The sequence below is a fragment of the Anolis carolinensis genome, chromosome 3 (genome assembly GCF_035594765.1).
Source record: "Anolis carolinensis isolate JA03-04 chromosome 3, rAnoCar3.1.pri, whole genome shotgun sequence".
Lineage (NCBI taxonomy): Eukaryota > Metazoa > Chordata > Lepidosauria > Squamata > Dactyloidae > Anolis > Anolis carolinensis.
Window position 1 is genome coordinate 232,719,162 of NC_085843.1, and position 144,179 is coordinate 232,863,340.

Sequence of the window (144,179 nt, forward strand, 5' to 3'; positions counted from 1 at the left end):
ATTCCACAGAAATATAAACCCCACTTGCCTAGTTTCCAACAAACCTCACAACCTCATCATCATCATCATCATTGTCATTTAATTACTTATTAATCGCCCTCCATCCATGATGCTCTAGGCGATTTACAAGATAAAATTGTAAAGGATAAAAATACATACATACGAATATTGATAAAATTAACATAGATTAAAAGCTCTAGTAAAGAGCCTCACAACCTCTGAGGATGACTGCCATAGATGTGGGTGAAACGTCAGGAGAGAATGCTTCTGGAACATGGCCATACAGCCTGGAAAACTCACATCAACCCAGTGATTCTGGCCATGAAAGCCTTCGACAGCAAACTGAACATAAGTTAGCCCAGCAATACTTCTACAGAAAGTCAAATGCTGTTTGAACAATGTATTAGACGTAATGGTGTATTGGAGGTACAGGAAGCAATAGGACCACTTTATAGCACTATTGAGAAAGGAGGGGAGCACCCAGTCCTGACTGTGGTGATGTAAATAGGTATACTGTACCCATTAGAGGGATATCAAAAACAAAAAAGCAATGAGATGCAACATATGGGGAGCTTTGTTGGGTAAAGCTTTAAAAAATATATAAGCTCTCCTCAAGCAGAGAGAGTGTGTAACTGTGTTCCATTCTTACAGCAGAAATGATAGCAGTTTATGGGGCAGCAATATGACTTTAGAGAATAAAATAGTAATAAAAGAATAGTTCCGAGCAGTGAAATAAGTTGCCTTAGGGAAGCTGGGGGTTTTCCTGCTAGGGGAGCAGCAATTGGGAAACAAGAGCATCCAACAGACTAGGATTGTGTACTTTCCATCAGAATTCTGCAGAAACATAGATGACATCCTGAGAGCCTTGGTTTTCATCAGAAAAAAGAGCCTGGCTTACTGTCAAGTTGTTTTCTAGATTTTATAGTTGTGGGGAAGTGCTTAAAATGTAATCTAAACATATATAAACTGCTACCAGACTGAGAGAAATGGGTGAGAAGAAGGTGACAGAGCATTGGGCACCTTCTTGCCTGTGACATTGGGCACAGCAAAACCAGGAGGAAAAATGGTTGAATGTCATATTCTGCCATAAAGGTACACTAAAAGACCTAGAGATTCCTAGAAAAAACACTTTTACAGGCATCTGTTGGTCCTCCAGTATGATTCTATGATAAACTTCCAGCAGAAGTTGACTATTGAGTTGTGCTGGAGAACCTAGAGATTCCTAGAGACTCTGATGCCTGTCTTCAGTGATAGACTGGATGAGGACTAATAAATTGAAGTTAAATCCAGACAAAACAGAAGTTCTCCTGGCCAATCAGAAGGCGGATCAGGGTGTGGGGTTACAGACTGTGCTGGACGGGGTCACACTCCTCCTGAAGACACAGGTTCGCAGTCCGGGGGTGATCCTGGACTCATCGCTGACCCTGGAATCCCAGGTGTCTTGGTGGCCAGGAACACCTTCGCACAAATAAAACTTGTGCACCAGCTGTGCCCATACCTTGAGACACCAAATCTGGCCATGGTAGTCCATGCCTTGGTTACTTTTCATCTGGACTACTGCAACACTCTCTACATGGGGCTGGCTTTGAAGATAGTTCGGAAGCTGCAATTAGTTCAGAGATCAGCAGCCAGGTTACTAACCGGAGCACTGTATCACGAGAGGACAACTCCCATGTTGCGGCAGCATTACTGGCCGCCAATCTGCTTCCAGGCTAAATACAAAGTGCTGGTCATTACCTATAAAGCCCTAAATGATTCAGGCCAAGACTATTTGCAGAACCGCATTTCCGTCTACAAACCGGCTCAAGCTCTTCGAACTGTGGAGGAGGGCCTACTCTCATTCCCATCCCTGTCTCAAGCACAACTGGTGGGAACAAGAGACGGGGCCTTCTCCTCCTCTGGAACTTCCTCCCTAAAGAAATAAAAATTGCCCTCTCTCTCCTCACCTTCCAAAAGTTGATAAAAACCCATCTATGCACTCGGCGTATGGAGAGGAGGAAGACTAACATGTCTCAACTTACATTCTCATCTAGATATGTTAAATCTTACCCAGATACTGGAATTGACCATAGCCTGTTGGTTGCTGCAAATCATCTCATCTTTGTGTAAGCTTCTATGTATTAGTATCTACATGTTTTTATCCAGTGATAAATTTATACTATGTGTTTATGTTTGTATGGGCCATTTAAGTATTTATCTTTGGTCATTTTGTTTATTATTTAGTTTAAAGTTAGGCTGCCTTCATGTTGTGTAATGAGATCTGTTTTGATGTAATTTGTTTGTATGTTTTTCCTTTTTGGCATTGAATGTTTGCCATAAATGCTGGAAACCACCCTGAGTCGCTTTGGGTAGATAGGGCAGTTTACAAATAAAGTGTTGTTGCTCTCTCAAATAAAAAAGGGTTGTTTTATTTGAGTCTGTTACACTTTTGCAGAGGTTTTGCACCCCTAACAAATGCAGTGGGGTAACTGTAATTTACCTTAATCTACGGAAATATTTGGGATGGACTATTCCTTTCCAAATGAAAAAGATTGCACTTGAACAGCAACTAAACCAGGCTGCCTCTGTTTGACATCAAAATGATCACATAGCTGCCTTTAAACAGGTTTTTGAGGGTTAGACCAGTAATTGATGGTGAGGCCATTCATACTTCAGGGATTGTAGTATACAAGTTATATTACAAATGTTTCTGGCCATCAAAGTAATAGCAGGTTGGAACCTGGCAATAAGGAAGCAAAAGAAGCAAGAGCCATTTAAGGACATCAAAGAGTCACCTGAACAATTATTTCTCCCTCCAGAGGAAAGTTTTATCTACGGTGTTTTATTTATTTCTACACCTATGGTACAAGGTTTAAGGCAAGATAGGTAATTCAAAGAAGGAAATGTGTTAATGTATAAAGTTATCAGTTTTATTAATGCATCTTCAGCTCTCTACAAAGTGACAACAAAGCAATCACATGGGCCATGAAAGTTTGCCCCATCGCCACAGGAGGCAACAAAATATGTGTTGGCCAGTGTAACAATAAAGCACATTCACACAGAACAATAACAAAAAGATCACAACCTAATGAGATATCAGAGTTTACTTGGTAATGGATGATCGCTGGGCACATAGATGTTTTGTTTCTTTTTGATGCTTTCAGCAGACAATGATGCAAGCAGACCTATTTTAAAGTAACAAGATTGTTTACTGATAACTTCATGTATTTAAAGATACAGGCACATTTTTTGTCAAGTTAAAAACTTCAAAACGTGTAGAGAGTTTGTATCCTAAACTAATAAACTTTAACAGTTTCTTCATAAACTATGTTGCTTTATAAAGCTCTCTTTCATAAGAGTTTACTTCTTAAGAAAACACAAGCCTCAACAGTTCTAGCTCCTAACACTGCCTCTGCACTCCTAACAGGCTTTGATACTCAAGCTGACTCAAGGCTCAACATAAACTTCTAACAGGCTCAAGGCTCAACAGACATATCTGTCATCATTTTAAAACTGAGCATTCTGAACAGTCACTGGGTCAATCACATGACCTGCAGACCCTCCGACTGCTTAGGTATTTCTACACTTATGGTACAAGACTTAAGGCAAGAGAGGTAATTCAAAGAAGAAAATGCAATAATGTATAAAGTTATCTATTGCAGTAATGCACCTTCAGCTCTCTACAAAGTGACAACAAAGCAGTCACATGGACCTTGAAAATTTGTCCCATCACTATAGGAGGCAACAAAGTATGTGTTGGCCAGTGTAACACCAAGGCAAAATCTGCACATTCACACAGAACAATAACAAAGATCAACTTTAAAATGGTAGAAGCACAAGGGCCCCTTCCACACTACTGTATAAAATCCACATTGAACTGGATTATATGGCAGTGTGGACTCAGATAATTATCTGCCTTGATATTCTGGGTTATACGGCTGTATGGAAGGGCCCATATTTGTGGCAAGGAAGCACAAAGTGAGGATGCAGAATCTTCACTTTCTTCATACTGTACTCATTCCAGACTCCCTCCCTCGCTCGCTCTCTTTTCCTCTCCCTCTTCATGAAGCCAAACATACCAGGAATAAAAACCACACAAAATCAACTAACTCAAAGTTCCTCAAAGCAGACAAGAACAAATTGGACAGCAATTTCCCAAAGTGGAGAAGAGCACGAGGCACAGAGGCTGCTCCCTTGAAGCCCTAAAGCTCTGTACTCTTGGGTTAGCACTTCCTCTGGCGCTATCTCTTAACTCAAAATGCTGCTCCTATGTCAAAGTAAAACACAGGCTAACTGATGGCTTTTAACTCAAAACACTCTTACATAGGGACACTCTTGAGTCAAGATTCCATTGTATATTGTTTTTCTATGCTGACCTTTGAAGTAAACCTCGCAAATTATATATCATACATTTCACTGGGGGTCCTTTCACACAACAGATTGTAGCACTGTGATTCCAAGTTCAATTTTAAATTGAATCCTATGGAATCTTGGGGTTTATAGTTTGGCAGGATACTAGAGTACTCGAATTTAAAATTCTAAACATCCCTAAAGTCAAGGTGACTGCAATTTATGGTAACCCTCTCATAGAATTTTCTTTGCAAAAGTTATTCAGAGATTTACCCAATGTCAAGAATTATTCAGAGATTTCCCTCTTAATGTCCATGGCTAAGCACAAACACAAACCCTGGTCTCCTTGCTTCCTAGGCTGGATCTATACTGCTTTTAAACTGGGATCTGATCCCAGTTTATCTGCTTTGAACTGGATTATATGAGTCTATACTGCCAGATAATCTGGGATAATCAGATAATCTGGGATCAGATCCCGGGATATAGGACAGTGCAGCTCCAGCCCTAGTCAAATCCACCATGTTGGCATAATAAGCATTTCAGTCTTAAAATAAGGATTTCACTATTTTACAAAACCTTTTGAAAGCATGGTATATAACAGAAGTTAAGTCGCTTCAGATTCCAAATTCAAGTAACAAGGAAAGAAGATCCCATTATCACTGGGGACCCTTCCACACATCTTTACAGTGAACTGGATTATATGGCAGTGTGGATTCAGATAATCCAGTTCAAAGCAGATATTGCGGATTATCTGACTTGATATTCTGGGTTATATGACTGTGTGAAAGGGCCCTGGATACCCAAAGGAGATAACAGATAACAGAGAAGAGTATTTCAATCTTCTGTTCCAGATTGAACGGATTTAGGATAGATCTACACTGCCCTATATCCCAGGATCTGATCCCAGATTATTTTATTATCCCAAATTATTTGGGAGAGCAGATTTGTATCCAGTTCAAAGCAGTTAATCTGGGATCAGATCCTGGGATATAGGGCAATGTAGATCCAGCCTCAGCAAACAGCATATGTATTAAAACTATAGGAGGAAAAATAGCATTGGACTCTAAAACCATAGCTTGGGTCCCAAGTTTCTATATACCTTATCACTCATAGGTCACACCTATAAGAATACTTTAAGGAAGAAGGGACAGAAAATTATTCAGTGGCCAATATGTAACTCTTAGTCTCAACTAGAACATATGGTAACTCTTGGATGAACTGAAGGCCCTTCCAGATAGACCTTATATACCAGGATCTGATCTCAGGTTTTCTGTTTATCCCAGATATCTCATATAATCTCATATATTCATATCTCATATATATAATCTCATATTATCTCATATAATCCAGTTTAAAGCAGAAAACTTGGGATCAGATACTGGGATATAGGATCAGTCTGGAAGGGCCCTCAACTTACATATACATTGGTTAGATATTTTTATATATAAGAGTCGACCCAAGAAATTCCCATTAATTCAATGGGTTCCCTTCTAGTGGGAGTTAACAATTGAACTGGACCAATGTCTTTAGGAGCCATTCACCTGGAAATACCAATGGACTGACATTTTAGGTGTCCTTGTAAGAACTGTCCACAAGAGGGCTCTCTTATTGCACATTACATATATGATCTGAGAGAAGTCAGGAAGCTTGTCTCATTCAAACTGTTTGTGCCATGAAAAAGAAATCAAAAAATCAACATAGAATTGGAAGGACCATCTAGATCCAGGTACCAATGCAACCAGATCGACTGATATTGGTGAGAAGGAAGTCATCACACATTAAGTTAACTGCATATGATTTTCTTAGTAGGTCTGCAATTACTGGGACTGATCATTCTCCAGGTCCTGAATGGTTTGAAAATGTTCCAAGTCACATTTCTTGTGTGCCTTCAAGTTACTTCTGAACCAAAGTGATCCTAAGGAGAATTTATAACAAGAGTTGTTTGGCAAAATTTGTTCAGAAGCGGTTTACCCTTGCCTTTCTCTGATGCTGAGACTTGCCACAGGTCACCCAATGGGTTTCCATGACTAGGTGACAATTTGAACCCAGGTTTCCCAGAGCCACCAGAAGCGACTTGCAGTTTCTCAAGTCGCTGCTGACACAAAAGAAGTCCAACAATCAAACTACTATAGGGAAGATAGAAGAGCCCATGAAAGCACTAGGTAGTATTTTTTTATTAATTGAGGAGCAGAAGACAGAGATGGGACTGACCTTCTGTTATCCATAAGAAGCTGCACAATCTCTGAGCCAGAAGCTGTACACACATGCAGGTAGCAGAAGTGGTGGCTGATATCTAACATGTCTGGGGAGGGGTTGAATCTACTTGGGATCAAAAAGCTTTTACTCTTGAGTTTTAAAGATGTTTGACAAAATACTGAACTGAATTCATTGTTAAAGTTGAGGATCTTGTATAGTTCATTTAACATTCAGACTAAAATCCCGAGCAGATTCATAACCATTGAGTAACAGCAGTGAAAATACTTGCAGGAGTGCCAGGTACTCTTAGTGGTGGGATTTTGCACGTGGCAAGCCCTAACACTGGCCCACAGTCTGTTACTTAACCAAAAGTTTCTAAATATCAATGTAATGCTCTTTGAAGAATATTTATTTTATTTATCGTGTCAGAAGCAAATTGAGAATACAGTTAGAAAGTATAGAAAAACCACAAAGTTAAAAACTTGGTATGATACTAAATGTCTTTGACCAGAAGCTGGCCACTTCGAGTGCCTCTCTGGTGTTGCTATGAGAACATCCATTGTGCATGTGGCAGGGCTCAGACTGCATTGTAATAGGTGGGCTGTGGTTTGCTCTTCTCCACACTCACATGTTGTGGACTCCATTTTGTGGCCCCATTTCTTAAGGTTGGCTCTGCATCTCGTGGTGCCAGAGCGCAGTCTGTTCTGTGCCTTGTGTGCCAGCCTTCAGGAGGGAGTCTCTCATTTGGTATCAGCCATGGGTTGAGGTATCGGGCTTTAGCCTGCCACTTTTGGACTCTCGCTTGCCAAGGCGTTCCTGCGAGTATCTCTGTAGATCTTAGAAAACTATTTCTTGATTTAAGACATTGGCATGCTGGCTGATATCCAAACAGGGAATGGGTTGGAGATGTCACAGAATAATTTCTCCACCATTCCCACTGAAAAGGAAAAATGGAAGATGTATTGTGTAGGATTTGTTTGTTTTCATGTTGCATCATGTTATTTTCTCAGCAGAACAGCTGAAGGTTTGCAGTAAGCAGATACTAGAGATCCTGAAGAGAACAGGTAGTCAGCTGGGAAGGGACAACTTTGAGAAGTGATTATGGAAATTGTGTTAGGTGCAGTATATATCCTTCAAAACGTACGTGAAAAAGTGAAGCTGTGTCCTTCTGACCTACAGCATAACTCCTGTATCCCATGTTCCAAGGCCTTACTATTCTCTTATGCACGAGGAACCGCCCATTGAAGGACTGGGAAGGAAAGGCCCACAGTACAGTGAAAACACAACCAGTGGCTAATGACTTGACAACTATGTGTGATCTGGCATTGTGAATTTTCTCACAGAGGCCGTATCTCCCATCTTCTATCATCCTAGGCCAAATCTCTTTTTCTTTTTAAAAATAGCATTATAAAAGAGGATTACAGTAATAAGGGCTGAATTAAGACCCCTCATAAAATACAGGGACAGGACCTCCAATGAGGTCCAGGGAAACTGCAGGCCTGCCACCGCCCCATCACTTGCCTTGACACCTGGTTGTCCAACTCTCCATTCCAGTCACTTGTAAAACTCTCTTCCCTACAGGAGCTGGAGGCTTTGATGATTTAGAGCTGTGCTTAGTGCTTGGGTGTGAATTGTGGCTCCCTGCCACCAACACAGTTACTGACAAAGAGGAGGGACGGAATTGTCCCTTCTGAACTCAGATGAAAAGATAAAACAGGGACAAGGTGAATAAGGAAGACTAGAGCCAGGAAGATCACCTAGCCTTTCCTTTGGGATCAGCACCGTCCATCGGTTCCCACTGTATCTATGCACTCAGCTGAGATTGTCATCTAAAACAGCAGTGGCACAACATCTCACGCAGCAAATAGCTCAAAGCCCAAAAAACCTTTCCCAGTGATCATTCACATTAAAAATAATGGTGTAATGGCCAATCACACCATTCAGTAGCTTCAATTACTAGCAGGCTAATCTATGGAAACAACTATGAAGGTGAATTAGTACAATTACCACATAAAAGCTCTAGTTCTGCATCTCCTGAGTAGATCAAAGAGTCCCTTGACTCCTCAATAACCTCTTCCTTGGGAAAAGAGTTTTCTTTACAACCAGATCAAGCCATTTTTGAGCCTATTTGCTAAGTGAAGCAGGTGGCAACGCATAGTCAAGCCTTCTCCTCAGATTGTTCTTAAGACCTGCCTTTTAAAAAAATCCTCTAAAAATGGCAGTGCTATACAGCATCCAGGCAGTGCTGGTCAGAATTAACATATGTATAGCTTTAAAATGACAATTTTCCACCATTGTGATGCCAGCCAAGTACTTTATTCACAAAAGAGCCAAAAACATGTTTAAAGGTTTTATTACATGTTAGAGATCACAGATATATCTGTTTCAAAAGCAACACAGAGCAGAAAGAATCAATGGAGGCAAATCATGGTCAAATAGGGTATGGGATCCTGTCTGGCTGTGCAAATGCTGGACTTCTTAGCTAGAACTAAGATGTATTTCAGCCAATCTTTTCATTTGTTAATGCGAAGGGAAGAGTGTGTTGGAAATAGCAACCTCCCAAGTCTTTCACTATTTCTCTATTAATGTATATCTTTGCTAATCTGTATTCTATGTGTATGTTGATTTGCCAGTTTGACTGACCTTTTTGATGTGGTTATAGACATGTGATTGTACTGAGCATGTTCAGACTCAGGACTCCATTTTGTATTGAGTCTGTTTTACACTTTAGTGGAGGTGGACGCATGTATCTATTTGGACTTCAGTGAGTACAACTATATTTAAAGACTATGGACTATTGATTAAGAATGATACCCTGCGTACTCAACACAGAGAACTACATCTTATCTATAACTGAACCTTTATAAGAAATGTGCCTGTATGGTGAATACAAGATGTTTGTGAGTAAACAAGATGTTATTTTTCAAAGAAGACTTTGTTTTTTTTAATCTCTGAGAGCATATTTTAACTAAGAGGTTTCAAGGGAGTGTATACCCTGTTTTCCCGAAAATAAGACATTCCCTGAAAATAAGACCTAGTAGAGGTTTTCCTGAATTGCTAAATATAAGGCCTCCCCTGAAAGTAAGACCTAGCAAAGCTTTTGTTTGAAAGCATGCCCACCAAACAGAACACCACAGCATGCAGGATTGGTCAAGGTACATACCATAGATTGTTGTACATGGTAGTAACAAGAAATTCTTGATAGGATTCACAGTTTGTCTGGTTATACTGGTTTGTGATGACAATTACTGTACAGTATATAATATATGTTCATTTTTTTATTCACCAATAAATGTGAATTCTTCTTCATGGAAAAATAAGACATCCCCTGAAAATAAGATCTAGTGCATCTTTGAGAGCAAAACTTAATATAAGACACTGTCTTATTTTCGGGACAACACTGTATGTTTTGGGCAACTGCAATTTCAACTTTAAAGAAACATCTTTAAAACTCTGCTAACTAAATATATTTTTGTAGTGGCATATCTTTATCCTTGGCAGTTTAACAGCTGAGTTACCTGTGTGCCATTACATGAATGCTTATGAATATCACTCAACAGGGAAACAAGGTACCCATCCTTGCAACAGATCTCAATACAATATAGTCATACAGCTGTACAAAAGAGAGAGAAAGCACTTCCATGACTGGGAAAAGCAGCAGCTTTCACAACACCAAAAGGATGGGGCCTTTGCAAAGTTCTTGAAGGTGTCTTAAAAACCCATTCTTTAAAATCTGTGCACTCTCCACCTTCTTCCTATTTGATTTTATTATGGTGTAAATGTGTATGATTAGATGTTTTATTTAATTACTTATTTTTACTCATTTTGGCTAGTTATTATAAGTTTTCCTTGAAGTTGTTTCATGTATTATCTCGATTGGGTTGTGTCATTATTATGGCATTGAATGTTTGCCACTTTTGTTTGGAAACCGCCCTGAGTCCCCTAGGGGAAGATAGGGTGGGTTATAATTAAAGATTATTATTAGTGCTTTTATTGTTATTATTATTATTTGATACCCAATAATAAGATTGGTACACAGCAAATGAGATCACTATGCTGGCTTTTGCATTGGATCACATGTCAGACACTTCCCAAGTGTGTAGGACTATGTGATGCATTGGCGAATAATGTGTGCAGATCTGAGCCTTTTGCAGCTGATAGACGGTAATTTTGTCAGCACCAATTGTTTTCAAGTGCTGGCCAAGGTCTTTAGGCACTGCATCCAGTGTGCCGATCACAACTGGTACCACCTTTACTGGCTTGTGCCAGAATCTTTGCAGTTCAATCTTTAAATCTTTATATTATATAAGCTTTTCCAGTTGCTTCTCATAAATCCTGCTGTTGCCTGGGATTGCAATACTGACAATCCATACTTTTTTTTTCCACGATCAGGAGTATTGTGCTCCATAATAATAATAATAATAATAATAATAATAATAATAATAATTATTATTATTATTATTATTATTATTATTATTATTATTATTAAATAAGGTTTTCAGTGTGCAAATGTTTCACAACAGTTTCCTGTTTGAGTAGTGAGGTAGGTTTTCGATTCTTTATGTTGCTCTCCTTACAATCCCACTAAAGCCCATGAAATACATTCAGAAACGTGGGCTTTTCCAAGGCAAGAGTGTCAACACTCAGCAGCATAAAAAGAACCAGCTGTTTACACAACCACCTTCTTCAGTACCTACAGCTCCTTGGTCAAGGCATCAGGCAGGCCTGCGGCGCAGCATTCAGGAGGCATCGTGGGTCTGCTCTCCATCTTTTTCTCACCAGTCCCTCTCTTGTGGCTCCCGGTAAGGTAGTCCAAGAAGCAAGAATACATCCTTCTCAGTAGGAGTGGGCAGAGCAAGGCCCGGTACTGTTTTGAGGCCACCATGCCCACGTACCACACCTCTGCTGAGGGCATGCTCTGACAGACTCATGCCCTTGGTCTTGGCCAGAGCGCGCATGGAGCGATTGAAATGGGCAGAGCCAGTGAAGTAGAGCAAGGAACAAGCAAACTCACTGTAGGGCACCACAATGATATCCAGACGGCGGTGACGCCTGTCTGAGCCTGGCAGACAGCAGACCCCAAGGTACTTTTTTTGATTTCCACTGTCTTCCTGACTCACAAGGTCATCTGTGAGAAAGCCTGAGGAGAAAAGCACAAGTCTGTAAGGGTAGGACTAGTTGGCTGGATTACTGCAAAGTACTGTAATGTCTCCCTGTCCAAAGGTAAGCCTGCATTGGAATGGATGGAGGTTCTCTGCCTGATGTTCTAAGTACTGGGATCTTGCCTGACCATTATGATTTGCAGGTCTTCCGTCCTTCCTTCCTTCCTTTTCCTTTCCTTCCCTTTCTTCCCATGAATACATTTAATAATACTATAGAACAAAATTTGGGGGGGGGGGGGGGGAATCTGTTCCTGGTTTGAAAGTGTCCTTTCCTGCTTAATTGTGTGGTAGTTACTTTGAAAGTAATTGTTATTGTCCAGAAACTTTGTTTTTGTGGCTGCCACAAACTATCTTGAATTGGTTAAGACTCAATGAGATATTCATTGAAAAACTGTAGCAAAATATGCTGTGGGATGTCCCGCAAAAACAAAGATTTAGCAATTTAATAAGCCTTTTCCATGTTTTTATGACAGAACCGATTAGGAAATGACATTTATAACCCAGGAACAAAAACTGTGTTACATAGTGATCTAAATGAATACATTTACATTACTATGAAATTTCATGGTATTGAGTGTTGTGACCTGAATTACCCACTCAGGACCACAGGCATTCAAATCCTCAGGGAATATATTTCCAGAAATAATGTCAGGCACTTAGCTAAGCCAGGCTATTGAAGAAGGATCCACCAAACACTTCAACACCATAACTCCCTTGTTGAAACAGCTTCACTGGTTACCAGTCTGTCTTGAAGCAGAATTCACAATGCTGGTTATGGCCTTTGAATCATGACCTGGGTCTGGACCATCCTAAAGACCTTATCTGTCTATATGACCCTGAATAAATGTTATGCCCTTCAAGGGAGGGCTTTTTCTCAGTCCTACTACCAGCATGAGCATGTTTGGCAAGGACATAGAAAATCATTCTAAGGAACTCCATCCCGCAGGAGCTTCAGTTGGCCTCTTCTTTGTCCTCTTTCTGCTGACAGTTCTTTAGTTCTTAACCCAGGTACCAGAAGGGTCTTTTAGTGGGATGTGCTGTGCTTTCATCTTTTAAAAACAAATTAAACTGCTATTAATACAATTCTTCATTTTTTTAAAAAGCCTTTGCATTAGTAAGATTTTAATGGCACTTGTTAGAAGCAACCATGGGTGTCATGCTAGCAACAAAGTAGGATATAAATAAAATTAAGTTAAAATCAGTCTAATCTCTGACAAAAACAACAAAGAGCTCAAGATGGCATTAATTTGGTAAGAGATTCATCTTATTCACTGGTTGACTTTGCATTTGGAGAGTATTAGAAAATTTTTAAAAGGCGACATTCCAGACCTTTAACATTTTTGTAAAGAAGAATTTCAAGAAACAGAATAATCTGTACTGTTAAATTGAAGCAAACAATACAGCCTTCTTTCCTTATGGTATTTCAAGCCATGAGCCCATGATCTATTCCAGCTATGTGTAAGAGGGGAAGAAGGCTTCTTCTAATAAAGTAGCAAGTATTCGATATTTTCCAATCACGATGAATTGCTAAGACCAACTTATTCTTACTATTTCAAATTGTTCAAAGGTGCAAAGAAGCTAGACAACTAGACATCTATCCCTCCACTGGAGTTCAACTGACAGTCCCATACCCTGCTTCCGAAGACAGTCAAGTAGCTTGCTGAATACTCCTTGGTGGGAGTGTCCATCGGGGTGAGTCACCAGCACATCTACGTCCCCACAAGTGGACTTTCCCCGCCGAAATGAGCCACATGCAACGCACACTAGCCCAGGTTGGATAGACTGTGCTGCTTCTCTAACCTTGAAGAAAAGGGAGATCAGAGCAATGAATTGAGACACATTATCAAATTACAAGTTTCTTTTCATTACTACCCAATGAGATAATTCAGTTACCCAGCACCATTGTGTTTACTATAAATAAATAAAAAGTGTTATTTAAATACAAACATGTATTTAAACTCAAATACAAAGAAAAATGCAAGATAAATTCTGGAGCTTCCTTCTATAACTCAAATTTTGTATCAACAAAGATGAATTCCATCATTTGCACTAATCATGGAACCACAGCAGACTAAAGTATACTGCTTCATCTAGCGACACTGTAAATATACCATAAACTGCCCTTGAACTTGAAAGCCTACTTCATACCTACAAGTAAACACAAAGATTCGCAGGATGGTAAATGACAAAAGGCAAGGAAAATGCAGAATACAAGTATATACTTTTTAAGCTGCCTCAAAACCCAGCTGTTCTTTCAATAGCTTGCAACATGACAGCAGTAATCTTCCCAAACCATGGGATGTTACAATTCTGGGCAGCTGGACCAAACCAAGTAGTGCAAGAAATTATGTTAGCTTAGAATAGGGGGAGCAGATCAGAGCTTGGAAATGTTTCTTTTTTAAACTGAAACTCCAACAATCCCTACCCAAGTAACTGGAATACTGAGGAATTCTATTCCAAGAAAATGATTTTCTGATCTATAGACAAAGTATTTCTGATTTTCCTTTAATCAAACAGTAGCAAAACATGTAACACACAATACAGTATGTTTTCTGGCTAGTCAGGATACCTCAGATTGATGCAGAAGGCGACCCTATTTTGGTGTTGCCTAAAGCTGGTCGTCTCCTGCTTTTGAGAGGTTTTGTTTTATGGAATGAGCTTCAGCAGTGTGATGGGGAGTTCCATGTCTTCTCACAAATGAAAAACAGACCAAGTATAGGGACTCACAACGAATTTGGGCCCAAAGATGAGTTCTTCATCCTGCAGCATCCCAAGGCCGGTGTGTCTGATGGCTTCATTCAAGCATAATTTGAAGGGGATTTGGGTATGTAGGATTATGGGCATTATGGTGCCAATCACCCACTTTACTAGACAAAGACGTGATTGCTGCTTCAGAACATAAAGGGTTCATGGGGGAGTGCGAGGCAGTTTGGAGGGTGAGTACCCCTTGTCAGTCTCTAGGATCATCCTTCATTAGTGAGAGATAAACCCATTAACCTTTGCCCTGCAACATATGGGGATAGCTTTCATGGCTTTTCTAATGTAGATCTAGTTCTTTCGCATTTTCAATTAAGTTTTCTTGAAAGCAGCCAGCTCCACATAGCACCTTGGATCTCATGACAGTCGGTGGTTAATCCCTTCATCCTCTTGTCTCTTCACCCGAGGTGGGCAAGAGAAGGGTAATCGCATCAAACCCACAATGGGTCAACTCCATTCGCAGAAGAGACCCCAAAGAACTTTAATCCTATGTCAGGAGTGATGCCCTACCTGGCAACCATGTATTCTTCCAGGGCAGGCACTGTGACTGACTGACAGTGTTACGCTGCCCAGTGCTGCCATGGCAATTTCAGCCTACAGAAGAAGCAATGAAAACGCTTCTTGTGGTTTTGATATGTGTCTACCACTCAAATGTTTTAGTACCCTAAGAGCCCAGGACAGGATTCTGGCCAAGTCCAGAGAAAAGAAGAAAGAGGACTTGCTTAGATGGCTAGCAATGCCTCCTTTCCTCACCACAAGAAGCACTACAAAGACTTAGAAGGTGCTTTGCACTTCTAGCCTGCCATGAGGCAGTCTAAGGACTAGCAGAACAAACTGGAGGTTTCTAAAACAGATCTGTCATCTTACAAGCAAAAAAATATATGTTAATATATATTGAATTTGAATTCAGCTGCAGATGTTCGGTTCATCCACCCAGAGACTAAGGTAAGGTAAGCAAGTGACAGCCTCACTTCCATCTTTTTACACATGAAGTCTCACTTATGACTTGTCAGGAGACTCAACTAGGAGGCCAAGGTAGTCAATAAACTATTAATGAACTGATTGATTGAAAGAGGTAATAGAAAGAAAGGGCTGACTAGCGTTCTACTGAAGGCCTGATTCCATTGGGGCACCTATGGTCTCACGCAGACCGGATCACTGGTGAGAGCAACGAGTGCTGCGACCAGATTGGTGGCTTCCCTGAGCTGCGCTCCACTCAGCCTTTCCTCCCATTGCCCAGCATCGACCTGGAGAAAGGGATGCAGTAGAGCCGCTCTACCATCGCCGTCATTTCCCACTACCATGCTGTGACCTCGCCTCTAGGTAGCCATTGCCTGAAGTTACTTCAAGTCATGGATAGAACAACAGTACTGGGAAATTTTACCAACCAGTCCCCCTTGGACCATCAATTTAGTACTGAGCTTGACTTGGCTTGGGGCTGCTGACTTCTCTGCGACGCTCAACTTTTGACTCTGTTCCTCCTAGGCTTTCGTGGAGACTTTTGTTTTTGTTTTCAGATTTTATTTTATTTTTATTTATTTTGTGGAGACTTCACTGATTATTACTGATGACTGAGCTTAGCGAAATATACTATTTAACTGATGATTCTCCACAATAATTGTAATTGGTTTTAAATGTTTTTAATGCTTAACGGCGCTCCATGCAGTCATGCTGGCCACATGACCTTGGAGGTGTCTACGGACAACGCCAGCTCTTCGGCTTAGAAATGGAGATGAGCACCAACCCCCAGAGTTGGTCACAACTGGACTTAACGTCAGGGGAAAACCTTTACCAACCTAATGCTTAATACTTATTTATAGCTTAATTCTGGACGTTATTATGCTTTGTGTGATTTTTGTCTTATAGTTTATGTTAAATATGCTTTGATTTGTATTGTATTATATTTATACACTGTGTATTTGCAATGTGGTACTGAAGTGGGCAAACTGTAAGCCGCTCTGAGTCCCCTTTGGGTTGAGAAGAGCAGGGTAGAAATATAGTAATTAAATTAAATTAAATTAAATTAAATTAAATTAAACACAAAATGAAATGGCAAAATATAACAGAATAGCACCAAATTCAGAGGCACGGGCATAAGCAGCAAGAAGGAAAGCCATACCTTCACTGCCTTAAAGGTGCCCTAGCCACAGTCCTTATTCAGATACTTACTGTCTGCTCAATTTCAGCAGCTTCTTCCCTCGGCATACGCTCCACAAAGTCCTCATAGTGCTTCAAGCCAATGGCCTGTTGGCGGGTGAGTGAGGCCTTAGTGCGGACATCATCCAGAGTACGGAAACCCTGCCCAGAGTACACAGGAAACTCAGAGAACAGAACTTCCTTTTGAGTAATCCCTCCTAAGAGTCATGAATTGAACCCATTCTAGTACCCTGAAGGGCTTGAAAGGGAACCTATCTTCTGCCCAGTAGACAGTCTTGGGCTTTAGCCCTTCACTGGGAACTACAAGTAATAGTTGCTAATCCATCATCACTGGCATCAACCAGGTCAATGCTCCAAAACTGGGGGCATCTTTGAAAGTTTGGGAGCAAAAAGAACCCAAGTGTGAACCCAAATGCAATCCTTTGCAAGTGGCCAGAAAGAGCCATAGCTGCCACAACTAGCAAGGATACAACATTGTTCCTGATGACGCGAAAAACAAGGCAGATGCAAACAGCAATGAGATATGATATTAAGAACACTGAGGAGAACATAACTGCAGCTATATTTTCATAATAGATCTGGTAAACCTCACAACACTGTGACACCAAAAATTTCATAGTAGTCTTACTCAGAGACAATTAACTTCATGAACATGTGTGGACTGGGCTGTGGCGCAGCTGGTTAGTAGCCAGCTGCAATAAATCACTACTGACCAAGAGGTCATGAGTTCGAAGCCAGCCCAGGTTGGAGTAAGCTCCCGACCATTAATAGTCTAGCTTGCTGTTGACCTATGCAGCCCGAAAGTTGCATCTGTCGAGTAGGAAATTTAGGTTCCGCTTTATGCGGGGAGGCTAATTTAATTAATTTAGGACACCATAAAAACTTCCAGCAGTGTACAGAAGAATGAGGAAGTACTCCATCAAGGACTCGGTGTCACAAGTGGACAGTGAATTGGCAGCTCCCCCTGGGCCGGAATCGAGCATACCCTCATGAAGCCGGAACCTGGAATGTTAAATTACCTCTGTGTCAGTCTATATATGTCCTATGTCTAATGGCATTGAATGTTTGCCAAGTTATATGTGCATTGTGATCCACCCTGAGTCCCCTTCGGGGTGAGAAGGGTGGAATATAAATAGTGCAAATAAATAAATAGACAATAACCACTGGCTACTAGAAATTGAGCCCCCGGTAGAGCAGCGGATTAAAGTTCGAATCTGGGGAGCAGGGTGAGCTCCCACTGTTAGCCCCAGATTCTGCCAACCAAGCAGTTCGAAAACATGTGAATATGAGTAGATCAATAGCCACTGCTCCAGTGGGAACGTAACAGCACTCCATGCAGTCATGCCGGCCACATGATTTTAGAGGTATCTATGGACAAGACCGGCTCTTCGGTTTAGAAATGGAGATGAGAACCAACCCACAGAGTCAGAAACAACTAGACTTAATGTCAGGTGAAAACCTTTACCTTTACTAGAAATGAAGCCCTCTTCAAAGGCAAACACTTTGAGACTTTTAATACCATTAAGTATGGTATAATTCTGGGCTACTTTGCTGGATGGAATTTGGGAGGCAGTTTTACAGTGAGTCCATTCCTTCCTGGAAGGTGAAGCCCAGAAAATGGTGCTGTATTGTTCAAATTGTACAATTTTAACTATTTTATCATTTACACTTGTGTTTTAATTCATTTAAATATTGTTAATAGTTTAATTTTATTTTAATGGTGAATTTTTGTACATTTAACTGTTTTGTACCCAGTTTGTCAGCTGCCTTGAATCCCTGTTCTGGGGTAAAACTGGGGAACAAATAAAGTTTAAAACAGTAAGAATGCTAATACTTTCTGACCTCAGTGGCAAGATAACAAATAATAATTCAGATGTCACTTATAGCACATTCACAGTTATTTTTCATGCTAGAAGCAGTAACCAAGGCTATGTAAAAAATCTCACATTTAGTGCCTTGTAGCAATGCCAAAGTATAACTATAATGACAGCAAATATACGGTAGCAACATGCAAAGGGATCTTGAAGGATCTTAGAGACTAAGTGAGATAATAGAATTGACAGCACAAGTTTTCATAGACTAAGGGCCCTTCCACGCAGCCATATAACCAAGAATATCAAGGCACAAAATCCCACAATATCTGCTTTGAAATGGGTTATCTGACTTCACAATGCCATATATTCCAGTTAAAAGCAGAAAATGTGGGATTTTATTTAGTTGTGTGGAAGAGGCCTAAATCTACTTCTTCAGATGCAGAATATGGCAACAATTATTGCAAGGCTGATTACTGTAAAACAGGAGAAGACATTACCTGCTGGTACCACATTTGAGCAGTCTTCACTCCTGCTCCCCAGATATTGGAAAACACTTCCAGTGCTGACACACTCTCGCTGATGTGGTCAAGCTTTCGAAGGTGGCCACTCTCCAGGATCTCCATAATCTTTTCTGCCATCTTCTTCCCAATTCCAGGGATCTTACAGGCTTCCTGAAAGAAGCCCACAAAATAATGTTTGGCCAAGGAAAAAAAGCCTGCAAGATTGAATTACTATAGTCAATTTAAGTATCTCTTCCTTATGTTCAGAGGTTAGAAAAATTATTTTTGGGACCAAAACCCTGAGAGGCTGTATGTAATGATTTGAGCACTAACTAGAGTACTGCTTCTTAAACTGTGAGTTCTGACACCAAATGGGGTCCTCTGAGTTCAATGCTGGGTCTCAAAAATTTGGTAACAGGAAAAAGTTTCTGAATGCCACCTAGTGGCTGTTTTAGACATTTACACAAATCTGTTGTGTAGTGTTAGTGGGCTCTGCAGAAGATATTTAGCTATACTTCATAAAAAGGGGAAATCAGCCTGTTTAGCAAGCCTTGAAAATGCTGATTTGACATCTGTAAATGTTTGATTTTTATGCCTATTTTATATACATCTAAAACCAAGATTACATAAAAATTTCTCGGGCAAAAAGGGATTTCAAATGGAAAAAATTAAGAGGCCCTGCTCTAGGGACCATTCAGCCATGGAAACCCACTGGGTGGCCTTGGGCAAGTCAGAGTGTCTCAGCCTCAGAGAAGGCAAAAGTAAACCCCCTCTGAACAAATATTGCCAAGAAAACATCTTGAAGGCACACAAAAACAACTAGACAATCTTAGACATTCTCTGTTCCCCCTTTAAAAAGCCAGTTGTAGCATGTTTTTGGTGCTTCCCCATACTCAGAGGGTCTCTCTCTCTCTCTAAAAAGTGGACAAAATAGCAACAGAATAGTAACTGCTCACTCAGCAGTTGCTACGAGTAACAGCAGCAAGGCTATGAATATTTGAAAGAGAAGATGCAACCCTAGAAAGAGATTTGATTGGAAAGAGATCTTTCCCATTTACCTGATAAGATGTGACTGGCTTGTGGTAACTCTTTAGTGCGTTAATTGCTTTGGAGTAACCTAGAGACCTCCACTTGTCCCCTTGGACAGAGTAGGCTTTTTCCAGCAACCCCAGCTTCTCTGTAATGGACTGATTATGATTCATTTTCTTGCTTTCAGAGGACTGAGCACAAACCCACTTGCCAGTGGGAGGCACCACAGGAGAACCTCCTGAGAAAGTGTTGTTAGGGTTTTGGCCTGACTTCAGTGCTTCTAGTTCTCCCAGGGTAACCATACGGTCTTCTTCCTCCATTCCTTCATCATCTGAGATCACCTTTGGAGAGACACAGAAGACAAAGCTACAAAATACAGCTACCACCTGTCCAAATAGTTATGAAGTGCAAGGATTTTTGGAGTATTTTGTTTTAGACTAGTGAATAAAAAAGTTCACATTATACTGGGTTGTTGTATGTCTTTCGGGCTGTGTGGCCATGTTCCAGAAGCATTCTCTCCTGACGTTTCGCCCACATCTATGGCAGGCATCCTCAGAGGATGCCTGCCATAGATGTGGGCGAAACGTCAGGAGAGAATGCTTCTGGAACATGGCCACACAGCCCGAAAGACATACAACAACCCTGTGATTCTGGCCATGAAAGCCTTCGACAACTCACATTATACTCCCCTAAAATAATTTCTAAAAACAATAAAACTGAAGACTTTCATGTAAGATAATGTATAGCATCTGATCACTGCAATCCCTAGTCTTTGTATCTATATCTTATTGAAATGAAGGTGGAACTGGAGAAGACAAAATTAGGTTCTAGGTTTTACTGATGTTGATAGTTTTTTCTAGTTTTATTTTGCCTGTCTTTCATAAAGTAGAAAAGTCAATAAAAAAGTAACTACATCTCTAACAAAATGTATACATTTAATTCAGTTTTTAACTGCAGTCTAAATGAACTATAGTTTTAATATACCAAATGTGGCCAGATTGTGTGGCTGTGAGTCCCCACGGGGAGAAAGGTGGGATACAAATAATGATAATAATAATAGTAATAATAATTGTATACCCCAAACTGTATAATTGCATCGTATTACCTACCTAATACATTTTACGTTTCTGAAGTATCAAAGTAATTTTGAATTTGTAAAGGAGTTAATATAGCTTTTAAAAAAAATGAAATTTCTATTTATTTTGTGAGGAATATCTTACAAAAAACTACCACGCCAGCTTCAAAATATCTAGAAATTTACATCTAGAAATTTACATCTTGATATTTATTAATCTTGTTAGGAAATTCCTGGTCAAAAATATTCAAAAGCCACAAAGTGGAAAACTACTACTAAACCAACCTCTTTGTCTTTTTGCTCTCCTGAAGGGTCTACATCACTGAAAGGAACATTGGCCCCTGATTGTGGTTCAGCTTTTAGCTCCAAGACTGCATTCTCTATTTGAGGGTGGATCGTCTTTTTATCGAGATATTGAGATTGTTTCTTTGAATGGCCTTCTTCATCCATATACCTGCCAAGAGTCCATGTACAACAAAACACATTCACTGGATTTCAAGGCATTTATTCTTTCCCTAACAATAAACTGGAGAAACCAGAAAAGGTGAGTAAGGATCACACTTTAACCCTGTGGCTAGATATCAACTGGTCACTACAGTGGTTTTCGAGAAGCTGGAGCAAGCCCTCACCTCCAAAGGTCTATATTTTCAAATACTTATTTTCAGCTATTAAACAGAAAAATGCAGGTTGAGTATACTGTATCTTATTTCAAATACTTGGAATCAGAAGTGTTTTATATTTCCAATTTTGGAATACTTGCATATACATAATGCACTCTCTTGGAGATGGGGCCAAAAGTCAAAACACAAAATTCATTTATGCTCCATATGCAATTTATTCTCATAGGCTGAAGATAATTTTATACACAATATTTTGTGCACAAAACAAGAGGCTGGGTGAATCTTTTTCAACCCTCAGGAAAAGTTAATGTTTCAGGATTACAACTCATAATCTCCCAACCACTATGATCAGTGACCATTTCTGCCTGGGAGATTCTGGGAACGGAAAAAAAACTAATTTTTCCAATCTCTAGTCTTAACATTTTGGATTTGGTGAATGTGTTTAGTTTCTTCGACGCACATAGAGAACAAGAGGCCTAGCAGATGTTGAACTAGAGCTCTTATAATCTCTCATCACAAACTATGTTGACCAGATCTTTCAGACATGACAGTTCAGCAACAAGAGAGTCACATCTTCCCTGCTGTTGCTCAATGAATTCATGCTGAGTTCAAACATTATAAACCACCCCCACACCCCTCTTACTTTTAAAAGTAAAAATGAATTAAAATATGGAAGTCCTACCATGAATCTCAGTAAGTATTTCGGTTTGTACATAAAAAAATAATCTACACGATCAAAGGGATCTGAGGAGTGCATTAGAAGGCCATTTCTGAAATTTCACAGCTGTATGATTACACATAAAGTCATGTACCCTCATGTGAGTTATCTGACTGCTTTAATCTCCACTGAAGATAAAGATTTAGTTATAACAATTTTTCATACATATGACCTGTTTATTTATTCCCCATTCTGCTCCCATAATAATAATAATAATAATAATAATAATAATAATAATAGTTTGTAGAATTTTTGAATGAAATTCAAAGCAAACTATAATAAAGGTAAATCAAGAAAAAACCCTTTCTGCTGTTGCACTCCAGTTATATGATGTCTTCTTTGTTGGAGACCCAACTGGTGTCAGTTTTGGCATCATTCTGGTGCCCAGTAAAAACAAGGCCGTTCACTTAAGCCTTACGGTCTCAATTGGTCTTACGCAAACCCAGATATGTGCATGGTTTTGAATCATTTAAAAAGTTTTAAATCTGTCCTTTTATAAAACTTGTTTAGTTGTTTAATATGTTTTAGCTTTTAAATTAGCCAAGTTAGTTTAAAGGCTAAAACCCTGAGATCTTTAGCCAGAGGGCAAAATATAAATATTTAAGCAAAAAACAAAAGAAAATAAAGCTAAAAACTGGATGATAAAAAAATTATCATCCAGGTATAATTAAACAAGCTGTTACATTTTAAAAGTGTAAAAGTATTTTAAAAGTGGAGGCCAGTCCATACTACCCAACAATTTACTTCATTTCAAATACATCTCTTTTCACTCATTTGATCCCAAAAATACTAGTTCTAGAAAGTTGTTGTAGCAAGAAAAAAGAAAAAAATCAAGTGGTTTATGAATATAGTATGTGCGCATATAGTAATATCATAATAACATCCAGTCATATAAAATCAGATGAAATATAAAAGCTCCTACTTCTCTGGAATGAAGAGGCTATAACCAGTAGTATCCAAAAGCTGCTGTGCTGAAATGCAGGAACTCAGCCAGGATGCTTTTACCAGTTGCAATCCTTTGGGTAATTTGGTGAGTCGGAGGAGCCGGAATGCCCGTTCACAATCCATGCCTTCGTCCACTATAACATGTGTCACCTCTGGGGAAATCTGGCTGCAGATGCTTCCCCCATTCTGGAGGATCTGTTTCCGGAAGATCTCAGCCCTGGCCTGGCCAACTCCAGCTTGCAGAACGTAGATTGTGATGGGCTCCATCCACCCTGCTCATAAAAGCCAAAGGTTCAACATAGTGGAGATCAGTTTAAAATCTTATCTGACTAGTGACAATCTGACAGCCATAAGGAGAGTAAAGGAGGAGTGTTTTTTGTAGAACACACAACCAATATATTAAAGCAGAATAACTGTACAAATGTCTACTTAATTGGAATTTCCCAAGTGTAAGTTATAACTCTCAAAAAGAACTAATTTACATGAAAAACTAGTTGTTCCTAATCATCTTGACAGAATGGGAAGACTACCACGTAGTTTCTCTAGCTAAACATACCTTGTTTGTTCCCAGCTTCATCTTTCAGTACCTTTGAAGGCACTACCTTTGGTGAATCATCTCTTGTTTTTTTTCGTTTCGGGAAAGCTTTGACAATTCCTTGGAGCTCCATGAAACATAGATAGCTGCTTCCCGGGGACAAGTAAGCAACCTAGCTGAAAGTGTAGGTAAAGATAGCAAAGAGTTTGTTTATAAATACACCTTCTTTCACTTAATGGTACCAAAGCAGTTTACTAGATCCCAGTAAATGCATCAGCCACAACAACAAAAGGGATGGAAGTCCATAAATTAGATGTTCTGCTAACCAGCTTAGCAGACAAGTCAGTTCTGACCAAGACATTAAAAAAGTACATCAGTGTGTGTTACATGTTCATGGGCCCTTGGCATCCACTGAAGCTTGTTTTCAGGACTCTATGTAGGGTACTAAAGGCGATGGATGCTATTATATAGAGTGGCATAGTAAAAATGGCATTCAGCAACAACAAGCTTCACTTTTTTGGGTTTTCCTTCCTATATTTTCAAGCCATAGCTGTTGAATCTATGGGTGCAGAATCTGTGGATATAGAAGGCTGAGTATATACAATATGTTGTTTATTCATTCAGTCGTTTCCGACTCTTCGTGACCTCATGGAGAAGCCCACACCAGACCTCCCTGTCGGCCATTGCCACCTCCAGTTCCTTCAAGATCAAGGCAGTCACTTCAAGGATGCCACCCATCCATCTTGCCCTTGGTTGACCGCTTTTCCTTTTTTCTTCCATTTTCCCCAACATCATTATCTCCCCAAGCTTTCCTCTCTTCTCATGATGTGGCCAAAGTACTTCATCTTTGCCTCTAATATCCTTCCCTCCAGTGAGCAGCCGGGCATTACTTCCTGGAGTATGGACTGGTTGGATCTTCTTGCGGTCCAAGGCACTCTCAGAATTTTCCTCCATCACCACAGTTCAAAGGCGTTTATCTTCCTTTGCTCAGCCTTCCAGCTCGCACATCCATACGTCACTATGGGGAATAACATTGCTTTAACTATTGAGAACCTTCGTTACCAGTGTCATGTCTCTACTCTTCACTATTTTATCAAGGTTGGTCATTGTTCTCCTCTCGAGAAGTAAATGTGTTCTAATTTCCCGGCTGCAGTCTGCGACTGCAGTAATCTTCGTGCCTAGAAACACAAAGTCTGTCACTGCCTCCAAGTTTTCTCCCTTTATTTGCCAGTTATCAATCAGTCTGGCTGCTATAATCTTCTAGATGTTTAACTGCAACTCAGCTTTTGCACTTTCCTCTTTCACTTTGGTTATAAGGCTCCTCAGCTCCTCCTCACTTTCAGCCATCAGAGTAGTATCATCTGCATATCTAAGGTTGTTAATGTTTCTTCCAGCAATTTTAACTACAACCTTGGATTCATCAAGCCCCGCACGTCGCATGATGTGTTCGGTATACAAGCTGAATAGGTAGGGGGAGAGTATACAGCCCTGCTATAGTCCTTTCCCAATCTTGAACCAGTCTGTTGCTCCGTGGTCTGTTCTGACTGTTGCTACTTGGTCGTTATACAGATTCCTCAGGAGACAGATAAGGTGACTTGGTATCCCCACACCACCAAGAACTTTCCACAATTTATTATGATCCACACAGTCAAAGGCTTTAGACTTTATACTATGCTCACATGTAAAAAGACACCAATTCTGTTATATTCAGTGTGACATGGCTCCCCCTGGCTGTACCAATTACAGGCAGTCCCAAAGTTATGAACAAGATAGGTACTATACATTTGTTCTTAAGCTGAATTTGTATTTAAGTCAAAATAGGTACATTTTAAAATGAAACTCCAACCGAAAATATGTATTTATTTGCTAGTTTGGGATAGCATAGGGAAGGGTGAACACCTGTGTGGTATTTGTTTTGCTGTCTGTGGCCCTGTTCAGAAGGTTTCACCTCACTGTATTATTGAAGGTTTTCATGGCCAGAATCGCTGGGTTGCTGTAAGTCTTTTGGGCTGTATAGCCATGTTCCAGAAGTTTTCTCTCCTGACGCTTCGCCCACATCTGTGGCAGCCATCCTCAGAGATTGTGAGGTATGTTGGAAACTTGCCTTTGCATTTTCTTCTTTCACCTTGGTTATAAAGCTCCTCAGCTCCTCCTTGCTTTCAGCCATCAAAGTGGTATCATCTGCATATCTGAGGTTGTTAATGTTGACAATAGTTCAGCTCTTCTATCCATAGGTAGCTAAGGAGAATACCACTGCCATGTGATCCAGTTCAAAGCAAATAATATGGGACTTTATATAGCTGTGTGGAAGGGGTCCCAGACTGAGGTTACATCTACACTGCAGAATTAATGCATTGTCAAAGGCTTTCATGGACGGAATCACAGGGTTGTTGTGTGTTTTCCAGGGTATATGACCATGTTACAGAAGCATTCTCTCCTGACGTTTTGCCCACATCTATAGCAGGCATCCTCAGAGGTTGTGAAGTATATTGGAAAAAAACTACACAATGAAGGTTTATACATCTGTGGAAGGTCCAGGGTGGGAGAAGGAACTCTTGTCTGTTGGAGGCCACTGTGAATGTTTTAATCTATCACCTTGATCAGCATTAATGGCCTTGCCAGATTCATGTCCTGGCTTCTTCCTGCCGGGGGGGGATCTTTTGTTCAGAGGTGTTAGTTGCCCCTGATTTATTCATGTCTGGAATTCCTCTGTTTTTAGAGTGTTGTTCCTTATTTAATGTTCTGATTTTTGAGGTTTTTTTTTTAATACTGGTAGCCAGATTTTGTTCGTTTTCATGGCTTCCTCCTTTCTGTTGAAATTGTCCATATGGTTGTGGATTTCAATGTTGGAGGCACACTGGCCTCCAACAGACAAGAGTTCTTTCTCCCACCCTGGACCTTCCACAGATATATCAACATCCCTTGCTTAGTTTTCCAATATACCTCATAACCTTTGAGGCTGCCTGCCATAGATGTGGGTGAAACGTCAGGAGAGAATGCTTCTGGAACAAGGCCATACAGCCCGGAAAACACGCAACAACCCAGAATTAATGCAATTTGACATGACTTGAACTGCCACAGCTCAATGCTATGGAATCCTGGGAGGTGTGGTTCTACAAGGGTCCCTCCCAGGCAGGAACTTATATTCCAGGATAGGATCCCAGGTTTTCTGCTTTAAACTGGATTGTGTGAGTCCCTACTGCCAGATAATCTGGGATAAACAGAAAACCTGGGATCAGATCCTGGGATATAGGGCTTGTCTGGAAGGGCCTCCTCTGCCAAAGAGTGCTAGGGCCTCACCAAAATACAGACCCCCTGGATTTCCACAGCACTGAGCCATAGCAGTTAAAAGTGGTGTCAAACTTTATTAATTCTGTAGTGCAGATGGAGGAAATGAATTCCCAGAGGCGGCATGCAACCTCCTTGCAGTTGATGTTCTTTCCCTTCGTTCACTTACCGGAAGGAGGGGGGAGATGTGGGCGCAACAGCCGAGCTGGAGGAGGACGCGCGCACAGAGCGTTCCTTCCGGGTCAGAGCAGCAAAGCCGGAAGTGCCCGGCGGTTGCCATGGAAACGAGCGCCGCTGCGACAACATGGCCGGCCCCAGCTGGTTGGAGGCCTTACGTGGAGCTCGCAAGACGGCCCTCGTCAGCGATGGTGAGAGGCGAGAAGGAAGCTCAGCGAAGGAGGGCGGGGGACTTCTCATTCACTGAAGAACAGGCATGGGCAAACTTGGGCCCTCCAGGTGTTTTGGACTTCAACTCCCACAATTCCGAACAGCCGTAGGAGTTGTAGTCCAAAACATCTGGAGGGCCCAAGTTTGCCCATGCCTGCTGTAGAATGAACGTAGCTTCGGTGCTATAGAACCATGGGAGTTGTCATTTTCCAAGCCTCTTAGCCATCTCAAATAGTGTTGGTCCTTCTCCAAACTACAAATACCAAGATTCCTTAGCATTGAGCCATGGCGGTTAAATTGGTGTCAAACTATATTTCAGGAGTCCAGATGAGAAATGCTCAACCTTGATCTTAAAATCCAAGCTGGATACTTGGGAAAATAATTATTCAATGAGATGCAGTTTCGTGTAACTTTACATAGATTGGAGTGCATCCCTCTACACTCCTGTATGCGTTTGGGAGCGAGCACTCTTGAAATCTCGGTTGCTGTGAGTTTTCCAGGCTGTATGGCCATGTTCTAGAACAGGGGTCCCCAAACTAAGGCCCGGGGGCCGGATGCGGCCCATCGAAGCCATTTACCCGGCCCCCACAGCACAAGGGCAGAAGGGGGTTGTAAGAGAAGAAGGGGTCTCTTCTTCTTTTACAACCATTATTATTATTATTATTATTATTATTATAAACACAACAAGATGAGTCCACAGCAGACACTCTGCTGGCTGTTGAATTGGATCACACGTCGGACACTTCCCAAGTGTCTAGGACTGTGTGATGTATCGGTGAATAATGCACGCAGATCCCAGTCAGGTGGCCTTCTGCAGCTTGCAGGTGGTAATTTTGTCAGCGCTGATTGTGTTTAAGTGTAGGCCAAGGTCTTGAGGCACTGCACCCAGTGTGGCCATCACCACTGGGACCACCTTGACTAGCTTGTGCCAGAGTCTTTGTAATTCGATCTTTAAATCCTCATATTGTGTCAGCTTTTCAAGTTGTTTCTCCTCAATCCTGCTGTCACCTGGGATTGCAACATCGACAAGCCATACTTTGTTTTTTAACACGATTGTGAGGTCAGGAGTATTGTGTTCCAAAACCCTGTATTATTATTAACATTGAGGCTGTGTGGCCTTCTGTCAGGGATGCTTTGCTGGTGCTTTCGGTGCACAAAAGCAGAAGGGGATTGGACTCGATGTCCCAAAGGGTCTCTTCCAACCCTCTTTTTTATTGTTGTTGTTATTATTATTATTATTATTATTATTATTTATTATTGCTCGGTGGCCAACTATAGTCCGGCCCTCCAACGGTCCAAAGGACCGTGAACTGGCCCCCTGTTTAAAAAGTTTGGGGACCCCTGTTCTAGAAGCATTCTCTCCAGACCTTTCGCCCACATTTATGACAGGCATCCTCAAAGGTTGTGAAGTCTGTTGGAAACTAGTCAAGTGGGCTTTATATTTCTGTGGAATGTCCAGGGTAGGGGAAAGAATTCTTGTCTGCCAGAGGCCAGTGTGAATGTTGCAATTGGCCAGCTTGATTAGCATTGAATAGCCTGGCAGCTTCAAAGCCTGGCTGCTTCCTGCTCGGGGGAATCCTTCGTAGTCTAACAACCATGATGTTAGACTGCACATAGAAGCCACTGAAATCCACAAGGGTGTGGACAATTTCAACAGAAAGGAAGCGCTGCAAGTCGCTTCTTGCAGCATTTGACGACATCTGCCCTTGTGTTTTGCTACTGTGCTGCTGAGTACGCATGCCCAGTATGGAATACATCTCATCATGTTAAAACAGTGGATGTGCCTCTTAATTAGACATGCCACATTATCACAGGATGTCTACGCCCCACACCACTGGAGAAGTTATACTGATTAGCTGGCATTGCACCATCTGATATCTGCCGGGAAGTAGCAGCCAACAATGAAAGGACCAAGGCATGGACATCACCGGCCGATCCTCTGTTCGGATATCAGCCAGCATCCCAACGCCTTAAATCAAGAAATAGCTTCCTAAGATCTACAGAGATACAGGAACATCTCAGCAAGCGAGAGTCCAAAAATGGCAGGCAAAAACCCAGAACCTCAACCAGTGGCTGATCACATGATAAACTCCCTCCTGGGCACACAGAAGACTGGGTGACCTGAACAGACTGTGCTCTGGCACCATGAAATGCAGAGTCAGTCTTAAGAAATTGTGCTATAAAGTGGAGTACATGACATGGAAGTGTGAAGAAGAGCAAACCATAGACCACTTACTACAATGCGGTCTGAGCCCTGCCACATTTACAATGGAGGACCTTCTTACAGCAACACCAGAGGCACTTAAAGTGACCAGCTTCTTGACAAAGGAAATTTAGCATAATGCCAAGTTTTTAACTTTGTTTGTGGTTTTTTATACATTATAGCTGCATTCTCAATTTGCTTCTGACACAATAAATAAATAAATTTACTGTTGGGTGTCACTGTCAGAATCTTGGTGTAGAGATCAAACAAGTGTCCCTCCCCTAATGACTTGGGGAAAGAATTATTCTATGGGATGCTGTTTTGTATAATTTTACATAGATTGGAGTGGATCCTTCTACACTCCTATGTATATTTAGGAGTGAGCACCCTTGCAATCTCTTGATTCCTAAAAAACCCCAAAAGAAAAACATACCAAAACTTCAGTGATAATCATGGCTGGTATCTGTGGCTTCCTGCCAAGCATAAGAGGTACCAGGGAAATGAACCAGTGGAGATGTTGTAGAGTAGAACTGATTTTTTTCCCTGTGTTTTCTTTTCCACTTTGTGCTTTCCTTAGGCAAACGAAAAATCCATTACTTGTTTGCTGATGGGAAGGAGATGGCGGAAGAGTATGACATGAAGACCAACCAACTGTGCTGTAAGCCTTTCTTTCTTTGGGATTTAAAACTTGGTAATGAAAACTTGATTTGTTAATGGTACAAAATATGCATTGATGAGTAGAATCTTAGGGAAATCATTTTGACCACAGCAAATAAAAGGGCACATCCAAATGCTTTTCATTACAGTATAGCTTTAGATTAGTGGTTCTCAACCTGTGGGTCCCCAGGTGTTTTGGCGTTCAACACCCAAAAATCTTAATAGCTGGTAAACTGGCTGGGATTTCTGGGAGTTGAAGTCCGAAACACCTGGAGGCCCAAAGGTTGGGAAGCACTGCTTTAGATGAAATTGTTTGAGGCTTGGTTTAATTAACACGGCAACATTTCCACTAGAACAGTGGTTCTCAACTTCAGAGATGGGATGCTGTCCAAGTATGCCCTTGTATGCTTGAGGTGGGCAGGAAAATATCCCACTATTGTATATTTCCAATTGAAGAAAAACCCTTTCTTAAAATGTCTGGGGGTGCATCTGCACTGCAGAATTAATGCAGTTTGACATCACTTTAATTGCCATGCTATGGAACCCTGAGTGTTGTAGCTTTAAAAAGTCTTTAGTCTTCTCTGTTCAGAAGTAATGGTGCCTCATCAAACTGTAATGCCCAAGATTATATGCCCAACCACACCATCAAATAGATGCCGGAAACAGGATTACCTCTTCTGTGTGTCTATCCTTGTTAAAATTGTGTGTAATTGGCATTGAATATTTGCCGTATATGTGTTCTGTAAAGTTGTTCTGAGTCCCCTTCGGGGTTGAGAAGGGTGGGGTATAAATACTGTAATAAATAAATAAATAAATAGCATTGAGCCATGGCAATTCAAGTGGTGTTAAACTGCATTAATTTTACAGTGTAGATGGGCTTTGGCCAGGGTATGCTAGTATATAACCAGGGAAGGTACATAGCAGTTTGGTGAATACTGTCTCAACTCTCTCCATCCCACTTAACTGTTCAGATGTCACTCTGATCAACAGTATATTTGTGCTCCTAATGCTTGAGAAGTGGCTAATGTTCTCACATCCCTCATGCAAGTGATTTTGTTGCAACAGGGAGAAACAGTCCCTATTGTCACCCCCTCCCCCTTGTAGCAGACATTGCTTACACAAGGGTGTATGTGTGAGAACCATCATTCAGCTGCTTCTCAAGGAACAGAGTAGCAGACCCCCCCCCCCCCCCCTTTCCAGTGGCTGGTGACCAAGAAGTGGAAAGTGAGAGACTTTCACATTTTCTATATGTCTCCTAAACAAGGAAAGTCGTAGGGCCTGTGACTTCAGAGAAGTCATGAATAGGCATTTGCAATTATTCAGTAGAATTCCAGTGCGTGTTTTATCAAATAAATTAGTAACAATGAATAGATAAAATGCCAGTCAAATTGTGCACTTTCAAATCAGTAGTTAGATGTTATTATGGAATACTCTTCCTGCCTATATACTTCTATACATTGTAGAACCCTTGGTGTGTTGCCTACGCATTTGAGATCATGGATCCCCTCCTTGCCTCTACCTCTAACATCCATGCATTGAGCATGGATCTCTGAGCCAGGAAATATAGACTTGTAAGAGTGCTAGATCATACCCTGGCTAGGCCCTAAGGTCAGGAAATTCCACAATACCATGTAGACATCAGAAGTGGGGCTGCTGAGCAATTTCAAAGAAAGAGCCAGCAGTGCATTGTAGGCCCTCCTGCATGTGATAGATGCATGATACAAAATCAAATCTGTTGCTTTGAAAATAGGGGGGAAATGCATAATAGTAATAGAGAAAGGACAACTTTATATGTATCCACGGATATGATTACTCATGAGTCTGCAGCTGGTTCTTAACTAGTTTAAGGAGCAGCTCCATTGTACTTAACACTACCCCTTTCATGATAGGAAGTTCATGCCACACGAACAAGCCTTCTCCTTCTCCCATTTCATGTGGCCCACATAATCTGGTGGTAGTGTTAACAGTAGTAGTGGAGATAGTACTGTAATGACAAGGACTTGCAGCAAGAGCTGTTCCTGGGAGCCACTAGCTCTGCCTTCCTTTTTTCTCCACCTTCTTCTGCTGCTGCTCTCCCACTCACTTTGCGGAACACTTTGGTTAAGACTTCAAAGGCTTTGCAGTCTCCAGGTGAAGGGAGTAGTTGCAATGACCCAGATCCTGCCCCTCCACAGTACAAAGAGAAGTAGGAGGACTCTAAATCTGGGAAACCTTGCAGAACCAGGCCACTGCTGCCAGCTCATCCTCTGCTTCCTCCCTGTTCATCTTTCCTGCCAACAGTTCTGGCCTATCTATATGCCACAGATGTGGATATCATATCTGTTAAAAAATCTAATTCAGATCAATTTGTTTGAGAGGATGGATGAAGGAATGACAGAGGCTTGGTGAGGGCGGCCTTGAAGTGAGGCAGAGACCTGGTGCTAAAGTAGTGGGCTGTGGCTTTTATTTTATTTTATTTTATTTTATTTTGTGTCAAAAGCATTGCATAACAAATACATTTTAAAATGATGGGAAAAAAGGAAATCACAATCAACTAAATGGTTTTAGACCAAAAACGGGCAACAGCAACCGCATTGTCCGTAGCTTTAAACAACTCCTCCTCTGTGCATGAGGCAGGACATTGTGGGCAAGCATACATGTGCGGGGTTGTTTGTTCTGCTCCACAGTCACACAAGGTGGAGGATTCCTCCAGGTAGTGCCACCTTTCCAAGTTGTCTTTAGATCTGCCCACTCCACTTCTGAGTCTGTTCAGGGACTTCCAAGTTGCCCATTCTTGGTTTGCCCCTAGAGGAAGACCCTCATGGGGGGCCATCCAGTTAGAATTGCCAGGTTTAGCTGCCCAGAGGGACACCCTTACTGTTGCTGGAGGAACATCAAGAGGAGTGGTGGTTCTCATGAAGCCCTTCCTTGATTTGAGTCTGGTGGGAGGAGGCTGATAGTCATGCAGTGGGTGGCTTTCACAGTGTTCAACCTTATTTCTCTCACCGTTAGCAGCAACTTCCCGTCGCACGTCAGGAGGGGCAATGCCAGCTAACTTGTAGAGTTTATCAACAGGTGTAGGTTGTGTAGGCTGTGGCTGTTGGAGGGAAAGAACAGATGACGTGGAGGTCATTATGCAGGGCTGATTGCAATTAGATACCAGTTAGCTTAAGGCACTTGAATCTTTCTTATATAAATATTTTCAAGAAAATTAATTTCATTATCTAACAGTTTTTATTCATTAGTTTCTCAACCATGTGACTCACATGTAAAATTATTCCAACCACATAGCATGTGATGTTACTCCTTGAAGTGTCAAGAAAACCCTTCCCACCACAAATCTGCTACAAATTTGTTGAGGATGTTTTTCTCAAAGAACATTTTAAGGATGCGCTGCTCTTTCTCCTTTCCTTTCTCTGCAGTGAGGAAATGGAGAGAAAAGAATACCCTGGGTGCTTCTGGCAATTGGCAGATTGAAGTGGGAGAGCCAAACTTGTTTGTGCCAGCTACACTGGATCGTGACCTCATAAAAGAGAGTAGTAGCAATGTAAGTAAGGTTTAGCTTACTCATAGCTAAAGTGTGAATGGCACTAATTTTTCAAGTAACATATTGGGTATTTTGAGGTTGTTTAAATTCAGACACTTGATTCCAGCCTAACATTATGTAACTCATTCAAGAGCTGGGATGTCGTTTTTGTGAGGATATTCCCAAGGTGAGAAACCTCACGTATAGCTCTGTTAGATGACTTCAGGACTCTGAAGAATATTGGGGATGACTTGATTGCTAATATAAATATATGAAACTCTTTTGTACTAAATTGGAAATATTCCATGAACCCCAATATTTTCTTATTTATAAAAAAAATTATCCTTCATTTCAAATGCCCATGCACCATTTAGAAGAACTCTCAACATACAATATAAAATCAAACATTCCATTAAAAATATGACACAAAGGCAACAGAAAGGCAGATAAAAAACAAACAAACCTTGGAACAAAAAAACAAACCTTGGAACAAAACAAACACAGTATGAAAAAGCTACCAAGGAGAATTGGCTTCATGAATTTTGAGAAGACAGAGTGGAGCACCCCGTGCTGTATGGAGTTAATATTTGAACTGGCAGCAGGTCAATGAGAATGGGGTCATGTGGATCTGGAGGTCTTACTGTATTGAATAGCCCCCTCCCCATAACTGCAAAACCCATATCTGCAATTCCATTTACCTAAATCCCGGAGAAATGTCCTCTATAGGAATTTACTAGGTCCTTCATGCAATTCTATGATATGCTTCCCCCGGAGTTGCCAGAGATACTGGAGGACCTAGCAAATTCTTAGATTAAGATTAGATGCCTCTCTAGGAATTCTAAGTCTCCAACAAACTCTATAATATGTTGAGACCAGATCGTGGGTTATTACCCACGATCTGGTCTCAACATATTATAGAGTTTGTTGGAGACTTAGAATTCCTAGAGAGGCATCTAATCTTAATCTAAGAATTTGCTAGGTCCTCCAGTATCTCTGGCAACTCCGGGGGAAGCATATCATAGAATTGCATGAAGGACCTAGTAAATTCCTATAGAGGACATTTCTCCGGGATTTAGGTAATGCTGTTTAATTGTATCCATGGTTTCAGGTAACTGCAGTCCAGCCAAGATCATATCCCCCGAGGATGCAGAGTCTTACTGTACCATTTAACTGCAGGAACTGGAACCTTCTATATACAATACTTATGCTGTACTACTCAGCTTTGGCCCTTCCTTACAGCCCACAGCTCTTGTCTTGACCTAGTAAGGTTCTGCTCATACTTTATCCTGACAGCATGTGGCCTAGGAATAAATATTTTGATTGCCACCTTTTGTGGAATTTACTCTTTTAATCTTTGAGGGATCAGATTTGTCTCTCCTCCACAATAACTCTTTTCCTTCGACCCTTTTCCCTCCCTTCCAGCTTGCTTTCTTCCAGTTGTGCGTCATCATTTCATTTGGGCAGCCTGGGTGGAAAACTGGATGCCTCCAAATGAGATGAATGAAAACACTAATACTGATCGTTCTCCTTCCTATAGAACTCATAATCAACATGGAGAAAAATAAACACAGTGAAATACAAACACAAAACCCCCCTACATTTCAGCATTACTCTAAATACAGGTTCCATGAATGAAACACAGGTCACTCACATCCTTTCCTCTTTCTGATGGTGTTTGCTATCTTGCTTGATGAGTTCTGTAGAACTCAAAAGGCTGTATGTTTTTTTTTTGGACCTAGAGTACACCTAATAAAGTAGCAGTTCTAATTTGATATTGGAATTCAGCTTCAATATAACAGAAGTCTGATTAATAAGAACAAGCACCTTAAGGGGAAGACTAGGAATCCTCACTTATGCTGTTACAAGAAAATTTATATGTGTTTACTATCCCACCAGAGTAGAATGGGGGTGACTAAACATGTACATTTTCTTTAGCCTGTCTTTATGAGAAAAGACACCAAGAGCAGTTTCCAGTGGCGGATCCGGAACCTACCATATCCCAAAGATGTATATAGTGTTTCAGTGGAGAAGGATCAGCGCTGCTGTGTGGTCCGGACGACAAATAAGAAGTCAGTAAGCAGGGTTCACTGAGGGTGGGATCCAGTTGTTACAGTTTAGAGCCTTAAATAAACTGCAAGACCTGGAGACAGTGGCATGAACATGCTTTCTTACCAAATCCAGCAACTTCTGGTCTTCCTAGTTAAAAATATTAAGTTAGAAATCAAATTGAGTTTGTTCACACTCAATTGTTGGTAATTCACTTCTCATTTCTGGCTCCTAACCAATTTTTATGTAATCCCTGAAGACTGCCTAGAGGTGGTGCTGTTGGCAAAGGCCTGTTCTTTTCTGTTTGGCTGTTCAGCTTAAGGCTTGCTAGAGTTCTTCTGAGGGCAAAGAGTACTATTAATCAGTGACAGTAAAGAACCAGGGATGTAGCCAGGACTTGTCAAACACTTCACAATGAAGGCCAGACTACATTAACCCTGTGGGCCCTTCCAGTTAGCATCTTTCCTTCTGATTGCTATTAGCAGGTGCAGGATTGGGCTCTAAATAGTAGGAAAATAATCGTGGCTCCTTTTTTCTTGTTCTGCTTGTGGACTGATAGCTAATGTTGGAAATAGGATGCTAATCTAGCCTTGGACAGATCCCATAGAACAGTGGTTCCCAACTTGGCGTCCCCAGATGTTTTTGGCCTACAACTCCCAGAAATCCCAGCCAGTTTACCAGCTGTTAGAATTTCTGGAAGTTGAAGGTCAAAAACATCTGGGGACCCCAGGTTGAGAACCACTGCCATAGAACATCTCCTTATGATAAAATCGAATCATGTGGAGACTTGAACATAGATGCCTATATTAATGTTGGGCTTAAGATAGCATAACTTTGCACAGAACATGAAATGCCATTTATTTGGAAAATGGCCCTGAAAAATGCAACGAAGAGAGGAAGTAGAAGAGCTGAATATCAGTAATATCTTTTTACAAGTGAGGTGGCATCACCCCTTGAACCACTGAGTGTTGGTTTTTTTTAAAAAAAGGGGTATTTAATTGTATAAAGAGCCCAGTGGCGAAGTGTGTTAAAGCGCTGAGCTGCTGAACTTGCAGACCGAAAGGTCCCAGGTTCAAATCCCGGGAGCGGAGTGAGCACCTGCTGTTGCTCCAGCTTCTGCCAACCTAGCAGTTCGAAAACATGCAAATGTGAGTAGATCAATAGGTACTGCTCCGACGGGAAGGTAACGGCGCTCCATACAGTCATGCCGACCACATGACCTTGGAGGTGTCTACAGACGACGACGGCTCTTCGGCTTAGAAATGGAGATAAGCACCAACCCCCAGAGTCAGACATGACTGGACTTAATATCAGAGGAAATCTTTACCTTTTAATTGTATAACTGAAAAGGAAATTTAGGAAAGCTAAGATCATGTGGAACCATAGATTTGCAATGCTTTGTCCTTTATTGTAATTCGCTCCTATGAATGCCAATTTCAGATGTGTGTTAAAAGTCCCAAGTGTGGTGTGGCAGATCTTGAAACTAGATCTTAATAATTTCTTTCACAAAATAAATGAATTTGCTTTGCATCCAAAAACTAAAGGTCCTGTACTAATTGGCCACTGTTGTTTTACATGAAAAGCAGTGCTTAGCTAAAACAATAGTAGTCTGACACATGAGGTTACACAATATACAAATTGAGTATCCCTTATCTAAAATGTTTGGGAACCAAAGTTTTCAGTATTTCGGGTGTTTGTTTTGTTTTAATTTTGGAATATAGGTAGTCCCCAAGTTACAAACATCCAATTTACAAAAGACTCATAGTTACAAACGGGATGAGCCAACAGGAAGTGGGGGAGTTCTATCCCTAGGAAGGGAAACTAACTCCTAAAAATGAGTCTCCACTGAAGTTTTATCACCAATCCTTGTTTCCACAGCAAGCTATTTTTTCAAAATCCAATTATCACAGAGACAGAAAGTGAGGGAAAATCTTCTGAACAAGGGCACAGACAACAAAACAAACATCACAAGGGTGTTAACCCTTCCCTATGCTATCCAAAGATAGATAGATAGATAGATAGATAGATAGATAGATAGATAGATAGATAGATAGATAGATAGGGGTTTTTTTTCTGGATATACAGTTAAAAATGTGCCTGTTTATAACTTACAAACAAATTCAACTTAACAACAAACCTACAGAGCCTATCTTGTTTGTAACTTGGGGAACTGCTTGTACTTGCGTACTCATAATGAGATATCCTGGTAATGGGGAGCAAGTCTAAACATAAAATTTATTTATGTTTCATATACATAAGCAATTTTATATACAGTATTTAAAAGAATTTTGTGTGTGAGACAGTTGATTTACGTTGATCTATGAAAAAGCAAAGGTGTCACCATCTTAGTCACTCATGTGTACACTTGGGAGTATTTGGAATTCCAGATAAGGTAGACTCAAATTGTGCTTCAATTCCAGCAGGGAATTCATTGTAGCTTTTATACCTGCGGTGCCATCAAGAATAAAAAGATGAGGCACAAAACACAGCGGGGATGTCTAAAATGAGCTTCCTGTGATTGTGAGCATGAATAATTGCCCCCACTTTAATAAACTTTCCAGAACCTTTGAAGCCATGGGAGGAAAATAATATTCAACATCATATTTCTATTTTAAAATGTCCTAAATAATCAAACCCACTCAAGTTAAAGTCTAGAAAGCCATTTTGAGTAATGGAAGACAATTGTGTGCTTGAATGGGGTGCTTCAGGGTGATACGGTCAGCCCACTCCCATTCCTGAGTTGTAGTGCAACATCTTGTACATCATCCTGTAGCAACCTTTCAACCAAACTATAGACCAGAGCTTTCTGAACTGTGTGTGATGACAATTAGTGTGTCAACTATAGTGTGTAAATGGAAATGTAAGTTATTATCTTACAAATCATATATTTTTAAAAATATAAATGAAATATTGGCCAAGCAACCACATCTTGAACCGATAATGTTGCCTCTCTGTAGTTTGAAATCGCTAACCTGGGGCCTGCTCTAAAAATCTTTCCAAGTGAGATTGGGTGATCTCTCTCTTTTGAGGCACCTTAATTGTGAAATTCCATCTCCATCAAGTCCTCTCAGGCCATGGCATTATCTTCTCACCTCCCACAAGGATGGTAAAACATCAAAACATCCGGGCGCCCCATGGGCAACGTCCTTGCAGATGGCAAATTCTCTCACGCCAGAAGCAACTTGCAGTTTCTCAAATTGCTCCTGACACAGGAAAAAAACCCTTCTCTGATTTTTAGAATGCCAGCAAAGTTCTTCATTTTTTAATGTTATAGTCACAGATGGCTACCATTGTGGTCTTTGTCCGTTCCTTTTAATTTCCTGTGTTGGTGTTTCTATCTTTACAATATCATATCTGTTTTTTTGGTAATACTGGGAGAATCCCTCGCATAACAGGAAAGGGGTAGGATTAAGTTACTTGTGTTCAATTTTTTCACGTTTCTCACTTGTTTTGTTGTTCTTACGGCAAGTGAAGAAATACTGCAGTGTGTATGTGGGCTTGTGTACCATTGTTCAGCCCTCAGTACTTTTAGCAAAACTAGACACTTTTTTTTTGCTAGGTATAACCAATATTACAGCCCATGCCAGTTATTGCAGCCATAGTAAATAATGGTTCCTAGCCTGCACTTAAGCAGAGCCCTAAGGGAATGCAGTTAATACTTTGGGGGCAAAAAGGTATGCCCTAATGTCTTTAACAGTTGCATGGTAGGCAGAAACTCAACAGATAACGCTTGTCTTGAAGATGTGGAAATGGATACATTTGAACCCATAGAAGGCCTGGGATGCAGCTGTTAAATGTACAGGAGCCCTGTTAGAACAGAACTGCCTAAAGGGACCTTAAAAAGAAAATATTGCTGCCCACTCCAAGTCATTCATTGTTTGTTCCCCTCCAGTCACAGCAAAGGGCTGCTCAAGTGGGATTTGCTGCAACCCTCTTGCTGTAAAACAAATCCATTAAGGCAAACTTTCCAAACAAACAGGCAAAGCCTCCACGGCCACATCAGATTCAATTATTGTAGGGCAAGGTAGCAGTTAACATTACACTGAAAGGGGGGTAAAGCATCAGATCTGTTTTCCTTTGATCTTTCGCAGATTTGAGTTGGAGACTAGGCCAGGTATTTTCCCACTGCTTCAGCCCTGGAGAAGGGTGGGGGGCAAAGTTGGTGTTCCCAGTGAAGGCTCCCTAGGCTCTTTGAAACACCGGGCTTTGGGGGGGGGCTGCTTTTTATTGTCTCAATCAGTAAGAAGTTAACACTTCCTTAACATGTCTTTGTGTTCATCTAATCTTTGCTGTTTAACCTTTGACACCCCCATTATTATCCATGTCTGCCACCTTTCCCAAATACACGCAGAAAACCCCAAGCCCTGCGGTAACATTCCTCCTTCGCAAGCAAGGCAGCCAGGGCTGGATGGCCTTTGTGTGCATTTTCGTTAAGGCTTAGAAAAGAAAGGGTTCATGTTTTGTGCCGCAGCAGTTCAAGCAGTCAACCTCCGAGCAAAACCATCTTAATGGAGAAGGATGGCTCATGGATCTGACACCAGGAAATAAATTCTCCTGTTCACTTTGTAGCACCAGAAACATGTCACTGGTGGAGGGAATTTCACAATGGAAGAGTTCAAAGTAACAAAGGAGAGGGGGATACATGACAGCAATCCTAGAGGGAGAAAATAAGAATAGTGTTCTTCCCCCATGGTTAAGTTGTGGCTGGAAGAAGATAAGGCAATTCAAACAAATGACTGGTGAATAAAACAACCATGTGTACAGTAAGACCTTGGCATCTGCTGGTGTTTAGTTCCAAGATCGCCACGGAAAGCAGAGTCCATGGATGCATCAAATCTATTATATATAATGCCAAAGCAAATGATGTCCAAGATATAAAATTGCAAAATTAAGGTTTATTTTTTGGAAGTTTTCTGTGGATGGTTGAAGAAGCTGTGGGTACGAAGGGCTTACTGAATGTCTATATATACATGGGAGAGGGAGAGTGTGTGTCATTCAAAATTCAAGGTGATCTAAAATAAGAGATCTTGCTACCTTTTTGCTTTGTGAGCTCAGCCATTTACCAAGCATCTTACTATCATATTTGGAAAAGGCAGCGATCACCTCATTATGAAACTGAAGGTCAAATAATAGTATAAACTTGGTATGATTGATTGAAATGAAGTACTGAATCAAATGTGAATATGGGAAGCATACTTTCCTCATTTTGAGATAATGTGCACTTGTTGGAACAGGCATCATTTTAAGTAGAGCCCTCCTTGTGTCACACAGCAGGAAATACTTTCGCAGATTTTATGTGCAGCTGTATAAAAATAACATTTGTTGGCCAATTAGTAGGGGCATCCTTTAATTCAGGAAAGCATGTCAGATGCGTCCTTGACCCTTTTGCTATGTCCTTTGTCCCTGGATCTGTTGATCTTATCTGTAGTCAGGCAAGCGTCAACTTGTAATCACTCTAAGACCACTCCAATGTTTTTTAAAATAATAATAATAATAATAATAATAATAATAATAATAACAACAACAACAACTTTATTTTTATACCCCGCCCCATCTCCCCAATGGGGACTCGGAGCGGCTTACATGGGGACCAAGCCCGAAAACTTACAACAATAAAATGATAAAACAATTATTCCAACAATACAACATCAATTTCAATAAAACCATCATAGTAATCAACATATAGCATAAAATATTAAAAGCAGGAGAGTAAAACAAGGATCTGGGCCAAAGTGCAAAATATATCAAATGGGAGAGGTAGTTTCTCAGTGAAGTGCAAAATAGTAGTGGCAGAAAAAAACTGTAGTTGGATGGGCAGATAGTTCAACCTAATAATTAATCGTCAAAGGCCTTTTCGAAGAGCCAGGTTTTTAGGCTCTTCCAGAAGGAGAGGAGGGTAGGGGCCTGCCTGATCTCCCTGGGGAGCGAGTTCCAAAGTCGGGGGCCACGACGGAGAAGGCCCTCTCTCTTGTCCCCACCAACCGCGACTGCGAAGGTGGTGGAAGCGAGAGGAGGACCTCACCCGACGAGCGAAGAGAACGAGCAGGTTCATAGGGGGAGATGCGGTCTCTAAGGTAGGTGGGTCCCAAACCGTTTAGGGCTTTGTAGGTTTAAAGCCGTTTAGGGCTTTGCACCTTGAATTGGGCCCGGAAAGTAAACGGCAGCCAGTGGAGCTCCTTAAACAGAGGCGTAGAACGTGCCCTGTAGTTCGCTCCGGTTAGAAGCCTGGCAATTCCCCCCCCCCCCAAATGAGCCCCAAACACAAAAACATATACATGTAATTCAGTATCATGACACCACAGAATTACAAATGTGTCCAAAAGCCAACCAAACTCTCAGGAAGCACAAGTCAGAAGTGGTTCGGGTCATTCCTGGCCTTCATTTTCAGCCAAAAGCATGGATGAAAATTGACCCTTGCAGCAGTTGCCCACTTCTGCTTTCATCATATCAAAATATTATTTCAGTCAGTTAGATATGGAAAGAAAGTGCTTAGCATTTTAGCTAATAATAATAATAATAATAATAATAATAATAATAATAATAATAATAATAATAATAATTCTGTTCAGTGTTTCTCTGACTTAAAATTATTTTTTGAATAGAATCACATCTTTCTAAACTGAGAGCTTCTATTAGTGCAGGAAGTTATTCAAACCTGGCCTTACTCCCCCATTCTCTTTCTCACTTGCTTCCAGGTATTACAAAAGGTTCTCCATTCCTGACCTAGACAGGTTCCAGCTACCCTTGGATAGCACAGCTCTGAGCTTCACACATGCCAACAACACTTTGATCATCACGGTAAGTACCCATAAGGCTGAACTATCAGTATTAACATCTCCCAGTACTTTTTTTTTTGCAAAGCTGCCCATGTAAAAAGGCATATTGTCAGCCTGTCACTGCAGTTCTTTGAGTTGCAATCTGGATGTTCAAGCAGGTGGGGTCCGTATCGATGTTGAGCCTTGCTGTTGCCTTTCCATTCCTTAATGTGCCTTCTTGAGAGTGTAACAGTAACTTCTTTTCCTTGCTTCGTTCCCACTCTACTATTGAACAACATAATATGGGAAGAGTGTAGGATGTGTGAATTCAGAAATGAGCAGTCAGAAAACAGCAGCCTGTTGTGTTCTGTAGTTTTTGTGATAAACACATGGGGGTCTAACAAGCTGACTTACTAAAGGAGGGTGAATATCAAAACAGGAAAAAGGATAGTATCCAGTGGTGTGTGTGTTTTCCAAAAAAAGTAGACCTGGAATTTCTTTTGGACATTCTCAGCGTTCAAAATAATGTTAATTGATTGATTACATTTAGTTTACATTTTAGATTCAAACCATTAAAAGCTTTATAAAGAAATTATTTTATTTGGGTATTTATAAAAAATGTAAAGTGAATGTTATATACCGTATATACTCGAATATAAGCTGGGTTTTTCAGCCGTTTTTAGGGCCTGAAAAAATCCCCCCTCTGCTTATATTCGAGTGAAGCAGGGGCAGGCTCTGTTGCTACTGCTGCTCTCACCCTTTTCGGCCACCCAGCCTTGTCTTCGCCTCCGAGGCCTCCTCATCCGCTGCACTGCTGCTGCGGAGAGCAAAAAGGGAAGCCCTCGTGCGGCAAGACATGCATGGAGGGAAATGCGCACTTCTCTTTCCCCTTCTGTCACCGTGCAGGCATCCTCTGCTCTCCGCACGACCAGAAAGGTTGTGCGCGCGGAGACAGGAGAAATGGAGGCGCACGCCTCCCTCCATGCTTGTCTTGCTTCTCGCAGTGAAGTCCAGAAGTCAGGCAGGCAGGCAGGCAATGGAGACTCAGTTGCGTCACCGAGCCGGGAAAGGAAGATTAGGATGGAGAAAGGAAGGAAGGAAGGAAGGAAGGAAGGAAGGAAGGAAGGAAGGAAGGAAGGAAGGAAGGAAGGAGAAACAGAGGAAGGGATGGAGAGAAGGAAGGAAGAAGGTAGGAAGGCGTTGAGGAAGAGGGAGGGAGGGAGGGAGGGAGGAAGGAAGCAAGCAAGCAAGCAAGAAGGAAGGAAAAGAGAAGGGGGGAGAATGGGAAGAAGGAAGGGAGGAAGAAGGAAGTGAAGCAAAGAAGGGAGAAGGAAAGGAGGAAGGCAGAAGGTCCTTATTCTAGATGGTCATTAGAGGTTCCTTTCCAACTTTTCCTAATACTAACATTTTTATTAAAGCTGGATGGCCATCTTTTGGGGGGGGGCTTTGATTGGGGTTTCCCTGTATGAAGGCAGAATGAAAGGAGTTGGATTAGATGGCCCTTAGCGATCCCTTCCAACTATTGCTAATATTAATATTTTTAGAGCTGGATGGCCATCTGTTGGGGGGGGGCTTTAATTGGATTTTCCCTGTATGAAGACAGAGTGAAGGGAGTTGGACTAGATGGTCCTCAGAGGTCCGTTCCAACTCAGTTACTATTACTAATATTAGTATAAACATATTATTATTATTAAGTTGTTTATACCATACTGTTTTTGTTGGCCCCACTTTTCTACTTACAGAGCTAGTTTTCTTTTTTTCTTTGAAGCACGGTAAATATTCAAATAACATTAATCTACTGATGTTTCAGTTAATGTAATTTTATTGTTATCTATTTTTATTTTTGAAATTGACCAGTAGCTGCTGCATTTCCCACCCGAGTCAACAAGTTTTCCCAGTTTTTTGTGGTAAAATTAAGTGCCTCGGCTTATATTCGGGTCAGCTTATACTCGAGTATATATGGTACTTCCCTTCTATTTTACAAATAATTCAGTTCAATATGTGGATGTGAAATAATGCTATGTTTTAAGGATTCATACCTGAATAGAGCTGCACCTGATACGTCTACTAGCAGTTCAACTTTATTTTGCTGAGGTATAATTTCAGAATCTTTAGCTTCACTCAATCACTGTCTGTACTATTTATTAGTGCCATTTCAGTTTGAGAAAAATGAGATATAGTGTAATTAGATGAACCTTCCATCTCACTAGAAAATAGATGTGAATCTGTGGCCACATTTTGTCTTGTCTGCATGTCCTGTGGCTCCCTGCTTTCAGCCTGTGACTTTGCACATCTGATGGTAAACGAAGGCAAACGAAGTCACATTAGGTTCTTTGCCACCAGAGTCTTAACCCAGAACTGATGCCACTACACCTTAGCTTTAGGTGGATAAAAAGACAACAGCACATCATGGCAGTCCCTGTGGTTGTTCCTGCTTTTGCATATAAGGTACTATGTGACATTCCTGTTTGTGAAAGAGGTAATTTTTCTCTTCTATAGTATCATAAACCAAAGGAGATTTTGGCTGCAGAAGAGGAGCTACAAAAGGAGCTGAAGAAGATCAAGGCAGCAAATGATGGAGATGGAGAGTGCAAGACACAGTAGTCAACCATTACAGAATGCTTTTTTCTCCCTGTACATATTTTGTTACTTTTACTTTTTGCTAAACATGTTGGATTGAGATACATTTGTTTGGAAATTATTTGGTGAACATCATATATTCTCTACACAGACTGTTGTGTACTGTTGACACCCAGCCTGTGTGGAAAGGGACAGTTTTGTAGAGGCAAGGCTTTCAGGAATTTACTTTCAACACTCCTGGATGAACAAAAAGCTGTCATATTAGCACAAGTACCTTTATACATGAATTATTTTAGCAGTCTACAACTTGGTTTTTGACAGCCCTTAAGGATGTGAGGAAACTTTTCATTAAATGGCTACAACTGCTTCTTAACCTCTAAGGGTGATATTGAGACAAAAGCCAAACAAAAACTTGATGCAAATCTCAGGTGTATCTGCAATTACCTTTGAATTTACTAAAAAGATGTTTATACCTGAATTTTCTCCAAAACAAAAGATGGTAGGTTTTACTCTTTCCACCATTTGTGTCTTAGAAAGGTGTTATACTGTATGTACTTGGCATGTAAATTGAAAGCAGGTTTTAGAACCAAAACTGTGGATTTTGATATGACCCGTGGATAAATCAGGGATCATTCCACGGGGGGGGGGGGGGGGAGTGCCAGCATGGCCTCAGCGGGCCAGTACATTTTCCCAGCCAGGCATTCCAGGGGGCTCTACTTAGGAAAGGTGATGCTTCCTGTTTTGATAAAAATTAAAGTATGGCATTTTTATTTTAAAAAGAAGCCATCCCATTCTCAAGAGTGGCATGGTGAAAAGTGAGAGCTTAGTCTATTCTGGGAGAGGCTATAAGATGCACTGCCTCCCCCCCTTCAAGGAATGTACTTGTCATCACATTTTGATTCTGTGTGAGTTTTCCCTCTTTCACAGATATGGAAAATATATGAGCATATAAGTGTTAAGTATCCCTTATCTAAAATTCTTGGGACCAGAAGAGCTTTGGATTTTGGAATATTTTCATAAACACAATAAGAATATGTTGGAAATTTGTCTGAACATGCAATTTGTATATGTTGCATATACACATAGCCTGGAGTCAATTTTATATACAATAATTTTAACAAATTTGTGCTTGAAATGGTTTGTGTACATAGAATCATCAGAAAGCAAAGGTTTACAAGCTCAGCCACCCATGTGGACAGTTTTGGATTTTGAACAACCAGATAAGGGACGCTCAACCTCCATAAGCCAACTGCTTGCCTATTCTATGAGAACTATTTTCTTGCATCAGAGACATACAGAAACAGAAGATGTGCTTGCATACCTTTGTGTGCCAGGAACCACAATATCTGAAAAATTCAGGTGCATATGGTGCTTTTCCACCCAATTCTACAAGCACAGTCATTTCTCACCTCACATGGAAATAGCAGCTATTAAAATGTAATAGCAGCAAATAGGATAAATAAGTGGAAACTACAAAAAATGTAGTAAGTATTCTGGGTTTTTACCATTTAATCTCTCTTCCAGTACTGCTTTCTCCATTCTCTGGGTATCTGGAACTAAGAACTATACTGTTTACCGGGGGGGGGGGGGGGGTATTCATTGGTCTTAGCCTTGAGGGCTAATTTTGGATTGTTTGGTAACATTCTCAGTCTGTGCTGTGTGCCACCGTTATACATTCTGAGTGTATATAAAGGGAGTTCCATTATTACCACAGTTGGCTGAACCTCACTTACCTTGATTTATGGATAAACAATTCTTGGTATTTTAATGCCATCATCCATTCAGAGTATCCCTTATCTGACTGTATTGTCACTAGTTGGTTAATGGTGTTGAAATCCAAGGGACTGAAACAATTAATTTCATGTACTCCACTTTCACAGTTTATTCAGCATATTGACCTAACAGTATCAATCCAAAGAAGCATTATGTTCAGTCAGACTGTGGCTATTACATTTGGTACAACTTATACAAAGCCAACTAAGGCTTCAGTCTTAAAACACTCTGTTCATTTATGAGGCAGTGATGAGTGTCAGTAAAGCAGAAGTAAAAGGATATTTATTAGCCACTTCACTGTCCAGGGTACTTTCTCCTAAATTAACACCAGCAGATGAATACAGTGCAACTTGCAGCACACACAGGTGGATGTGAAAAAGACTGCACACATCTTCAGTTTTCCTGAATAATGTTTCCATATAAATAAAACAGGCAACAGAACCCCCATATGTATAAAATAAGAGTTGGCAGGATACCTTACTCTTAGTGAAACCAGAAGGCAAATATTTTCTCTACACAGGGTTGCCCTTAGCACTTTGTGATTTTCAGTCTGCTTGTTGTCTCAAAGACGTTTTTTCTTCTTTGTACTCCCTGAGATGGATATCAGATCTGCAAGTCCAGGGCAATCTCTGTCAGGAGGTGGTGAAATCGAGGCCATACAGTGCAGATGCCAAGCTGGCATAGAGATGAGTGGTGCTAAAGCGTAGACAATAAACAGGACTACTAACAGGAGATGACAAGAAGAAGCTCTGCAAAAAAATGACAAATTTGGGAGTCAAATCATTCAGCGGTTAGGGAAATGAGAAAATGGCATGTAGAACCCAACATTTCATTCAGTTCTTAAATCTACAATTATCATGGTAGCATTATCAAGATTAGTTCAAGATAGCATCAACAGCTATAGAGATGAGAGGCACAACACCATTAGCTCCTCATTTTTAACTATCAACTCCAATAACCTCCCACCTATCATGGTCAATAACAAGACAGTGGAAGCTGGACTACAAAACATCTGGAGTGCCAGGAGTTCCCTATCCTGATATTCACACATATATGAAACTGGGCCATGCCCAAGGCTTTCCTACCTATTGTGCCTACAGACAAGAAATCAAAACCTCCTTTGCTAGCACTCCAACAGTAAAATTTATTTTGAAGATTTTTTTAGCTCTAAAGGATAAGCAGGATGGTGATTATTAACATTTTCATCCTATCTTTACTGAAACTGTTGTAGCAACCATAGGTCTTTCTACATAAACTCTTATTTTAACATCAAGCTTAGATTTACAAAGCAGACTAGGTTTAACAACTTGTACAATACCACCACATCATAAGTGTCATAACAAAATGTGTGTTTGAGCTCCATCTCTATCCAAAGCCATGACTATTGATTTCTGTTTACAAAGAACTTCGTGCAGTTCACTTTTTAACATCTGAGAACATAAGCAGTGCTGCCTTACCTGCAAGCATCTAGTTTGCCGTTTATCCCAAAGACGGACCACACCATAATAAGAAGAGCCACTTGCAATCATGTGATTTCCATCACTCCTAATACAGTACAGGGCACTATCATGTGGCTCTTCCCATTTTTTGACACATTCCCTTTGTGGGGGGAAAAAAGTAGTGTTACAAGCCAAAGTTTTAAGGCATTCTTCAAAAACCCTTTTTATTAGTCTTTTAATGATATTGAAAAGTTACTCAACAAATTTAGCAACAAGAGGGTTTTTTTTTCAAGTGAGAAAGTAAACTCCAAGACATACCTTGTGCTTATCCTTAGATCCCAGTAGCGGATGTAAGTATCATACCCACAAGACAGCAATGTGGAAGGTGTTTCATATAAAACATCCAAGGCTCCAGCTCCCCGGTGGAAATCTGTTCCAAGGCAGGTGACTAGCTGCCCACTGAAAAGACAATAAAACAAGCTCTTTGATGTAATGTTGCCCAGCTGCAACATTAACCATACTGCTACTCATAGTTTCCCTCTGCTGTATTTCTCTTAGCTTCAACCATTTTCTGTACTCTGATAACAGTTTTGCTGTGTTTTGTGGGAGCAAATGTGTGGTTGGCATTGAAGTCTCAGAGTCCATTTCTTTTTTTACAAAGAATATCTTGGCAGTATGAGTTGCCTGACAGAATGGACGAGCTCAGTGAAGTGATTGACTCTTCTTTACCGAAAGTTTTAAAACAAAAGTTGGATAACCACCCTCTCAAGAATGCTCCTTTACCATAGCTGTGGATTCCTGCACTGGCAGTAGGTTGGACTCTTCCAACTCTTCATTGTGTTAGCCAAGTTTAGCCACGCACACACCCTTCCCACCATAGGCATGAGTGAAATAATAATCTGTAGAAGGCATGTGAACATATATGTATCTGCAGGGCACTAACATTAATGAGCTACAATTTGTCACTGCTTTCCTTGTTGCACAGGCACATCATGGGAAAAAATGTTTGGTACCATGTGAAGTGTTTTTCTTCGTTTCTGATTTTGTCCTGTTCTGAAAAATTGAAGAAGCAATGCTTCCACTGGAAAATATTTGTGGCCCAACATAGCTCCAAAACAAGTATGCAAAACTGTCTTCACAGATACCCCATCTCATGACCCTGGGTCAAGTTGTTGAACTTTCCAGAACCATCTCCCAAAATATATTAAAGAACAACAAAATGTTAATTACATAAATGAAACAAAATTACATAAATATATGTCTGTTAGCAATGTCCTAAATAGGTTGTCCTAGACAATATGGATATAGCAGCTGAACCCCTTACCAATTTCCTGCGTGCATCCAATTCCCCAGTTAGTTTATGGGGGGACAACACTATTTCACTTTACTCTATCACAGTTTGCCTTCTCCTACTAACAACAATCTCAGCGAGAATTTAGGATAAATGGGAGCCAGTAGAGATGCCCATGTATAGGAAAAGACTTTATTATATACACATGTGCTAGTAGGTTCAACTCCTGCGACCACTGCAACCCAGGATGTGTCAGAAAGGTTCTACACGTCTTGCATTGGGAATACATGTGTGGAACAAGAGTGTAACTCTGTGAAAGAAAATAAGAATGAGGACGAAATGAGCATGAAAACTAAATAGATCTAAGGAATAAGAGTCTAAAAAAACCACAACAGCCAGGTCCTGGTCCTTCATTACAAGTACAAGGTTTGTCTAGCACAGGGCTCTCTGATTAATTAATACACACTCCTAATTGAGGGTCAACATACCCCATCTGTCCTCCCCCCGCATCTCCCTTACAAGAGAAAGCCAGGCTGCCACAGTTCTCACTACCACTCAGACAACAGCAGCCAATGAAGCCCATTCAGCCACTAAAGACCCACATGTTCCCAGCCCTTCTCCTCCTCCCTAACGGTCTAATCAAAACTGGACACAAAGCACTGAACGCCTGCTTTTCAGACTATTGCACTGGCTTTCGCTTCATGGGACAATGCCGCCTCCACTCCCTAAAGCAACTTGCACCTCCCCTGCCTTCCAGTTATTTTGTTACTTTCTGCTCCTTGATCCCATATCAGTCTTTCTGGGGCACCCGAGCCAGAGGCCTTAATTCCATCTGTAATCTGGGCTAAAACCCCATGGGGGTGGGGGGGATAAAGACCACACAATAGGCAAAATAGAGTCCCAGGAGATGTTCAAACAAGTAAACACCGTTGGGTCGGGGGAGCAAAATTGCTGAGAAAGCAGATTAGCACCAGCAGCACTGGTGTCCCCCAGAACAGAAGGTGAGCCCTGCCCTGTTCTCTAGAGCCAACACGCTTCCATGATCACAGCACCGGCGGCATGCTGGGGCCGGCACATCTCCCCCAGTCACTCTCCAAAGAGCAGATTACGGAGAATAACAATTTCTTTGTGGCTGTGTAATTCCCTCCGTGACCGTGACTGTGGGCCACTCCATCGGGCTGCGATGCCAGGGCCTTAGCAACCATTTAACAGGACCAGTCGGCCCTAGCAATGCTCCCCCCAAGGCAAACCTCTCGGAGAAGCTTTAACATCAAGTGCAGGAATTAATCCTCATCCCTCCCCCTGCCCCCAAAACCTGAATCCAGGGGTGCTGCGTTATTGCACTTACATTGTGTTTCTCAAAGGAGGAATTGCTGGACAAGCTCTTAAAACATTAACCCTTGAAAGGAAGGAATGTATCAGGAGGGGAGGATATCTACAGGATCAGAGCAGGAATTAGAGGCTAAACTCTTATCATCTAGGGAGCATAGGACTCTTATTTGGGAAAACAAAAATATTAGGTCCTTTAAAATGCAGCAGGTTAGATAAGGCACTGGAAGCAAAAAAAAAAAAAGGCCACAGGTACTGTGCTTAGTATATCTGTCCTAGTCTGAGTACACACAGTGCTTTCTGTCTTAGCAATGATGTGGACGGATGTGACTCTCCAGAGATTTGGATTTGGACTTCCAAAGATGGAAACTCCCCTGATTTTACCATATTTCCTAATTTAGTCCTTAAAGAGCTGAAATCTCAGGTATCTGCTTCTTTAAAAAGTTTTTTATTTAAAATAAGTCAATACATGCACAATACATTTGTAATATATTAGACATCTAATATCCATAAGATAATATCATTTTATCTACTATTAATTTCATTCTTATCTATTTTCCCAAGATCTTTTTTAAATCAAAAGGAAGAACAATGAAAAATGGATTTTTAGGGCTTTGGAGATCAAGTTCTAGATCCCTAGATACCATATCCTGATCTAAGAAGCTACCAGATTAAGCATTGCATGGTGTTTGGATGGAGACCACTGAGGAATAACTCGTGCTCTAGGCTATCTTTTGGAAGAAGAAACCACTTGAAGGAGCGCATGTACATACACACATCCCCAGTTAGCATAGAGTACATCTGTAAAAGTAATGATGTTTGACATAATTTTATCTGCCATAGCTCAATGCTTTGGAATCTTGTAAACTGTAGTTATCAGGTCTTTAGCCTTTGCTGCCGAAGGGTGCTGGTGCCTCAGCAAATTACAACTCCCAAGATTCCATGGCATTGAGCCTTGGCAGTTAAAGTGGTATTAATCTGCATTAGTTCTATGCTGTGGATAGTCTATGTTCATTGATGCTGCTAGAATACCACAGGTTTTCCACCCATTCTATTCAAGTAAGAAACTTAAGCAGTCAGGGAGCAAAGGTATTTAGGTAAAAATAGATTGAAACAATGCAGATATATGGGATACAGTGTAATCCTACCTAGTCTCAGTTATTCATGGAATATGACACAAATAGTATGAAGGAGAGGAAGCAAGGAGCACTATAGTTATAATAAATAAGGGATTCAGCAATGACTGTAATACCGAAGGGAATGGGATAAAACAGACTACTGAATGTGTTGATGGATGCTGAATAGCATCACTCCTAAAATAAATTCTTATTCAAGTGAGATCTTCTAATATTGATGTAATTTTCAACTTGCAAATGAAATGTTTTTTCCCTCATATGTAGAGATGTAGTGTAGAGGCCACTTCTGATATATATAGGGGATTGGGGAGGGGGGGGGGGGAAGAGAGAAAGATTTGTAAAAATTGAAACAACTAGAGCAATGGACAGTAGTTGGGACCCTAGTAGGCTAAGAGAGCTACAGCCAATATGGTAGATCAGCAAGGATTTGTAACACCAAATTATTTAACAACTGTAGTGTTGATTATTTGTCAAAATCTAACATCATTAATACGTATTTCTTCTCTGCCACAGATTCACAATATAATCTTTTAAGAAGTCACTCTAAGACTTCACATGTTATTCCAAGAATAAAATAATAATGTGCTAACACTCTGAAAATAGTGAGTGAAGGATTAATATTACCACCATTTCCAAGAAATGACTGGCCAACAAATACTGGTGGGACTGCTTAGATACATACAAACAAGGTGGAGGAAGGCTAAGGAAATCGCGTTTCCCAGTCCTCAATCAATCAATCAAGAAAAGTTTTGGAAATTATTAATTAATTGGTTGGAGAAGATTCTGCAGTGCTTCTGTTACCTTCTAACAAAAGTGTACCCCAGAAATAGCCCATTAGGGCATTATGTAAAGTCATTTCAATTTCTGATATCAAATTACTTCGCCAATTATTTACTAGATTCCCATTAGCAGGGAGACCTGAGATAATACAAATAAGCTCTAATTCTGTCACTTACTCAATAGGGGTTTGCCACTTTACCCTGACATAAGATCTTTGCCACTTACAACTGCTACATTTACTTGCTCACTCACTCATTGTCTCTTATGTCTGAGATATAAGTCCTCCATTGCACCTCACTTACTTTCTAGACTGGGAAAAAATCAAAATGTGCTGGCAGATTGAGACTACTCAAACTCCTTTGCTTTGACTTGACCTTGAACCCTCCCATTAATGTATAGAATTATTTTAGAAGTGATAATTGTATCATATAAGAAAAAAAATCCTCTGAAATACAATTACTGCGTACTATATATGCATTCACTTTCATATGCTCTTTATCAGCTGTATGATGAAACAGTCCACAATGTTCAGTAGGTCTATACGCATATTGATAGAGATCATTTTTTTAAAAAAAAAACCCATGCTAACATATAGTATCACCAGAAGCAAAAGAAACCTGTAGCCATGTTGCAGTCCCATCTACAGAACAGATGGAATTTTGGATTTAGAGACAAATGGGATAATCACAAAATGAAGCCTGTTGAGGAAGGGGTAATCAAAATCTCAGGAAAAGTATACACATTAAATTATGGGAAATGGGAAGTAACAAATAAAGTTGTTTGATGTTTCATTGCTCTAGTAGTTGTAAATACTATTTACTAAATAGTAGAAGTAGAGTAGCATTAGCAACAGTAATGAGGTGCCCTCCAGTCACATCTGACTTGTGATGAGCCCATCAAAGGGTCTTCTTGGTAAAACCTATTCAGAGAAGGTTTGCCATTAGCTCCTTGTAATTCTGAGAGAGTGTGATTTGCCTAAGATCGTTTTCCACAACTGAGTAGGAATTTGAATTATGGTCTCCCAAAGTCCATCCAATGTACAAAACACTAGTCCACGCTGATGCAGTTGAGATATTCCAGGGTTAAAAACCTGAGATGTAGGAGACAGTCCAGACATTCGCGCCGCTAGCTTACTTATAAAAATATCTACTATGTGTGAATGTGTCTATTCATTACTATTCATGAGAGCAGACCATTCATGTAAGCAGTCATTTCCACAATACAATATTTGCATGGATTCATACAATTCCCTCATTCTACTGCCACACCTTTTTCATCTATGACAATGTAATATGAAAGTCTAATTTGGTTTACTATCACAATCTAACTTGGAGTCTGGAAGTGAAGAAATCTGGGATTCACACAATTACACACCCTTCGCTGGACAGCTTTTCTGTTCATTAAACTTGAAAAAGCTATTTGAACACTAAACAATATTGCCTTCTTCAACTAAAAAAAAGATTCCTATATCTCTTGCTCTTACAGTTGCTTCTTCCAAGCAGTACAGTCTTCTATGCTGAAGGCTTCTTTCCTAACAGTTTGAATGCTAAACTCACATAGTCATTTTGGAAAAGAGATATCGTCTTCTACTCTGCCAAACACTATGAAATAGAATATCAGATCTAAACTTTGCTCACTATATTGGGAAATCAATGGCATAGTGAAAATTAAAAAACTGAAGAGATTCAAAATGTCCTTCAATACAAACAGGGGCAAAATGTCCTTCAATACATGCATCTGACATGAAATCACATGAAAAATATATTCTGCTAGCCCTCCTGAAAGGATGAAGCTGAATAGAAAAATGGTGGAGTGATTGTTCTTTCCCTTCACAGATGGGCAACATTCAGCATGACTTAGAGAAATAAGTGGCAAGGTATGCTTTGTGAGACAAGTGAGCATTCATAAAAAATTACAGACATTTTGGAGATGTATCACTTGCAAACATTTTGAGGGTCACTGGGAAGAGGGATTATTAGACCTGCATTTTTCCCTTCATTTCCTTACCTTTTGACTGCCAAAACAGTCATAGCTTCTGAGCACAGTAAAACATATATGTTACTGGTCCATTCTTCGCTTTCTCTCCACTTGTTAATCAATTCCTATCTCTCTTTCCTTCCAAAAAGTTTGATATTTTAAAAGAATTTTTGAGACATACAAACCTGACAAGGAAATCAACTTCAATGCAGTTCTTCCATGTTAAGAGTTTCATTTGGGAAAGCTGCTGGCTCTGAACTCCATCTTTCTAAGCTGATCCTGCTTGAAAATCACACATGCTTCTATTTTATCATGTGAATAAACATTACAACGAATGTGCTCAAGATTTGGGAAATATATGCCACCCAAACAGGATCATCTACACTGGCTGGAAAAAAAAACATGTTCTAACATGTACTCAGCCCTACTGAAGAAGTTAGTATTTACACCACACTGATGATTCATACTCACTCAATTAGAGACATACAATTGCTAAAATGAGCTTTACAAAAAGTAGATCTTGGGCTTTTGGGTGATGAACACTGTGACAACAGCATACCAATAGTGTATAGCAGTGAATCTTAAACTGTGGGTCCCAACCTCAAATGGGGTCACTGTAACTAAAAACAGGGCTCAAGAAAGAAAAAGTCAACAATAAAAGATTTCTGAACAAATTTGTTAACAACAACATACGATGTTTACAGTAGACTCTGCAGAAAAGCTTCAGCTATACTTTATAAAAAGAAAAATCAGCCTGTTTAGTATGTACCAGTACATACTATAAATACTAAAACAGGGAAAAGTTATAATACAAACACTGAGGAATAGATGGAAGTCAACCCCTCCCCCACCCTTTGTTTTGTTTTGTATTGTTTTTTCTTGATTTTTCCCCCTTTTATTTCTAATATACTCTATCTTTCTTATTTTTCTTCAACCACATTGTTCACCCACTTTCCATGTTGATATTTTTTTTAACTTACTGTTAATAAAATCAATTAAAAAAATTTTAATCAGCCTGTTTAGCAAGCTTTTCAAATGCTGATTTTAATAGATTATGGCAACTAGACTGATTGATAACTGGCAAATAGAAGGAGAAAAGTGGAGGTAGTGACAGACTGTATTTCTAGGCGTGAAGATTACTGCAGATGCAGACTGCAGCCAGGAAATCAGAAGACGTTTACTTCTTGGGAGAGAGCAATGACCAACCTCAATAAAATAGTGAAGAGTAGAGACATCACACTGGCAACAAAGGTCCACATAGTTCAAGCAATGAAGAAGGCTGAGTGAAGGAAGATAAAAGCTTTTGAACTGTGGTGTTGGAGGAAAATTCTGAGAGTGCCTTAGACCGCAAGAAGATCTAACCAGTCCATACTCCAGGAAATAATGCCTGACTGCTCACTGGAGGGAAGGATATTAGAGGCAAAGATGAAGTACTTTGGCCACATAATGAGAAGACAGGAAAGCTTGGAGAAGATAATGATGCTGGGGAAAATGGAAGGAAAAAGGAAGAGGGGCCAACCAAGGGCAGAAAGGGGTTGGAAGTGCAAAAAGTTTAAGAAGCCATGGTCTACAGTATAGGAGCCACAACTTAAAAACTGATCCAGCCGCAATTTTAATAACAGTACCAATTTATCTGCTGCTTGATTTGAACCAGAATTAAACCCACAGTGCCTTTTAAAAGACAGTTAAGAATACAAAAAGTGATGCTCAATATTGTTATTTTTTAAATAAAGCTGATTCTCAAAATACCATCAAAAACTGATGTGCCATACGGAACTGCATTCTGGCTGCATGGCACCAATTCTTAGGCTTAAAGTAATGCACCTGTCTTGACACGTGCTGACATGGAGAGGTAAGCAAGTCACAGTTTATTTTATTTAAAGTGATCTAATACATGACTGGAATACAGTATGTTACAACAACAGTAAATCAGAATTTGTAAGCAGTCTATTGCTTTGATGAACTCACAGTGTAGAGTGTATCTGTAAAGAATCAACAAGTATTCCTAGGCTATTTGTAAATCAACTAGAATGAAAAGCCCTCTGGGGTCCAACAATAATTAGACTGCCTTTTTCTTCTTCCCAAAGTTAGTTTCGGACCACACTTTGCTTATAGTGCTGCTCCTTGTGCCAGCTGGGACTATGTATGCTTTTGGCTTCTGCAGGGGTGGCAATGATAGCAGCGGTGGTGGTGGGGATGGGAGAAAGCTGGCCCTTCTTTTCTTCTGGTGACTCTGAATTAGCCCACACACACTTTAAAGGGCCCAATAAAGAGATACAATTTCTTTACCTTTCCTGGAGCTGGGACCCTGAACGGTTTTTGTTACCCGGGTTGTCGTAAGGTTAAGTTCAGAGGATAAACTGACATGCTAGCTATGGGAAAAAGGCAGTTTCCTCAAATAAATCCACAACAGTGCAAAAGAGACCCCTCTGGGTCTTTTATTTGGGAAAACAAACAGAAATGGCACCAAGCCCTTCTGTTTTACGGGCCAATTTAACTATCAAACCAACTCTCCCTCCCAAAGGCAAGGAGGGGAGAGAGACACGGCAATATGACAATGGCACGAAACATTCGGAGGAGAAAGGACAAAGCAAGCTGTCTGTCTCCTTGTCTTTCTTGTTCAGGGCTCTTTTTCTTAGCACACGTGTGTTCTTGTAAAAACGATTAGATTGCAATTTGTATAACATGGTGACCCCCAAATTCAGACGTTTAACCCCTTTTCTCTGCAAAGAATGTGAAGAATGTCTTGAAGGTGGGAGACATTTGCTAGAATTGGGGGGGCAGTAAGGCAAACCGGCAGGGAGTTGTGTGGGAATAAGCCACTGTATAGCTGCTTTTTGAACAGACAGCACTTTGGAGGTCTCCTTCGGCCATCAGACAAAAAAAAATACGGAGGGAGGAACAAAGAAAAAGAAAAATGGAGATTCCAAATCAAAACAAAGCCATCTGTTTAAATGAGCTAGCCCAAATGAAGGGAGGGGGCCTTGTGTATTTGTGCATGTGCAAGTCCATCCCCAAACTTAGGTAGTCTTATTCTTCATATTCTCTTTAGATTCTTTTGCTACCTAGAGGAAAATAAATAAAAATGCCTTGTATACCTCATGAGCATGAAACTGATCAGAACGAGAGTGCTTTCATTCACTCATAATTAGAATTTTTTGGGGGGTGCTACAGAAACCCTGTGTGAATATATGAAGTTGAGCAAAACAGATCAGAAATCATGAGTTCAAACTAAACATGCATGCTACTTATGTATCTCTAGAAGACCATGTCCCAAGAGCTACTGATAAGTAAATCTCAGGAGCTATTAGAGCACATTGAAACAGTGGTTCTTACAATGGAAATCAATAAAACCTACCTGCAAATAAAGGGAATTGAAAGTTATATATAAATTGCACACTACAAATCCAGCACCCGAAACCTCAGGGCATAGTCATCTTTATCATCATCACCCTCTCCATTACTATTTTTTTTCAACTTTTGCACCATTTACCATATTTTAAACTATATTTCAAAGTCATGGCTTTGCAAATCCATGCACTTCTAACAAGGATTAAAATAACTGATCTATTACTACAACTAAAACATTCCTCTATTTACTAATTTAAAAAGTAGATTTAAAATCATAAATGAAAGTGCATTTCATGTTGGTGATGTTTATCTGAGCCATGTATATTCTCATCTCTGAGCCATCTATAATACATTGCAGATAATATCAAACTCTATATTTTGGCTATACAGACAGTCCCTGAGTTACAAATATCACTTACAAATGACTCACTTAAGAACGGTGGTGAGACAACAAGAAGTGACAGAAATCTATCTTTATGGAAAAAATGCACTCCTGAAAGAGTTACCATGGGGAAAAGGTATATCCACAGAAACTTTATCACCAATCCACAACAAGACAATTTTTTCAAAATCCAATTATCACAGAGATAGAAAGTGAGGTGAAATCTTCTTAATAGAGACACAGATAGCAAAACAAACACCACAGGGGTGTTCACCCTTTCCTATGCTATTTAAAACTAACATATATATTCAGCTGGAGTCACACTTAAAAAAATGTACCTGTTCCGACTTACAAACAAATTAAACTTAAGAATAAACCTACCGGACCGATCTTGTTGTAGCCTGGGAACTGCCTGTACTTGGGCCAAAAGCATACCAAAGAATAGTACTGAGAGAGGCCCACATACACTTCAGCTGGGGGAGGGCGGATATTTTTTGGAGCATGGGGATATGAAAATGGTTATTGAGTCAACAAATAAGGAGGATGCACTATCAAAACAATTTCTATCTGCTGGCTTCCAAAAGGACAAAGACAGGAGAGTACATAAAAAAAGTTAAAATTAGTAATGGAGTCATGCATTTCCGTCCCCAACGAATTTTACGAACAGTATATGTGCAAAAATGGTTAATGGTTATTTATCTAAAAAATTTAAATACTTCTTTTCCACATGGTCAAAACATTCTATATATGAAACAGAACAAAAAGGACACAATAATATCAGAGCCAATTTGAAAAATAAATATGAAACATAATACAAATTTAGATTGTTGTAAAATCAAATACCTTAGGGGAAAGTCTTAAAATAATTTTGAAAAGATCGCTAAAATACAAATTCTCTTAATTTCTTTCAGATGCGTATTCTAAAGTTCTGGAAAAGCCACTATAAAACCCACCACAAATCTGGTGCATAAAATTGCATCTGATTAGTTAATTTCATCTGGCAAGCAAGTGTCCTTGAAGAGTGTGGGCTGTACGTCATACAAGGTTTTTAAGATTGCATGCACCACTGTAATGCAAATTAGCAACCAGTTGCACTTGGATCTGAACTGGTTGAATAGATCCGTGCTTTTATGTAAAAGTCACATAGCATTATTTTGAACCAGGTGAAGATTTCCAAGTCATTTTGAAAAGAAACTACATGTAGAGTGCATTGTAGTCATGTAACCTAGAAATTCTAATGCCATGGACCAGCTTAGGGAGGTCTAACTGAAAGGAGCTATTCTTGGTAACACAACTCAATCCTGCTTCTCAAAAAGTAATGATGATTCAAAGAGTGCCATCAAGGCTCCACAGAACCATGGGAGGAAACCAAATAAGGACTTCAGATGTATTTATTGTTGCTCTCAGCTCACCGCCAACTCTTTGGAATGTGACAGTATACCCATGTGGTTTCCCTTACTACTGATCACAGGCAGGCCAATTCCTTTCCATGCATTTGCCAATCTTTACCAGCATGGTATCCAATACCAGTTCCTGAGAAAGTACTTTTTCAGTCTCCAGAGTAACATACAGAGAGTCTAACATACACATGTGAAGTCCCCAGATATGTGCCAGCAGCTCCCATTAAAAATGGCCACCAACACACAAGGAGTGTACCATTTGGATCAACCAAAGAAAGCACAACATCAAGATAGCATAAGAGGCTTTTTGCATGCAGGTACAAATCAGAAACAATCATGGAATGTGTGTATATATAGAGTAAACATATGTAGTATTTGCCAGTGCTTCTGGAACATGGAAAGTCAACTGTATTTGCATGAGTTTAACATGTCAAGATTTTATATTATTGTGTTCAATTCTAATGTGTAAAAAGTATATGAAAAGTGACTTCAGATTTTTAAAAGCCAAACATGCAGAGAAATGTGTTTGCACACACATCTCTTAACTGCCTATATGAACTGTTGGACAGCAAAAGGGATCTAACCAAAGAACCTGAAGAAGTAAAAAAAAGCCAGGAGGAAAGAAACAGGAGCGAGTGAGATGGGGAGGTCTATGGCTTTCCCTACATATGTGCTCCCCAACCCTCCTCCTCCTTTCTTTTTTGTTTAGCAAAGATAAATGAAGAACTGCAAAAGAAAAAAAAGAAAAAAAAACCTGCAATTGTCCACCCGCCCACCACTATTACCTTATGGGGGAAGGGACTTTTCCAAACATCCCAAAACCACATGTGTTCAGACACAATGGCTCAAAAGGCAGGGTAGGCAGTGGACCAACCCACTTTGTGCTGCTAACAAGGGGAACCTAATTACAGGAAGAGGTTAAAGAGGGGAAGATAAAAGGGATACAAAATTTCAACATCTGTTGCTATAAAGGGATAAGAAGTCAGGGAAGGCAAAGGTGTTTGTTTGGTGTCAGAGATGGCATGAAGCCAATTTCAAAGAGTTGAGAAGCTAAAAACTAAAGAGGAAAAATTAGAGGGCTCTTTTTCAAAAAAAAAAAAAAAAGCTGCCACAAGCACTTTCAACAAAAAGATTATTTAGAAGAAGGGAGAACTACTGTTTATCTAAATATAGCTGATTTATGATAATACAGCTAAAAGACTTGTGATCACAGGACTCAGCTGAGTTATGGGGTCAAGGGACATGTTGGAACGTAAGAAAAATTGCAACAGATCAAATGAATGGTCTATCCAGCCAAATATTCATGGGCAATGCTGACTCGAAGGATTCGATTGGTCCAAAATAATCTTTTCAAATTCACCATGAAATGTAGAATAAACAGGTGTGTACACATATACATTCACTCTACATTCTTCATTTTAAAATTTCTTTTCACAATTACATTTCGAAGGCATCTTGTAGAAGAATATATTTTCATAATCATTTCCAACAGTCCACCTTTTTCTCCATTTAGATTTAAAATATATTGCTTTGAATTATTACATATTGTAAAGCAGGATCCATGAGCCAATTACGAGCAACACAACAAATGTTACTCAGTTAAATGCAACTGCTATGAGACTGTACCAAGCAGCTTTAAGATGTGTACAACTGTATGTTTTTCTAATTTGTTTTGTTCACAAATCATCATACATACCTCTTATTAGATTTCCTTTTACCTATTTTATTTACTTGTATGCTTATTTTTTGTATGTTGATGAGTATTTTTATTGTTTTGCTCTTGAAGACATTGTATGTTATTTATAGTTATTTTTTATATTATTGCAGGCACTAAAATTTTGTTTTAGATTTTTGTCTGTTTTGGAAGCCGCTCCCAGCCCTAGGGGAGTGGCGGCATATAGGTTTGAAGAATAAATAAATAAATAAATAAAAATAAATAAAATGGTTTATACAGGAAGACTGGGCTGGGGTTTGGATCTAGGACTCTCCCATGAATACATAAACCCATGGATGCTCAAATCCCATGATATACAATGGCATAACAAAATGGGGGCCTTATATAAAATGGAAAAATCAAGGCTTGCCTTTGGGGAGGTAGATAGCTATATTCAAGCCATGAATGGTGGAATCTGTGTATGCAGAATTTGTGTACATAAATGGACAACTGTATTGCAGTATCTCATAGCAATGGTTAGGCTGGATCTAGGCTGATCTATATAAGAAACACAAATTGCTATCTAGTTGTATTTACATTCTTCTGAATCAGAGCCCTATTTTGTCTTTTTTACCTTATATTAAACAGATAAGAAATAAGCTAACTAATTAAAAGTACCCTTTTAGCAAGTGTCAATGGCAAAGGTTTTACAAGCATGTCAGTGGGAAAGCAATGACTGAGAAAAGGAAGGCTGAGCTGAAGCATGTCTTAGTTTAGGTACAATGGACTAAACTGCCACATTTTTCCAAATGTGATGAAGGGCCCAGGAATCTAAATAGCAACTTTCAGCAACAGCATCTGTTTCCCATCCCCCTGAGAGTGGGAGCCATCTAGCCTCCTGCAAAAAACGATGGTGTTTAGTGTTCAAACATTACAGCATAGCTTTTGACACATCTAAAGTGTCAGAAACAGGGTCAAGAAAAAGCAAAGGTCATGCCACCATCAGCCAAGTAAGCCACAAACAGAAGCTGGATGTTAGGTGTAATTGTGTAGCATGTTCTACTTTACTGAACCATTGGATCAGAAGGGAAAGGACCTCAACATACATCTGGGAAAATAGCACCTAAGTTCAGTTGAAAACTGACCAAACAAAAGAAGTACATACTTAGTAAGCCTGCAGAACCTATTTAACCCTCGTAGAATCAACAGTTCACCATACAAGGAAGCTAAAGAATGTGAGACCCATCCTTTGGCAGGACACAGCATCTGGAATGTGCTTGTGCATTTCTTCCTAGTTCTTGGATATCTCCAAAGGTTCTGCATCACGATTGCACTGATCAAGAACCCAAAAGTATTCTGAGGTCTGGCCTCATCAAACTGAGTGGAGAGTGAGTTAGGTGCAAATAAATAACAACTTGATTATTCAAGCCATTTTTGCAATAAGAATATGCCACACTACCTGGAACTGTTTATACAATAAAATATATGTCTCTAAAGTCAGGCCACACCAAAATAAACTTCAGTTTAAAGGGTTTCAAAATAATAATAAAAAAACAGTAGAATTCTCTACTGTTTCTGTACATGGCGGGATATGGAAGTTCTTGTAGATATTCTAGTCTTTTACTATGAGGGCATGCACACAAAATTACTAATTGTTCCCTTGTGTATCATATTCTGAGGTACAACAGGTGATGTGAGGTAAAGTCTTTCAGCTATTTAATTCTTTTAGAGAACACTGGTGATGGACTGAGAAGAACACAAAATGCACACATACACATGAGTGTAAGAATGCATGCATGTATGTGTGGATATCTATATACCCATCCATCTCTCCATCCCTTGGTGGAAAGATGAAATGGCATAACAAGGAAAAACTAAATACATTGGTGAGGAATACTGCAGAAACACACATTCTTTTAAAAATGCCATATATTTCCAGCTCTCGTAAAGGTGCTCCTACCATCTACCAACTTCTAATTAACATGTATGAGAGACACCCAAATTGGGCCACTTCCGCTCCTCCCCATTTGTGAGGCCTAAGAGGGGCAGCCATTGCATTCCACTACAAGAAGTGGAAAAGGGAGGAATCCGTGACACTCGGCAACCACTGGAAGTAGCATCCCATTGGCTGGATGGTCTCAGGATTTAGCTCTGCCTGTCAGTCAGGCTTTTGCCTTATTGAAAGATCAAACTCCATCCTGCCAGTTCATTACCTTAATCCTATTTTCTACATAGCTTTATTATCTGTGGAGGCTTTATTATCTGTAGAAAATAGAGAAGGTGACAGAGCCACTCCCCATTTGCTCCTGAGAGTTACTTCTATTTGAACAAACCTAGGACAAGTTCATGGACAGGGAGGTAGGGTGCATGGAATGGAATACATGTTGAACATCATTCTTCCATTCATCAAAATACAGAATTCACATTATTTATATTTATTTATTTATTTACATCACTTTTACCCCGCCTTTCTCCCCGAGGGGACTCAAAGTGGCTTACAATGCCTAAAAACAATGTAAAAACAACAATTCATATAAAACAGATACCATTACAAAATAAAATCACATTATATAAAATTTTAAGCATGTCCAAGATGCAATCTCTGGAGTCCAAGACTGCCTGCTAACAAACTATGTTCCCATTTTATTAAATGGCATAATAATAATAATAATAATAATAATAATAATAATAATAATAATAACTTTATTTTTATACCCCGCCCTAACATTATAAGACACAGGTAACACAGATAATTTGTCACGAAGCTTTATATAGGCGCGGATAGATAGATAGATAGATAGATAGATAGATAGATAGATAGATAGATAGATAGATAGATAGATAGATAGATAGGGTACTTTTGTGTTGAAAGAGAGAAGAGGCATACAAAGGTTGTTCTCCTTATCACAGAAGTTATGATACAAACTTAAAATGTCATGAAATGCATTTTGTCCAAAGTTTGAGAAAGTTTTTGTTACTCTTGAGGCTCAAATTACATTCTAACCCACACATCCCACTATCTAACACTATCAGCTAATAAGTAAATCTGAGAGAATGGGAAACCCCAACCCATCCCGAGCTCCCAAATTATTTAGTAGTTACGATTCAAAGCACCCAATAGCAACGAAATATAACATTTTAAAAAGTATAGAAGGTATATCAAATGTGCATGTGAAATATAATTTGGTGCATGTAGATTCAATTATTCAACTTAAATCAGTGTTTCTCAAATTGTGCTCTTCCAGGTGTTTTGGACTTCAGCTTCCAGAAATCTCAGGCAGCTTACCAGCTGTTAGGAATTGTGGGAGCTGATGTCCTAAATATCTGGGGGAGCACAGTTTGAGAAACTCTGACTTAAGGAGAGAAAATTTGGATCAAATGGCCACTGAAATAACACCAACACCTGTGCAACTTTGGTTTGAATGGAAAACAGCCTACTGGGTAAGAAGAACAAATAATCCAACAACTAGCTAAAGATAAAGGAGGAGATAGTATAGCTGAAATCGCCAAAGAAGATTTATTGTGCTAGGCAAGCCTTCTTAGTAAAGGCCGAATTTAGAATGGTGGCTAGGAATTTATTAACTGGACATATTTAAGGAATTTCACACTTACCAGTTAGTCAAATTTGGCGAGAACTTCAGACCCTATCAGAACTACATATGATTGATTCTGGGCACAAGAAATAGGTGCTATAAAATCTTCCATAAATTTTATCGTAGGTAAATAAAAATCAATCTGCTATGTGCTACAGATGGAAGATTTCATAGAACAGAAATATGAGCCTCACTAGAAAGTTTCTCTTCTTATAGAATCCCTGGGCAAAAGCCTTATATACAAAGCATGTTCCTTCCAATTGTCCCTCAACTAGCAATATCTCTGATGCTCAGAGAATTCTTTCTGGACCCAGATAAAAATGGCAAGAATTGCTTAGGGGCCAATAAACTTTGTTCTCTTGACTTTGGGGCTTCTTTGGCATGGTGTGCCTTACATTAGTTAATCAAGCTTGCCTGATGCAACTTCTCTTGGACAGAGAGATTTGGATATGACACATTTTTGTTCCTGAACTATATATGTCATTTCCTAATTGTTACTATCATAAAAACATGGGGAAAGTTTATTAAACTGCAAAAACTTTGTTTTTGTGGGACATCCTACAGCCTATTTTGCTATAGTTTTTCAATGAATTTCTTATCAAGTCTCAACCAATTCAACATAGTTTGTGGCAGTAACAAAAACGCAGTTTCTGGAATATAACAACTACTTTCAAAGTAAGTATTGCACAACTGAACAGGAAATAACACTTTCAAGCCAGGATCAGAACATTTTTCAAATTTTGTTACATAGTGTTATCTATGCTCGTAAGCTATTACAAGGCATTGGACATGGGGCTTTCAATATTGTTCAAAAACTGAACTGGTCAACATTAATTTCCAGCTCATAGGATTTCTACAGGTATTTAATGAGCAGGATATTTCTGCTGTCTGCTAACAAAGCTATTTTGGTCTCTTACCTCCCCAAATCCCAGATTCTCAAAGGTGAAGTATGTCCACAGCATGCTGTTCCTGTCACAAATGAGCTGTTGAGAGAGAAAATAAAAATTAGACTTATTTCTTGTACAGTTAATAAGGTAGTGGATTATACAGAGGACAGATGTCAAGGCTTTTAAAAAATCTTGTGCACAGAACTTCTATGATCTGATAGCACAACAGTTAAAACGAAAGGAAAACAATGTTGTGAAAAAGGGTGCTATAAACCAAGTCAAGGCATTGGAGCATAAAAGGACTAATCATGCAAGTGTAGGTTCTAAATACCCTAAAGACACCAGATTCTGTCTGATTTTGAAAACCAGGCAGGGCCACTTGGATAGGAGACTGTGAAGGAATACCAGGAGCTAGTGGTTATGTTTCAGATGAAGGAACTGGCAAAACCACCTCTGTGTGTTCCTTGCTTAAGAAAACCCTGTGAAATATATTTGGCTCACCATAAATTGACAGGCATCATAACGAGGCCATAAGAACGCATGATTACTTTCTTTTTCTTCATATAGATGGTAAGGGAGCATTTGATTGAATAACCCACTTCAAGATTATCCAGCTTTTATCCACACTCTTTACCCAAATATGTTTGTGGCATGGTTTATGCTGATCCTTATTACCTATATATGGTTAATACCAGCCCACACCTGAAAGCAGGGGATGGAAAAGACAAAGGGCCCTTTTACACTGCCATATAATCCAGAATATCAAGACAGATAATCCACATTATCTTCTTTGAAATGGATTATCTGAGTCTACAGATAATCCACTGCAAAGCAAATAATCTGGATTTCATACAGCTGTGTAGAAGGGGCCATAGTCCACAGTGATCTCTGACACATTTTGTTTGACCTGTTTAAACTTCAGTTATTTGCACCAATGCACAACTGGACTCCCTAAAGGCTGCTTATATTAAATAATTCTGCAGAAAAGGCACATATTTTATCACATGTTCACATGCCTTTTTCACTATGGATATACAGATCAAAAAGCTAATTATTTTAGTGCCTTCATAAAGTACATATAGAAGAATATTGCTGCCCTTCTTGCATCCCCGGGCCAAAAAACAAGAGCAACAATAACATTATCACATATTATATTTTTCACTTCAAATCAGAAATATTTACAATATGAACAGGCCCTCAACTGAAATAGGCCTCTATGTGATCACAGGACTTTTAATATTAATCTAGATATACTACTAAAGATTTGTTCAAATAGATGCATTCTAGATACATTGGATTACAACTTTCACTGGTTATGCTGGCAGAGGACAATGGAAATTATAGTTCAAATATACATGATGCCCAGTCTAGATAGGCCCCAGATTAGAGAAGACCAAACGAACGTCTTCCCTTTGCAAACTAAGGCCACATCACAAATAGTCTCTGCAGAAGAGCGCAAAACAAGACTCTCTAGCCTAACATATTCTTTATATTCAGTAGTGCCATTTTTAAAGCCAGCACAGAGATTGCTTTGTATGCCAACAAGCTTCCATTGGCCAAGCAATTGGGGGCCCAAGACTCCAACCTGATGCCAAATACAAGGCTCTCCTTCCACACCTCATGGGCTATCAAGGACCAGAGGTCAGAACACCAACAAACTCTTAAGTAGAGAGCGGCACATCAATTGACTCCCAAGCAGCAAGCAGTCTTGCCGTCAATAGAGCCCAGAACTACAAAGGTAGGTGCTGAGTTTTGTCTCCCTCCTCCCCCGCCTTTACCATAAGCCATTAATAAATGGTAAAGCCAATTACCGTGGTTACAAACATAATAGCAGCTTGGAAATCACTGAAGTGGGCAATTGGGTTTTTAAGATTTCTCTCTCTTTTTTGTCCCCCTACCCTTTTTCTTGCTCACTCTACACAGACACACATCATTTCCTTCAGAAGAAAGTATGCAGCATCCCTCTAGAGGCTGTACAGGTCTAAATTAGCATCAAGGTATGTCAATAGGAGAAGAGAAGAGGGTGGAGACCACCACCACTAATCCCTGCCATTCTGCCTGTACAGCCTCCAAACCAGTCTGTGGTAGGGATTAGAAACTTCTCCGCAGTTGACTTCAAAATTGCTTCTTAGTTTAGCACCACTTCCCTCCAGCTACAGAGATCCTGACCCACCAATTCACCCTGCCACCCTACTGAAGGAGAGGATTGGTCATTCTCATAATTGGAATATTTCAGATGTTGAGGGCAAAAAAGAGAAGTCCTTTTATGCCCTTTCAACTCTAACATGATGACTTTGCTGTTATTGTTCTGCTGCATAAAGGGGATACTTATAGTTTCAAATTTCTGAAACATCATTCCTGAGAAGGAAAAGCTCCTCCAACATTAAGTACTGTTTTGTAATGAAGGAGTGGAAAACTCCCCTGATGGAAGGATCTTAAAGGGCAAAACTCAAGAGGAAAGAGAAGGTAAAGGTTTTTTTGTGGGACAGAAATTTATGCTTCTATGACTATTGAATCAAACTTTTCCGCAAATGAAATAGAGCTAAAATATGTCCTTGCATAGACAGATTCTGAAACCTCTACTGTTCCCCTTGTACAAAGAGTGGCATTGTCAAAACAAAGAAATATTCCATTCTGTTTAGCTCTGCAAATACAGTAGAGTCTCACTTATCTCACAACATAAATGGGCCGGCAGAATGTTGGATAAGTGAATATGTTGGATAATATGGAGAGTTTAAGAAAAAGCCTATTAAACATCAAAATAGGTTATGATTTTACAAATTAAGCATCAAAACATCATGTTATACAACAAATTTGACAGAAAAAGTAGTTCATTACACATTAATGCTATATAGTAATTACTGTATTTACGAATTTAGCACCAAAATATCATGATATATTGAAAACATTGACTACAAAAATGTGTTGGATAATCCAGAACATTGGATAAGTGAGTATTGGATAAGTGAGACTCTACTGTACATCAAGTTGTCTTTTCTAGTAGAAATTACACTATTGGCTGAAAACACTTTTGTATGTAATTCCATATGTTCAAATTCTGTCTCTGCTACAAACTGACTAGATGACATCACATAAGCCATCCAGGATACTTACTATAAGCAATGCACCTTTAAAATAAAATGACAATTGAGCATTTTTCATGCGGAGTTCTGAAACACTTCATTATCCAAAACTGACATTGGTGGCCAAGATAAAGAACACCTTCACTTTCTGACGGTTTAATGTACACAAACTTTGTCTCAGGCACAACATTATTTGAATATTGTGTAAAAGATTACCTTCAAGCTATATGTATAATGTATAAAGAAAACATATATTAATTTTGTATTTAGACTGGGGTTCCAATTTTAGGGTATCTTGTTATGTATAGATATGCAAAATATGTATAGGTATGCAAATTTGGATTTTCCAGAATCCAAATAAATCCAGAATCAAAAGCACTTCTGGTTTGAAGCATTTTGGATACCCAACATGCATGAGCAATATACATTAAGTTAAAGAATGAGAAATTGCAAAAGGAACAAGAAAGAAATGAAAATAAGAAAGTAGGCATTTTGAATATCACCTATTTTTTTTTTGGCCAGTCACTTCCATCTGTCATATGAGGACAACAATACTAATCTACTTTAACAGATTGTGATAATTAACAAGGTTCTTTAGTATTGATGTTGAAAATACAAAGGTTTGAATATGGATGTTAAAAGTACACAGAACGATTGCATATGAATTCAACACTCAAGGTACTTTAAATAGAGGTTACAAAAACTCACATTTGAGGTCTATTTCTAAAATACATTAAAGTCCAAATACTTGACAAGATTGTGTGTCTGGGGGGTGGGGATAGTTTGGTGATTCAGTACTCTGATTTTTAAAGGATTTGGAGTTGATTAACATGTGCTGTTACATTGCTAAATTGGACACTGCTCTTTATCCCTTCATCCCACTAATTTCTTACTATACTCTCAAAGCATGCTAACCAACTGCAGATCCTTTGCAAATCTAACTACAGGGGAAAGCATAATGGAAGGAAGGTATGTAAAATCTTCCTCAACTTTTACATTCAGTTCTAGGCACGGAATTTGCATGGTTTTAATGCATAACTGGGACATTTCCATAGAGTATGTATAGCCCTATTCTAATGTAGTAGTAGTAGTAGTAGTACTAGTAGTAATGATAATAATAATAATAATAATAATAATAATAATAATAATAATAATAATAATAATGCTTTATTTATAGCCCACCCTATCTCTCCAAAGGGATTCAGGGTGGCTTACAACAAAACAAAACACAGTGGAAAACATTCAATGCTGAGGATAACATATAACAAATCAAAAACAAACTCAATAAAATTATAAAAAGTAGCTTAAATAAACAAGACCACAATATACAATCCACACATTTACAACATATTAAATTCTTTAAAACTCATAAAATTTAATTAGAATTATTGGATTTAAGATGGTATACAGCAGATTAACCAAGGTAGATGTTCAACAACTATAAGGTGTAATTAGTCCTCCTCCTCTCCATAGGCTAAAGCTCATAGATGTGTTTTTAGAAGCCTTTTAAATGAGATGAGAGAGGGGGGCATTTTTAATTCTTTAGGAAGTACAATGCACTAAAACTGTACCGAACTTGCCAAAAGGATCAGGCCACATATTTTCATCATTTACCATAAAGATAAATGGGGCTCTTACATCTTTCAGTGAGGTTATGGAAAAGCTTGATCCTGTGGGTGTTGTTGCACTGCAACTCCAACGTTCCATTTGGGAAGGGCTAGAGGGAGTTTCAGCTCAATGATAACTGGAATGCCACATATTCCCACCTCTGTATTAAGATGCAGACAAACTCCAGGGACAAGACAATTCCTGCCTTATGCCAGTATATTTATATAAAGCAGCTGCATTTACGTGGTTTTGGAGGGGTGTAAAAACAATGCAGTGCTGTGTGTACAGGCCTTATCATGCAAAGGATTACCTATATACCTAAGGCTGCCACACAGTGATTCCGTGACTGGTCAAAACTGATTTAAAGCTAGCTGCCCATAATACAATGTGCTCACAGAGGCTATTACACCTGGTTTCTAAATATGTAGAGGGTCTACCTCATAGCGTTTTTTCTTTCTTTCAGAACTGGAATTTATTGTGCTATGGTTTAAAGATCTCTCTCTTCCCCACATACACCCCCCCCAATCTCTCTCAACCTATAAACCAAAACTTTACGTTCTGCACTTCTCTTTATATATTTGACTCAAGAAGCTGGATGACACATGAATATTTCAACCCCTGTCTTTCATCCCAAACACTTTAAACTGGATGTTGTTATTCCATTTTTTGAATTATTGTATATGAAGAATCGCTGAACCAAGAAACAAAGAAGCTATTACTTAGCAAGGACACTGCAGCTGGGAAATGGGAGTGGGGGGGCGTACAGCAAAAGGGTCTGAGGCCGGTCTTTTGGGGACAATAAGTCTGGGCATGGGGGAGGGGGGAATGAACCAAGTGTCATAAAGAAACAACAAGAGAGACTGAGCACACAGAGATGAGAGACCAAAAGAAGGACACTTTTTGCCTGTGCTGCTTTCAACCACTAAGCTAAGCTTGCCACATAGACCCAAACTTGCACAACTTTGAGTCCACACCGACACGCTCTAGCAAGGGCGGCCACCAAAGCTGTCAAATCCTTCACCCATGTGCCCATCAACTGCATTCAGCTCTTCCCGACCCACATTGGCATTTTAATTACTGTTGGGTAAACTAATTTGTCCAAATGAAGGCAACTCGGCCTAATAGAATATGCAGGCACCCTGACCTCTGACAGGCAATGACACAGGATACAAAAGGAGGCAGAGGAAAGCTTTTTTTTAATCAGAGCCTTATTACTCTCTATTACTCCAATTAGTCAAGCTCTGGTGCTCTGAATTGGGGGGGAAATTGCAATTAAATCAATTTTTGATGGTCTGGAAGTGGGTTACCGAACCGCCTGGCCTGTGAAACACTGATATTATAGCAGCAAAGGTCAAAGTCTTTGTCGGCACCTGTGGGCCCCCTGCCTTTCCTGCCTCTTCCTCCTTGCTGCTCCTGTGCCCCTGCTAAAGCAAATCATTAGAACATGTCACGTCTTATCGTGGCTGCCACCAGCCCTGCTAACCTAATCAGTTGACATCATTATAGAAGGTAACTCCTGGAGTCTGAATTTAGTGCTAAGGTCACACAAACTTGTAGTGTCCCCCCTGCTGGCAAGTGATGGCAGGAGCCCCCCCGCCCCAACAGTAGCAGTACTGCAGGGAACAGGAGAGAGGTGAGCAGATGGTGTTATCCAGGATCCACATAGTGACACATTTCTAACTGAGGATATTTGCCAGGAGTTAACTTTCATGGGAAACCTGGCCCCATATATCTACAAAAATAACTGGTCATATTTAGCTGGTTACAGAAAACAGAACACACTGGGGTCCATACCAAAAGTAAGGCCTGGTTTACCTACATAAGGAATTAAGGCAATCATAGAATAAATGGTCTAATGGTGGAGAACAAAATTTATTGAAATTCAAATTTTCAAACAAGAAAAAGCAAGTAAAGAAATACCATAGCCAGGCTGCCAGATTCTAACCCAACCTGTCTTCTACTGAGATAGTTTTCTACAATAATAATAATAATAACAACAACAATTCTTATCTAACCTCACGACTCAAGGTGGAGTACAATACAGTTAAAACATCTGGATAAACTGCAATACCATAAATTCTGATAGCTCGTTTAACTGTCAAATCTCTTCCAGCCGGGCATTCCAGTCTTTGGGAGGCCAATGAAAATGTCCTCTGGGTGACAGTCATGAATCGGGTTCTGCCTGGTTGGAGTAAACATCCCCCAGAGGTTCTCAATGTCCTAAGGGGCAGATTGTATGGGAGAAGGCAATCCTGTAAGTAACCTGGACCCAAACCATGTAGGGGTTTAAAGGTCAGAACCAACACTTTGTACTTTACCTGCTGATTGGCAGTCACTTAAGCATCTGGTCAACTTTTCAACAAAGACTGTGTGGAGTGATGAGGCTACATTGAAATTAAATGGTTCAATTAACCACCACAATTGCATCTATTGGGGACTTGATAACCCGCATGTTACGGTGGAACATCATGTTAATTTGTGAGGAGTTACAATGTGGTGTGGCTTATCAAGAGAATTGGACCATTCTTTTCTGACTCTACCGTGAATGATGTTTAATTTGAATGTAGCCTCATTGCTCCACAGAATCTCTGCTGGGAAGTGTGCCATTCTGAACAGTTCCATTGGATTCAAACTTATCTCTAATTAGACTAATGGTAAGTTGCATTGGTGGATCTCTTTGAAACTCCCTCCTAAATTATCTTTGCACTTTATCTGCACAGCTACTATTATAGTTTTATTTAATCCTTATTCTTACCCCAATTTTGCCCCGTATTTTAAAAACTCTGCCGATCGCATTCATTCTCAGTTTGGCACACTGTTGTTCCACATCTTTTCTCAATTCAATAGCTACTCAAAGTTCTTAGCTTGGGGACTGGCAACTTGTAGAAATCCAGGAAACATTCAAAGTGGCTATGCAGCAAAATACAACAAAATCCACAAAACAGTGGGCTCTTTAGGCAAAGATGTTAACAATCATACATGGGAAGAAATGTGGCAGTATTAGAATCATGGGGCCAACATTTCCATCTCAAGCATTACTTCTTTTGTCAATGAAGATGGTCTGGACTAAGGAATCTCAGCGTCAGTAGAACTCACACTTTTTTGGCCACGTGGTAACTAGAGAAACAGGACAATAAAATATAGGCAATAAAAATTCAACTCCAACAGCAACAAAAGTAACTTCTCTTGAGAACATCAAGGAAACTTCAAGAGACAAAATCCAGTGAAGCATTTTGTGCATTAGGGTTGGCAAATAAAGGTATCGCTGTTCGTTCAAAATTTCCATAATCCTTTCATTATTCAAATGGCTATGCTGGTTAGTGCTGAGAGAAGTTATTGCGCAACACCCGCCGGAAAGTCGCATCCCTTGTTTTAGCTCTTTCCTTCTCTGTAATAATGGTTTTCTAATGTTTATTGGAGACTCCCAGATCTCAAATTACAACTTCTACTACTGTCCAGCAAAATCCAATTATGCTCTTTAAATTTACTTGCCAATAATTTGTATGCTAATTATTACCAAACACTGCAGACAAATAGTAAAGTCCATCGCACTAGTACAATTTTGGGGAAATGACCTTATTACGTAGCCACAGCTTGCTACAAATCTTTATACGCACCACTATGGTGCTATTTTCCTAAAAGCGCACTGCACCTCAGGCATGCATCATAAATTGTACACAGAGGAGCTACAGAGGAACTATGCCTAGTCCCTCCAGGTGCTATGACGGACACATTCAACATAGAGAATAAATGTTGAACAAGAGATAGCACCTATTTCCAGGATTTACGTATTCCCTCTCCCAGAAGGAAATGGCAGGGAGAACCAACAACACAAGCAAAGACGGATACCAATAATTCATGTCTGTGCTGCCTCCCACCTTGGTTGGAAAACTGGCCCTTGGGAAGTGAATATTTGCATTTCACACTGAGGAAGGCATTGTGAGGCATGGAGAAAATCATAATTCTAAAGTTAGCGTTAGAAAAGGGGTGCCACACACTGAAGATTGGTGATACATTAGGTTCCAGTTGCTTTGGTATTTCAAGTTTGGGTTATGAGTACAGATCATCATCCTCAATCTCTGGCAATATACTGATTATATGCACAAGTCATTGCCTACCCAAACATTTTAAAATTTGGAAGATTTGGTGTGGGGAAGAATCTAAGAATCAAATAGTGGGCAGCAAACACCTGAGATTAAGCCTGATTTCCACAAAATCAGATTTTTTTTCAGGAACACAGTCTTACTATATGCAAATCCAGTTTAAGAAAGTCCTATTGTGTGCAATGTGTGATCATCATCAAGGCCGGGTGTTGTTTTCCTAGCAAATCCACACTCCCTAAGGATACCAAAGGACCCATTCTTGAGACCTTATTCACTGAAGAAAAGTTAGGGTAACTCTTTCAGAAATCCAAATAGTAAGCATAAATTATGAAACATTCAGTTAGTTTAAAGAAAACATTTTTCACTAGGCCGAAAACCTCGGAATATAAAATGCCAACTAAAGAAAGAAGGTTGTTTTCTAAGCACTTTTGAGAACTAAATTATATTTTCCCACTCCACCTATCTTCTAACCTGTTTTTTAAAGGGAAAAATCCAAGCTGCTTTGTCTATCAGAAACCCATGAATACATTTGAGACACTTAAACTTTTAATAAATTATTATTATTGCATTGTACCTCTTATTATATTGATTCTTGTTTATTTATGTTTAAACATCTCCACTGCAACCAATCAGTATTATTGCATTTTGCATTCCACTGATCAGTGCTATCCAAAGTTGTGGTACATAAACTAATGCTAGTCCACAAGTCATCAGTGTACTCAGGTACTACCTCTTTTCCTGCATAAGATGATCTTCCAGCAAATTGCAAAGTATAATTTGCTATACACACTTGTCCAAAGTGTGACCCATGATTTTTGCTATCCTGTTTTGCTCAATAATAGCAAGTCCAGTATTAATCTGTACACAAAAAAATATTCACATAACACTAAAACATGGTTTGGTGATACATTTGATCCAATCCATTGAGGCATTTAAAAAAGAGAGATTTGTGGATGTCCCAGCTTATAATTTAAAAAGTGCCATGCCTGTACATATACATGTTCTCAGAAGGGGTGACTAACACAACTGTACACCATGGCTGGCTTATCATATTTTCCATCACATTTCCTTCCTTAGTTTCTTACTTCTCAACAAACCAAGAGAAAAAATTAAAGGTTTGTTGTTAGCTTCATTCTCAGGTTTGTCAGCAGAAAGCAACACAATAAACAAAACATGGAACAAAGTTTCAGCACACTATTTGTTCATAAAAACTAGTGTTCATGACAACCCAGAGATTGCACCCAGTAACTTTTCTATTTGTCTACTTTACTGTTCTCAGACTCTTGATAGAGATTGCAAAGGGAGCCTATAAAAACACTGTTGTTTTTATGGCATCAAAATCCTTTAAATGCCTCTTACACATTTTTTTACTTAGATATAAGTTATTACAAAACTGTAGAAGGTTTGTTGTACAAATGACTCTGACTTAGTGTTCTGTAAAAGAAAATATTTAGAACTAAATCTCAGGGAACGAGTAGATGAGAAAACTATCATGAGGGTTGTTGTATGTCTTTCGGGCTGTGTGGCCATGTTCCAGAAGCATTCTCTCCTGACGTTTCGCCCACATCTATGGCAGGCATCCTCAGAGGTTGTGAGGTATGGAGAAAACTAAGCAAAGAGGTTAATATATATCTGTGGAAAGTCTAGGGTGAGAGAGGTCAGTGTGAATGTGTAGTTAATCACTTAAATTAGCATTGAAAAGCTTATCTGCTGTCTTCTTCCTGCCTCTGGGGCATCCTTTGTTTAGAGTCGTTAACTGCCCTTGGTTGATTCATGTCTGGAAACCCTCTGTTTTCAGAGTATTGCTTTTTATTTACTGTTCTGATTTTTGAGTTTTGTAATACTGGTAGCCAGATTTTGTTCATTTTCATGGTTTCTTCCTTTCTGTTGAAGTTGTCCACATGCTTGTGGATTTCAATGGCTTCTCTGAAACAAGACCCCACTAACAAAATCACCAGAAAAACGAACACTCTAATCAAGAACTCCTCCATTAACTTTGACATACGCCAACAGCTGTGCAAATCAGAAGCCCTCCCACCCAGGCTTTACGGACTCCCCAAAATCCACAAGGACTCCATCCCACTCAGACCCATTGTAAGTGCCATTGGATCGCCGACTTACAACCTGGCAAAATTTCTGGCTACACAGCTACAAACCCACATTGGGCTCACTGCACATTATATCAAGGACTCTACACACTTTATAGAAAAGATCAGCAACCTCAATCTAAGCACCAAGGACATCCTGATCAGCTTTGATGTGGTGTCCCTTTTTACCAAAGTCCCAGTAGCTGACACCCTCACACTAATCACACAAAACTTCCCAGAAGACATCACAGCCCTGTTTCACCATTGCCTCACCACTAGCTACTTTCAGTGGGACACTGGATTCTATGAACAGAAGGATGGAGTGGCCATGGGGAGCCCTCTCAGCCCAGTAGTAGCAAATTTCTATATGGAATACTTTGAAAAACAGGCCCTAGAAACAGCACCAAAAAAGCCAACTGTTTGGTTCAGATACGTAGATGACACCTTCACGATTTGGAGCCATGGAGAGGAAGAACTCAGCAAGTTCCTGGACCATCTTAACAGCATCCACCCAAACATCCAATTCACCATGGAAAAAGAAAAGGAAGGAAAACTGCCATTTCTAGATGTTCTGGTCATCCGCAAACCCAATCAACAATTGGGCCACACAGTTTACAGAAAACCTACACACACAGATAGATACCTTCATAAAAACTCCAACCATCACCCAAGTCAAAAAAGGAGCACAATCAAAGCCCTGACAGACCGTGCACAAAGAATCTGCGAACCTCACCTCCTCCAAGGTGAACTCAACCACCTAAACTGGGCTCTACAGGCCAATGGATACTCCACCACAGACATCAGAAGAGCTGCAAGGCCAAGAACAAGCCATGAGAGTCAAGACAAAGATCCACCCAGAGGAAAGGTGTACTTACCATACATCAAGGGAACTACTGACCGCATAGGGAAGCTGATGAAGAAGCACAACCTACAAACTATCTACAAACCCACGAAGAAAATCCAACAAATGCTACGGTCAGCGAAGGACAAGAGGGATCCTCTCTCTTCTGCAGGAGTCTACCGGATACCATGCAGCTGTGGACAAGTCTACATAGGGACCACCAAACGCAGCGCCCAAACAAGAGTCAAAGAACATGAAAGGCACTGCAGACTAATTCAACCAGAGAAATCAGCCATAGCAGAGCATTTGACGAACCAGCCTGGACACAGAATACTATTTGAGAACACAAAAATGCTGGACCATTCTAACAACTATCATGTCAGACTACACAGAGAAGCCATTGAAATCCACAAGCATGTGGACAACTTCAACAGAAAGGAAGAAACCATGAAAATGAACAAAATCTGGCTACCAGTATTACAAAACTCAAAAATCAGAACAGTAAATAAAAAGCAATACTCTGAAAACAGAGGGTTTCCAGACATGAATCAACCAAGGGCAGTTAACGACTCTAAACAAAGGATGCCCCAGAGGCAGGAAGAAGACAGCAGATAAGCTTTTCAATGCTAATTTAAGTGATTAACTACACATTCACACTGACCTCTCTCACCCTAGACTTTCCACAGATATATATTAACCTCTTTGCTTAGTTTTCTCCATACCTCACAACCTCTGAGGATGCCTGCCATAGATGTGGGCGAAACGTCAGGAGAGAATGCTTCTGGAACATGGCCACACAGCCCGAAAGACATACAACAACCCTGTGATCCCGGCCATGAAAGCCTTCGACAACACATTAAACTATCATGAGACTAGGCCTTTAACAAGTATCTTGAAGACTCAAGCGTTCAATTTTGAGACAAGGTTTGAATGCTTTGCAGTGATATAGCACAAATGGGGTGGAAAATGGGGTGGAAAATCAGGATAAATTGGCCATACACAGTGTGGTGCAATATATGTGCCAATGCCTTAAGAAGTTATGACTTTAAAAAAAACAGATAAAAGAATCATAGAGTGTGGTTGGAAATCCACAATCCAATTGCCAGAAAGAAAGAAAAAGAAAGAAGGATAAATAAGTTAACTGTACAGCACTCTCACATTTATCTTTTACTTGCAGGATCCTTTTTCCACACATCGCCACACAAATTCATTCCAATCCTGAAATTCAGATTTTCTACGTAGAAGAAAGTGCCAAATTATAACACAAACCTACATAATACAAAACTACACTATAATTTGAGCTTCTCAACATGCAACAAACAAACAATGGTTTTAAGGAGCTTGTCTGATTTTGTTTGCCATCTGCTCAAAAATTCACTCTGATTTCCACAGTGAAGCACCCTCCTGAGACAAAGCAATGGTCCTAAGTTATTTGTCAATGGTTGTGAATTTAGATCAAACAGAAAGCTAAAGTTAATAAAAATATGTTGATAAACCACTTTAAACCAAAGTTTCAATTCCTGGTTCGCCTGATTTAAGCAAGCCACATTTTTGGGCAAATTTGGGTTCAGACATTAACTATTGTTTAGTGTTCTGTGCTCTGCTTTTCTTCTCAAGTACAACTACAATTACAATATATCAATTACAAACATTTGTTTTTAATTAATAGCAGTTGTTTGAAAATATCAACTGCTATTCCTATTTTCAAGCAACTGCAATTAATTGAAGAATGCTCAAACTTCCGTACAGTGGCACTTATTTCCCATGCCAGTAAGGTAATGCTCAAGATCCTGCAAGGCAGACTCCAGTAATACATGGAGCGAGAGTTGCCAGATGTCCAAGCTGGGTTCAGAAAAGGCAGAGGAACAAGAGACCAAATTGCCAATATCCGTTGGATAATGGAGGAAGCCAGGGAGTTTCAGAAAAACATCTATTTCTGCTTTATTGGCTATTCTAAAACCTTCGACTGTGTGGATCATAATAAACTGTGGCATGTTCTTGGTGGTATGGGGATACCAAGTCACCTTGTCTGTCTCCTGAGAAATCTGTATAAAGACCAAGCAGCCACAGTAAGAACAGACCACGGAACAACAGATTGGTTCAAGATGGGGAAAGGAGTATGGCAGGACTGTATACTTTCACCCTACCTAATCAATTTGTATGCAGAACACATCATGCGACGTGCGGGGCTTGACAATACAAGGCTGGAGTTAAAATTGCTGTAAGAAACATTAACAACCTTAGGTATGCAGATGATACTACTCTGATGGCTGAAAGTGAGGAGGAGCTGAGGAGCCTTATCACCAAGGTGAAAGAAGAAAGCACAAAAGCCGGGCTGCAGTTAAACATCAAGAAAACCAAGATTATGGCAACCAGACTGATTGATAACTGGCAAACAGAGGGAGAAAACATGGAGGCAGTGACAGAGTTTATATTTCTCGGCACAAAGATCACTGCAGATGCAGACTGCAGCCAGGAAATCAGAAGACATCTACTTCTCGGGAGGAGAGCAATGGCCAACCTCGATAAAATAGTGAAAAGCAGAGACATCACACTGTCAACGAAGGCCCGCATAGTTAAAGCAATGGTATTCCCCATAGTAACCTATGGTTGTGAGAGCTGGACCATGAGGAAGGCTGAGCGAAGGAAGATAGATGCTTTTGAAATTTGGGGCTAGAGGAAAATCCTGAGAGTGCCTTGGACCGCAAGAAGATCCAACCAGTCCATCCCCCAGGAAATAATGCCTGGCTGCTCACTGGAGGGAAGGATATTAGAAGTAAAGATGAAGTATTTTGGCCACATCATGAGAAGACAGGAAAGCTTGGAAAATATGATGCTGGGGAAAATGGAAGGAAAAAGGAAGAGAAGCTGACCAAGGGCGAGATGGCTGGATGGTATACTTGAAGTGACTGGCTTGACCTTGAGGAAACTGGGGGCGGCGACGGCCAACAGGGAGCTCTGGCGTGGACTGGTCCATGAGGTCACAAAGAGTCTGCGCAAATGAAGAAGAAGCAGCAATTAATTTTAAAAACCCTACCATTATTTTTAGATCCCTGGTGGCGCAATGGGTTAAACCCTTGTGCCAGTAGGACTGCTGACCGATAGGTCAGCGGTTCGAATCCGGGAGGCCAGGCAAGCTCCCTCTGTCAGCTCCAGCTGCCCATGCGGGGACATGAGCGAAGCCTCCCACAGGATGGTAAAACTTCAAACATCCAGGAATCGCCTGGGCAGCGTCCTTGCAGGCGGTCAATTCTCTCACACCAGAAGCAACTTGCAGTTTCTCAAGTCGCTCCTGACATAAAAAAAGCTATGTTCTTTTCAGCCTACATTGAGAAAATATATTTAATCTATACCATTAATTGAAACAAATCCAAATAAATTGTAGTCTGCATGAAATTACAAACTCTAGTGTAAAATGAAGCAAGTGTTTGATCTCATCTCTACCTGGCTGTACCATAGGAGTTAAACTGCTGCAGATAAAAATATAATTATCCAAACATAATGAAACAGAACTCAAATGAAGTGGCAAATAGCTCTGAATGGAACAGTAAGCAAAAAAGCTAAAGCCCAGATGTTGAACTGGAGAAAAATGATAGAATTTCCCTTTGAAAAAGTATCTATAACAGGTATGTTTTAGACTTAAACACCCACAATTCCTAACAGCCGGTAAGCTGACAGGGATTTCTGGGGATTGAAGTCCAAAACACCTGGAGGGCCAAAGTTGGCCCATGCCTGCCCTAAAAGATCTCTACAAATTTAATATTAATGGTTTACTATCTCTTAGCAACCGCTATGGGAAATTTAAGCTTTTCATTATGTGCAACAGTAATGCTCTTGAATCACACTGCTTTTTCCAGTTTTTTAAAAAGATGGGATCACTATTTTCTACAGAGGAGGAATTTTGCTGCAATCTTAATTATCAAGTTATATTGTCTCTAGGTTTTTAATAAGTTCCAAAGAAAAGTTACTCCCCATCTAAAATTAACAGGAAAAGAAATATCTAGATAAAAATGGGAGGGATTGACAAACTTCATACAAACTTAATGACTTAATGACAAACTTCATATAAAATTAAGAGCCCTTCAATTCTCAACATTTCATCTTCTAGCCCTTAGGTAGGACTTTATATATTACACAAAAAACCATCTAAAATTTGCAGGAATATCAAGATAAAACGAGAGGGATTGACAAACTTCATACAAAATTAAGAACCCTTCAATTCTCAACGTATCATCTTCTGGCTTTTAGGTAGGACTTTATACATTACATAAAAAGCCTGTCTCCTCCACAGCATAGTCCACAGTCCCAGCAGCTGCCCAGTAGACATTAGAGGGGGAATGAGGGTTGTTCTAAGCTTCAGACTTCAATGTTTCTGTGGACAAAGGGCACAATTCCTGCTCCAAGGCTTAGATGGGCCCCGCAAACACACCTTGAAAGAGGCTATGAATGGCATTGTCAAATTTTTAAAGCTTGTTCAGGTGTAAAGCTTCAGCAATTTCTTTTTGTTACTTGTTCTTTCCCTCCTCAGCTCCCCACTAGGTACATTCAGGCACTTAAAAGGCAGTGGTGTTATGGGATATAGATGTGGGAAGCATCCCTCCCTCCTCAATGTAGGGCATTTTGTTCCTCACCCAATGACAAACAAGGGCAAGGGAAAAAAGTCACAATTTCTCAGCAGCAGCTCTCTACCTCCTTCATTGGAAGAAACTATTTTCCCTTAATTGCCTGGTGGGAATCGTTTATTGGTGGGATTCTCCCCTATACCCCCCAGGCTACATTGGGCTATTGAGGTTTAGTGGGGCTTTCACCTGAAGACATTGGTAATTACCCCTTTATTTTAAGCTCCTACCTGTAGCTTCACACTTGGACTCACTCTGCAGGGGAATGGGCTTTGTTCCCACTAAACACAGCTCATGAACAAACAGACCCAGCAGCAGGAGCACACAGCAAAGTGGTAATTTCAAGTCTAGGATAATTAGCCAGGGTTCTTTCAGTCAGCATCGCCCAGTGATGGGACTTTGCCAAGGGACCGTGCCCCATGAGGCAGACCCAGACAAGTATGCAGCCAAAAACTTCTTGGGGGGCTCAACTTGCTGTGGAGGGAATGAAGAGAAGCAGCAACTTTAGTTAGTGAGTTCTCTCAAGCACCACTACAGAAATGCAGCCTCTCGTGGCTTCTCTTTCTCCCCAAGCTCCATCCTGAAAGATTAAAAGGAGGGAAACGTAGCTGTGCTGGGAAGTCTGCTCTTCATAAGATACATGAATTATCCAGACCTTCCAGAGCAATTTTTATGTATTGGAACCTAAGCAAAAAGAACACTGCTTGAGATAGAGCTCCTTCCAGTTGTGAATCAACTGGATGCAGATTTTAATTTCCTTCATGTTTAACCTGTCTGCACACAATGTTGACCATTTCAAAAAGAAAAATCTTACCTACAAGGTGATCTTTCTTGTTAAAGAACCAGAGCAGATATTTTAACTGAAAATATGAATTGAGAGAGTCTGATTTGGATGCCTGCTACTACTTTTGCCACATGCCAGAAATATGAATACAGCACATTGATTCACAACTAATAAGAAACAAAGTGAGAAATGATGTGGCAATGTAGGTATCTGAAGACTGCCAGTTCTGAATTGTTTATGTTACTCATGACTAGAGATAAACTGAAAATTTCAGAAATGTCAAGTGTCCTGCACTACACCCTTCCTTTTGGTTTCAATCCCTTCATGTTCTTATCCCTTAACAGTCATCAATTGCCACAATTTCTCTCTCTCTATTAACCAATTCCATTTCTTTTGCCACACTAAACTGTACTTTTCAAAGCTATTTGAAAAATGTAGGTGTCAAAAAGAAAATTATTAATCCAAAATGTTTAAATCTATGGTTTTAATTTTATTTGTACTGAGCTGACTTCCCTTGGTACAGAACACACACCGTCTTGGCGAACCTATCACAGTGATAACAACAATAAAACAACAGAAAGAGCTTCCAATGCCTAACAAGTCCATATATAGCAAAAGGATTCGAAGGCCAAATGTACTGTAATGCTTTCCTTTCTAACGGTAAAGAGAGATGAAGGGGAACAGAATGGTCTGCTTCAATTCCACAGTAACTAATATAGTCTGAGGAACTGGACACATAATTGCAGTAACTAATATGGATTTGGACATATACCTTGCACTGTATGACTGCGGATCCTCTGCAAGCCTACAATGCAAGCAACAGGTGTGAGTCAAAGAGGTACATTTTACTTTGAAATTTTGTTCTCAAAATATAAGAGACCAAGAATTAAAAGCAGCCTTACGGTTATGTTCCAACAAGCTGCTCCTTCCAATTATCCCTTTTTCTTTCTTTGGCCCTATTTCTGGAATAGGGGAGGAGCAGCAGGCACTGGTTCCTGCCTTCTCTTCTGAAGAAAACAACCTGCTGGTGCTGGTTTTTAAGCCCCCAACCATATACTAATAAATCTCCAACTCATCCATCACCTCTGTCCAGCCTGCACTCTCAAGAGGAAATAGGGTCTCTCCCACCAATTAGTAGCCTGTGTCCACCAACCATGGAAGCCTTCATTTCATTTAACTTTCCTATAGCAGACAGGTATGGCTAATTTTTGTGGCAGGAGGAAAAGAGTACGGTACAAGACTAAGAAAAAGTTAAGAGATGTTAACTTTTGCACACATTCATTCACAATTTCTGTGAAAACCCAAACCATAAAAAAAGTTTCTGTGAAGACAAAGGAAAGTATCGGAACCAAAACCATTAAGTGCATAATTCAATTTCCCATAATTTGGGAAATTCCACAATTTGATCAGCTCTAGTGTTTAGAATAAAGCTCTGTGAATATGGAAAACATTATATATGATATAGAGACAACTAAAAAGAACTTGGTGGTCTCCATTGTTTCTCCTTGTATGGATTAACCTTCTCCTTAAGATTAGGTGGGCTCACAGTGTGAAGAACTTCTGAAAACTGGCAGCACATTTGCTTTCTTGGACATTCTACAAACTGCTCATTTTGTCTGTGAAACCAGTTATTTCGAATTACAGGTTTAATCCAGCGTTGTACTGCCAATTGCAATCACACCTTCCACTCTCTCCAGCCTCTGGAGAGTTTTCCAAAATTTTACAGCTGGTTTAAGCAGCACATATGGGATTGGAGGAAGAAAGGAAACTAGCTGTTCTTTGAGTTCTGTTGCCTTCTGTCATTCTACCAGAAATCCACCAGTGAATGCTCTCATATCTAATTTTTAAACAATTACATTTTATCATTGTTTTTACTGTATTCTGATTTTATACTGTAAAAAAAATGTGTTATTTTAAATGAAAATTAATATATACAGTTTCTAAAATAATAAATGAAAAATATGTGAATCATAGGCTCAAGGTAAGTTGAACCACAGGCCCAGCAACCTATTGGTGTTTTGAATTGACTGATTCGTCATTTTTATTCACGGTTTTCTGAATTTCTAGAATACGTTGCACATGTCTGCTTAGTAATTCTTCTATCTATCTTCTAAACTAAGCCAATGAGGATCCTGCCAGTTGCTATACACAGTACCTGTTTTGAAAGCAAAGGATAGAATGCCTACATCAGTACCAGAAATCAAAATAGGGATTGTGACATGGAGATGGGTAGAAGGCAATGACGGGCAAACATTTGGTTATCCCTGGACATCGTCTCCCTTCAATAGTAAAACGTAACAGCCGCATAATCCCCAAAGGGGAATCAGAGTAATAACCTGGTCCAAAATAGAAAACAAATTAGGAATTGGACACCACCTCATTGTTTAGATCACATCAAAGTAACCTGTACAGTCTTCTCGTGCTCAACTTTCCTACAAACTGAAGTAGAAAATCTATTTGGAAATCATCAGGCCTCTAGGGCCTTTTTGTGGTTTCTAGTACCCTGGTAGACCACCCATTCCAACTTTAATAAGAAGACTAAAATAAATTCAGTTCCAGAAATAACTTACTCCAGCTATGGATAACATAGTAATTTGACAATTAAGCATTTTCATATCTACAGCTACCCATGTGTTAAAATGCAATTTGCTTTGTATTTACCTATTGCTTAAGTGGCATTTAATATAAGTAAAGGGTGCTGGAAAAAATTCCCTTGAATCTTATTTATTTATTTATTTACAGTATTTATATTCCGCCCTTCTCACCCCGAAGGGGACTCAGGGCGGATTACAATGAACACATATATGGCAAACATTCAATGCCAACAGACAAACAACATTCAGTTTTAGACAGACACAGAGGCATTTTAACATCTTTCCAGCTTCACGATTCCGGCCACAGGGGGAGCTGTTGCTTCACCGTCCATTGGTGGCTGTTCTTCCTCATTCTTTTCCTCGTGAGCAGTTTTATGGTGTTGTAGATTAGTTAAATTAGCCTCCCGCATAAAGCGTACCTAAATTTTCCCTACTTGACAGATGCAACTGTCTTTCGGGGCTGCTAGGTCAACAGCAAGCCGGGGCTATTTTTTTTTTAATGGTCGGAGGCTTAACCCGACCCGGGCTTCGAACTCATGACCTCTCGGTCAGTAGTGATTTATAGCAGCTGGTTACTAGCCAGCTGCGCCACAGCCCGGCCCCTAGAACTAATATTCAGACTTGAAGACAAAATTGCCAATTTCCTCACATTTTACAAAACATTTCTCAACTCAGTGGACATAATTTCAAAATTTTAGGAGGTACAGTAATGTGTATAATATAATATACATTTTCATACAAACACAAATATACATACACATATCCTGTAGAATATATTTATGACTGAACACATGCAAAACTGAAATGGATAAGAAATTGATTGATTCATCCCTTGTGTAAAACTGTGAATGGAAACATCCCCTTTCCATTCTTGCAGAAGATTCAAATAACCAAGAAATGAACATACCTACAAACACAGGATGACAGGTGCCAACTCCCCAGCTCCTCAGTCATTATTTTTAAACACTTATAAATACGTAAGCCAGAAAGTGTTTTTTTAAAGGCATTCTGCAAAGAGGCCCAGTACCCTCTCCCCTTGGTAATGAATCCCTGTAATGGAATGCCCTGCACTCCAATTAGGAAGAAATGCTAATTTTCTCCACTTGAGCACCCCCTATAGATGTATCTAATTTGTTTCAATGCTTTCATCTCTCCCCTCCATTGCATTTTCATTTAAAGGTTATGATCTGTTTGTGCCCTTCATGCTGTGCTCTGACAAGACACCCCTATGAGAGGGCTATGTGCCCCCTGCAACCTTTCTAACCTCTGTGCTAAACAAAAACCAAAGCTATTTTTTCTTGACTGGCGGAGGAGCAAGGGGGAGAGCAGGCAAAAAAACCCCTGATGAAAATAATAAATGATGATAATGACGATGACATTTTAGCACATTGGAAGCCTAGTACTTTTCAAAGTAGAGAAGACAACACCATTCAGCTGAGTATTCCTTATAGGTGAAATAGCAGGCATTTCCTAAATTTCATAGAATTCTATTTCCTTTAGGCAAAAAATCAGGTTTCCTTCATTGTAATGTATGTATATCTGTGGTGAAATCTTAATCCTTATGAAGTCTAATTTTGAATTATTCATATCATTTTGTGTTTTGGATTATATTAGTCAGTGGGTAAATCTATATTCTATTCCCTCAAAATAATCAAATGTGAGGGAAGAATTTGCTTAGCCCAAATGAATTAAAATGTGATAAACATCCACAATAGAGCTATATGGCCAAGAAGCCTATCGAACCTAAATGGGACACACATAAGCAAACATATGAAGCTACACCTTTGCAACAACTGGAAGCTTTGTGTAACCCGAATTATCTTTGAATTTTTAAAGAACTATTGACAATTTTCCCATTTTTCCCTTCAGCAAGAACTTACATTAAATTTTACTTTCCCAGAATGCAAGAGGATTTAACAGATACCCGATCTGTACAGTCACTTAAACTTCATGAATTAAAAAGGAAAAAAAACTGCACTGCATGAGTGGTTGGCGCCAATAAGAATTTAAACATACCGAAGCTCAATTTTAGGCCTAGCAATGTAGCCAGGGAGCAGGCTCAGGGTTTCTCTAGGTCCTCCAGCTAGCCACCTTGAGATTCTTACCTAGAGATAAAATTTGGATCAATCCATGAATGACAAAATTTGTAAAAACGTTCAGTTCAATACAGATGTGGAGGGCACTGACTGTACTTCAACTCATCTAACCTGTTACCTTCAAACTAAGGAAACTCCAGTTACTTTACATTCTGGCTATTGAATAAGACAGGATACATACACATTGCTTTGATCCTGGCTTATCCGAAGTGCTATTCTTCTAGTTTGAAAGTAACAGCAAATCTGGTTCCTGCAAAAGTGGAACTGGAAGCTTACAATCCCCTCCTTGCAGCTACTACAGAAGATAAAGGAGAAAGTGCAATGCTTAGGCTGATTCATATACATTGTAATTTTTCATGATTCATAATACTCTTTTAGAGTTTATTGAAAAACCACAAAACAGCGAATCCGCAAAAAGCGAACTGCGAAGTAGTGAGGGAACACTGTAATGCCAAACTATAGTTAAACGTTACATCTGTAAAAGTCCACCAGGTGACAAAGAAAGGTAGGTTTTATTAAAACTGAGGTGCCATATGAATCTTTTGAAGATAACTATGATAAACTGAATCAGTAAAGAAATTACTGTACTGTGTAAACAAGATACAGCTAGCAGTGTCAATCCTCATATTAGACATTTATTCGACATATAATAGGGTATTGTGACTTGCAACATATAGTTCTTGGAAAGTACCTCGAAAGTTGTGGGACCAAGCATTAAAGAACAAAATCTGTCTTAATGTACTCTCCTGCATCAAGAGAATCTGAGCAATTCTTTATTTTACAACTGTTTTGTACAATTGGAAAGCATGTGTGAGCACCATAAGATTCTGGTGTTTCGATTCTACTCCCAGATAATTTAAATGCTCAATCTTGTTAAAAACAGATATGTTTTAATTGTTATAGCAACCCAATACATCTTCACAATTTTTCAATGTTCATGGATCTACTATGCCAAATGCCCTTGTGAAGTGTTATGCTGAGAATGGAAACCTATGAATAGATTTCTTATGCTATTAAGTGTGCTGATCTGATACAATATCCAACCAAGACTGAAAATCCCAGTTCATTATATAATCATGTATCACAACACAATTTGCTGAAATGTAGAACTATCTTGTGTGGAATGGTTAATATGTCCTCAAAATGGAAATCATCAAAATCAAGAAAATTACCCATGATTCAAATCCTCACACTCATCTATTCCAAAGCCATGGGGAAAGGGTAGGAATACACAAAGGTTTGCTCTTCTTCTCAGAGAAAATCCGCACACATACACACACACAAACTCTTTTCTATCTAGTCCATGTGGGAACAAGCGTCCCAGTGGGGCCCGCCGCCTTTCATCCAAGAGATGAACTTCCCCACTGGAAAATGCATGCATTGTGTAAAAATATTTTAATATATTCATGTACATTCCTATGGTTAGCAGGCACAGAGGCGTGGAGGGTGCCAGCCCAAGTTACGCAGCAGTAATAATGCCACCTGTTCTCTCAGATGCCCAAAAGCAAGCAAATCGTGGGAATATACAGGATGGGTGCTGTGGGTTTATTGTGTTGCTGGAGGATTTTACTAATTACTTGCCTAAAGTCCAAAGCCGTGTGCCTGTTCTCCCCCACCACTACTGCACCGACCCACCCCACCCCTGGAAAAACAAAGCAAGAGGAAAAGGGGGCAGAAAGAAGTAAAGGGACACACAGAGAAAGCAAGGGATGCATTTCAAAGTTTCTCCAAGAACTCGAAGGGAAAAGAAAAGCTGGGTCTGATGTGAAATCATAGAGGTCAAAGGTGGGCCTCCCTCCCTTGTGAGAAAGCGGTAAATCAGGCCGGTTTATCAAACGATCATTTTCTTTTGAAACTGGGAGGCAGCAGCAGGGACAATTCTGCAGATGTGCTTGATGAGTTTGGGACAAAAATGGGCCACTCCTCTCCCCCCTCCTCTGTCGAAGAGCTCCCAACAGGGGCTGCTTCTCCCTTCACTGACTCCTGGACCCTCCCCTCCCTTCTTTGGCAGTCAGCTGAGACCCCCACCCACTGGTCGCTTTTGTCTTCTTGGCCTTTAGACACACTGGCAAGGCCCTTTATGAGACCCCAATCAAGACCCCCATGTCACAGGTACCTAGTAGAGATACCAGGCTGTTTTCAAAGGAGGAACAACAAGGAAAATATGCTGAGTCCATTGTCCCCAAGCAACACTATAGGAGATGAAAGGGACTGGTGGCCCCTTCTGCCAAGGCTGCCTGCCAATCATCCCCACTTATTAAGGTCACAATGTAGACAATATTAACCTGAATCCAATCAAAGATTCATTAGACCTCCATAACCCATTTGGAGAAGGTGGGAACATGCCACAAATACAATAGAATAGCCTCACAGCAATATTGCTTTTTCCCAGGGAGAAAGGCCAGCTACATGGTTGAGGGAGCCCACAGCAAAGCCGCACCTCGCTGACCCCTGTGGTGTTAGTCTCCATTTTTAACCACAGGTTTACCTGGAGAGAACAGCAGCCACACTGGGAAGCTTCTACAAACAAGCCTCTTATATGGTCTAAGTCCAGTTTTACCATTGCTGAAGGTGCTACAGAAATAGTATGCAACAAAGTAAAAAACAAAAAAACCCTTCATCAATACTCAAGACAGACAAGGATGAAAAGAGCAGGAAACCCCTAAGATTTAGAGACCAAATTGGCTTTCAGGAGGTTTTCGCAGTGCTAAATAAAAATGTGTGTGTCTCATGCCCCACATTAATCACCAGCTAGAGTAGTTTTAATGGCATCTCTGCAATTCAATCCAGCTAGCACCTACAGAGACACAGGCTGGCAGCTTTCACCTCCTTGTTACTGTAAGTGTCTGTGCTTATGATCAGGTTTCCTAGAACTGATACAACATGTGGGTTAACAAAACAGTGTGGCTACATGACACTACTCATTAAATGAAGCTGCTTTAAAGGACAGTAAGTAGCAAATGAAAGCAAAATCTGCAAGGGAAGTAAGGATGACACATTGGCACTTCATAGACTGTACTGAAATATCAGATCTGTTGGAGTTGCCTCACATGTTCCATTAAACTCATCCACAGATATAAATTCTAGCATGTGGTTGCTTCAGCATATTTGTAATCAGTTGGGGGGAAGTATATAGCTATTTCCTACGTACCATATTCTGATCATTTAAATATGCAACTGCTTCAATTATAACATGTGAAATTATTCTTAGGTGCCTAAAAGACGTGCCAAAATTAAGATATTTTGATTGAACAGCCTTTGATTTTCAGTCCTTTATATACTTTTATATATCAGGCCTTGGTATTCTGTATCAATGAATTTGGCCATCCACAGCTTAAAAAAAATTTTTTTTTTAATTCCCAAAAATAGCAAACCTTGATTTTGCCATTTTATATAAAGCATATCATTTTATTACACCATTGCATAAAATATGACTGGAGCATCCACAGATTGGAGTATCCTCAGGAGGTCCTAGAACCAAGCCCAGTAAATAACAAGGGCCCACCATATATCAAACTTCAATGCTAATACTGGGTGAAGGGTAGGATATAAATGAGATAAAAAAATAAATTCCACATTTGCTTAATTCATATAGGTTTTCACACACAAAAGTATACTCTCACCATCATCTTAACACAAAGAGAAGTAGGATCAAGACAGACAGTGATGTTAAACAATCTTACAGATTTTTTCCACTTTCCATACACACTCTTCATCCCCACAAGCTCATATTTAAAGAGCAAGGGACGATCAGTGCGGGTTACACCTGAGGTAATTACATAACAAAGAGGCCCCAAACAAGTCTTTGAAGAGAAGCTGAACTGAGATTTTTTTAAGGAACATGGGCAACACTCTAATTGTAGGAAAAAAGTTAGCATCCTACAGATTGGGTACCTGTGCAAGTCTGTTGCAGATTCTCTTTGAACATTTGTCAGGTCAATGCCCTCAGAAAAAAAAAGATGGAAATAAACACACCAGTGATTACTGTTGTAGTTGACTGTAAGGCAGCCTTGCACAAGTCAGGCTATGAAAGGCCTGGTCACTGGAAAACAAACCCTTAATTTAAATGTTAATGAAAGTGCTGGGGAGACATCAGAGGGTTTGTTTTTTGGTGTTTTTTTTTTTTTGCAAGAAGCAAGATACATCGGCACTAGAATTTATGGCCCTGTCCCCTCCCCCTTGCTATCCCTGCCTTCACCGGCCAGCAAAGTTTTTTAAAAACTAATTTTAACATTAACTCCACACTTCCACCCTAGGATGCAATTGCTAAATTATCTGCTGGCAGGACACTGATCAAAGGTGGAAAAACAAAGGCACACTGCACAGCCCAGCAAAAGTAAACAGTGACCATGGCCCAGAAAAATTACCTTCTCCATCCCTTCCCTTGGAAGTTTGAAAAATGGAGGAGAAAGATCACTGACTGGAAATAGAAACCTGCAGTCCTATGGCTGCAGGACCCCTAAACAGTAATCAATGTGACAGAAGATACTGAAAAGGGCCTTTCTCCTACATTATGTTAAATTATAGGAAAGACAGGTTTTTCATCTCACTTCTCAAAAAGCTCCTCCCCTTGAAAATGATCAAAATCCTTCCTTCCAAACATTTTTGTAGAGCTGAATCACTGTAAAGGGAAAATTGCCATCACAGATAACTTCCCAATGGAGCTAAGATCTGGTGTCTTATTTACAACAGTCCTACACCCTCAGGGAATAGAATTAACCTTGTGCTCTAGCATCTCAATACTATGCATAATTTGTTGCTATAATTAGATAAGTATGTATTTGTATGGTCTATCTCCTCCCAAAAAATAACGTATCTAATCAATATTGTAAAGTATTTTTAGACTCTACAAAATTCCATTGTGCCAGAATACAGGCTGTTGCAAAATGGTGGAGACTATTTCAAAGCAATATATTTCCTGATGGCAACATGTTACAATTACACAAACAGCTATAAACGCTTTAATTAGTTATCAAGTTTTAATAACCATTTTGAACCATAAACACATAAAAAAAATAACCCCCCCTCCCAAATGGAAAATGTCTCATTAGGCTTTATGTTGCAGGGTTACCAAATGATTGAGGCTAGGGGCTATTTCTGCACTGGGAGAGACATCTAGAGGTAATCAAAACTTTAAGCTCCAACCTTAAGCTGGAAGTTGGAAAAATATTGAATCACCTCTACTGTCTGTCTGTCTGTGTGTTGTATGTCTAATAATGGCATTGAATTTTTGCCATGTATATGTGCATTGTGATCCACCCTGAGTCCCCTTCAGAGTAAGAAGGGCAGAATATAAATACTATAAATAAATAACTAAATAAATAAATTCATGTGGCAAGAGTTTCATTCCTGGACAGTTTGTGGTTGCTGAGATACAGTGATTTCAAACCAGGTCCATCTTTTCAAAACACTCTGTATATAAAGCTTTAAGCAAACAGGTGAATAAGATCAAGGCAAAAATCCACAACTGTCTTGCTCTCCTCAAAAAGGAAAAAGAGAGAAGAAAAGGTAGGAAGAAAAAAAGTCAAGCTGAGAAAAATCTGCATTGCTGTTTCAGGAGAAATGTAGTTAGCAATGCTTTACAAGGAACAAGTCTACAAGAATCCACAGGTCCATTCTGAGCAGAAGTCAGCAGTGCAAACTGAACCCAAGAGCTGCAAATCAAACTAGGATCTTGACAGTGCATTTGCCACCATCAGTGACAAGTTAAATCTCCTTTCAGATAACAAACAGCACTTCAGTTCCCACACTGGAGAGGCAAAAGAAACAGGTAGAAACAGTCCTATCACCATACTGACATTATGAAGTCAGCAGTGCCATAGCATCTCAGGACAACAAGAGATTAGAAGAACATCTACTTGTATTCAATGGATGGCCATGATGTAAGACAGCCTTAACAGATTAGTCTACAGATCAAAAGAATGCCATCAATTAGACAATAGATTATCATAAGCCAACCAGAAGGACAAGTGAAATCTAGGATTTGGAAGGTCAAGAGCATCCCTTCCACCTAGATACTTGCCTGGACTAATTTCTTAACTATCTGCAACTTACATGCGGGGGGACAATTTTGGGACCAGCAAAGCCAGCATGAAATCTTAAATTCTTACAACTTAAGGGTGTGTTTCCACTTGCAGAACAGAGGTAAGTTACTATAATATTGTCATCCAATCCACCAAATGTCAAGAAGATCATAAATGAAAACTCAGGTGTACCAAACATACTGCATATTTCAGGGTAAGGAGAAAATAGTCGGCTTGTTCACAGCTATTTATAATAATGATGCTCTTCTCCATAAGATAGACAATAATTCAACTTCCTAAATGTGTGTACGCAGAGCAAAGGAGAAACAAAAAAACTTTAAAACCAACCAAGATGCAAGGATATTGAGTCACTTTGAAACTAACTCTACTCAGAGAGACCAAACAATCCATTTAACTTGATGTGGGTGGAAAATCTCAGCCTGCGCAAGTAATGTCCCCTCTTGCCCTCAAACTGTTTCTTCTAGGATGCCAGTGACATTTTCTTGGAAGCGACAGGTTTATAGGTTAGCTGACACCTCCGCTCTGTGGAATTTTAATTAACTTCTCCCATCATTAATATGTTAAGGAGCAAGGTTCTATTATACAGGGTCAGCAGCGTGTTTCAGGCCTTGCTATATCAGCCATCAAATTGAAGAATTAATGACGTGGCTAATCGGCTCTAATGCTTGGGTTTGGGGAAGAAAAGGAGATGCAGTGGGATCGGCATCATAAAACAAGCAAGTGATGCAAACCTGAGGTTGCTGATGGAGAAGCCACTCTGCAAGCTTCCATTTATCACCCAGTAGGGGCAAGAAGACGCTAGGTAAATATTGTGACAGAGAGTGTGTGTTCACTCCAGGGAGAGAAGTCAGTGCTCTGACAAGAGGCCAGCCCTGCAGGTCATCACTTAGAAGGACAAAACAGTGTGCTATACAAAGGCTCCCCTAGTCATAGCATCACATCCAGGGCATACTTCCCAAAGTTCAAGCGGAAGACCTCTGAACAAGCAGCCTGAAAACCCTTAGTACTGGTTTAACCAAGTTTTTAACAATTAGAAATTTCAGTACTCTGCCTTTTTGACCATTTTTATGTCTGCTACTTCAAAATGAATCTCAAATAACGCTCAGTAGGTTTGTGGCTAACACATTTAACTCATAGTCTCATTTAATTCAAACTACTAATGTGAACTGAAAGCCAGTACATAGAAGAGGTATCATTCACCATAATGGGCCAGACGTACCCCTGCTTTAACTAGCAGCCTACTGAAAAGTTCCACAAAATCTGTAAAGTTAGGTTTAGACCAAATTTAAAGCAAGTCACAGGAAAATTCACAAATCAAAGCTTTTCAGAATAGTAAGTGAGTACATCCATAGTACAAACTGGCTTGCTGCAGTCTCCCTTTCTAGTTTATAGCAGCCCATAAAACAAATGCAGGCCAAGAGTACAAAACTATTAGACACCTAACTAAATGAAATACTTCAACTCCTCCAAATGTAAAGCTATTCAATAAAATGGAAAGTAGCTGTTTGTTTTCTAGAATTGTTTTGATACTGGCACATGTACAATTTGCTTGTTGCTACAACTTTCAGTTTCTTTCATTCACCTGATTCCCCCCCCCCCGCCCCCGGCCTGTGATTGGGTGGGCATGATACATAAGATTATGTCAACTTTCCTTGGCAGCTTCCATTTTATCAGAACTTTCAAATCAATCTTCCTGTGCTAATCTAGTTCTCTTTCCCAGATTCAAAATTAAAGGAGAAAAGAAAACCTACAAAATTCAAGAAAACCTAGACATTCTTCAACTAACATATACTCTCTCCCTGTATAACTGGCTGCCTCTGGGCAAATAAGATTTCAGGGTAAGAAAAATAATGATGAGTTGACACCAAGTTTTAGACATTTTGCACAATTGTAATGACAGCCAGATTTACAGATGAAGAAAAACATTATTAAATGTGAACATTTCAAATACAATTTTAAATTTTGGTTACCTTGATAAAGGACTAATGGCAATGGACCAGACACGGTCTTCAGTCTGTATTGTATGCAGACACTTCCCAGCTCTACCTGGGGATAGGGACCAAACCTAAAAGAAGAGGGGGAAAGGAAGCTGTGTTTGAAAATAAACACTCCCGATCTTTTCGGCACAATCTGATATTAGCAGAGCCTGCCTAAGTTCCATATCCCACCACAATACTTTGGTTGTGATATTTCAGGACAAAGACTTCATAGATAACACCAACAAAAGAGAGAGAAGAGGCCAGTATTAATGCTGTCTAAATCAGTTCATGCTTTGTTTGAGGCCACAGAAATGTTTCTGCTTAAATTATACATGAGCGCATGCCAAAACAAATTCCTATTTTATCTCATCTTGACAACTATAGGTTGGTGCTCTTAATACTTTTTTCCATAGTATTCTACTTCACTAAAATCCTTGATGGAAAAGAGAACACTGAAACCCAGAATATATTTTGTACTAATTGCTAAGTCCCCTTAGTACACATTCACACAATGTATTACCAATCTGTAACTATTGGTAGGGAATAACCTTAAGCTAGAGAATAACTAGGGAATAACCTTAAGCTCCTGGAATCCTTCAAGATTTCAATGTTTCTTTCATCCCTGTCCCACAAACTGATCTCTCGTTTACTGGATCCAAAGATCCAAGCCTCTCATTTTCTCTCCACAACTATCCCCCCATGACTTACGGAAATTCAAAGCTGGGAGGTTTGTATTTGTTTGTTTGTTGATAATGCTCAGGATTGCAGGCTATTCAGTGTCAGTGGGGAATGTGGCACCTTGTGTCAGCAAAAGCAGCAGAAACGCTGAGCTCTTTTAATGCACCCCTATCTCATACAGGTTAAAAATATTGCTGGGAGCATGCTATCTAGTGCCTATCAATGAGGAATGTGCATTAGCAGCTACTCAAAGCTCAGTCCTAATCAACACTCACTATCCCTCCAAAGCACCCAATGCACTTATAGCTCCCATTAGAGCTAGAAGGGATTCCCTTCCAGCTAGAAGTCAACACAAGGTAAATGTCACTTGGTAAAAATAAAAGCCATTCTCTGCTTATAAAGATCAGGATGGAAAAGTGTTAGGTGAATCAGATTCCATTTCTGGGGGGGGTTTAAGCAAAAAAAATGCATACAATTAAATCAGAATTTATTTTGACATTGAACTGTTTGCTTTCAAGGTCATGAGGTATTTCCAAAGCTCCCAATAGCAGGGTAACTACACTTAAATATCTCACAATCTCCATAATGGAAGACCGAAGAATGGTTTAAAAATCAAGAACTGGGCTGTTTTCCTATCCAGAAAGTCAAAAATTGTCTTAATCTTAAAAGAATATGGCTCTAAGAGAGCAAAATCCCATGTGGGTAATTAAGTAAAATAATCTTCCACTCTTAAAGCATGAATCCTTGGATGTATGTTCCACTGAATTCAATAGAGTCTGCCTCTATGTTATGTCTGTTGGATCAGAGTGTATGTACCACAACCCTCTGTATTTAATTTGTTTCAGACAATCTATGTCGTGAGCTGTCTTAGGTCCCAAACTAGAAAGAATGTGGAATATAAAGTAAACACGTACATAAATATTTGAAATATGTGGTGTCAGACAGACTTTAAACAATCCAGAATTTGGCAGGAATTTAACTGGGTTTTTTTTGTTAAACTTTATTAACCTGGATGAAACTGCTATGTCCCTTATCCAAATCTCTTTACATGCTTAAGTAAAGAACACCTGTAAGCATAACTGTGAAACAAGGCATATGATCTCACCTTTGCTGTTTTGTCCCTGGAGCCACTTACAATAATGCCACCTTGGGAATCCACACAGTTCACTTCCTGTTCATGCCCCAAAAACTTGAAGCTGCAGGAGCCATTACGTTTATGGAGAACAATAGCACCATCTCTGAAAAATAAATCCTCAGGTAGGAAAATGCTTGCAATAAAGGCATAGGGCACTTAACACTCTGACCATTGACATAGTAGCTACCAATATCCAAGCAGAGTACCTACTCTCTAAAATTAGAAGCCAAGGAACTAAACCCCACTTCATATTACTGGATCAGGTGAATGGACAACTGTGGTCCTCAAATTGTTGTTAGATTACAGCTGCCGGCACCATTCACAATTGGCTTCATTGATTTACTGGGGCAAGTTCCAGGACCATAACATTTAAAAGGGTAAACCTGCCCACCTCTATGCTATATTATGAACAAAAATAATGTACATCTGGACAGCTGTGATTTACTTTTCTTTAGCATCTAAAATAAAGGGAAACCAATGAGCTTTGACAAACTCTATATTTTATCATAGCCATGAAAAAAGATTATTCATAGGCTATACTTGATGTTTATTCTCCTTCATACTGCATATACAATTATATGAGAAACATTTCTTAAACTATAATGCAAATTACGTATTTGTCAGTGAATATTGTACAGGACATAAAAGTTATGTTTTATCAGGGAGATTAGAAACATTAGATAAAGAAAATGAATACAACACATGCATATGATTGGACGATTCCGTGTCTTACAATGGTATGAACATGAGAAGGTATCTGTATACGTCTTGGTTTAAAAAATGAATCCTGTGCTTAGAAATCCATATTCTGTGCCAAAGCAGGAAGAATGTTGTTACTTGCATAAGTAATGTAAATCAAGCAAACTTGCAGAATGTTTTTTTTTTTAATTTTGATGTTTTGCATATATATTTTTATTTTGGGTAATATCAGCAAGAGCTATGGAGGCCACTAAAGTTATCATCCAAGACATTTCTGTTTTAATCACCTCTGTGGTCTTTTTAGATTTCAGCAGGTATTGCCTTACCCTGACAAATATATAATTGCTGCCATTAAATCCACCCCCTTTAAAACTAAAAGAAAAAGACTTAGGATATTGAACTTTCAACCTTGTATCACATTCTCTGCATACAGACATGGCTAGTAGGACTGATTTACCTAGAAACCTCCATAGAACCATCTACTAAAATAAAAGGAAATCACGTAATATGCACGCTCTGGGAGACCATTTTCCAGCTCTCATTCAAGTGCACCTATAAACTATTGCTGGATGGCTTGGCCACCATCATTCTCCACCCCTTTTTCTACAACAAAGGGCTTACCCTCCTCCGCTGACAATATAGCCATTAGCAAGCACAAAGCGGCACACGTCCTCCTGATGTCCAGAGAAGACCACCTGAGGACTGCATTGCAAGCTGGTGACATTGGGATCTAGCCAATAAACATGGATGTCTTCTGCTTGGGATAAGTAGAGGTAGTCCCCATCCAACTGCATCCAGGGCATTAAACTGAAGAAAAAATAATTTAAGTATTAGACATAGGAATGGACAGGCAAGTCTATTTTTGATCTGGAACTGTTTCATAAGCAGACATTCAAAATGCAATTGGTCACATTATTGTTTTTACTGTACAGATATTAATATATACATAGGGTTTTCAGCCTATATTTGGACAAATTATGCATTTTTCAATACCCATCCTCACAAAACATCAATTTCTAAATATGTACATGTTAAAGCTTCTGGAACTGGAACTGCATTACAACATCTAGAAAAGTGTAAAATCTGAAAGACAACTACATTCCAATCCACACATTAGTATGGTAAGTACTGATAGGTGAACTGCACTTACTAGTTGCAAATTATACTAAATGTCAATATACATCATAAGTTAGTACTAGAGAACATCCAAACAATTATTTAAGAAATCACACTGTACTTGCTAACTCAGTTAAAACATAATGGGAAGCCCTGCTATGAGTAGGCCCACCTATTTGATATATGTACAAATAAAAATATTTTGGTGAAAAAATGTACTATATACTGCAAGACGTATGGAATTAATAAGCTTCAAAGAAGTGTATTTGAAAAATAGTGTGACAAAAAGTGATTTATCTGTGCTTACCTATTTAATTCTGTTTAAATGTTTGTATATTTGTAGATTTAAAATCGTATTGAAATGCTTTTAATGTAATCTGCTTTCAGTCTCCTTATGGAGAGGAAAAAGTGGAAATAAATAAACATAATATAATAATGATTTTCAAAAAAAATAAGAGCTAGCAAGAGAACAAAAAATATAAGGAGCAAAATTGTGTCAGCTAGCAGAAAATTTTTAAAACAAAAATTTGAAGGGGGCATCTCATCACTAAAAGTACCACTATGTTTATCCAATAAGTACTTTTGTACTCATAGACAAGCTGAAGGGAAATTTTTTTACCCCTCCGCTATTTATTTCAGCTGTTTGAGTGCTAATTTGACACTATCTCCTTGCATCTTAAGAACAACCTAGAAGAAAGATGTCAAATACCTTTGAGACACAATTGATAAGAATAATGTAGTTGTTATTATAACACATTATATTCAGGAAGTCACAATACTTTTGAAACTGAGAAGAAAGAAAAGCAATTTTTCAACTACAGTAGAGTCTCACTTATCCAACATAAACGGGCCGACAGAATGTTGGATAAGCGAATATGTTGGATAATAAGGAGGCATTAAGGAAAAGCCTATTAAACATCAGATTAGGTTATGATTTTACAAATGAAGCACCAAAACATCATGTTAGACAACAAATTTGGCAAAAAAAAGTAGTCCAATACGCAGTAATGCTATGTAGTAATTACTGTATTTATGAATTTAACACCAAAATATCACGATATATTGAAAACATTGACTCCCAAAATGCGTTGGATAATCCAGAACGTTGGATAAGCGAGTGTTGGATAAGTGAGACTCTACTGTATCTTTAACCGAGGGGTGAACACACATAAGACCATGGGTTGCATGCCAGGAGAGGACATTACGTACTATCTATTCTTATAGGCCCTAAATTCTCATAACCACAAGGAAAATGTTTGGTGAAAAAGTTATAATTGACAATCCATAATGTTTTCTAAGAATGCAAATCTCCCATAAAGCAAAGCTCACAAACCATGATTTAGTTTTTTTTTAAAGTTGATTTAAAAAAACCAAAGACTAGAAATGAACTTCAAATCAATTCCACTTAAAAAAAAAAAAAATTAAAGCCATTTTCAGTGGCCCAATTCATCACAGTTGCCAAGCTCTTTATCAATCTGTCTTCTTAAAAGCCATCTGATCCACCAGTTCCTACCTGCAGATATTCTACAGGAAAAACCTGGTACTGTCATGTTATAAATCAAAATGAAATATAATCTGAATAGAAAGGCTGTTAATAAACATATATAGCCTACATCAGGGTACAAACAAAGCAGCATCTACCCAGTTTCAGAATATTCAGATTTGAAATAACCTAACATAAATCAAGAATAGAATGAACTCAAAAATAAGGAAATTCTGTGGTATGAGGGGGAGAAAGGAGCCACTTGCTTGCGCTTCCATTTGAGGAGTGGGACTCTCCGACAGCGTCCATGCCTCCAGTTCTGAGAAACTTTGACTCTCTCCTTCACTGGGATACCAGTAACTCTGCAAGGGAAAAGTGAGCATGGAAAAGTTAGCACCAAACAAAACTCCATAGAAACCCATACATGACACAACAGACCAGGTTAAGTCCACAATTGTGCTTAAAGGAAGAAAGGCAAACTTGCCACGTTTATACCACTGGAACACTCTACAAATAGCTAGTGCACTATAACACTGGCACTTATAGTTCTACACTATATATTAGGATGCTACCAGACAGATGTCTCCTTCAGTTGTTAACCATCACATTTCCACAGTCCATCAACACAGTGGATACAACAGATTTGAGTAGGTCTCCTCCCCTTCCCCTTCCCAAAGACTCATTCTTACAATTCCCTCTTCTCTGAACATTGAAACACAGGTAATCTCAGCATCATTTGAGCACTTTATTTAGATGGAGTCATGGTAGTTCATAATTTTTTTTAAAAAAAAGAATGCAGGATAAGGGATCTGCAGAGTTACCTTTGAGTAAACATGATCTGGTCAGTTTCACAATCTGAATGGGAAACTTGCTCACTTGCCTTTTAATTAGTCAATTTTAAACTAGATCCTTTATTTTAATAAATCTGAGCCTTAAGACAGTTTTTTCCCATTTCAAGAACACAGCTTGCAGTGAATCCTCACATGGGGAGAAGAGATCCATATAAATATTCATAGGTGGAAGATAACCAACTGCATTGCAAAGAGAGCAAGATGGTACCAGTCTAAAGTATTACTTTAAAAATGAAGTGCACATTTCATTTTTCAACACAAAAAGAAACATGATCAGTTAGAGAGACCACCAAGGTTTTAATTTAATCAGCATCACCAAGACAGATGCTAAAGTCTAAATTTGGCACTTTGATAAAAAAAGAGAACCCTCTAGGAATTCTATTTGAAAGAGAGCATGTACAACAGCAAGAGGAAGAAAATGCAGGAATGCTTTTGTCCTGCCGATACATTCCAGTTTCAAGCTCACAGGCACCAAGCTTTCAAATGCTCTATAGGTTTCAACACTGTTAAGAATTGTGGCTGTTTATTATTAATACAAATTTGGACGATATCTGTTTTCTCTTGGACCCAGCAAATGAGTTCAGACTACATAGCTGAATCCTACCTAGATGGGACAACTTAAGCATGCGTAACTATATTTGTTCTTATTTCAACCTATTACTTGGTTTCTTGTATCGTTAAATGTTCAGTTGTGAACTACCGTGCAGCTAAAAGACTGATGTGCATTTGGTGGTGTCGGGAGGTCTGCCTTCTTCTAATGTTGTGCAGATAATGCCCATGCTGCTATTATCATGTAGTGCAATACTTTGCAGTTTAGTGATTTTGTTTGTGAATTTGACATTCCAAATTCAGGCTCAAACTGCATCTCAGATTGAAAAAAATCTTGTAGTTTTTTCATACCTTGCCCCCATAATTCTCTTGCCTTTTTACAGGACCACCACATGTGGAAGAAAGATCCTTCTTGTTCTTCGCATTTCCAAAACTTCTTGTTGTTCCAAAACTTCTCCTTATACATTTTAGCAAGTTTTGCTGGAGTCAGGTACCACCTGTTCATCATTTTATAAAAATGCTCTCTAAGGTCATAGCACAACAGTTTCTTTAAACCAATAGTCTACATTTTCCTCATTGATCTAATTCTATGCTATGTCTAACATATTATTCCCTTGGCTCTTAAGAAATAAAAAAAAACATGCACAGTGACTTTAGAATTCTTAGAGACAGCACTTCAAGAAAAGCAATATTAGGTTGTTAATACTGTTGGATGATTCCAATGCAGATGCAAGTTAGCTGAAATACATTCTCCATTAAAATCTTTATGATCTATTTCTTCCTTGAAACAAGAGTACAACAGGCGACAATTCTCATCAGATGTTCATTATGATTTGCCTTAAGAAGCCAATACCCAGTATGCAGTTATGCAAATCAAAACCTTATCAAAATCAATGAAACCTAAATGCACCCAAGCTCTGGCCAGAGTTACTTTGCAGTTTAGTTATTTCCACAAGGACAAATAGATACAAATTGCCTTCCCATGACATGCCCTTACATTCCTTCTCACACTGGAAATGCAAGACGATAGACAGCTCTGTCTCTAGCAAATCACAGGAACAATCATAGTAAGCTAATCCATATGGATAGCAGTGGAAACGTGAAATAGATTCTACTCCCAAACAACAAGCCGAGGGTGAAAAAAGAGTTTGCAACTGGAGATTTGCTAGCAATTCCATCCATCAAACATGAAACTAAATAGAAGATGTCCATTTCCCCATTAGCAGTGGGTCTTAACAAAGACGAAAGCTTTTCATGCATCAGTGGACAGAACTCAAAACCTATGAGCCACATGATGGGCAGAGATGCATAGTAAGAAACTGCTTTTAAACAGATTCCTTTCCTGTCCTAATAAGTTGTATTAGAACAAATGATACCAGAGGGATATTAATCAATGGTCATTGGTGGATATAAAGAGCCATGCTACTCAAACCAGAATACAGTAGTAGCTCCAGCAAAACATTTCAAATAATCATTGGGTTTTATCTTTAAAAATACAATGCAGGAGGTTAGACAAGCCAATTAAATTTAGATGTCAGCTAGTGTAAGTGATTACATTTAATTTTCATAAGCATGGGAAATATCATTTCAAAGCTGTTTGTTTATTTGCTTATTTCAAGCAACAATCCATTCCAATTGACTTGAGAGATGGAAAAAATACTTGTTGCACAATTCAAACTGTATATTTATTCAAAAAATACTACTACAATCAGTGTAGTTTTATTGTTCTGTGCCTTCAAAACAATTTCAGTTTGTGGTGATCTTAAGGTAAATCTATTACATTTTAGCAAGGTATGTTCAAGGGGGGGTTGCTGCTGTCTCCTTCTGAGACTGATAGAGTGTGCCTTGCCTAAGTAGCTTTCAATAGCTGAGTATAGACTCAAACTGTGATCACCAGAATCATACTCCAATGCTCAAATCACTAAAGCATGCTGACTCTCTCACGGTATTTCTTACCGTATTCTGTATTTGGGAGTGCAAATTTATTTTGTTTGATTTGCTTCATTGCATTGTATATTGATTTTTTTTCATGTCAGGAGCGACTTGAGAAACTGCAAGTTGTTTCTGATGTGAGAGAACTGGCCGTCTGTAAGGATGTTGCCCTTAATGTTTGATGTTTTACCATCTTTGTGGGAGGTTCTCTCATGTCTCCGCATGGAGCTGGAGCTGACAGAGGGAGCTGAATGAACAAATGCAAGAATCTTTTCTTGAGTAAGGTTGAGTGGGAATTCCCTGGAAAGGTGATGTATAAAATACAAATTAGCCTGTTACGAAGTCGAAAAAAAGCAAATGTATCCAAAAACACAGGCATCCTTCATATCTATCTCTTTTCCCAAAGATGAGTACTAATTGCATTTTGAAAAAAAATGTCTTGTTGTGGAAACAGTCTGGTGAGAAAGTGCCTGTACTTAAAAAGGGGAAAATAATATCTCATGGCTGTTAATGCATGGCAAAATCTCCAACATGTCCCTGAGGCTTGGCCAAACTCTGTGTTCCTAGCATTTTCCACTGCCTGAGGCTCATTTTTTGCTCTTCAGTCACCCTCTTCTTTCTGGCACTTTGTCACCATTATAATTTGACTGCATTCCTAAGCATGTGACACACTTTAGGCCAAAAACATAGAGAAACTTCCACCTAGAAATCTCTCCTAGTCAATATACCTGTGTACTCATGCATATGTCTTTTAAACACATCTAAGCCATTACGTACACTGCATAATTCTAGTTGTATGGAAATTTCACATAGATTAAGCTGAATTTTGACCCAAACATTTTTGTATGTTACTGTCCTTTATGATTATTATTATTATTATTATTATTATTATTGACACAACGACGTTGTATGACACAGCAAACGAGATAGTTATGCTGGATTTTGTTTCACAAAATCACAAGTCGAACACTTCCCAAGTGTCTAGGACTGTGTGATGTATTTTCGGATGATGCGTGCAGATCCCAGTAGGGTGGCCTTTTGCAGTTGGCAGATCGTAATTTTGTCAATGTCTATTGTTTCCAAATGCCGGCTGAGATCTTTTGGCACGGCACCCAGTGTGCCCATCACCACCGGGACCACCTGCACTGGTTTCTGCCAGAGTCTTTGAAGTTCAATCTTGAGGTCCTGGTAGCGGCTGAGTTTTTCCTGTTGTTTTTCATCAATGCGACTGTCACCTGGGATGGCAACATCAATGATCCAAACCTTGTTCTTTTCCACAACTGCGATGTCTGGTGTGTTGTGTTCCAGAACTTTGTCAGTCTGGATTCGGAAGTCCCACAGTATCTTTGCGTGTTCATTTTCCATGACCTTTGCAGGTTTGTGATCCCACCAGTTCTTTGCTGCTGGCAGGTGGTACTTGAGGCATAAGTTCCAATGAATCATTTGGGCCACATAGTTGTGCCTCTGTTTGTAGTCTGTCTGTGCAATTTTCTTACAGCAGCTGAGGATATGATCAATGGTTTCGTCGGTTTCCTTGCAGAGTCTGCACTTTGGGTCGTCAGCTGATTTTTCGATCTTGGCCTTAATTGCATTTGTTCTGATGGCTTGCTCCTGGGCTGCAAGGATCAGGCCTTCTGTCTCCTTCTTCAGGGTCCCATTCGTGAGCCAGAGCCAGGTCTTCTCCTTATCAGCTTTTCCTTCAATTTTGTCAAGGAACTTCCCATGCAATGTTTTGTTGTGCCAGCTGTCAGCTCTATTTTGTAGTGTGGTTTTCTTGTACTGGTTTTTTGTCTGCTGTGCTTTGAGGAGTTTCTGATTTTTGACTTCAATCAAAGCAGGTTCTTCACTTTGCTTGACATATTCTGCCAGGGCATGTTCTTCTTCTTTGACTGCTTGTTTGACTTGTAAGAGTCCTCTGCCCCCTGATCTTCTAGGTAGATATAGCCGGTCAACATCACTGCGAGGGTGCAGTGAATGATGAATGGTCATGAGTTTTCTTGTTTTTCTGTCCAAATTGTCCAGTTCCGCCTGTGTCCAATTTATAATGCCAGCAGTATATCTTATGACAGGTATGGCCGAGGTGTTTATGGCCTTGATGGTGTTGCCTCCATTGAGCTTGCTTTTGAGAATTTTTCTGACCCTTTGTGTGTATTCTTTGCTGACCACAGTTTTCACATGTTCATGTTTGATGTTGTCCAGCTGTAATATGCCCAGATATTTATAGGCCTCTGGCTGGTATTATTATTATTATTATTATTATTATTATTATTATTATTATTATTATTATTATTATCTGCATTTCTATACCGCTTTTCTCAACCTTGGGGGGACTCAAAGCAGTTTACAACATAATAAATGGCAAAATTCAATGCCTTACACACACACACACACACACACATATATATATATCACATATCTAAATCAAAAACATACAACTGTAGATTAAAACTATCAAAACGAAAAAAACATCAAACATAGACATATGCATGAAACATGTTATTACAGCAATTAACATAGATCCCTTCTCTTCCCCCACCACCATCCCCCATCTCCCTCTTTACTATCTGCTTGATGTTTTTGCTGTTTATTGGGAAATTACTTATATGAGACACTATTAATTATCTTGAACAATTTGAGAAGAAGGAAGGCATACACTAAAAAACTATCTTTAGTCATTGTATTGCCCATAGTGGAGAACTCTTACTACTGTAGGTAACAATTTGCCACAGAAAATTATTCTAATCCGAACTCCTTAAATGTTTGCCTTTCTTGCTTCCTACTAAACAAACAATTCCTTCAGTAGGCTTTTCCCCTTCCAGTGTTAAAAAGATCCTGGTCATAATTCCCTAGTTCTTTTTTCTTAATAAAGTTAAATAAATAAATCAACGTAATAAAATCCAACCCACAGTATCATTATTATTAGCCTAGCTTGCTTATGTACACTTACACCTGTACTTTCTGGTCTGCCAAGATGTGGATGGGCAGATTACTGTACATAGTAATGCATCAGTCAAACACATATAAGTCAAGGGTACGTTTTGAGGTCAAAAATCTGGATTTTGATATGTGCCATGGATAAGGCAGTAGTGATTCTGTGAAGAGGGGATAGTACCTGAATACTACTCAGGAGGCCAACCACCCCTGGCTGCCACCCAGGCATTCAAAAAGTCCAGAATCAGCGCCACAGCAGAAAAAGTAAGAAGATTAGTGCTTCTTCCAGGATGGACTATGCTCTTACCTCATGGCACTCTACTCACAAAGTTGACCCAGGTTTTGCAGGGCTATGTTTTTACTAAAAATTCAACATTTCTATATGACTATATACAGTATGTTGTACTTCCTTTTCTAATCTCTTTGAGTTAGTTCTTAGCTGCCACATTGACATCAGAGAAGCATCTCTTCAGAACAGCTTCAATCAGAGCTGTAAAATGTCAATGGCATAATAGCTGCTAAAAGAAACTCAAAACAAGCTTTCCATCTCTTTAGTCTCAGCATTTTTGAAACATGATAGGACATAAATTCTTAGGGAAATAGCATGCAGCAATCATTTTCCATGCTGTGTATGGTTTATAGATTTCAATATTTGACAGGTACATTTTATTTTGGGATAGGCTCCTTTAAAAGGGACAGCTAGCGCCAGAAGTAAGATAACACGCAATTTCACAATGGATAAAACAGAGCCCAAGTTAACTACCACACTGATGTCATGTCTCCCCAATGCCAAATACTGTTTCAGTCTTCATAGAAGGGGATACATCATTTATCATAACACCAGGAAAAACTAAAGATGTTATTTTACAAGATCTGATGGGAGCACTTCCTTACAGAAGGGTAATATACATTTTCTCTTCTTAACAGAGACTTCATACACAAGCCATATACTCTAAGATAAAATATCATATACAGTAGAGTCTCACTTATCCAACATAAACGGGCCGGCAGAATGTTGGATAAGCGAATATGTTGGATAATAAGGAGGCATTAAGGAAAAGCCTATTAAACATCAAATTAGGTTATGATTTTACAAATGAAGCACCAAAACATCATGTTAGACAACAAATTTGGCAGAAAAAGTAGTTCAATATGCAGTAATGCTATGTAGTAGTTACTGTATTTATGAATTTAGCACCAAAATATCACGATATATTGAAAACATTGACTACAAAAATGCGTTGGATAATCCAGAACGTTGGATAAGCGAGTGTTGGATAAGTGAGACTCTACTGTACCAGTATTCCTTCTCTGTTACAATTCACACTTGGACAACATATATTAATATCAAATAATCAGTTCCTAATCCTACAAATGATCAATCTCTCGCTAACTTGTAAAAGAAAATTCAAATCTGTTTTATTGCGTCACAAAAAACAGATAAAACAATTTGCAGTTGTCTAATAACAATAATAATTTTCTCTTTCCAGGATCCTATGTGCACCAAAACAAATATTATTAATTCCATAATTCATAGTAAGTTCAAATAGTGATATTGGCATTAACAGTTTTAAAATATGCAAGATGCAGGTACAATATTTTGATTAAACTATCCTACCTGTTACACACAATTGTAAACAAAACAGAACCTCATTCCATGTTGATCTCTGATGGAGTCCAATAAAATAAATGAGAAGAGAAGCAAAAGCTGGTTTCTGGGATATGAAATAAAAAGCCCTCCTAAGGCCATTAATGTGTGGCCACAAAGGGGATAAATAACATTTTATATCATTAGACAGGAGAGCTCTAGTATAAAAGCAAAGTATTAGTCATCATTTACATAGTTAGAAACCCCAAGTACCTCTTGATGATTGAACCACAAATTCCTTATAAAGAAATTGCCTTTCTTGAATGAAGGTCTGTCAGTGTCCACTTCTCCTAGCTTTCTGAAAACAATATAAAGCTTATTTAGGCAAGCCTTTTGAAGTCCTTTCACTGCTGGTCTTATTGAATATAAATGCTTTTTAATTGGGTATTTTCTTAGCCTGTGACTTCTTGTGTTTTACAGGGCTCAAACAGGCTTATGTGAATTTTGATACACATTTTCACTTTTTTAAACACCAATGTCTAATGCATAATAAATAAAAGCACCCACTGCTCAAAGCAATTTGTCTTAACTCATCTTCCAAATGAACGTGTAATATTATAAGCAAATTTAATTTCCATCTGAAAGAATGACCACAAAAGCTGAAAAAGCATCGCTAAACTAGACTAAGCTCCTTGTCAAAACTTCTGTTTGTTTATTTTGTATCCCATCACCAAGCGAGTGATCAAGGCAACTAGCAAGAGCAAATATATGATAACAATGAACTCATATGAGCAGGTATGCAAAACATCATTAGAATAGACAAAAATCAATGTTCAGTTGACAAAATTGCAACATTTACAGTAGTGGTTAAGAGTCAGCTTGCTCAAAATCACAATGAAAGATTAGCTAAAATGTATGCCACAATCAGGAACGATATCACAAACTCCAACATGAGTTTTTAGAGAAAAAGTGTTTTCCTTCAGAAAATGGCAGTCCAGCTCCAAAGAGGAACAGTATACAGAATAAACAATGCAAAAGCAAGAGGAAAGCAAGAAATGCCAAACATTAATTTTGAATATATAAGACCATCAACAGCAACAAAAATCCTTTATATTCATCAGAAGACACAAGAGGTGGGAGGCAATTGTCCTCTTTAAACTGATAGAAAGCCTTATTAACATTATCAGGCACGCAGAGAAACAAATCTTTCTGCAGAAGAATCAACACCGCTTCTAAAAAGTATGACCTGTCTCATTAAACTTTTAGCATTCTCTCAGAAAGTCAACAAGCATGCAGACAGATAATTGTATACTTAAGCTTTCAAAAAGGGCTTTGACAAAGTCCCTCACTAAAGATTCCTGATGAATCTTAGAAGTCACTGGATAAGAGGAGATGTCCTCTTATAGACTGGTAATTGGTTAAAAGACCAAAAGTAGAAAGCAGGAATAAACAGTTTTCACAATGAAGAGAACTAGCAGAGAGACTTAAATAGCAGGTTTCCTCAAGAATCTGAATTGGGACTAAAACTTTTTATATGGTTTATAAATGTAACATCATAAACCATGTATTTGATAAATACATAATGAATGATCCTTGGATATCCCAAGTAGCGAGGCAGCAAAGTTTTCTGACACCAAATTATTTAAACAAAAAGTAACAATGAAGAGGTTAAAATGTGTGTATGAAACCAAGTGTATGTGTGCACTGAACCATCAGAAAGTAAAAGTGTCACTATTTCAGCCACATATGTGGACAATTTTGGATTTTGGAGGATTTCAGAATTTGGAATTCCAGATATGGGGTGCTCAACCTGTATCCTTTGGTTCCACATACCTCTACCTAAATGTTTCTGGGAGACATGGCCTTTGCACTGACTGGGTCCTTTTACATGACTGAGTCCTGTAACTCAATCATGTATCAGGAACTTCCTCATAGTTCTCTTTTATTCCTCAAGTTCAATCTATTGATCTTTATATTCTAAAACCAGAGCCAACCAAAGTTATTGTCCATTTCTTTTAACTCTACTAAATTTGAGTATACAGTGCATTTTTCATCTGTGAGACTCAGGTAGACAGATGGTCTCATACACTGCTCCAAGTATCACAGGGAGTTCACCTGTTTCTCATTATCCATCATGCTCTATCCTATACTGGTTCCTAGCTCAAATATCCAGGGACAAAATTAGCACCTCCCTTTTTATTGTTTGTTTGACTCCTTTAATAACTTGTATACCCAAACAGAAATTACTCAGAAAACTTGGTGTAGTCCAATCATACACCAATCATTGGTGTAGTCCAATCATACTTGAACTCAATATTTCTGCTTGGGACACCTGCAAACTTCTGTTCTGGCCACAAGCTTGGGGTCACTGACCTTTCCTAGATCCCTTAGAATCACAGGAAGCTATTCCTATGGAGGAAAAGAGAGACTAGTGTCACTATGTATAAGTTGCTGACTTCAAGCCCAGTGGCAGATTCATTTGATGGAGAAGATGAATGCCTATGACATTGCACTGACATTTCTCAGGGATCTAAACTAAGCACACCCCTTCTTTCTTCTCCTTCTCCCTCTCAATTTCCTTACTCTGCTTTAATTATTTTCCTGAGAATAGTCACAATGCAAGGAGCAATGTTCCTTCAAACTCCCCATTACGATGTTTTTAAACACATAATCTGGATCCCTAATGACATCTTAGCCAGCTATTTTGTCATACTCTCCCTTCACACATTTGCATCATTTATTATATCATAAACATCTTGAGCTGTACCAGTCCTTTTCAGCTATTCTTGGAAATGCTGGTGCTCAAACTCATCTGGCCAGTAAGTCAGGATAATTATTCCATTTGTGATTTGGCTAAAATCCTGTTAAACGTAAGGTAGACTGTGCCTTCTGTGAGCTCCTAGGTATCTACAACCAGCCAAGAAGTGAAGTTATGTGCACTTCCTTTACTCAGAGTGAAGGTAAATATTCACACTTTGGTACAGACTGAACTTCCCTTATCCCAAATTCCAACATGTAACAACTTAAAAAATCCAAAAATTGTACACATGCCTGGCTGAGATATTTCCATCTTTACTTTCTGATGGTTTAGTGTACACAAGTTTGTTTTCATGCACATTATTAAAATACTGTGTGCAAAATCACTTTCAGAGATTTACCTCCAATCTCCAGGATCTCTCATTATATACATAAAGTCTCATTTATCCAAGCTTCACTTATCCAAGGTTCTGTATTATCCAAGGCAGTCTGCCTTTTAGTAGTTATTGTTTTTTGTAGTATATGTTGCAATGTTTTGGTGCTAAATTTGTAAATACAGTAATTACTACATAACATTACTGTGTATTGAACTGCTTTTTCTGTCAATTTCTTGTAAAACATGATGTTTTGGTGCCTAATTTGTAAAATCATAATGTAATTTTATGTTTAATAGGCTTTTTTCTTAATCCATCCTTATTATCCAAGATTTTTGCTTATCCAATGTTCTGTCAGCCCATTTATTTTGGATAAGTGAGACTCTACAGTATATGGAAATGCAAGAATTAAAAAATCCAAAACACTCCAAACAACTTCTGGTCCCATGGATTTTGGATACCCAACCTGTTTTTCTTTTTGTTTCTCTTCCTAATAAAAACTCTCTATGTTGATTTTGTCTTTACATGGCCTTCCCTAAAAAAAATACAGAATATAGCTATTTCCCTAACACTCAATTCTTTCCCCTTATTTAGAAAATTCTAACACTCATTACCCACTTTCTCTGCTATGAAAAATACTCTATCAGTCTAATCTAAGTGGGCTACGTAATGCCCTTCATTTTGTATCAGAAGAAAATAAACCATTTTTCTATCATTACTGATGATGTCATGCATACACTGCCAGATGTAAAGTATTTTAAGGCCTAGCCACACAGCAGGAAAATGCAACTAAAGAAAGTTTTCAAGTAAAATCCATGAATATTTATAGTTACTTTCAGAAATGTACACACACTTTCTCTGAAATCTGTACATTCCCTCTGGCTGGCTGAAATGTTCATTTATTGTGATTATTTGACTTAGAAATAAGAGTAGAGACCCTGGCGGTTGCTGCACCTGTTGTGTTCTACACCTGACCCCTTCTCTCCATCCAGTATAGAGCTTATTCTTAATGAAAAATACAAAAATTCATTTCCTTAGAAGGAAACACAATACAGCACAGCAAGCAGATCCCAGGTGTGGAAAGGTACAACAATCCGACAGCCCCCACCCCTGCTGATTTCAATGCAACTACTGCCTGAGACCCATGTACAAGCCGAATTTCCTTTCCCTTTTCTGCCTCCCTCAGCCTCAGGTCTGGATGGGTCTCCTTGGTGTTCTCTTCAGGGGAATTTTTAAAGAGATTAGTAACAAGGAGATTTTGGACAGAGTGGTTAAGTTTTAAAGCAACCATCTAAATGGTGCAGGGCCACCCAAATTTACCTTTGTTCAATAATGAATTCAAAGTACTGTAATGTTAATTGAACCTAGTTATGCTTGCCTCAAGATAAATAATTGCTTCTGGCTCATGATTAAGAAAAAAACACTTTGCTATATTGAAATCAAAATCTTCAGATTTTATCAGGTTTAAAAAATCTATGAACTCCATAAACCATGTTCAGATTCCTGAAGAATAATCTTCATGCTTCTGAAATTTTAAGGACTTAGAAATTCGACTGCACCTGATGAGTGCCACATGGAATTATGTAATTAGAATACAGTTAAGAAATAAGTGGTGTACAGCTTCTTTCACTTCTTCCACAAATCTACAATATTCATCCATTTCGACTTATCTAGTGTTTAAGACTGGTTATGAATTTTGGATAAATGGAGAATGTTGCCTAGACATTGGCACATCTACCTAAAAGGAATGCTACCACTGATCCAAGATCTGAAATAGGGATCTTTCCCAAATCTAGTTCCTCAGGTTCTGAGTTTTGAGGTATCATGAATAAACAAAATTATTTTTTACGGAAGGCATATGCTCCACCAATAAGGTATGACTCTTCATCACACTCCTCCACAAACTATCATTTATTGCATGGCCACTGCCCCATAATTAACCACGTTAATCCTACATATACTATGCTAGCCAAAGCAATTTTTGTGAAAGGGAGGTATGAAAGGAAACAAGGCAAGGATAAAATTCTCCTCACTGCAGGGCCAGATACTACAAACAACTCATTTAAAGCTTCTTCATAAATTTGAAAATCCATACATAGGAAGATGAAATATCATCAACAACAACAGCTATATACATTACAGTACTTATTTTACTGCAGTTGTTTTCTGTACCTACTGCATATGTAGTAAGTAAAATAGGAACCTGCATGTTTTGTGCAAATATACATGTAGGTTAGAATAATTTATGCACCCTATTTATGTAAAAAATGTTATGCTTCATAAGTATGGTCCTTCCCAAACACTTTTAAATTGATAGATAGGAGATATCTGACGAGTGTGCAATGAGTGAGGTCATCCATTAAATGTGTGGTAATAGAGAGATTCAGTACAACTACACTAGTGGATATTTGTACCACACTGAAAGGGTTTTAAATCAGCCTAATTAATTCTATTATTATAATATTAACTTTTTGGTTATAAAATTAAAATCATGCTAAAACATCAAATTGATCAATAATCAAGAATCATTTGAGAAAACTCAGTATAATTTAGTTTTTGGCAAAGTTTGCTCCACCCTTACCTCAGATATTAACTACCTAGTAACCTGATATTGCAACTGGACATCACTGGAATCCTTTAAGTATGTTCATGGGAATTGCAAGTACTAATCTGTAGGGAACTGGACATACTCTAGAATTGGATTGCAGGTCCTGTAAAGACCAGTTTCATGCAGGCCTAGAACAATGACAGCAGTACTACTTCCAGAAATCTAGTTAACTGCTGTCAAGTTGACTTTGAATCTATAAATAAGAGACCCCCAAGACACCTGTTATTAAGAGCCTTGCAAAGATCTTGCAAACTCATAACCATGGCTTCGATGGAGTGCATCCACCTGTAACGTGGTCTTCTGCTTTTCCTAGCATGTTTTACCTTAACAGCCATTATTATATTATCTACTGAGTCATGTAGTGTCATGATATACTTAAAATACACCAGCCTCAGTTTAGTAATTTTGGTTTCTAGGGAAAATTTAGCCTTGCTTTGCTCTTGGGCCCATTTACTTGTCTTTTGGCACTTCACAGTATCCTAAGATCTCTCCTGCAATGCATTTCAAATAAGTTCTCTTCCCATCAGCTTTTTTCACTGTCCGGCCATCACACCTATACAAAAGAATCAGAAATACTATGGCATGGCAGCCCCTGACTTTGAGGTTCAATGATATTCAGTGGCATTTTGGTACCGAAGGAGAATTTTGGTAATGGAACCAATTGTTTAGAGAGGTGAAATCTACTTCTCTGAATGTTTTCAAAAAAGGAGGCTGGACAGCAACTTGCATTGACAGAAGGAGAGGTGAACCCCAGAGGACCCCTTCCAACTTCCACAAGGGCCATGCAGTCCAACCCTGCCTTGAAGGAATACACAATCAAAGCCCTACCGACAGATGGTCATTCAGTTTCTATTTTAAGATTTTCAAAGAAGACTCAATCACACTGCGAGGCAAAATATTCTATTGTAAAAGAAGCTTCTGCCATTAGGATGTTTTTCCTAATGTTTAGGTGGAATCATTTTCTGTAGTTTGAATCCATTGTTCCCTGTTCTAGCCTCTGCAGCAGCAGAAAAAATTTGTTCCCTGACATATTGAAACATGGTTATCATGTCACCTCTTAATCTTCTCTTCAAACATACCTAGATCCGTATGCCGCTTCTCAATGGGCATGGCTCTTCTTTAACATTTTGATCACTTTCCATTGAATAGCTTTTCAATAACCTTCCTAAATTGTGGTACCCAGAACTAGGCACAGTATTCCAGGTGAGGTCTGGCCAAAGTAGAATAGACCAGTACTATTACTTTCCTCAATTTAGACACTATAATCCTATTGATGCTGCCTAGAATCACATTGGCTCTTTTAGTTGTTACATCACACAATGTTGACTCAAGTTGAGCATGTAGACTACTAAGACCCCCAGCTCCCTTTCACATATACTGCCTAGAACGCTATGATTCTAGAGACCCAGTGTGATGCATTGGCTTAAGTGCTGAACTAAGACTCCGGAGATCAAATCCTTGTTTGACTACAGAAAACCACTAGATTACCTTTTATCATGATAAATTTTATAGATATTTTATACAGGAGTGAAACAATCAGTATTTAAATTGTTCCTGTAGTAAGCCAAAAAGAAAAAAAAACCTTGCTCATCAGGAAATTCATTCCATTATCTTCCATAACCTATTATGAACTTGGCAACATTCAGAAGTGCAAGGTAAAGGTGTTTGCAGATGTTACACAGAAATACTATTATTCCCTGGGGCTTCCGTCACCGGCTATTAAGGTTCACGAAAAAATAGCCTTTGCATACATTCAAAGATATTGCTTTTAGTGTTTGGAATTAAAGCTGTAGATTCCGAAAAGCAATTTACCCCCAATATTTTAATAATTTTCTAAACTGTGTACTGATATCTTCTTAAAAATATTAAGTTACCATACTGGATTCATGCATCACTCCACACCCTATGAACCCTCTAAACAATGAAGACCTCCCCAGCACTAATTTCCTCTTCATTCTACTAGCATATAGGATCATACTTGAAAAGAGTAATTGCTCCCAGATAACAAATATTACTTGAAACTGTCCAATCCTGATTGACCTAACAAGTACAAAACAAATTGGGAGTATGTGTGTAGAGTTTAAACTGACTACCCTGCAATTACAAGGCCAATGTTCACTAATTTTTCTAGGACCCATGAGAAAACCTATGTGCATGCTTGCAATTCTTTTAGCATAGCTTACAGTGTGCTTCCACTGTAAGGAGGGGAACTAAAAGGCAGTGGCATCATTAGGGCATTACAGGGGAAACAAACCACAGCAGGCGATACCAGAGAAAGTGGATGATAGCAGAATGCCAATAACCTTTTTTGTGCAGTGTTTTACGGCATAAGGGTTTGAGTGTTTATAATAATAATTTAAAAAAACTTTATTTATACCCCACTCCATCTCCCGAAGGACTCGGGGCAGCTTACACTGGGACAAGCCCAAAACAGTACTACATCAATAAAAACAGTAACACAATAAAATCACTACATATCTCTATCTATCTATCTATCTATCTATCTATCTATCTATCTATCTATCTATATGATTATGATTCTGGAGACCAGGGTTCAAATCCTTGCTTGGCCATAAAAACATATGTGATCCTGGGAAAATTGCACACTCTCAGACTCAGAAAATGCTTGAAATGACTTCAAGACACATGCAGGAAGCAACTGGATTAAGAACTGGGTAAAGAATAAAATCCATTAGGTGGTACCTGAATCTACAGAATTAATAGCTTGGAAGGAACCTGTGCCATCTATCATTTGTAGATCTAGACATCATTCAATGTGCTTCAGCCTTTTACTTCTGTCCCCACAGGGTCCAGTGGTTCCCAACCTTTGGCCCTCCAGGTCTTTTGGACTTCAACTCCCAGAAATCCCAGCCAGCTTACCAGCTGTTAGGAACTGTGGGAGCTGAAGTCCAAAACACCTGGAGGCCCAAAGGCTGGGAACCACTGCAACAGGCCAACAAGTATGTCTCCCTGAAACTCACTGGGAGTGAATCTACACTGTAGAATGAATGTAGTGTAGTTTGACCACTTTACCTCCCATGGCTCAATGCTAGGGAATCATGGAACTGCAGCTTTATAAGGTCTCTAGCATTCTTTGCCAAAGAATGCTGGTGAGTCATGGCAGTTAAAGGTGATGTCAAACTGTACTAACTTTTACAGTGTAGATGCATCCTGCCTCATACCCATGACAAGTCCCACCCACACGAATCTCTTGATGACTGTATTCACCAGGGGTCCCCAAACTAAGGCCTGGGGACCGGATGCGGCCCTCCAAGGTCATTTACCTGGCCCCCGCCCTCAATTTTACACTTAGACTAGCCCAAAGTCTGAAATGACTTGAAGGCACACAACAACAAAAATCCTACTTAACTTGACTATCTCATTGGCCAGAAGCAGGCCCACACTTCCCACTGAAATCCTGAAAGATTTACAGTATGTTGGTTAACACTGTTTTTATTTTTAAATATTGTATTTTTCTTTCATTTACTAATATTGTGCTATGGTAATAATATAATATATTGTGTATACATATAATATTGATAATAACTTATTTATTTATTTATTACAGTATTTCTACCCCCGCCCTTCTCACCCAATAGGGGACTCAGGGCGGCTAATAATAATAATACAATATAATAATATTGTATAATATAATAATATAAATTATATACTATATATTAAATGTACTGTAATATTACTAATAATATTACAGTATAGTGGTATAGTACAATATATTAATATATAATGCTAATATTGTACTATACTAATAATATAATATATTGTATGCACATACAACTTGTAAGCCGCTCTGAGTCTCCTTCGGAGTGAGAGAGGGTGGGGTATAAATGTAGCAAATAAATAAATAATTGTTGTTGGGGGAGGGGCATTTACACTACAAATAAGATATGTGTAGTGTGCATAGGAATTTTTTTTTTTCCAAATGATAATTTGGCCCCTCAACAATCTGAGGGACCATGAACCGGCCCTCTACTGAAAAGGTTTGAGGACCCCTAGTATTCACACTACAGTTAGAGCAGTCCTGAAACCTGCAGTTTTTCTGTTAAGAGAGCTCTGACAGGTTTCCCCCTGACATTTAGTCCAGTCGTGTCTGACTCTGGGGGTTGGTGCTCATCTCCATTTCTATGCCAAAGAGCTGGCATTGTCCGTAGACACCTTCAATGTCATGTGGCCGGTATAACTGCATGGAGAGCTGTACCGCTCTCCATGCTGGAGCTCTCTACCGCTGGAGCGGTACCTATTGATCTACTCACATTTGCATGTTTTTGAACTGCTAGGTTGGCAGAAGCTGAGGCTAACAGTTGGAGCTCACCTCACTCCCTGAATTGAAACCGCCAACCTTTTGGTCGGCAAGTTCAGCAGCTCAGTGGTTTAATCTGCTGCGCCACTAGGGGCAGAAAGCCGCCCTGAATCCATTCTAAGCTGCCCTGAATCCCTTCTTGGGAGATGGTGGTGGGATATAAATTATAATTATGGTACCAGAAGAAACTCAAAACCCCATGATTCGTTACAATGGAGAGAGTAGCAGTTAAAGCGTGGTGGGACTGCTGTAATTCCAGTGTGGTACATCCACTCTGTGGAAGGGATGCAGTTTGACACCACTTGAACTGCCACGGCTCCATGCTATGGAAGATCGAGATGTGTAGTTTGTTGAGGCACCAGCGCTCCTGGAAAGAGGTTTTGTAAAACTACACCTCCTGGAATTCCATAGAAATGTGTCATAGCGGTTAAATTGGTGTCAGACTGCATCAATCTTACAACATAGACTAGGCATGGGCAAGCTTGAGCCCTCCAGGTGTTTTGGACTTCAACTCCCACCATTCCAAACAGCCTCAGGCCCATTCCTTTTCCCCCTCAGCGCTTATGCGGCTGAGGGAGAAAAGGAAAGGACCTAAGGCTGTGAGGAATGGTGGGAGTTGAAGTCCAAAACAGCTGGAGGGCCCAAGTTTGCCCATGCCTGCCTTACAGTATACACAACTCCCTTGCAAGCTCCCTTCTAGCCACCTTTTTCCTGCCTTCCTTTTCTCCTTTTATCTAGGCCGCGCATCCCCGCGTTTTCCCAGCCGCCCCTTCCGGCCTGGGCGCTTACAGGTCGGCACCACGAGCGCTGAAGCCGGTGTTGAGGGCGGTGCGGGCGAGGCGCCTCCAGAGCGCGTCCTTGGCGACGAAGCGGCGGAGGCGGCGGCAGGCCTGGCCCAGGCGGCCCAAGGCCTGCGCGTCCAAGTAGGCGCAGACCAGCAGCAGCAGCTCCTCCGGCAGCGACCATAGCGGGCAGCGCCCCTCGGCCTCATCCTCGGGGGGGCTTCCCGCCCGGCCCATCACCCGCGCTCCTCAGCCCGCACCCTTCCCCATCCAGGCCCGGCTGCCTCAACAACTCCAGCCCGGAGTCGTCGCCGCCGCCATTAGGCCCGGGTAGGCCGTTCGCCCGGCCGGTCACATGGGGCGTCCCGCCCTCGGAAAGGCATTCACTGGCGCCGAGGAGAGGAAGCTGGGGGAGGCTTTGGGGTGCCTCCACACTAGAATTAACACAGTTTGGCAACTTTTGAACTCCCATGGCTCAGTGCTGTACTTTCACAACGTCTTTCGCCTTCTGCAATACATATACGTATGTGTGTATATATATATGTGGAGAAGTCATAGTTATTATGTTTAATTTTAACTGTTAAGAGTATGTATTTGTGTTTAGTTGACACAGTAGCTGAAACAATATATGTATGTGTGTGTGTGTGTATGAAAGAACAATACATTGTTTAAAATGAAGAACTATTTGAATCAGACATGGGCAAACTTTGGCCCTCCAGGTGTTTTGGACTTCAACTCCCACAATTCCTAACAGCCAGTTTGCCCATGCCTGATTTGAACCAACAAAAACTTGTCAGTGTTTCAATAGTAAGTTTTGTTGCAGGTTGTAGATGTAAATAAAATAGAAGCTTTATCGCTGTTTCTGAACCTAAATATACCCTGCAGTGTAATAAATGTGCCACTCAGGTTTGTTTGCAAGTAACAGTAACTTTACTTCACTTCAAGAGATCAAACGGAGCAACAATATATGCAGTAGTCCCTCTGAACAGAGGGAATAAACAGTCCTTGTAAACAGTTGTTAAATATGCCTCATTTGCCTTAGAAATGACCAGGCTTCTGAGAGTTTTGGCAGCCATTTCCTTCCTGACTTGTTTCCAGTCAGCACTGTCTTCACTCTCTGAAGTGAAAATGGCAGTTAAAACCGGTTCTGTCAGCAGCAAGCAGAAACAGTAGCCAATCAGAATGCTGGCTCCTAGCTGGCTCAGCCAATCAGCTGCTGCCACATGTCTTTCCAGTCAACCCATTACATCATGGTGCCTTTTACAAATCCCCACAAGTTTGGGCCTGCTTTTGGTTGATGATGATGATGATGATGATGATGATGATGATAATGAAATCCAGCATATCTATCTTGTTTGCTGTGTCATAATAAAATAATAATTTTATTTATACCCTGTCCCATCTAAAAACGTGGATGTTCTGTTGTGCATTTGACTAGACAGTCCCCTAAATAACCTGGCTCCAATCAGGACATGAAATCTGTCCTTGCACTTTACTGTTTTCCTCTACCCAAAGATATTATTCCCCATCTTACATTGCTCACCCCTACTCATCAGACTTATGCACTTTATCCATTAGCGCTATTTTCAAAAGTGAGTTGCGCCAGCCCTCCCATCCATGCCTAGAAATGGACTTTATTACAGGCTCATTGGTGGTTGGTTTGAGATTGTTGTAGCCACTCCCTCAAAGACCTCAGTGTCCTAAGGGGTGGATTGTGCAGGAGAAGGCGATCCTGTAGGTCATCGTAGGCTATCCCTCATGGCCAAGTATGATTATCTTCCAAGGGAAAAGCCATGTTGGTCCCTAAGTGGCAATAGAAACCTATTCTGGATCCTCATGGTCTTTTGCAGTGATGACATACATTCCACATGGAAGGCAGTCCTGAGAAGGGTTTGCTTGGCATGCCTTCCTCTTGACACGTTTCTCTCTTTTGCCCTCAATTCGTACCTCTTCAAAATCCACAGCACTTTTGGTAATAGATGACCTCCAGTTGCAACGCTCAAGAGCCAGGGCTTTTATGTTCTTTGTGTTTATTCCATACTTTTTAAGGTTTGCATTAAGCCCGTCTTTAAATCTCTTTTGCTGTTCACCTATATTCCATTTTCTGTTCTTGAGCCAAGAGTAAACTTACTGCTTTAGGAGACAGTGATCGCATATTTGGACAATGTGGCCAATCCAGCAAAGTTGTTAGCGGAGGTTCATCACGTCAGTGCTGGTGGTCTTTGCTTCTTCCAGAAGTCCAAATTACAGAGGATGAGGAAGAGCCATTCTTCCCCTGGCTGCCAGTCAGAAAGGTAGGCCCCGCTGCCTTTAAGCCCTGCCCCCATCGTGTCATAGCAATCCCCTCAGCCACAATGGCGCCCAGGGGACAGGCAGAGTTCATTTAGGCCTCATCCACACTGCCTATAAAATACAGATTATCTGTTTTGAACTGGATTATATGGCAATGTAGACTTAAGGCCCTTCCACACAGCTATATAACCCAGAATTCCAAGGCACATAATCCACAGTATCTGCTTTAAACTGGATTATATTGAGTCCACACTGCCATATAATCCAGTTCAGTGTGGATTTTATACAGCTGTGTAGAAGGGGCCTCATATAATCCAGTTCTAGTAAGCAGATAATATAAGATTTAAAAAAACATATAATAATTACTTTGGTATAATCATACAGAACAATATAATCTCTAAAATCAGGACAGTAAATAAAGAGCAACACTCTGAAAACAGGGAAATTTCAGAAAGGAAACAACCAGAGCCAGCTAACACCTCCCAACAAAAGATTCCCCCAGGAAGGAAGCAGCCAGGCTTTGAAGCTGCAAGGCCATTAAATGCTAATCAATGTGACTAATTGCAACATTCATACTTGCCGCACCAAGACTATTAATTGCTATTCAACCTGGCCAACCATGGATTCCACAAGGCAGAAAGCGGCCAGGCTTTCAAGCAGCAAGGCTATTCAGTGCTGTTCAACCTGGCCAATCACAATTTCCCCTAGATAGAAAACCCCCAGGCTTTGAAGCCATGAGGCTACTCTGTCCCATTCAACTTGGCGTAGCAAGGATGCCCTATGTAGAAAGCGGCCAGGCTTTTTAAGCTGCAAGACTATTCAGTGCAATTCAAGCTGGCCAAACAAGGATTCCCCTACAAAGGAAGTAGCCAGGCTTCAAAGCAGCTCTTTGATTGAGGGTGCTACTCCAGCTCGCCAAACAAGGATTCCCTTAGGTATAACACACAGCCAAGCATTGAAGCTGCAAGGCTATTCAGTGCAATTCAACCAGACCGACAAAGGATTAACCTTGGTAGAAGGCGGCCAGGCTTTGAAGCAGCGATACTACTCTGTACTATTGAAGCTGACCAACCAAAGATTCACTTAGGTAGCAAGCAGCTGTAGTGAGGCTATGAATTTCAATTGTAGCATCCAAAAAAACAATTTCTTTAGAACGCAAGTACCCAGCATTCCAAGCAGCGAGCCTATTCCTTTGTATTCCAGCTCACCAAACAAGAATTCCCACAAGAGGAAAACGGCCAGGCTTTGAGGCTGCAAGGCTATTCACTGCTATTCCACCTGGCCAACAAAGCATTCCCATAAGCCACAGCAATGCATGGCCGGGCACAGCTGGTAGCTTTATAATCAAGCATCTTTGTATCCCTATGAATGTCCCGATCCTCAAACACCTCTCTACAAAAGTCGATATCAATGCTAAAATACAACACCATCTAAGCTCTATGAGCACAGCATTTTTTTGAATGTCTTGTAGGTAACCTGGACCCAAACCATGTAGCTTTCCTAGGGTGCATCTACACTGTAGAATTAATGCAATCTGACACCACTTTAACTGCCATGACTCAGTGGTATGGAATCATGTTACAGCACTGAGCCAAAGGCCAAAGCAAAGGTAGGCAACAAATGTAATTCTTACCGATTTGTTTATTTTCCCACCAAGCATAGTCCAGTTATGTTCCTGTCTACTCAGATATAAGTCTGAGAGCTCATATACAAGAAACAACTGGACTTGAATAGTGTCCAAGAGTGTACACTGCAGAAGTAATGCACTTTTGACACCACTTTCACTGCTGTGGCTCAATGCTGTGGAATCCTGGGGTTATAGTTTGGTGATGTAAAATTAGACTCAGAATAAGGAGGTGTGAAAATTGGAGGAAAGAACACCAACTATTTAAGCTTTATAAATGACACCATACTAGCAGAAAATAGCCAAGGCTTAGAATGATTCCTGGCAAAAGTCAAAGAATGCAAAGGTAGGTTTAGAGTTGAACATGAAGAAAGAAAAAATAACGGCCACATGCAGTAGTTCAAGATTTTCCATATTTTGGCTTGGTTACTAATTAAAATGGTAACTGCAGTAAAAAATCAGAATAAGGCTAGGACTATGATCCTGAAGTGTAAAGATATAGAATATGAAAGTCAGGATTGTCCATGCCATTGTTTCTGTGTATGTTTGTGAAACTGGACAGTGAAGAAAGCTGATGAGAAAAAAATGAACATATTTGAAATTGTGATGCTGAAGAAGATTTCAATGCATAATCTGGACTACTAAAAAGACAAACCAATGGGTCCTAGGTTAAATTAGCTTGGACACTTCTAGGAGTCAGGATAACTAAATCTAGACTGTTGTACTTTGATCATAACATTAGAAGAAATGACTCACTATAAAACACCATGATGTCTGGTAAAATAGGAGACAGCAGGAAAAGAGGAAGACTGTATTACAGGGTATATTCATGGGCACAAGACCTGAGCAGGGTTACTTGGTCTTTTGTTTATAGGATTGCCATAAGTCAAAGTTGACAGTAATTAACAATAACAGCTCCATTTCATAAGACAACAAGATCATCTACATCAGTGGTTCTCAAACTTTCTAATGCCGCGACTCCTTAATACAATTCCTCATGTGGTGACCCCCGACCATAAAATTATTTTTGTTGCTACTTCATAACTGTAATTTTGCTACTGTTGTGAATAATCATAATGTAAATATCTGATCTGCAGGATGTATGTTCATTCGCTGGACCAAATTTGGCACAAATCCCCGATACGCCCAAATTTGAATACTGGTGGGGTTGGGGAGAGGGCTTGATTTTGTAATTTGGGAGTTGTAGTTGCTGGGATTTATAGTTCACCTACAATCAAAGAACATTCTGAACCCTACCAACAATGGAATTGAACCAATCTTGGCACACAGATCTCCATACTGAAAGGGTTTGGTGGGCATTGACCTTGAATTTTAGAGTTGTAATTCCAGAGAACACTGTGGACTCAAAACAATGATGGATCTGGATCAAACTTGGCACAAATCCTCAATATGCCCAAATTTGAACACTGGTGGAGTTTCGGGAAAATAGATCCTGACATTTGGGAGTTGTTAGTTGCTGGGACTTATAGTTCACCTAAAATCAAAGAGCATTCTGAACCCACCAACAGTAGAATTGGGCCAAACTCCCACACAGAACCCCCAGGACCAACAGAAAATACTGGAGGGGTCTGGGAAGAATTATCAGTGATTTAAGGAAATGTAGTTCACCTATATCTAGAGAGCAGTGTGAACCCAAACAACGATGGATCAGGACCAAATTTGGCACACATTTGGGAGGATTCGCCATCTGTTTCCAAAAAAGGAAGAGAAGGACAGAAGGAAAGATCTTCAGCCTTCTCTGCCAAAGGGATTCCTAAAACCATCAGAAATATGTGTGTTTCTGATGATCTTTGGTGACCCCTCTAACACCTCCTCATGACCCCCCAGGGGTCCCGACTCTCCGGTTGAAAACCAGATCTACTTGAATGACAACACGTCTAAAGCATAGAATTTGTGTTTGTCTTTGAAACTGTGACATTTAAATTAAGAAACAATTGTTTGTTCTCTGAAATAAAATTCTATTGCATATTCTGGAATAAGACATAGTATTTTACATTTTAAATTTCTGAGATATGCATAAGGTGAAAAAACAAACAAACATGTCCTTCTTTCAAACTACTACTGCATTCTGAATCAAACTTTCCAATAAAATAGACACTTATGATTTGGCAGATTACAAGAAAGCACAAAGAAGGCAAGTCCATCATTCCATTTACTGTAGTAGATTTTTTTAATGTATCAAGTTAACCAGGAGTCTAGAAATAATGGGAATTGTATCTTTATAGTTGTACCTTTAAACACAACATTCGAATGGCCCTATGATCATAATCAAAATCTTATGCAAGGATGCGATAGTTGCCTTGCCCTCACTAAGCACAGATGCATCATCTCACAAGTATAATTATGCCCAGCTATGAAAAGTTGTTATTATTTATCTAATCAATTGGTTGATTTAGGAATGTGAAATAATGAGAGAATTATCCAGCATCATCATAGAGTTTATTGCTATCTTTGTGTATGCCTTACAACATTGGTTAATTATAAGTAATACATACATTACTGGAAAGTTTAGGAATATTAAAGAATGTCTGTTCCTTCACAGACAAGCATAATCCAGGGATGTGAACATGCATATAAACCATAGGTGGGCAATATTTGGTTTGGGGGGTCACACATGATCCCCTGGGGCTTTTTTGTGGGGCCATAGAGCTACACCATGCTGGTGGAAAGACCCCATAATTTGTGCTACAAACCTGATCATTCAGTAGTCTGAAAGGATTTGATGCTTTATCCTCTAAGCAATTTCTGCATGTACCTATTTAACACAAAGCTGAATAATGGGGTGGGTGAAGGGAGAAAGTCAGTCTGGAATGCATAGAGATGCAGGCTTTGGTGTCTGTAGCTCCCTGGTGGTTTCCTTTATTCCAAGACACATAAGGGCTGGGACAGGGTTGATCACAGCTGTGAAGGTGTGTTTGTCAAAAAGGGGGGAGGTCTTATGCTCTTTTAAAAAGATTTATTCCCATAAGTCTAACAACATAGCTGGAATAGGTACTATTTTACACAGTTGTAATTCACAGTGTGATGTGGCCAAGACAGCTATTGTCCTCAAAAAATTGTGGAGTTCAAAAATGTTGGTTACATAAGAAACACCATGTAGGACATTAATTTTGTTATTATTATATAGATAAAGTAAGGTTATCTATTAAGATAGGGCAAAACATCTCAGTTCACCCTCCACTAGACATAAATTGTTTATCAATAACTTATGATGTAAGAACCTCAGTTTCTTATGAGTCCTGTACTGAACTGAACACGGTTCATTTTAAACTAAGCTCACAACCTTTCCTGGTGGTGTATTATAGATGAACTTTTGTCTCCGCGTGTTCGTGGTTTTGGTGCCTTCCACAAGATTACCATAAGCATAACCATCCATTACTTCAATTGTGATTCTACACTTTTCTTTATTTTACAGCTGGCATTCAAGAACCCAAGACTTTTGCAGGACTTCCCAGCCATTAAGCACGTGAAGGGTGGGGTATTATTGAAAAAAACATTCTTTTGTATTGTGAATGACCATGTTCCCCTACTTGAGGGGAAGTATGTGTTTCTTAGGGGTTATATTAATTTCTGCAAAATTTAGAATCCCCCTGGGATTTTATTGTGGGGGAGAGTTTACTCTCAATGTGCTGTTTTTAGAAGAGTCCTACTATTTCTGCAAGTCATAGGATTCCCCTGAGTGTGCTAATACCTCCCTTTTGTTTTGCAGGGTTTAACTCTAGAAATAGGCTTTTATATTTAATGCCAGAGTTTTTAAAATGCAAATGGTATCAGCAGGAGTGAGGGAGCTCATATTTAATTGGATCAGAGTAGGTGTGGAAATGGGGGGTTAACCCTTCCCTCCTCTGCTATGGTTCTACTCTGAAACGCATTTGCCCCAGTATGGGATTCTACCCCCTCCCTCCCCATCCCCTGTGGAAGTAGGGAACAGTTTCAGAAAAATATTTATTACAGGAGTAGATAGGAGTTAACCCCTCACACTCAGTGCCTGCTCTCATTCTTAATTATCAATAAAAGACTTCGACCTTCATGGAAAGAGACACTGGGAAACTTGGAGGCAAATGGAAGCTTCCACTAGTGGTACAAATCTGTTTCTGTTGCTGGAAGGGGTGGACCTACACTAAAATTTATTTGTATTATTATTATTATTTTATTCTTATACCCCGCCACCATCTCCCCGAAGGGACTCGGGGTGGCTTACATATGGAACAAAATGTCAATGAGACATAAATACAAAAATCCATCAAAACAAATTAAAACAATTAAAATAAGACCATCATAAAATATAACAATCCAGATAAACACACAATTAAAATAAAACATATCAATATAAAACAGCAGCATTGGGACTCAATCAAAACCATGCTCAGCAAAAACAATAACCAGTAGTACAATGGACGTGACCAGGCTATAAAAGGGCCGAGCGTGGGAGAGTGCAAGCAGTGTACCATAGGGCCAGGATATTGGATGACATGCAGAGAACAAACTATTATGTAGTTTCTCACCTAGGGACTGTGTATTTTAACTAGGGACTAGGCGTTCTCAAATGCTAGCAGAAATTAATACATAAATTAATTAGGATTAATACAGTTTGACACCACTTTACCTACCACGTCTCAACGCTATGGAATCATGAGAGTTGTGGCTTAATATTTTTTTTCGTGTCAGGAGCAACCGGAGATGCTTCTGGAGTGAGAGAATTGGCCATCTGCAAGGACATTGCCCAGGGGACGCCCGGATGTTTTGATGTTTTACCATCCTTGTGGGAGGCTTCTCTCATGTCCCCACATGGAGCTGGAGCTGATAGAGGGAGCTCATCTGCGCTCTCCCCGGGTGGGATTCGAATCTGGCAGCCTTCAGGTCAGCAACCCAACCTTCAAGTCACAAGGCTTTAGCCCACTCCGCCACCGGGGGCTCCATTGTGGCTTAATGAGGCACCAGCATTACTTGGCTAAACATATTGTAAAACTACCAGTCCCATGATTTCATAGCATTGAGCCATGGTAGTTAAAGTGGTATCAAACTGTATCAATTCTATCATATAAATCAGGATTTTAAAACTTTTCTACTGTGGACCCCCTTTGACCTGAGAAATTATATATGACCATGGCATTTGCAGAGTAATGCATGATGCTCCTTTCATCCTTAACTCTAGCCTCAATTCCCCTCTCCATCCTATTTAAGGGTTTCCTTTGTTACGATCCCTATGGTCATCTTAGGGGTCTGGATATGCTCATTTTAAAGCTTTTAAAGGCTAAAAGTTATTAAAGCTTACCTTTTGTCACACCTCAGACTAGTTCACCTTGCTGTAGACACCAGGCAGCACACAGTAGATAGTCTTTTGTAGTTTTATTGAGCAAAAGCAATGTATATATAGTATCAAAGCAGGCAGAAATATAGTTCCAAAAGTAGTTGCAAAATAGAGTCAGTAAATCCAATAATCCATAGACAAGGAGCAATAGTCCATTTCCAAAGATACACAAATCAAAGGTTACAGAGATTCACGAACAAGAGTATATCCAAAGCAGAAGTAGCATGAAGACATAGACCATCCACCCTGATGAAGCGAGAATTTGCTTTGACAAAGATTTGCCCTTCAACACACTGTTTTAAAAGCAACCCAAAAATGCATTCTTTTCCCCTTCACTGGCCTCCCTTTTCCCAGCTAATCTAAGACTTCGCTGTGGCATTCCTTTCCATTGTAAACGATGAGCCCGAGAGAGCAACGGGCCTTCAGACTCGCCCTGGCCATCAAGGCCAAACTCCTCATTACCATTATCTCACACCTGAACCTGAGCCTGGGACAGATCAAGCTCATTATTTCCCATGGGAATGTTTCCTTGGTTCGCATCCATGACAGGCTGCATCTGGAACTCATCAACAGGCTGCACTTCTGAACCAGCCTGTGTTTGAATCCCAAAATTCCCCACAGCATCATCCTGAAACTCATATTGAATCCCATCATCTGACACCTGCATCTGTAATCCAAAATCCCCTTCCTCATCTTCACTCTGGAACTGCTGCTGAGTCACAACACTTTTAGATTTAGTAACTTTTACAAATCTTCAGTATGGCAACACAAGGAACAACACTTGAACAACACAATTATTTATGTTCCTTCTTCAGGGATATATTTACATGTATTTACATTTATTTTATGCAACTATAAAATTAATTAAAATTATCAAGATAATGCAGTTATACTATCAGTACTGAAAAAAAGGAACAAATTACGGCTCATTACTTCTGAACACTGAATACTCTCCTTGATTTTAGATGTTTTGACAAATAAAATCAATTGGTTTTTTTCATAATGCTGTACATTTTGGCGTTAATATGATTGTTTCTGTTGTCACAGTCACTTAACCTATGATAGCAGGTCCTTTTTTGTTTTTTGTTTTTTTGTTTTTTGATGAGGGAATCAATGATGGAGATGGAAAACTGCTAAAACTACTTTCTACAAGTCTGTTTTTCCAATGCTGTACGAATATTGCTTGTGGTCTTTTTCCTCTTGCTGCCACCACCTACACTGATATAGTTACACAAGTATAGTTCACCAAAATAATTCTAGTCATTGACTGCATGCCTCCAGAACATGTCTTTTCCCATTCATATGCCATACGTACATTTGCATCCACAATAGTATTTTTGTTATTATGAGGACAGGGATTTTAAAACTGTCTCAGACACATCGTAATGCAACTCACAATATGTGTCTTAACATACCCCAGGGGCATTGGGTATCCAAGAACTATTCTCTTCTTTACCTGACTGCTGCTTTTTGTCTTGGCCCCCCTTTTCAAAAGCTTCCTCTTTATACTGCTTGAGCTTTCTACCTTTTCAGCAAAAGACACAGGTCATGCGGATGAGATTTTTCTGTTTTGTTTTTCTTTCCAGCTCACACTTTTGTGTATTTCTGAAATTCAAGACACCTCTGATACTAGCAAGGTACTTATCTGTAACGCCATCACTTTGAGGGATTAAAGCCAGTTACTTGTTACACACTTAGATCAAGAGTTATCTGAGTAGAGAGGCTGTCCCGTTAGTGTCGGGGAAATCTGGTTTTGATCTTGAGTTGTTTTGATTTTCTCTGAGAGCAAACCCATGTTATTTTAACTCCTGAATAAGGTGGGCTACCTGGTTGAGTCTTTCTCTCTCCCTCTTTCTCTCTCCCTCTCCTTTGGCAGAAAGGATTAGAAACTTCCACAGAATCAGTTCTCTATTAAAGTAGAGTGCTCTCCATTGAGGGGAAAGGAATGGAATTGTTTTCAGATTATGTGTGTGTGTGTATGTGCGTGTGCGTGTGTATGTCTTTCCCACATCAAAGACTTTGATGGAAGTTGTTCACGCTATTGTCAGGAATGTAGGCATTGGCACAAAGGTGATTAGCAAAATTGCTTTTCTACAAGAGAAGCACAAAAAAATATCAAGGGATTAAGGGGGACAAAAAAGTTTCATTGAATTCAAGGTACAGTCTTCTCCAAATTATTCTCCATAGGTTTTACCACTTCATAAAAGCAGCCTAAGACAAACCAGAATTTTAAAAATGGAAAATAATTGTTTATTGATCATTACTCACCCCCCAAAAGCCACTGAGACTTATTCTCAGAGGTGCTGACCAACTCCACAGAGAAAAAAATTAATAGAGCAGACTCAACTATATTGTTGGTTGGTACTGAACGCCATTAATTAAAGAATGTCTGCAGAGTTCTGTCTAACCAACACACTAAATATATAATCTGCAATATTCCTGTAACAATAGAATTTGAAGCATTAAAGTATATTGCCATTTTCTCTTGCTCAAAACACCTCTACACCAAGTCTATCAAAATAGCCCAATCACAGTATAGTAATCCTTCCCATCCAAGTATCTAATATGTTCTAGGGATTCAGATACTTCTCCTGTATGTATAGTAAAGGTAAAAGTAAAGGTTTTCCCATGACATCAAGTCTAGTCGTGTCTGACTTTGGGGGTTGGTGCTCATCTCCATTTCTAAGCCGAAGAGCCAGCATTGTCCGTAGCCACCTCCAAGGTCATGTGGCCAGCAAGACTGCATGGAGCGCCATTACCTTCCTACCAAAGCGGTACCTATTGATCTACTTACATTTGCATGTTTTTGAACTGCTAGGTTGGCAAAAGCTGGGGCTAATAGCGAGAACTCACTCCGCTCCTCGGATTCAAACTGCCAACCTTTTGGTCAGCATGTTCAGCAGCTCAGTGGTTTAACCTGCTATGCCACAGGGGGCTCAAATATCCCAATGTGAAAAGATTAAAATAATATTAGTTTTAACCTTTTGGAAAGATGGGAAACCAAAATGTGACACAAGTGTAAACAAAGAGGTTAGTTTATTAATTGTCTGATGTTCTCCATGTCCTACTTCTAGTACAATGAGGATAGCAGCATATGAACAAATGCCTTAGGGCCCAAATCAGTCTGAAAAGCATGCTAAATATAGTAAGAGTGTAGTCCTAAATAAACTACAGTGTTCCTTCACTTATCGCTGGGGTTAGGTTCCAGGACCACCCGCAATAAGTGAATATCCGCAAAGTAGGGACACTATATTTATTTTAATATTTTACATTATTTTAGTAGTTATACACTATTTTAAGTCTTTATCAACCAATCATGTAAATTGCCTTTTTCTCCTCCCGTTGCCGCTTGGGCTCCTTTTCTCTCCCTTCAGCTTCTCCTTCCTCCCTTCCTTAGGCTGTAAATTGTAAGTTTTTATGATTTATAATAGTGTTTTAGAGTTTATTGAAAAACCGCAAAACAGCAAATCCGTGAAAAGTGAACTGCGAAGAAGTGAGGGAACACTGTATTCTCAAGTCAAATGCTCAAGTAATGTATGGATTCAAGTCTAAATCTAAGGCTGTTGCACACATCTTCCTGGAAGTAATTCCCATAGAATGACACTGTAAACTGATGTTATTAAAGCTGGCCTAAATCAAGCATAATGTCTTCATGGACTAGGCATATTAATGACTACACACCACACAGCTTGGATTTGTCCCATTTGTTGGATTTTATTTTAACTGCCTCTTTTTTTTACCCAAATGTTCTGAAATATCTCTTCCCAAGGAGACAATTTTAACTTTAATCCAAGCCATGGCATCTCCCAGCCCCAGACGATATCAGGCTGTCACTCACCAGCCAGCTGTGGAATTCTGAAAGATTCCATTTAAAATGCTTTACAATTCCAAATGCACAATTTCTAATGCCACAGTGTGACTGCCACACAGACTGCGAAACGCCCCAACCCTTCAGGCTTCAAAGGCCGGACATCCTTGATCTCCAGAAGGAATGTGTTTGAATCCCGGGTCTTTTTAGTGGCTCTTACAAAGATATTTATTTTAGAAGTTTTTTCTCCTTCTTTTCACACTTGAAGCCTGACCTTGCTTTTCTAGAAATCAATAGCGAAACTTCCATCTACTCCTTTAGTAGCCGAATTGGGGCCTGTTTCAGTGAAACATTCTTTGTAAGGTTTTTCCATGGGTTGTTGCTGAAAGCTTTTGTCATGAACAATTAGAACTTCATAGAAAGACTGCTTGAGCCTACCTCTTATTTATTGCAAAGGCAAGAGTCAAAGAAACAGTCCCTAGATTTTTTTTAATTCTCTCCCTCCCAGGGCTCTACCCTTTTACTGCAACACAGTAGGGATAGTTTTGATGGGTGCCTCTCCTTTTAACACAGTATTATAAGTAGCAAACCTGCTAATCTACAAATGCATATATTAAGAAATAGGAATTGATTGAGACTGACAAATAAATAACTCAGGGTGGTTGCACTGATTCTTCAAAATAACCTTTGTGGTTCAAGGAGATGTACTTTCCTTTCCCTTAAAAGTCTTGATCTGTTTGAAAGCTAAAATATTTAAAACATGAGGGGCAGAAGAGAACCTAATAGTGTATATGCTATCTATGCTTACTGATAGGTAAGGACCCTTTCACACAGCCATATAACCCAGAATATTAAGGCAGATAAACCACAATATCTGCTTTGAACTGGGTAACCTGAGTCCACACTACCATATAACCCAGTTCAAAGCAGATAATGTAAGATTTTATACAGCTGTGTGGAAGGGGACTAAGGGCTCTTCCTCACAGCCCTATATCCCAGAATATCAAGGCAGAAAATCCCACAATATCTGCTTTGAACTGGGTTATCTAAGCCCACACTCAGATAATGTGGGATTTACTGCCTTGATATTCTGGGATAAATGGCTGTGTGAAAGGGCCCTAAGTCTCATTAAAGTAGTGGGCCATCTGAGTTGAATAGGACATACTTTCAATATGTTTATATCAACTTACAGAATCTTCTTGTAATTCACTGTATGACTATTCCACTTATGCCATAAGGTAGCTTGGTCTTCAACCTGAACCCTGAATGTGTAGCAGAGGTTTTACATAGTAATCATTCCCAAACTTTATTTTCTGTTTTAATTTAATTGGGTCTAAATAATTATTTGCAAGAAAAGTGCCAGCATAATTTAATCAAAAATACATTATTGCACCTAAGAAAAATAGATACAGTAGAGTCTCGCTTATCCAACCTTCGCTCATCCAACGTTCTGTATTATGCAATGTAGCCTGCTGTTTCTCTACGCAGGCAAGGATCACAGATTTTTAAAAATCGTCACAGGACTGAACTTTTTACAGATTTAACTTCCGACAATGTTGTTACTGTAGGTGTATGCAATTCTATCTTTATTTGTAGTCAATTTTTTAGTAGTCAGTGTTTTAGTAGTCAATTTTTCAATACATTGCGATGTTTTGGTGCTAAATTCGTAAATACAGTAATTGCTACATAACGTTACCGTGTATTTAACTTCTTTTTCTATCGATTTGTTGTAAAACGTGGTGTTTTGGTGCTTAATTTGTAAAATCATACATTACTTGACATTTAATAGGCTTTTCCTTAATCCCTCCTTATTATCCAACATTTTTGCTTATCCAACATTCTGCCGGCCCGTTTATGTTGGATAAGTGAGACTCTACTGTAGTTGTATAATTGAATACATATTATTAATGCTAAGAAGCATGGGAGCTACAGTTGTTGGATGATACATTCAGAACCACTTTATATTATCTTTGATGAGAAAAAAATGGATGTAATGATACTTCTGTTCAATCCATGTTCAGAAATTAGAAGTTTAAAAAAGTATGGGTAGATTCTCATCTAGCTATTTTTTTTCATGTCAGGAACAACTTGAGTCGCTTCTGGAGTGAGAGAATTGGCCGTCTGCAAGGATGTTGCCCAGGGGACGCCCGGATGTTTTTTTTATGTTTTTGCCATCCTTGTGGGAGACTTCTGTCATGTCCCTGCATGGAGCTGGAGCTGATAGAGGGAGCTCATCTGCGCTCTCCCCGGGTGGGATTTGAACCTGGCAGCCTTCAGGTCAGCAACCCAACCTTCAAGTCACGAGACTTTAATCCACTACGCCATCGAGGGCTCCATCTAGCTATATGACATCCCTATTCTTAAAAATATTTCAAAAAGATATAGCTTGGGAATACGGTGGTGATGTAAGTAAATTAATCAGCATTTCTTTTCCATTAGTGTTTATATTACATGGTACCGCAAGGAATCTATCTTGAAAGTAGTTTAGAGTCTTAATATTTGCTCAAGCCAACCTTGGTTTATTCATTACTTTTTAACAATAGGCTGAACGCCCCAAAATTTGATGATACAGCTGAGTCTCCTTGATGATTTTCTGCTGCTTTCTGACAATCATGACTTGCAACATGTCAAATCCACTATGGAAGAAGCAGGCTATGTTTGTGTTTGTTTGTTTAGATCAGAAAAGATCACCCATCCTGAAATGGAGAATGTTTTCCTTAGGGACTGTGAGTACTGTAAACATTCCTGATGGCTTTAACGTCTGCTGTCCAGTGTACGGGTGGGCAGCTCACACAATTTTTGGACGCACACACATTGTGTGCAGCATGTCAGATTATAAATTCTGGAAGAGTTCGACAAGACTGCTTTTCCAAGCCCACCCTCCATTACATCAAATCTTGATACAGTATTGTTCGTAGAACAGCAGCAGGGCTGAATGATTATTTTTCATTAATATTTTAAAAGATTCCACAAAGTCTCATATATATATATTTATTAGAGTTTCATGTAACATGAGACAAAATAATAAAAGTTTAGTATACATCACAAGTGGGAGAACAATATTTTTTATAGAAAAGCAGGAAAGATAAAAGAAAAAAGGAAAAAAAACAAAATAGAAAAAAATGAGAGAAAAGATAAGATTTAATTGTTTTTAAAAAATTTAAAAAAATTTTAGACTTCCATCTTGCTCTTGCTGTTCCTTAAGTCCATTCATAGTTAATATCCCATTGTAATAATACTGTGTCCCCTTCGTCCTATTCTAATCCTGGAAATAATAAACTTCAGCAGATGAGATCTAATTTTGCCTGTTTTAAATAGTCTTTGACTAGGTCCCAGTTGGTTTCTTTCTTAGGTAATCCTTGATTTGGAGATAGCCAGTAAGTCTACCTGTCCATGTTCATAATCTCTAATACAGTAGAGTCTCACTTATCCAACATTCACTTATCCAATGTTCTGGATTATCCAACGCATTTTTGTAGTCAATGTTTTCAATTCATCGTGATATTTTGGTGCTAAATTCGTAAATACAGTAATTACTATGTAGCATTACTGCACATTGAAATACTTTTTCTGTCAAATTTGTTGTACAACATGATGTTTTGGTGCTTAATTTATAAAATCATAACCTAATTTGATGTTTAATAGGCTTCTCCTTATTATCCAACATATTCACTTATCCAACGTTCTACCGGCCCGTTTATGTTGGATAAGTGAGACTCTACTGTATCTTATTTAACCAGTCCTCTTTTTTAGGTATTTCTTTCTGTCTCCATATTCTTGCATAAACTAGCCTTGCCACGGTAACCAAAAACTTAAACAAAATTTCTTTATTCTTGTCATTTTCAATATCCAACATACCCAAAAGAAAGAATTCCGGTTGTCTTTGAATTTTTATTATTAAAATTGATTGTGCTTCCCATATATCTTTCCAGAACTGTTTTGCTTACGTACAAATCCACCAGGAGTGGAAAAAGGTGCCCGTTTATAGTTCACATTTCCAACATTTGTTGGAAGCGTTCTTATAACATTTTGATATTTTATTTGGGGTCATGTACCACCGATATTGCATCTTAAGCCAGTTCTCTTTTAAATCATATGAATAAGTGTATTTCAGTCTTTGGTTCCAGGCTTTTTCCCAGTGCTTTAACTCAATCTGGTATCCAATATTCTGGGCCCACCATACAGTCTTTTATCTGTTCTTTCTCCATGGCCCACTCTAAGAGGTTTTTTTTAAATAAATTTTACTAATCAGTTTTTTCTCAGTTTTCATTATACTGTCCCACAAACCAGTTTTATCTGCAAAGCCATTATCTCTATCTTTCTTAAAAAGTTCCAGTAACTGTCTATAATGAAGCCAGGTACAGCTAGGATATTTTAATTTAATGTCTTTTCCCCCTTTTAATTCTAATTTACCTTTTCCCTTTATTATCAACTCTTCGTAGGTAGGCCAGACTTGCCATCCTAATTCTCTTCTTTGAAAAGCTTCAAAAAGAGATAGCCACAAAGGGCTCTGTCTATAAAATTTTAATTTATATCTGCTCCAAATTTTTATCAGGCCGGCTCTAATATAATGATTCGAAAAAATTCTTTCAACTTTTGTCTTTTCATACCAAATGTAGGCATGCCAGCCCCTTCTTAAATCGAAGCCCTCAAGGGTCAATAATTTCCGATTTTTTAAGGTAGACCAATCCTTGATCCAAATGAGGCCGGATGCTTCATAGTAATATTTTAGATCAAGCAAGCCAAATCCCCCTCGTTTAGTTTCGTGTATCAGATTCAAACGTTTTATCCTCAGCTTCTTGCCTTGCCAAATAAATTTAGAAAAGTCGTTATTCCAAATATTGAAAATGTTCAAATTCCTAATGATTGGCAACGATTGGAATAAATAAAGCATCTTTGGTAAAACGTTCATTTTGATAATGGATAACCTAACAAGTAAGGATAATTTCAAATTTTTCCAATTATCCAGATCCTTCCGTATCTCTTTCCATTTTTGGTCATAGTTATTTTTCATCAATTGAGAGTTTTTAGCTGTTAATGTAAAACCTAAATATTGTATTTTGTCTATGACCTGGAGACCCATTTGATTTGTTAAAATGTTTTTTTTTCTGTTGTGAAATGTTTTTAGTTAAGACCATCGATTATTTAATTAATAATTCTTATTTAATTTCAGTCCTGCTAATTTGCTGAACTCCTCAATTTTATCAATCCACTTTACCATATTTTCCAATGGGTTACTAATAATACAAATTACATCATCTGTGTAGATTCCACAAAGTCTTATAACTCACCTGAGATCCACTACAGATGAATATGGTGTTTGCAGTCTACAACAATCCAGCTAAAATCTCCAACCATCCCAGCATCATGAATAATTAAAATTTCAGTGGAACAAATGACGCTCTTACTATGCACAGCTATTAGTGTTGTGCTTTTATATGGAATTGCTGTTTGTTTTGTGTAGTTTCATTCGTTTTGTCTCATTTTCATATTTGTTCCTGCTAACAAAAATGGGGCACCTATACAAACAGAATTTTCATTTGGCCGCAATGGGAGAGCTTCTGAGGCTCCCCCCCCCCCCCCCCCAGCTTGGTCTTTGGGCTAGAGGGGTGAAAATTGCCATACACAGAGGGCATTTTGACCCCTTTTAGCCCACCAACTTTTAAAACGTTTGGGTCTTCCCCAGAGTACTATTGTTATTAATATTATTATTATTAAGACCCATTGGCACACATCAGCTGCCATGGGGAAGGAGCCCTCTCTCAGACTCAGCTTAGCATCCCAGAACAACTGTTGTTATTAATATTAATATTAAGACCCATTGGCACACATCAGATGTAATGGAGAGGCACTCCTCTCTCAGCTTAGGGTACCAGAGTAACTATCATTATTTCATAGAATCATAGAATCATAGAATAGTAGAGTTGGAAGAGACCTCAAGGGCCATCTAGTCCAACCCCCCGCTAAGAAGCAGGAAATCGCATTCAAAGCACCCCCGACAGATGGCCATCCAGCCTCTGCTTAAAAGCCTCCAAAGAAGGAGCCTCCACCACGGCCCGGGGGAGAGAGTTCCACTGCCGAACAGCCCTCACAGTGAGGAAGTTCTTCCTGATGTTCAGGTGGAATCTCCTTTCCTGTAGTTTGAAGCCATTGTTCCGTGTCCTAGTCTGCAGGGCAGCAGAAAATAAGCTTGCTCCCTCCTCCCTATGACTTCCCCTCACATATTTGTACATGGCTATCATGTCTCCTCTCAGCCTTCTCTTCTGCAGGCTAAACATGCCCAGCTCTTTAAGCCTCTCCTCATAGGGCTTGTTCTCCAGACCCTTAATCATTTTAGTTGCCCTCCTCTGGACGCTTTCCAGCTTGTCAGCATCTCCCTTCATCTGCGGTGCCCAAAACTGGACACAGTATTCCAGGTGTGGTCTGACCAAGGCAGAATAGAGGGGGAGCATGACTTCCCTGGATCTAGACGTTATTCCCCTATTGATGCAGGCCAAAATCCCATTGGCTTTTTTAGCTGCCGCATCACATTGTAGGCTCATGTTTAACTTGTTGTCCACGAGGACTCCAAGATCTTTTTCGCACACACTGCTGTCAAGCCAGGCGTCCCCCATTCTGTATCTTTGATTTCCATTTTTTCTGCCGAAGTGAAGTATCTTGCATTTGTCCCTGTTGAACTTCATTTTGTTAGTTTCGGCCCATCTCTCTAGTCTGTCAAGATCGTTTTGAATTCTGCTCCTGTCTTCTGGAGTGTTAGCTATCCCTCCGAGTTTGGTGTCATCTGCAAACTTGATGATCGTGCCTTCTAACCCTTCGTCTAAGTCGTTAATAAAGATGTTGAACAGAACCGGGCCCAGGACGGAGCCCTGCGGCACTCCACTTGTCACTTCTTTCCATGATGAAGACGACGCATTGGTGAGCACCCTTTGGGTTCGTTCACTTAGCCAATTACAGATCCACCTAACCGTAGTTTTGTCTAGCCCACATTTTACTAGTTTGTTTGCCAGAAGGTCGTGGGGGACTTTGTCGAAGGCCTTACTGAAATCTAGATATGCTACATCCACGGCATTCCCTGTATCGACCCAACTCGTAACTCTATCGAAAAAAGAGATCAGATTAGTCTGGCATGACTTGTTTTTGGTAAATCCGTGTTGACTATTAGCAATGACCGCATTTGTTTCTAAGTGTTTGCAGACCACTTCCTTAATGATCTTTTCCAGAATCTTGCCTGGTATTGATGTGAGGCTGACCGGACGGTAATTGTTTGGGTCGTTCTTTTTTCCCTTCTTGAAGATAGGGACCACATTCGCCCTCCTCCAATCTGCTGGGACTTCTCCTGTTCTCCAAGAACTCTCGAAGATGATTGCCAGTGGTTCTGAAATAACTTCCGCTAGTTCCTTCAATACTCTTGGATGTAGCTGATCTGGCCCTGGGGACTTGAATTCGTTTAGAGTGGCCAGGTGTTCCTGGACAACTTGTTTCCCTATTTGGGGTTGGATTTCCCCCAATCCTTCGTCCATTCCATGTTGCTGAGGTTGAAGATGGCTTTCTTTTTGTGAGAAGACCGAGGCAAAGAAGGCATTAAGCAGTTCTGCCTTTTCCCTATCCCCTGTCACCATCACCCCATCTACTCCTTGCAGTGGCCCTATCGCCTCCTTTTTCTTCCTTTTTCTACCAACATAAGCAAAAAAACCTTTTTTGTTGTTTTTTATGTCCCTGGCAAGCCTGAGCTCATTTTGCGCTTTAGCCTTGCGAACCTTTTCCCTACAGGAGTTGGCTATACGTTTGAATTATGGACACCCATTGGTACACATCAGCTGTAATAGGAAAGCAGCCCTTTGTCAGTACCTGCTTATTGTTATGGGGCCAAAATGAAAGAAAAACGAAAACAAGCACGATGACTGTGCAGCTTTCATTTTCGTGTCGCCTCTCGTTTCCTACTAAAATGTCATCCTTCGTTTTGTGTAAATGAACGGTCGAAACAAAACGATAGCACAAAGGAAAAAATTTTTGCGCATATCTCTAACAACCATATAATATCTCAGCCAATATTTGTTTCTTCGCACTCTTTTGCTCTTGATGTTTTTAACTGTAACAAGAGTAAAGTGGTTTATAATCAAATTCTTTTCTTAAAACTCTGCAGTTTTTGCCTGGGTGTATATTTTCCTCTTCTATGTAACAGTACACTATTAGTGATAAAAAATATTAAGAAGTAATATCAAAACATCATCAGCAACCACAAAGTGGTATACACACAAGCTTGAGCAATCCAAGCTATAGTTGATATACCTCACAACCTCTGAGGATGCCTGCCATAGATGTGGGTGAAATGTCAGGAGAGAATACTTCTGGAATATGGCCATACAGCCTGAAAAACACACAACAACCCTGTGATTCCGGCCATGAAAGCCTTCGACAACATATCAAGCTATAGTTTCCCCAGATGAATTCAATTTAAGTTATTAAGAACTTTTCAGGAGTGAAGGGAGGAATGGCTCCCAATGGAAACACTGCATGGGTGTTTCTATTTGATCGGAGGAAGAGAAGTAACTTATGGATTTGTAGACACCTAAGACATGGAGGTACAAATAGAGACCATGCAATTTGACAAGAGCATCTTGAGATTTTAGAAAATCTAAAAGCAGTGGAAGAAGGTAAAATCCAGACACAGAACTGGAAGAAATAAAGCCAAGACTACAGGATGCTTCAGAATTATGGAGGCAAGTGGAAAAAGTGATAAGAGGTAAAGGGAAGGAAGTTTTATTATATACATGTGTGTGCGCGCGCGTGTGTGCATTGTCATATATATCTATCTATGACAGCACACTATGAAGAATACAAAGGAAAACCTTTTCTTGTTGTCTGTGGCTGAAGGATAATGGTGACTAGGCGTCAGGATGAGAAAGGATCAAGAGAACACACGAAGGGATCAGAAAAGGACATCTGTCTGTATATGTGGTATGTCTGATAATGGCATTTAATGTTTGCCATGTATATGTACATTGTAATCCACCCTGAGTCCCTTTCAGGGTGAGAAGGGCAGAATATAAATACTGTAAAGAAATAAAGAAATCATAGGTCACATCAAAGGCTATTGGTGGGGGGAAAGGATTGAGAGTGGTGGAAGACAGGCAAAGGGAGGTAAGAGAAATTTATGGCAGGTCGCTTCAATTTAAAAACTGAAGGAAGAAACAAAATTATGAGCAGAAAAGGAGGTTGGTGAAACCAGAACTGGCCATAGGTAATTTTTAGTAGTAGGCGAACAGAATTCCCTCCCCCCTGAGTTTTGGTGCCCCCCCCCCCCCCACAAACCAATCGCTGAAAAATAAATCCCACTTGCCTTGCTGCAGACTTCAGCGGCAGCGGCAGTGCGGCCACAGCCATTTGGGGCGATAGTCCTGTGCACATGCACAGTCTTCCATGTCCGTGTGGGCAAAGGGAAGCCCTGCGCACATGCACAGGACCATTGGCCATTTTGGGCAATGGGCCTGGGTCCGCCGCCCACCTTCGGGCCTTCCTTCGGCCTGGCCTGGCCGACGGACACTGTGGCGGCGGCACCATGCCTACACGGGGACGCCTCAACTGCGCCCCTGGTAGTTTTGCGCCACAGGCGAGCGACTAATTGACCTTGCCGGTGGACCGCCTCTGGGTGAAGCAGAGGCTCAGGCTGCAAGAAATAATTTAAATACTACAATCATTGACTATTTGGCCAAAGAATCATTAGACATCCCCTATGACGTGTATGCTATATTATAGCTGTCGAAAGCTTTCATGGCCGGAATCACTGGGTTGCTGTGAGTTTTCCAGGGTGTATGGCTATGTTCCAGATGCATTCTCTCCTGACGTTTCGCCCTCATCTGTGGCAGGCATCCTCAGAAGTTTATATATCTGTGGAAGGTTCAGGGTGGGAGAAAGAACTCTTGTCTGTTGGAGGCAAGTGTGAATGTTGCAATTAATCACCTTGATTAGCATTGAAAATCTTGCAGCTTCAAGACCTGACTGATTCCTGCCTGGGGGATTCCTTTGTTGGGAGGTGTTAGCTGGCCCTTATTGTTTCATGTCTGGAATTTCCCCCGTTTTCTGAGTGTCCTTTATTAACTGCCCTAATTTTAGAGTTTTTTTAATACTGGTAGCCAGATTCCACAGATATACAAACCTCCCTTGCCTAGTTTCCAATATACCTCACAACATCTGAGGATGCCTGCCACAGATGTGGGTGAAATGTCAGGAGATAATGCTTCTGGAACATGGCCATACAGCCTGGAAAACTCACAGCAATATTATAGCCATCATCATGTAAAAGAAACAAAACCTAACAGCTGTGTATTTATTTTATATATTTGTACAAATACATGACCACAAGTGATAGGAGACGTGAACAAATTTACTTCCCAATTGGATTTGCAATGTACACCTTGGGTGAAAGGCAGGATATACATAAAATAAAAGCAAGTAAAGATGGGGGTCTTTCTCCACCCAACTCCCTGTTGAACTGTAGCTGTGGCTGCACCTTTAAATCCAGAAACTTTGACTTTCCAGCAGAAAGGTATTGCTTTCCAGTCCTTCCAAGGTATGCCTCTCATCTCTGTGCCTCATCTCTTGCAATGTCCCTCCCCACTCCACTTCAAACCCTGGGAAAACCTCACTAAAGAGGCTTGCTGACCAAGGGACCGTTTCGTGGCATTGTGTTTTCCAGCTAGACCTGAACAGACTGAAATCAATGCAGCTCCCTTATTCTATCCCCTTCCTTGTGCCCCCCCCCTTTTTTTGGTTTTTCTTAGTTTGTGTCCTCTGCCTTAAACAAACCCAGTTTAGTTACATCCCCATAGCAATGAAGTGTCCAGCAGCTTCTGTTTCTTGTAAAAACACAGGATCTTTTTCATGGGGCTCAAGTGCCCCATCAGTTCAAAATGCCCACAGTATGTGTGTGTGTGTGTGCGGGGGGGGGGGGGGGAGTGCATTGTCGCAGTTTGCAGAATCAAAATGCAGATGTTTTAAGGATTTCTAGTGCACTCATCTCCATGGTATCTGCATCCTTTTGTATTGACATAATGCATGACACCAGGCATCCATTGTGGTATAGAACTGCAGATCACAATTACTAGAAAATTACTTACGTAAGTATAGTAGAGTCTCACTTATCCAAGCTAAACGGACCGGCAGAAGCTTAGATAAGCTAATATCTTGGATAATGAGGAGGATTTAAGGAAAAGCCTATTAAACATCAAATAAGG

At 39.6% G+C, this 144,179-nt stretch overlaps 3 protein-coding genes across 4 annotated transcripts; 1 reads left to right on the plus strand and 2 right to left on the minus strand.

Annotated features, from left to right (window-relative positions):
• Nucleotides 1–8,862: 8,862 nt before the first annotated feature.
• poll (DNA polymerase lambda) lies at nt 8,863–27,383 on the minus strand. Its single transcript, XM_008116059.3, has 9 exons — nt 27,295–27,383; nt 23,859–24,013; nt 23,280–23,574; nt 21,305–21,473; nt 19,974–20,285; nt 18,913–19,086; nt 16,614–16,742; nt 13,319–13,487; nt 8,863–11,665 (listed from the first exon to the last, which is right to left on the minus strand). Exons 2-9 carry the CDS (start codon nt 23,968–23,970, stop codon nt 11,301–11,303), a joined length of 1,725 nt encoding a protein of 574 aa, XP_008114266.2. The 5' UTR covers nt 23,971–24,013; nt 27,295–27,383; the 3' UTR covers nt 8,863–11,300.
• dpcd (deleted in primary ciliary dyskinesia homolog (mouse)) lies at nt 27,358–46,971 on the plus strand. 2 transcript variants are annotated; one of them, XM_016995630.2, is made up of 6 exons: nt 27,358–27,493; nt 30,293–30,406; nt 33,774–33,898; nt 35,813–35,946; nt 42,619–42,721; nt 45,178–46,971. In XM_016995630.2, exons 1-6 carry the CDS (start codon nt 27,430–27,432, stop codon nt 45,280–45,282), a joined length of 645 nt encoding a protein of 214 aa, XP_016851119.1. In that variant the 5' UTR covers nt 27,358–27,429; the 3' UTR covers nt 45,283–46,971. The 2 variants fall into 2 exon arrangements, with proteins under 2 accessions (XP_016851119.1, XP_016851118.1); XM_016995629.2 differs by having other exon boundaries at nt 30,293–30,373.
• A 144-nt stretch (nt 46,972–47,115) lies between these two features.
• Nucleotides 47,116–120,256, minus strand: fbxw4 (F-box and WD repeat domain containing 4). The gene is made up of 9 exons (XM_003224236.4): nt 119,897–120,256; nt 101,466–101,561; nt 99,222–99,407; nt 97,872–98,004; nt 96,080–96,174; nt 66,281–66,346; nt 48,789–48,929; nt 48,489–48,630; nt 47,116–47,780 (listed from the first exon to the last, which is right to left on the minus strand). Exons 1-9 carry the CDS (start codon nt 120,124–120,126, stop codon nt 47,664–47,666), a joined length of 1,206 nt encoding a protein of 401 aa, XP_003224284.2. The 5' UTR covers nt 120,127–120,256; the 3' UTR covers nt 47,116–47,663.
• Nucleotides 120,257–144,179: the final 23,923 nt, after the last annotated feature.

What these genes read in the sequence shown, in the direction of transcription:
- poll (XM_008116059.3), bottom strand. Translation starts at nt 23,970, where the DNA reads ATGGAGCTCCAAGGAATTGTCAAAGCTTTCCCGAAACGAAAAAAAACA. An exon ending in GAGAGCAAAAAGACAAAGAG is followed by an intron (nt 20,286 to 21,304) that starts GTTGGTTTAGTA and finishes GTCTCTCCAAAG; the next exon opens with GTGATCTCAGATGATGAAGG. An exon ending in CTGCTGAAATTGAGCAGACA is followed by an intron (nt 13,488 to 16,613) that starts GTAAGTATCTGA and finishes CTTTTCTTCAAG; the next exon opens with GTTAGAGAAGCAGCACAGTC.
- dpcd (XM_016995630.2), top strand. Translation starts at nt 27,430, where the DNA reads ATGGCCGGCCCCAGCTGGTTGGAGGCCTTACGTGGAGCTCGCAAGACG. An exon ending in GTCCGGACGACAAATAAGAA is followed by an intron (nt 35,947 to 42,618) that starts GTCAGTAAGCAG and finishes ACTTGCTTCCAG; the next exon opens with GTATTACAAAAGGTTCTCCA. An exon ending in ACAACACTTTGATCATCACG is followed by an intron (nt 42,722 to 45,177) that starts GTAAGTACCCAT and finishes TCTCTTCTATAG; the next exon opens with TATCATAAACCAAAGGAGAT.
- fbxw4 (XM_003224236.4), bottom strand. Translation starts at nt 120,126, where the DNA reads ATGGGCCGGGCGGGAAGCCCCCCCGAGGATGAGGCCGAGGGGCGCTGC. An exon ending in CTCCTCAAATGGAAGCGCAA is followed by an intron (nt 99,408 to 101,465) that starts GCAAGTGGCTCC and finishes TTTTTTCTTCAG; the next exon opens with TTTAATGCCCTGGATGCAGT. An exon ending in GATCTAAGGATAAGCACAAG is followed by an intron (nt 48,631 to 48,788) that starts GTATGTCTTGGA and finishes CCCCCCACAAAG; the next exon opens with GGAATGTGTCAAAAAATGGG.